General features: G+C 43.2%; 8 protein-coding genes across 9 annotated transcripts in view; 2 read left to right on the forward strand and 6 right to left on the reverse strand.

Moving 5' to 3' along the window:
• LOC120028841 (gamma-sarcoglycan-like) overlaps positions 1-7,165 on the reverse strand; it is an 8,040-nt gene extending 875 nt beyond the window's left edge. Inside the window, exons 1-6 of the mRNA XM_038974086.1 lie at positions 6,971-7,165; positions 3,699-3,803; positions 2,833-2,920; positions 1,912-2,028; positions 852-924; positions 586-709 (exon numbers count right to left, since the gene is read on the reverse strand). Of these exons, the coding sequence (XP_038830014.1) occupies positions 586-709; positions 852-924; positions 1,912-2,028; positions 2,833-2,920; positions 3,699-3,803; positions 6,971-7,165 (702 nt within the window). The remainder of the gene's footprint in view (positions 1-585; positions 710-851; positions 925-1,911; positions 2,029-2,832; positions 2,921-3,698; positions 3,804-6,970) is intronic.
• A 7,240-nt stretch (positions 7,166-14,405) lies between these two features.
• On the reverse strand, positions 14,406-16,882 carry LOC120028842 (40S ribosomal protein S25-like). The gene is made up of 5 exons (XM_038974087.1): positions 16,756-16,882; positions 16,009-16,104; positions 15,711-15,894; positions 14,665-14,844; positions 14,406-14,476 (listed from the first exon to the last, which is right to left on the reverse strand). Exons 1-4 carry the CDS (start codon positions 16,756-16,758, stop codon positions 14,669-14,671), a joined length of 459 nt encoding a protein of 152 aa, XP_038830015.1. The 5' UTR covers positions 16,759-16,882; the 3' UTR covers positions 14,406-14,476; positions 14,665-14,668.
• A 182-nt stretch (positions 16,883-17,064) lies between these two features.
• On the forward strand, positions 17,065-18,519 carry trappc4 (trafficking protein particle complex 4). The gene is made up of 5 exons (XM_038973810.1): positions 17,065-17,246; positions 17,405-17,579; positions 17,701-17,804; positions 17,915-18,041; positions 18,154-18,519. The coding sequence occupies exons 1-5, from the start codon at positions 17,072-17,074 to the stop codon at positions 18,230-18,232; spliced, it is 660 nt and encodes a 219-aa protein (XP_038829738.1). The 5' UTR covers positions 17,065-17,071; the 3' UTR covers positions 18,233-18,519.
• A 193-nt stretch (positions 18,520-18,712) lies between these two features.
• slc37a4a (solute carrier family 37 member 4a) lies at positions 18,713-23,622 on the reverse strand. Its single transcript, XM_038973809.1, has 8 exons — positions 23,065-23,622; positions 22,610-22,842; positions 22,164-22,410; positions 21,743-21,901; positions 21,277-21,362; positions 21,075-21,188; positions 20,834-20,972; positions 18,713-19,156 (listed from the first exon to the last, which is right to left on the reverse strand). The coding sequence occupies exons 1-8, from the start codon at positions 23,210-23,212 to the stop codon at positions 18,990-18,992; spliced, it is 1,293 nt and encodes a 430-aa protein (XP_038829737.1). The 5' UTR covers positions 23,213-23,622; the 3' UTR covers positions 18,713-18,989.
• A 9,620-nt stretch (positions 23,623-33,242) lies between these two features.
• cfap45 (cilia and flagella associated protein 45) lies at positions 33,243-37,968 on the forward strand. The gene is made up of 12 exons (XM_038974390.1): positions 33,243-33,330; positions 33,472-33,585; positions 33,806-33,948; positions 34,188-34,332; positions 34,469-34,639; positions 34,840-35,018; positions 35,121-35,250; positions 35,472-35,618; positions 35,866-35,979; positions 36,097-36,290; positions 36,584-36,808; positions 37,768-37,968. Exons 1-12 carry the CDS (start codon positions 33,328-33,330, stop codon positions 37,841-37,843), a joined length of 1,641 nt encoding a protein of 546 aa, XP_038830318.1. The 5' UTR covers positions 33,243-33,327; the 3' UTR covers positions 37,844-37,968.
• A 415-nt stretch (positions 37,969-38,383) lies between these two features.
• LOC120028327 (clathrin heavy chain 1-like) lies at positions 38,384-64,862 on the reverse strand. Its single transcript, XM_038973539.1, has 31 exons — positions 64,522-64,862; positions 63,442-63,649; positions 57,816-58,084; positions 57,374-57,535; positions 57,146-57,259; positions 56,842-57,015; positions 54,288-54,485; positions 53,903-54,103; positions 53,500-53,652; positions 53,231-53,353; positions 52,933-53,070; positions 52,671-52,835; positions 52,297-52,477; positions 51,989-52,152; positions 51,721-51,846; positions 51,450-51,592; positions 50,963-51,197; positions 50,727-50,849; positions 49,931-50,076; positions 49,590-49,773; positions 49,249-49,441; positions 48,409-48,566; positions 48,041-48,313; positions 47,710-47,877; positions 47,376-47,525; positions 47,056-47,187; positions 46,823-46,933; positions 43,347-43,517; positions 42,921-43,142; positions 39,830-39,905; positions 38,384-39,657 (listed from the first exon to the last, which is right to left on the reverse strand). The coding sequence occupies exons 1-31, from the start codon at positions 64,561-64,563 to the stop codon at positions 39,521-39,523; spliced, it is 5,040 nt and encodes a 1,679-aa protein (XP_038829467.1). The 5' UTR covers positions 64,564-64,862; the 3' UTR covers positions 38,384-39,520.
• A 961-nt stretch (positions 64,863-65,823) lies between these two features.
• On the reverse strand, positions 65,824-99,237 carry LOC120028342 (vasodilator-stimulated phosphoprotein-like). Of its 2 annotated transcripts, XM_038973558.1 has the most exons (14): positions 98,656-99,237; positions 78,280-78,451; positions 75,927-76,107; positions 75,684-75,750; positions 69,632-69,702; positions 69,291-69,535; positions 68,911-69,056; positions 68,705-68,756; positions 68,563-68,590; positions 68,406-68,451; positions 68,193-68,249; positions 67,602-67,671; positions 67,436-67,493; positions 65,824-67,270 (listed from the first exon to the last, which is right to left on the reverse strand). In XM_038973558.1, the coding sequence occupies exons 1-14, from the start codon at positions 98,658-98,660 to the stop codon at positions 67,233-67,235; spliced, it is 1,236 nt and encodes a 411-aa protein (XP_038829486.1). In that variant the 5' UTR covers positions 98,661-99,237; the 3' UTR covers positions 65,824-67,232. The 2 variants fall into 2 exon arrangements, with proteins under 2 accessions (XP_038829486.1, XP_038829487.1); XM_038973559.1 differs by lacking the exon at positions 68,193-68,249.
• A 7,512-nt stretch (positions 99,238-106,749) lies between these two features.
• On the reverse strand, positions 106,750-108,061 carry LOC120028587 (small nuclear ribonucleoprotein Sm D2-like). Its single transcript, XM_038973793.1, has 3 exons — positions 107,927-108,061; positions 107,363-107,542; positions 106,750-107,178 (listed from the first exon to the last, which is right to left on the reverse strand). Coding segments are annotated over exons 1-3 (357 nt in total). The 5' UTR covers positions 107,929-108,061; the 3' UTR covers positions 106,750-107,003.
• Positions 108,062-113,801: the final 5,740 nt, after the last annotated feature.

A 113,801-nucleotide genomic window follows, 5' to 3' on the forward strand; every position in this document is an offset into this window, starting at 1 on the left:
TACAAGCCACTGCAGAAACACATACATTTACACGCCACTGCAGAAACACATACATTTACACGCCACTGCAGAAACACATACATTTACACGCCACTGCTGAAACACATACATTTACACAACACTGCTGAAACACATACATTTACACGCCACTGCTGAAACACATACATTTACACGCCACTGCAGAAACACATACATTTACACAACACTGCTGAAACACATACATTTACAAGCCACTGCTGAAACACATACATTTACACGCCACTGCAGAAACACATACATTTACACAACACTGCTGAAACACATACATTTACACGCCACTGCTGAAACACATACATTTACACAACACTGCTGAAACACATACATTTACAAGCCACTGCTGAAACACATACATTTACACAACACTGCTGAAACACATACATTTACACAAAACTGCTGAAATACATTTACATGCCACTAGGGAACAGCATCACTGCTATTTATAAATATCAAGGCCAGTGAGTAAATGTACATGTCTCTGCCACATGTAGTGTAAAATATAAGTGCAGTACTGTCAGTCAATAGCAAGTAAATCACACATTGCCTCACCAGTCCTTCACTGGAGTGCAATAGAATATCCATGTTAGATGACGCTTCGATGTTCCCGGCCAGTGCTTTGACAAAGACTCCCTTTGGTGCATCCATGCTGAGAGAGCGGGTTGGAGACTCCAGCCTGGAACACACAGGAGAACATCAGTTTGATCAGTTCCACGTGTGACTGTGATGAAAGAATCAACAAATTGCATGGAATTAAGAGTTCATATTTCATATCGGCCTCTTCCAAGAGGTCAGTGATTATTAGATCCAACATCTACCTCAAGTCTTTGAAGGGCTCAGCTTTGAGCAGGGGCGTCTCTACAGAGTGTTCAAACAGGGCACCTTCTGGACCTAAATAAAAACAAACACAGTAAGTTGATAGTTAATTACAATGAAACATCATTGGAGATACATGTTACATATTGTAATATAATATCATATATAATAATAATATTTAATAATAAATGCCATTTAGCAGACACTTTTTTCCAAAGCGACTTACAGTCATTAAATAGTGTTCTATTTAATTATACTATGTAGTGTGAGTGGTTCTACAGTTTTTGACTGTCAATTGTTTCCCTAGGTGCTTGTCATCTGGTGTTAGCGAGAGGATGACATGTGCACTGGCTCAGTCACCTCCAACCCCCTGGATTGAAGGAGAGAGAATATGTTTGCAGTGCTTTAATCACTGTGGGTGACAGCTCCCTTGCCTAGCTAATTACATATTTATTACCATCTACCTTTGCCAATCGTATGTTACCATTGCATGCAAAGCTGCTCACTTGACATCACACTATAGAGCCTCACTAGGTCTTAGAGTGCTATTGCGACAGTATACACAACTTTAGCTTTGTTCTGTTTGTGCATGGTCTTCTGGCGAAGGTTGTATTAACTTCTGCTCTGTATTTCTGCTGTTGCATTATAGACATTCAGTGTCTTGCTACGACATTCAGTGTCTTGCTAAGTGAAATTAACGTCACCGTCAGTCAGGGTCCAGATGACTGAGATATAATGAAGCTATCAACGGGCACTCTCTTCAGCTAATTACCCCACACAGCATGAGGGCACTGACCTCCCACCAATTCTACAACTGGACACAACAAAGATATTTTTGTTGTGTCCAGGAAAATAGGGAAACTTGAACATGTAGCATTAGTTAGCTTCAATTTACAATGTAAATCAATGTAAGAAAAATACTGAGTGATTCAGTACATTGCTCTCATTCCATTAAATTACAAGAAAATGAATGAAAACCCTGTTTGTAGGTCCTATCTGGAATGCTGTATACACATGTATGGGCTAAGTGGTGTGACACTGACACTGCAGACATGATGGTACCTGTAACACGGAGTTTGTCTGTTCCAACAACCACCTCTTTGTCATCTGCAGAAAACAGCGTCTTGGTGTTGGAGCTGATGACAAAATTTGGTGCATTTCCCTGGGCCACATCTGGACCTGAAAAGACACCAGGGAGAATTATTAGAGACCAGAAGCAGTCAAAGCTGTGGGACTGGGAGACATAGGCTTAAAATAATTGAGATATTATATGCTGTATCACTAAAACATGTAAATTATGCACGCAGCTTTAACATTTGAATGAATTTTTCCACTTTGTCACCTCTCTCTCATAGAAAAAAAAAACAAAGGTTGCAGGTATACCTACTGTACAACTGCCTCTGGGTAGTGAGATATTTAAAACACTTCAATACCATCTTCTATAGAAGAACAGAACAAGATGTTCTTTCCAAACTACTTAAGTCTGAGGGGGAATAGACCAAATAACTGGTCTTCAACGGTCTTAAACTTCCTTCACAGAGAGTCACAGATGGGTCAATGCCTTTTATGGCATAACAACCAAGAATACATAACAGCCTCGTGAAACACTATAATTAGTTAAGTCGTTTGTTACCCCTCTAATTATGGTACACTCGTCAACGAACCCCGCTGGCCAGCCATAAAAGGTACGCAAATAATAGTCTCTGTAGGCCTGAGGGCCTTGGTGTAACAGATAGGCCATTCTGGTGCTGATTATAGAAAGCTGTGTTTTTGATTAAATGGGGTTTTAATGGCAATCTGATGGAATATGAAAGGGGATATGCGTTTTTGTCATTGCTAATGTTGTATTACATACAGTAGAGCTACAGGACAAGTCCATTAATGACATTGCTGAATTCTCCACATATCAGTTAAATAGTGCAATATATGAACATTGCCAGCATGCTTTACGTGAGTAGGTGTGTGTGTTTTCTGTCCTCTTACCCACGGAGAGACTTCCTGTGACATCATTATTTTCATTGCGGGCATTGAGAGTGACGTTTTCAGATGAGTGCACCAGGAGAGAGGAGTCCTGGAACAAAATAACTCTTCGGTCATCAATGAGCATCCTGTGCACGTCATTATCAGATATCACTGGACAGGACTGTAATTGAACATTTTGAACGCTACAAAATGTATCGTTCTGCTCACAGGTTCAAGTACCTGGTCATCCCTCTTACCTTCCAGAAAACACTATTTAGTTACAATGGGCTAAAGAGATGTAACGTATTTGGGCGGGTCGTGAAAATCAGGTTGTATATAATGAACTCTGAATCTCGTTAGAAACTGTAGACTTCATTGATGAATGTGTGAGTCCATAAATGGTGAATACATTTCCTTTTTAATGAAGCTCATAAAGATCGAGTGAGGAAAAACCATAACATGTAAACAACTGCTGCAAAGTGTTACCATCTGCTGCTGGATTGCACACCAACTGTTTTCCACCACAAATATTCAGGAGGTTAATAAGGAACTCGCTGCACTGTGCATCCACAGGGACTGCCAAAGCTCATTGAGTAAGACACATTTCCCAACTACGCAAGAGAGTGATATAAAAATACACAGAATTTCATGACTATGCCTCAGAAAAGTTGTTTTGATGTAATTGCCCAGCGTTCTTAATAGGAACCGCTCAACAAACAAACAACTTTGATCTCTATGGTTTCCTGACAGTGAGTCAGAGGTTGGGCAGCCAGACCACTTTATTCCAAACAAACCTATTGGACTGGGTGTGGGTGTTTGAGGAGGAGGAGGATCAGGAGAGGGACGAAGAGAAGAAGGAAGAGGAGTGTAGGAGCCTGTTTGCTTACCTCTCTGGAGTGGATCTCTTGGGCGTAGAGAGGAAAGAGGAACTCTGACTTGCCGTCCTCAAGCCTCACTCCCTCCGCTGTTACTTTTAGATGTCCCATCCCTTCCTCAAATGACAAGCCGAAAGAATGAACTCAGCAATACATCAGAGAAAAGACATTGCACAGGGTAAAATACAACAAATGAACTCACTAACCATGACCATAGTGTCCCCAAGGATTTTTGTGACACCATGTGTTGTTTTTAATTCTGGATGGTGAGTGAATCTATTTTAGGTGACGGTCTCTGCTGGGTTTAGTGTTGGGAGTTAACCATACTGCAGTGAATATATGATTCATAGCACCCCAGGCAATAGTGACTTTGATAATGATCCAATAGTGTGAAACAAAAGCAGAATATGATTTCAATTCCATCTAATAACTACTTCTCTCAGGCTATATTCCAAAAGGACAGAGAAATCATGAAACGTGTATAAAACTAAGCTTACCCGGCTAGAGGGGAAATATTGAATTTGATTCATCCCATCAGGCAGCCATTGGATGCCAAGGATAAGAGACATGTGTCTATACCCTCCAGGACTGAGGCTAAACTCAAACTAAAGCAGTAGAGATGTGTTTGCTCTCCCAATGCAGTCACTATATTCCCAGGGTGTTGTGTTGTTTCAGTTACTCCAAAGCCCCCTTTATACCTGGTGCTAACATGAGTCCTTTGTTCTGATCTTGTCTACTTTCTGATTATGCCCACATTTCCAGAAATGTGTCTACACATGGTATTAAAATGTGTCTGTTATCTGTCTGGCCATGCTTTCCACCTGGCTACCCCTACCCTGGTCAACAGCTCTGCACCCCCCACAGAAACTTACCCAAGCCTCCACATTTCTCCTTCACCCAAATCCAGATAGCTGATGTTCTGAAAGAGCTGCAAATTCTGGACCCCTACAAATCAGCCAGGCTAGACAATCTGGACCCTCTCTTTCTAAAATTATCCGCCGCAATTGTTGCAACCCCTATTACTAGCCTGTTCAACCTCTTTCGTATCGTCTGAGATCCCTAAAGATTGGAAAGCTGCCACGGTCATCCCCCTCTTCAAAGGGGGAGACACTCTTGACCCAAACTGTTATTGACCTATATCCATCCTGCCCGGCCTTTCTAAAATCTTCAAAAGCCAAGTTAACAAACAGATCACCGACCATTTCGAATCCCACCGTACCTTCTCCGCTATGCAATCTGGTTTCAGAGCTGGTCATGGGTGCACCTCAGCCACACTCAAGGTCCTAAACGATATCATAACCGCCATCGATAAGAGACATTACTGTGCAGCCGTATTCATCGACCTGGCCAAGGCTTTCGGACTGTTAATCACCACATTCTTATTGGCAGACTCAACAGCCTTGGTTTCTCAAATGATTGCCTCGCCTGGTTCACCAACTACTTCTCTGATAGAGTTCAGTGTGTCAAATCGGAGGGCCTGTTGTACGGACCTCTTGAAGTCTCTATGGGGGTGCCACAGGGTTCAATTCTCGGGCCGACTCTCTTCTCTGTATACATCAATGATGACGCTCTTGCTGCTGGTGATTCTCTGATCCACCTCTACGCAGACGACACCATTCTGTATACTTCTGTCCCTTCTTTGGACACTGTATTAACAAACCTCCAAACGAGCTTCAATGCCATACAACTCTCCTTCTGTGGCCTCCAACTGCTCTTAAATGCAAGTAAAACTAAATGCATGCTCTTCAACCGATCGCTGCCCGCACCCGACTGCCCATCTGGCATCACTACTCTGGACGGTTCTGACTTTGAATATGTGAACAACTACAAATACATAGGTGTCTGGTTAGACTGTAAACTCTCCTTCCAGACTCGCATTAAGCGTCTCCAATCCAAAATTAAATCTAGAATCGGCTTCCTATTTCGCAACAAAGCATCCTTCACTCATGCAGCCTAACATACCCTCGTAAAACTGACTATCCTACCGATCCTTGACTTCGGCGATGTCATTTACAAAATAGCCTCCAACACTCTGCTCAGCAAATTGGATGTAGTCTATCACAATACCATCCGTTTTGTCACCAAAGCCCCATATACTACCCACCACTGCGACCTGTATGCTCTCGTTGGCTGGCCCTCGCTTCCTATTCGTCGCCAAACCCACTGGCTCCAGGTCATCTATAAGTCTTTGCTAGGTAAAGCCCCACCATATCCTAGCTCACTGGTCACCATAGCAGCACCCACCCGTAGCACGCGCTCCAGCAGGTATATTTCACTGGTCATCTCCAAAGCCAACTCCCTCCTTTGGCCGCCTTTCCTTCCAGTTCTCTGCTGCCAATGACTGGAACGAATTGCAAAAATCACTGAAGCTGGAGTCTTATATCCCCCTCACTAACTTTAAGCATCAGCTGTCAGAGCAGCTTACCGATCATTAAACCTGTACACAGCCCATCTGTAAATAGCCCATCCAACTACCTCATCCCCATATTATTTATTTTTTGTTCCTTTGCACCCCAGTATCTCTACTTGCACATTCATCTTCTGCACATCCATCACTCCAGTGTTTAATAGCTACATTTTAATTATTTCTCTACTATGGCTTATTTATTGCCTTACCTCCCTAATCTTACTACATTTGCACACACTGTATATAGACTTTTCTGTTGTGTTATTGACTGTACGTTTGTTTATCCCATGTGTAACTCTGTGTTGTTTGTGTCACACTGCTTTGCTTTATCTTGGCCAAGTCGCAGTTGTAAATGAGAACTTGTTCTCAACTTGCCTACCTGGTTAAATAAAGGTGAAATAAATAAAAATAATAAACTGTGTCTGCATTGCGACCAGATTTCCTGGTCTCTTCCTTTATGCAAATGATTTCACAGCTATTCTTTTAAAATAATATTAATTTATTGTATAACACATATTGAAGTAATCAGTTAATTGTGCCACCTGTCAAGGCAGAATAATGATGATTTAAATGGTTTCTGTCCAGATCTGTCAACACTTGTAAGATATCCAGACACAATGCGTCTCTGACTACCGAAGGAGGTGGGCAGGATGATCTGATCACAATGTGTCTTTTGATTGTCTACACCTGTCTAAAAATGTGGGCACAATCAGAATGTAGACAAGGTCTCATTAACAAACATCTCACATTTCCATTGATGCAGGAAAGATTATATGGCGTTTTGTCCATACAAGTGCCAATCAATCTGTGTGTAGTCTACTGTAAAGGTCAGGCAGCATGTGTTATTAATGAATTAGAGCTAAGAGACCCCACATACTGTGTTTAACCACATGACCCGGAGGATCCATATGGTGAGGGCAAAGTTCACGGTGAGGATGATGATGAGCAGCAGGACAAACAGGTAGAGGCAGCGCTTCCTCCAACCGTAGATCCCGATCTTATAGATGGAGTCAGGGACCGGGGCAGGGACACTGCTGTCCTGGGTGGTGGTGACATACTGCTCCCTCACCATCTGCTGGGGAAAACACAGGGACATGAAGAGGTAGTTTAAATCAATGGACATGTTTGACATCAACTATACCTCACCCTGAAGTGGCAGCTCTTTATACATATCATCATGCTTCATCTTATGGAAATTGCCTCATAGCATCAGCAACCATGTACAGTACAAAACCTGTTCTTATTATTCTAAACACCTACGTGTCTAATGATCAGCTGGATATCTGTCCAGAACACTGATGAAAAACTTGAGTATATTTCCAACATTTATTAAAGATGGCTAACAGCAAGAGGGCGAAAACTCCTCCTCATTCCACTGACTTTCATTTGAAGTCCAGACGAAATAGAACTGAACAGAGCGTGATTCTTGGGTTCTGTCGGAATGCATGCTTATATAAATCAACAATACCAGAGATCTAAATGGCAAAGGCATTGCTGCTTCTTCATATTCATGTCATATAAGAGCAGAGACAACATGAGTAATGTATTTCACAAGGATGCGCTGAGAATACAGGCTGTGACAGCTGAGTACATAGCCATAGCTTTTTTGCCCTACAGGAATGGAGCCAGGGCTGGTGTCACATTAAATGTATTAATCAACATTCATACTTTCATTCAAGGCAATGCCAGAAGAAAATGTATTGAGTTGTAGACAGTAGCTAAATAAAATGCCTTTCACGATCAATGACAATGAAACAACCCCATTCACCAAATAATCTCCACACTGAATCCTAGAATCATGTTTAACACTCCTTGAGTGTGTGTAAAGAATACACAGACACAATGATTAAATGTGACCGATAAAGGTGATACAAATGAATGAATCTGTTAAATTCATTTAATCTCTGTCGGCACCAGTGGAGGCTAGTGAGGGGAGGGCGGCTCATAGTAATGGCTGGAATCGAGTAGATGGAATGGAACATCTACTCCATTCCAGCCATTACTATGAGCCGTCCTCCCCTCACCAGCCTCCACTGGTCGACACCAATACTGCAAAATGCACACGTTTAATCAACAAACCATTCAACACAACTTAGTTTCTGTATCATCAAGTTTCCCCAAGATCTGCTGTTTACTTCATACTAACATCTCAACTTGTTGACAAAAATTTAAAAAAAATAGTTGATTTGTTTCATGCCAGTCAGGAATGGAGACATAGCAGCTTGGGTGATTTACATATGTACAGATACTCCGCCTCATTGCAGAAGTAAACATGGTTTCCATCATGTTTAAAGATCAACTTTTCATTGTGGACTATAATTCTATCCCGACATGAGCCAGTACAGCACCTCAGTGTAATTTGGCTGGCTCCCAACCAATAATGATAAGGTTAGGCCTATCTGGAGAGGCTGGGGGAGTTAACTGGTAATGTGTGGCACTATTATAGCTCTTTGTTTTATTATTATAACTCATCATTTTTGTTTGTTAAGACAACATTTTGGTACACAATAAAGTTGTAATGTTTTTTGTGGAAAAGAAAACATCAAACTTGTAACCTCCAATTCCAAAAAACTTGCCAAAGGCTTTTCAGATAAATGCATGATTAAAGAATCAGCGGTATATCTTAGTGTCTATATCAAGGGTAAATGGATGAATAGTATACATCCTCCCTGCTTGGGTCCGTCCCCTAGGAAGAGATGTTTCAGAGAAGATGGCATGAAACAAATCAACTATTTATTTTTATTTTTTGTAGTCATTGTGTATACAAACAGCTTGTTTCCTGCTGTTACCATTAAAATGCAAACTTGCAAAGGCAGCAAGCGTGTTGGCATAAAGGATACAGAGCATCTCTTCCCACCAGGATCCACCTCTCCCTAGGACCTGGCACACTGGCTCCACAGCCCAGCAGTGATAAATAGCTCTTATTTCACTACAACACAAATGTAGCAAAAAAACCTAACCCAAGGATTACCTCCACAAGGGAATTGTAGAAGTAATCCTTGTTGTGTGGAATACCTATTTTTCATACCAATGCCCATTTGTATTATTAATTTGACTGAGTCATCAGGATGAATCATAATGACAAATTGGATTCCAACAGTTCCCAAAATTGGTTTCCTCTTGACCCGTCTTATAGTGAATACAAACTACATCTGACTGAAAAAAACATGCACACAGGGCTTATAACCTTGCTTTAAAAAACGGCCTCATAGTATATAAATGAGAGATGTTCATGTAGTGTGTTGGCAGTAGGAATTTAAGAAAGTGCATACATGTGTTAAAACAATTACACTGTAATAATATTCTGTGGAGTGCCTAAATGAATAATACAGGTTGAATAAGTCTGAAATATTAATTGAGGTGTAAAATTTATTTTCTCTGCCCAATTAATTTAAAGAGAAGCATTAGGATGAGGTCTACTGCTAAAACAGAGGGGAGCAGCCTGGTGACTGAAGATTTTCAGACTCCAGTTTCAGAGTGCCAGCCCAGTCACATAGCAACCCAAATAAACATTCCTTAAATAACCTTGCCACTGGACTGCCATGGAAAGAATCCTCCTCAGCTAATGTGCTTTAGGAAACAAAATGCTAGTCATGTCCCTTTCACAGAACACAAGCATAGCAGTTGAACAGTTCTTTATGAGGCCCGATCACATGAAAGGGTTTTAAAAGTAATTTCAAAATCCCAATAGTCCCATAAGATTTCACTGTCCTCCTGTGATGAAGAGTATTGAGTTCACCTCATAGACTTTTCCCATTGCTTTTTGTCTTGGGGCCCTTGTCCATTAACCTCAAACCAGTGATGCTACTTTTACTGCCCTGTTCTGTCTTCACTCATGTGAAGCTAAAGGGCTGTAGCAGTATTGTGTATACTGCTGCCTGCCTGTCTAAATCACTAGGGTCTGACTCTAATTGAGATTCCAGGCTTCTCTTAGCACCTCACTTTGACCTGATCAGGCACCAGCAGAACTTCCAAAGCCGGGGAGGGAGTTAAAAATTACTTTCTCAAATTGTTAGCTGGAGGATGTTCACTTATAAAGACTGCAGGGGAACAAACAATACTCAGAGGAGCTCAGATGTGAGCTGTCAGAAAGAAGGCAATCGAAAGCCAAGCCCTCTCCGTTCTCTGCTAAGTGTTTTGTCTCTGTCTAAGCTGCTGTGTCCATATCTCCCATCTGCTGTAATGCTTCCACTTCTAAACATAGGGCATAGCATTGAGTTCTACATTTTAAAAGAGCCACAGGACATAACATGAGCAAAACTAATCAACAGAATGATACAGTAACAAGGGAAATTAACATAAATTATAACTGAGGTACACTGACAACATTTTTCTGTCTTCCAATATTCTTGACCATGTATGGTAAAATTATTACCAGCACATGAAACAGGGAAAATAAATCCACTTACATTTAAATTCAATATTTTCTCTTTCTATAAAAATAAAAACAAAGACGCAAAAAGGGACACCAATGTCACCAGCAGACAGGTCAAAGGTTAGACTGTAAAGACTTGAGTTGAAACATTAGAGCATTCAAAAGATGCAGATATTCAGAGAGCACTAACTCATACAGTAGCAACGACATTAAGTAGTTAAGAAAGCAGAGCATGTTGCCTACCTTTGTGTGCTGAGACAGAGCTTCTTCTCCGGTAGCAAACAGAGCTCCTCTGAAGCAGCAGTAAAAGGGGTAGCAGCGGTGGAGCCCTTGCCTCGGATGTCTGTCAGGCGTTCAACAACTGCGTGCCATAAATCTAGCCATGGAACTGCCCCAACTAATCACCACGGGACGGCGCTCCCACTTCCTGCATATCCAATGTACCTCTCTCTACCTTGGGCATCCCTTCTTTTGATTATCCTCTCAAATCATGTCTCTCTCTGAGCAGCCACTGCTCATAGATACAGAAGGGTGTCTGGGATCCTTTCAAAAGTGTCAAGGAGGGAAATCACAGTTGTCTCAAATCTGATTTGTGCCCTTAGCTTCCATGAATACCAGTGTCTGGAAAAGCATGAGCGTGTCTAATTTAAGAAGCTTCACTTATAGCTTTCACTAGGGAGTTTGGTGGTGGTCTTCTTGACAGCTTCAATATGACAGGTAGACATAGCTCATCTTATGGAGGGCTGTCAGTGACAGAAGAAACAGGCAGACTACATTACAGCATGTATTAAGTACTTATGCTAAAATGCTTATTCTATTCTACCACCATTTACATTATGTTCCACAGGTGGCTGGCACCTAAATTGGGGAGGACAGGGTTGTGGTAATGGCTGGAGCAGTATAAGTGGAATGGTATCAAATACGGTTTATATGTGTTTGATGTAATTCTATTGGCTTCGTCCTCAGCAGCCTCCACTGTGTTCGTATTCTTAACTTTTATTATTGTTGCATTGTCGAGAAGGAACCTGCTAGTAAGCATTTCGTTGGACAATACAGTGCATTCGGAAAGTATTCAGACCCCTTGACTTTTTCCATTTTGTTAGTTATGGCCTTATTCTAAAATGGATTTTTTTTTTTTTATTCCTCAAATCTACACACAACACACAATAATATGACACAAAAAGAGTTGAGAAATGTTTGCAAATGTATAAAAAATGTAAAACATAAATACCTTATTTACATGTATTCAGACCTTTTGCTATGAGACTCGAAATTGAGCTCAGGTGCATCCAGTTCCCATTGATCAGCCTTGAGATGTTTCTACAATTTGATTGGAGTCCACCTGTGGTAAATTAAATTGGATTCGATTTGGAAAGGCACATACCGGTCTATATAAGGTCCCACAGTTCACAGTCCATGTCAGAGCAAAAACCAAGTCATGAGGTCAAAGGAATTGTCCGTAGAGCTCCGAGAGAGGATTGTATCTAGGCATAGATCTTGGGAAGGGTACCAAAACATTTCTGCAGCATTGAAGGTCACCAAGAAAACAGAGACCTCCATCATTCTTAAATGGAAGAAGTTTGGAACCACCAAAACTCTTCCAAAAGCTGGCTGCCTGGCCAAACTGAGCAATCTGGGGAAAAGGGCCTTGGTCAGGGAGGTGACCAAGAACCCGATGGTCACTCTGACAGAACTCGAGTTCCTCTGTGGAGATGGGAGAACCTTCCAGAAGGACAACCACCTCTACAGCTCTCCACCCATCAGGCCTTTATGGTAGAATGGCCAGACGGAAGCCACTCCTCAGTAAAAGGCACATGACAGCTTGAATTCTTTGGCCTGAATGCCAAGCGTCACATCTGGAGGAAACCTGGCAGCATCAAGCTGTGGGAATGTTTCAGCGGCAGGGACTGGGAGAATAGTCAGGATCGAGGGAAAGATGAACGGAGCAAAGTACAGAGATCCTTGATGAAAAACTGCTACAGAGCGCCCAGGATCTCAAACTGGGGTGAAGGTTCACCTTCCAACAGGACATCAACCCTAAGCACACAGCCAAGACAACGCAGGAATGGCTTCGGGAAAAGCCTCAATGTCGTCGAGTGGCCTAGCCAGAGCCCGGACTTGAACCCGATCGAACATCTCTGGAGAAACATGAAAATAGCTGTGCAGCGACACTCCCCATCCAACCTGACAGAGCTTGAGAGGATCTGCAGATAATGGGAGAAACTCATCAAACACAGGTGTGCCAAGCTTGTCGCATCATACCCAAGAAGACTCAAGGCTGTAATCGCTGCCAAAGGTGCTTCAACAAAGTACTGAGTAAAGGGTCTGAATACTTATGTAAATGTGATATCATTTATTTTATACATTTGCTTTGTCATTATGGGGGTAGTGTGTAGATTGAGGGGGAAAAACTATTTAATCAATTTTAGAATAAGGCTGTAACTAAACGCTGAATAAAGTCATTGGGTCTGAAGTTCCCAAATGCACTGTATATTCAAATATATTTTCACTTTAAACGCTTGTCTTGGTAATTTGACGCATTTATTTTATTTGATCCAGTCCAGAGCTGATGGAGACAATTTTTACCCTACTCAAAACAAGTCCCATCTGATCTGATGGTTTATCGTTTCATAATGAACACATCTGGACAAACTAAAAAGTTAATCTGGAGTTGATGAGATAAAATGACATGTGCATATTAATGTGACATTTTGGCCACCATAGCATACATAGTTATTCATATAAATCAATAAGCTCTGAAAAGGAACATATATATATTTTTAAAGTTGCTCTCTCCAAGGCGGGATGCCAGAGGAAATCATGGTGGCAGATGAGGTTGTGAATATATCAGTGTGCATCGTGCTTTTTTCCCCGTGTCGCAGCGCCAGGTAGTGCTGCTCAATGACAAGCTACAGCATCAATCAGTAGGCTACCCTGCATCTCACACATCCCTAACTCAAGCCCCTAAGCCGAGTTGTTTTAGTTCATGCCATTTGTCAATAAATAACTCATACCCTTCAGTTGCCTGTGGCAGCACTATACAGCCATCCATTGTAGACCCAAACATGGACGGAAGCAGAAATGTATTGGTCCCTCATTATATTGAATCCTTGGGACATCCCCCACTGAAGTACCTTTTTGTTGTTGAAAGGTTACAGTAGGGTTGCAAGGATCCCAGATATGCATTTCTCGTAGGCCTTGGAAACAATCCACCTTATATGGAATGCAGTAACACGATCATAGCATGAACCTGGATGTCCTACTGAATTTAAATGGGTGCCAAAATTAACAAATGCAGCTTGAGTGAAAGCACAAATGTAGGGTTGGGTGAGTCCCATTATAAAGGGAAGCATTGATACTAATTGAACACAACACACTAAATCAGGTGTAAACATGCTCGGCAGGGTGCCTCAGCCCGCTTGTCTTCTGTCCCCAAAGAACCATTTTGACAACGTAATAACAACACTTCACACCAGTTTCATGTTGCACTCCACAGCCCTTTCCTCTCCTATCAGGATTACATTTTCAAACTGATTTAATGTGAGGGCAAGAATAAAAAACAATCAACAGTCAGGTTGTTATTTGCAGGTCAGAAGTCCTGGATTTGATTTGCCAATGGCGGTCATAATGAAGTTAAAGTGTTAATGCAGAGGCAACATTGTTGCATGTGATATTGTAACCCCAATTTGTTCAAAGTCAAGGTTTGTAGTCCTGTGGAGATTGAATGGCATTTCCTTCTGGATATTGCGAGATCAATTGCTGTGTACATTACATCAATTGGAGTTTTCATACTGAAACTAGATGCACAGATCTCCAGCCAAATGTAACTGAATGAATCACTGCCTTACACCTGGAGCTATAAAGTCTCTTCAAAATGATGAGTACACAGAAGACAGGGAGAGTAAGAGAATATTACAAGGAATACAAAAAAATGTAATGCAAATGTATTTTCAGAATTTTATTCACCTTACATCACACATGTGGACGCAGGAATCACAACAGCACAACCTGAAAAAAACATTGTTTTAGATGGGATTCATAGCAGTAGTCCTCCAACCTGCCCTGTTAACATGTTATGTGTTTACATTTCTGCTAAAACACCAAAAATCCGCAACAGTGAATTGCAGTGAGCAATCTTCAGTTATTTTTAATAGAATGTAGGCTAGTTCCAACGGGAGTACTAGCATAACGCATACCGGTTTATGCTTTCTCTTCCTTCTCTCCCTTCTCTGCCTTTGATGCCTTTGATGCCTTCTCAGGCTTCTCTGGCTTCTCTGGCTTGTCTGGAACCACAACACCACCCTCCTCCTCGGGACCCTTGGTGTTACGTGTGTAGATCACCTGCGATCTGTGCTTTGACACCAACTTGATCATGCCTAGAGGGGAGGCAGAATGGAACGTGTCAGTTATTTTGTACAGATATTGAAGTTCTATGGTCCCACATTAGCAACTGACCCATTCACTGCCCTGACAAGTTAAGGCAATATCCACAAGACATGATCCTGAAAGAGCAGACATCAAGTTGCAGTGCCAGTCTTCCTAGTCACTGATCAGAGCCAATGTTTACCAAAACGACAGTATCTTCAAAATCACATTTTATTGGTGACATATTTAGCAGGCATTATAGTGGGTGTAGCAAAATGCTGGTATCTTCTTCCCTTGAAGGAAGACTACTGCCGACTGGGGTTAAAAGTGATGTTTTAAAGGGAACTGATGTGCATTAGAAAGTGTTCGCTTTGTAGTAACGCAGAAATATTTAGTGTTTCATGTGGAAGGCAAGTGAGAAGAGTGCTAAACATGGGTATATGTATATGAGGCTTAACAGATTTTTTATTTCTTTTTTACATTGGCTCTGTGGCAGACCCATATAGTCTGTGCCTTGTAGACTTACTGGGTTTCGCTGTAGCAAAGCTCAAACTTTAACCAGATATACATCCTCTCAGAAGACTGCCACAGAATGTAGCCTGCCACAAAACTACACTATTGTAGAGATTTGACAGAGCAGTGAACCAGGAAGGAATCCATGCAAACGGGTGCCTGCCTATTCTGACAAGCAATACTATCCGCACTTCTGGTATTATGGCTCCAAAATAAAGCTAAATGTTGAAATGTGAGTTCAGTGACTGCTATACATACTTTTCTTACATTAAAGTCAGATCTAGCTACCCAACTACTTCCCAATTTCATCAAATTCCCTATGAGTGAACAATGGTTGGGAATCAGAGTAGGGTTCAGGGTTTACCTTTGCTGAGCAGTTCCTGGAGGGCAGCCCTGGCCAGAGAGCCTCTGATCTTTAGCCTCTCGGACACAACTGCTGGTGTGATGAGCTTGTAGTTGGGCACTTCCTTGTTCAACTTTTCGTAGGTGGCCTTGTCGAAGAGGACCAGGTTGTTGAGCTTATCCCTCACCTTTCCCTTGGACCACTTCTGCTCGGGGGAAATGGAGAAGTTGTTGATGTTGCTCACACTCCTGACAGTTAAACCATTATGACCCCAAAGGAATATCTAAACTCCCACAAAAAGAATGATACCAGGACATACCTTCTTTTTGGCTTTGCCTCCAGATTTGTTGGCTGGATCCTTGTCCTTTTTGGACTTCCCAGAATCCTTCCCCTTCCCCTTGGCGTCCTTAGGAGGCTGGAATAACACAGATCGCAGTACCATTATCCAACTGATGCGGAATTAACCACCACACATTTCTCAAAACTAGTTAACGTTAGTGCACTGAAACATTTCCAGCTAACTTAAAAGACAGCAGTAACAAGATGGTTAGCTAATAAAAGGTAACCACGAGTCCCTCAATTGGAATTAAACCAAATAGGATGTTAACTTTTGAACATTTTAGTGTAACAAATGTTAACGTTAGATAAGCCTAAGCCAACTAACTAGGGCCTAGCTAACGTTACATGTTAAAAGCTAGCCTGTTAACGTTAGTTAACAACCGGCTTCAGTTAGGCCAATAGTGGTCTGCAGAGAACTGGCGTGCAGTTTGCATAATCTCATCAATTGATACATTTTGATGGGAAATGTCGGCTTGAGATATCTACACATGTGGCCATGGTCGTCTGGTCATGCAGTGCACCATCAGCACTGCCAGCCGCATGTAACGTTAGCTAGCTACCAAGCATGTCCAACTAGAATATATAACTGAGCCATTCCATCCACAACCACGGTCAGGACGAAGTATATTTTTCAACTGCGCATCCTGATCTATTCAGACTGACATTTTCAGAGTCAAATGTTTTGTTCGCCATCGAATTTAATGAAAAACCACGCTAAAGACCTTACCATGATGTCCCACAGTCAAGATGTCGGAGTGAAAGGACGTTCAACCCGTGTACCAGCCACTAAGAGAACCCGTACATGCGGATGTTGAAGTACGGTACTGGGAAATGTAGTTATTTTTTCTATACTTTTTTCTATTTCTTGGTTTTAGAATTAATAATTAAAAGATCTGCGAAATAAATATAGATGCGATCTTAAACAAAAAACAATACGAATGAACACGCAGCTAAAGTTGCCTCTGTTGAAGATTGTATTATATTTTGTCTGAAATATTTCCTGTCACCTGACAATTTCGTCAGCTGTGCAGAAAAAGGCAAAGATGGCGATATTCAGTGTGTATGTTGTAAATAAGGCTGGGGGATTAATTTACCAGTATGACAATTATGTACCGAGAGCAGAAGCAGAGAAAACATTCAGCTATCCTTTAGATTTAGTGTTAAAGATCCACGATGAGAAAGTTGTTGTATCATTTGGTCAACGCGATGGAATCCGAGGTACAGTAAGTTGTCAGCAACAGTCAACTGATCACATCAAGGCTTACACAATGAATATAGTGATAACTGGTAATATGTCATGGTTGGAACTCAAATGTTGCATTCTGCATGTTTATATTTATTGTTAACATTGTCCACGCATACTTCTATTAATTTAGTGGGCCATGCTTTACTGTCCATCAATGGAGTGGATGTCAACGGCAAGTTCACGGCGGATGGGAAGGAGATCATCGAATACTTGAAAGACTCAACAAACTATCCGGTGTCCATACGTTTCGGAAGGGCTCGCTTGAGTTCAAATGAAAAACTGATGCTGGCTTCAATGTTTCATTCGTAAGTAGTTACAGTTCTCAAGTGATTACACCTATCTGCTCTAACATGAATAAATCATGTATCTATGGTGACATAGGCTTTTCCATGATCTTGCTGCATGTTGTATTGTACTCTTTCCTAGGTTGTTTGCTATTGGTTCACAGCTGTCCCCTGAAGTTGGCAGTTCAGGAATTGAGATGCTGGAGACAGATATGTTCAAACTGCACTGCTTTCAGACACTCACTGGTAAAGCCATGCATTCAAACACTGCGATCAGTCACTGTATGTGATGTCTACATGCAATGCTCTTGTTTTGAAAAACGAAATCTGCCTCAGTGTCAACATCTTTTTATCAGGTATAAAGTTCATTGTGCTGGCAGACCCCCGGCAGTCTGGCATTGACGCACTCCTCAGGAAGATTTACGAGATCTATTCAGACTTCGCCCTCAAGAACCCCTTCTACTCTCTGGAGATGCCTATCAGGTAACGGTCACATGTCAAATATCTGCCCTCTGTCTCTCACATGAGTCTCTATCAGTTAGCTAAGTCATTGATGAGCAACCATGGTGAGATATTTTGCCCTCTCTTGTTACAGGTGTGAACTCTTCGATCAGAATTTGAAGGGTGCATTGGAGATAGCAGAGAAAGCTGGTAACTTTGGACCTGGATCTTGAGCAGAAAAAAACCTGAAAAATGTGTACGAAGGAAAATCCAGAGTATCCATTGCTCCAGTTCCTTTTCTTATTTTTTTTTGCCAATCCATTGAATTATGTTTGTTGTGACTGGGAAGCTATAGTACACTGCATATGGGTCAACATGTCTCCAAGCAGTGCTGATATTTCCGAACTAATGTTGAATAACTTGTATATGAGAAGGATATGCTATACTGGGATACAATGTAAATACTGAATGTTTTGTTTTTGTATATACTTTAAGAATAAACACCACGATGTAACATTTATCATCTCTAGTCTTTCTTTCCAATGTAATTATTTTTATAAGTAACTAAAACCACAACATAAGGTATTTTATTCAAGTCTTATCTATTCAAACACATTTCACCCATATAAGGAGATGTGTACAGTGCCAATTTAAAAAGTGAGCAGTACATTTGACCATAAAGTGTCTTGGTTTCAAATGATCACATTGACACATTTTCAATACTTGAATCTGGAATCTGTTTAATGCCATGAGCATTGAAAATAGTTAACACAACATGGTTGATGTATTTGCATCTGAATACATCTTCAGTGAAAATAAATATTCCCTCGCTCAACTCCATGTCTCACCATCTCTTAAAAGAAGAATATACAGGACCATGTCTCCCGTCAATTCAATTGAGCCTTTTTCAAATCAAAAACACTTAATAAATAAGAATGTACATTCTTATCCTAAATTTCCCACATTGACAGCAGAGAGTTGGTGTAGTGATCACTCAGTCTTCTTGGGGATGTGACCCATCTTGGTTCTGATGTTCCGCAGCAGGAAAAAGCAGATGGTAGTGATGAGACAAGTGATCTCTGCTACCCAGAAGGCCATTTCCCAGCTGTGGTGCTTGGCGATGGTGCTGAACGGCAGTCCAGAGCAGAAGCCACCAACTGAATGATACAGGAATGTCAATTAGGCTGGTTCTCATAAATAGGATATACAGATTTAGTTGTTGAACTACACTACCGGTCAAAAGTTTTAGAACACCTAATTCAAGGGTTTTACTTTATTCTTACTATTTTCTACATTGTAGAATAATAGTGGACATTAAAACTATGAAATAACACACATGGAATCATGCAGTAACCAAAGAAGTGTTCAACAAATCAAAATATATTTTTTGCCTTGATGACAGCTTTGCACACTCTTGGCATTCTCTCAACCAGCTTCACCTGGAATACTTTTCCAACAGGAGTTCCCACATATGCTGAGCACTTGTTGGCTGCTTTTCCTTCAGTCTGCGGTCCGTCTCATCACAAACCATCTCAATTTGGTTGAGGTCGGGGGATTGTGGAGGCCAGGTCATCTGATGCAGCACTCCATCGCTCTCCTTCTTGGTAAAATAGCCCTTACACAGCCTGGAGGTGTGTTGGGTCATTGTCCTGTTGAAAAACAAATGATAGTCCCACTAAGTGCAAACCAGATGGGATGGTGTTTCGCTGCATAATGCTGTCGTAGCCATGCTGGTTAAGTGTACCTTGAATTCTAAATAAATCACTGACCATGTCACCAGGAAAGCACCCCCACACCATCCACCTCCTCCTCCATGCTTCACGGTGGGAACCACACATCCGTTCACCTACTCTGTGTCTCACAAAGACACGGTGGTTGGAACCAAAACTCTCCAATTTGGACTCCAGACCAAAGGACAGATTTCCACCGGTCTAATGTCCATTACTCGTGTTTCTTGGCCAAAGCAAGACTCTTCTTCTTATTGGTGTCCTTTAGTGGTTTCTTTGCAGCAATTTGACCATGAAGACCTGATTCACACAGTCTCCTCTGAACAGTTGATGTTGAGATGTGTCTGTTACTTTAACTCTGTGAAGCATTTATTTGGGCTGAAATTTCTGAGGCTTGTAACTCAAACTTATCTTCTGCAGCAGAGGTAACTGGGTCTTCCATTCCTGTGGCGGTCCTCATGAGAGCCAGTTTCATCATTGCACTGGATGGTTTTGGCGACTGCACTTGAAGAAACTTTCAAAGTTCTTGAAATTTTCTGGATTGACTGAGGTTCATGTCTTAAAGTAATTATGGACTGTTGTTTCTCTTCGCTTACTTGAGCTGTTGCCAAAATATGAACTTGGTATTTTATTAAATAGTGCTATCTTCTGTATACCCCCTACCTTGTCACAACACAACTGATTGGCTCAAACGCATTAAGGAAAGAAATTCCACAAATTAACTTTTAACAAGGCACACCTGTTAATTGAAATGCATTCCAGGTGACTAACTCATGAAGCTGGTTGAGAGAATGCCAAGTGTGTGCAAAGCTGTCATCAAGGCAAAGGTTGGCTATTTGAAGAATCTCAAATATAATATATATTTTGATTTGTTTAACACTTTTTTGGTTACTATATGATTCCATATGATGTCTTCACTATTATTGTACAATGTAGAAAATAGTAAAAATAAAGAAAAACCCTTGAATGAGTAGGTGTTCTAAAACTTTTGACCAGTAGTGTACCTGTCTGGTACTGCTAGTAAAGCCAAGACACCAGAATACAATACAAAAAATGTGAGAAAAGCATTCATTAGAATTTGAGACAATTTGGTTGAGATAAACTTACTGTTGGCCATTAGGGCAACAATAGCATGTGACGTTCCACAATAGTTTGAAGGAGCACTCTCATTGGCTATCACGCCAAACAAGGCTATTGGTCCGTAAGATGAGAATCCAAATGTAGCCCCCAAGAAGAGGATCCACATCTGAATTTATAACATAAAAAAACAAAACATGAACTAACAAACAGTCTAATAGTGTATTGGCTCTGAAAGGAGTTTTGATGGAACATGATGTGTTCACTATACCTTTGGGCTGTCTGGCGTGACAGTGATCCGGAATAGATACATGGAACCAAACATCCCAGCCATCATTGAGATCAAGAGAAAATGACGGGGGTTTCCATGGCTTTTCATGCCTTGCTGTACAAAAAGAAATACAGTACCTTACAAACACTGCAGTGATCTGTATAGAGCTCTGAATTAGTGTATGATGCCACTGTAAACCCACTTGTGCCACAGCCTTGTCAGAGAAGTATCCTGCAGCTAAACTGCCCAACAGGCCTCCCACCTCCAGGGCACTCATGTAGGAACTGCCTGTGAAAAAGAGCTGCATTCAGTCAAACTTAACAAGAGGCAGTTATTATTGAGTTATCAACCGCAGTCTATTGCATACTGGTAAAACAGGCAGGTTAGCATTTTTAGTCATGAATCTGCAGTGGTCACTAGCTGGCAAAGTCATCAAATCTGATTTTAAACCCAACCTTAACCACACTGCTAACCCTAATCCCTAACCCTAACCTTAAATGAATACCAAAAAGCACATATTTGTTTTAATACATTTTTACATTATAGCCAATTTTTACTTTGCAGCTGGCCTATCTAAGAGCAAATCACTGTTATGCCTCATGACAATACACGTCAACCTGCGTAAAACAGAGGGAAAACGCAGGTCTTAATGTATCAGACTTCCATACCCATGAGTGTTGACTGGCCCTTGTCCTGGATGAGGAAGAGCTGGCCCCAGTCAGTGCAGGCTGTCTTCACCCCAAACACCACCAGGTAGCCCACAGACAGCAACCACAGGTAGGGGGACAGGATGAACTCTTTGAAGGTGGTCTCATCACTGGATGAGCCTGGTAAGGGAGAGAGGTTTCAGTCACACTAGCACATCACTTAGAGTGTGCATGATCTTGAACTTGTTCACGCTAGCATGTGAGGGGCACACTGGGTGCAGAGTCCATTAACACAGAGTTTTACTGACCTTACAATCAATTGCACATGCAGACAATACACAAAAAGGCATGCGTTCAAAATAAAACCTGTGCACGTCACAGTCGCACATATTTTGCAATGTTTCAACCACAGGACAAGATGAGGTTAGCTCCCAGCTCTGACCTGCTTTGCCCTTCTTGGCCCCCCCAGTGTCTATGTTGGGCAAGCCCACGTCCTTGGGCTCGTTCCTGATCAACAGCAGGCAGACGAAGGAGACCACACAACAGGAGAGGCCTGAGATGGACAGGGTCGTCCTCCAGCTGTAGCTCTGGGCCATCAACGTTGCAATAATGGGGCCTAAACTCCCAGCCAGGTTCATACTGCAGGACAGAATCGCCCACCACGTCCCAAACTGAGAGGGCTCGAACCACTGAGGAGCAGAAGGGAATGACATTTCATAATATCAGACTAGTGATGTGCTTCATGGCTTGACACGACTAGTGTTGAATGGACAGGGATATACAAAATGGTACACTGACTGACCAGTATTTTAACAGTGCAGGCAATTGATTTAGACGTGTCTGACAACTTCATATCCCGTGGACTACAGTGTTACTTCCTGGTCCTACCTTGCGCAGCACCCTGCCACATGGGGGCCACCCCAGGCCCTGACCCAGGCCGTTGAGGAACCAGAGGCCAGAGAAAATGGCCACAGTGGAGGACCAGGAGAAGACCACATTGATGGCACCCACCATGAACAGGCCAATGGAGAAGAGCCAGCGGGCGCTGATCTGATCCGACAACACACCGCTGATGAACTTGCTTATAGCATAGGCCAGAGACTGGCTACTAGTGATCATGCCTGAGGGGTAGTGCACACAATACAGAGGCAGAACAATGTTTAATTGATTTTGGTACTAATATAAACATATACAAAGCATTAACTGATGTATCCCCATATGATCGTTCAATTAAACCAATCAGTCAGACCACTATCAGCAGTATCTAAACTTTAGTTGTTAATTGTTGTTAGGGACATGCAAGACAGAAACAGAGGAAAAGACAATAGTGAGGCTTCTCTTACCCAGGTCATCTTTGTCCAGCTTGATCTCTTGCATGAGAGAGGGCATCACAAAGGAAAATGTCTTCCTGTTGAAGTAGTACAGCGTATAGCCCACAAACATGGCCAGGAAAATGGTGGTGCGGTAATATCCATACCCTGCGGTTGCCATGATTTTTGCAGTGCCGAAAAAAAGTGCTAAATAAAAGAGGATTATAAAATAAAACTACAGAGGAGGGGAGACGCTCCTCTTGTTCGAGTGTGAAGTACTTCTGCCACCAGTGACTGAACTTTGGTGTCAGGATCCACGGTGCAGTGCAGAGCTGGTTAGAAGAGGGAGAGAGCTGTAATCAATAGTTGGGGTTAATGGTCAACTTCTCTACTCTAAGACTGATTTCCCCTCCCTTATCCGAGTTCTACAAGGGCCAAAGGGAAGAGGCAATAATGGAATTGACCTACTCCGATGCTGTTATCTTCTGTAATGCTGCTTGTATTGTCCAACAGTCTGTAAAGAAAATGATAGACACTCCTGATTCCTCTTATATACCTTTCACCCCCCTCTTGCTGATCCTGACTGTTCCTCCCTGCCAGTGTGCCTGGATGTTATTAGTTAATGATTCATTGGAGAGTTCAATGCTGACTGCAAGCCCAGAGGGTGGATCCTCCTCAGCCCAGGGGGTGTATGAAGAGAGATGACCATCAGCACAAAACACAACCCCATTATCACGGTGGGTTGATTTGTGTGAAAATGCATCATAATCTAGGTTTCCATCCAATTGGCAACATATTTTCTAATGCGAATAACACAAAGGAAATATGAGCATTTTCCCAACAGTGACGTTTCCAAACGGACTTGTTGCAGATACAAATCTGTGCGCGATGACGTTGTGCACACAACATACACTTTTTCGCAACATTTGTTATGTACCTAATAAAAATCTAAAGTTCAATGTGTTTCCATCACATTTTCGATAGCAAAATGTGCTTACTCTGGTCTTGGCACGTGAACTCTAGCCAACAGCTCGCAGATAGATACAGTGCGGGTAAACTAGTCTACATTATGAGATTATTATAGAGAGAATATTTGTATTTGTCGAACGGTAGTCAAGCATCGATGATCTGCGGGAATAGGCTACTGAGAATGTGGCCGTAATTCCAATCACTGAATTAAATATGTGTTTAATGATAATTCGTTTTTTTTTAACCTGTAGCCTAATCTGACTGACTGTTACCGTCAATCTAATGATTTATAGCAATTGATCGTCAGTTGCGATAGAGCTTTGATAACTTCAAATTTAATTAATTTAACATGGCCATTAATAATTGCATAATAACAAGGTCACAACAATTCACCCAAAAGTTATAGGCTATTTATTCAATTTGTCTGCCAGCTCCAGGTAGGCTAAACAAGGGGAACAAATTGATTTGCAATGACTCCAGCGATATAGTTATTTCAACATATTTATTTTATCAAATGGTAGACTACAATGGCATAATGGAAGTTATGGAACTCCCTCGCATGCTTCTGTTATGGGGAAAAGTCCTCAATGAAACTGACATTAAATGTGGAGAATGATACATTTGCATCTGTTGACCATCAAGTAGCCTATTAATTAAAAACATTTAATAAAGTTGCCAATATTATGTTTCAATTTTGTAGTTCAGTAATTTTTTGAGTTGTCCCGCTTTACCAAACATAGCTACAGTTGAAGTCGGAAGTTTACATACACTTAGGTTGGAGTCATTAAAACTCATTTTTCAACCACTCCACAAATTTCTTGTTAACAAGCTATAGTTTTGGCAAGTCAGTTAGGACATCTACTTTGTGCATGACACAAGTAATTTTCCCAACAATTGTTTACAGACAGATTATTTCACCTATATTTCACTGTATCACAATTCCAGTGGGTCAGGAGTTTACATACACTAAACTGGCTGTGCCTTTACACAGCTTGGAAAATCCCAGAAAATTATGTCATGGTTTTAGAAGCTTCTGATAGGCTAATTGACATCATTTGAGTCAATTGGAGGTATACATGTGGATGTATTTCAAGGCCTACCTTCAAACTCAGTGCCTCTGCTTGACATCATGGGAAAATCAAAAGAAATCAGCCAAGACCCAAAAAATTGTGGACCTCCACAAGTCTGGTTCATCCTTGGGAGCAATTAATAAACGCCTTAAGGTACCACGTTCATCTGTACAAACAATAGTATGCAAGTATAAACACCATGGGGCCACACAGCCATCATACCGCTCAGGAAGGAGACGCGTTCTGTCTCCTAGAGATGAACGTGCTTTGGTGCAAAAAGTGCAAATCAATCCCAGAACAACAGCAAAGGACCTTGTGAAGATGCTGGAGGAAACAGGTACAAAAGTATATATATCCACAGTAAAACGAGTCCTATATCGACATAGCCTGAAAGGCCACTCAGCAAGGAAGAAGCCACTGCTCCAAAACCGCCATAAGAAAGCCAGACTATGGTTTGCAACTGCACATGGGGACAAAGATCATACTTTTTGGAGAAATGTCCTCTGGTCTGATGAAACAAAATATAACTGTTTGGCCATCATGACCATCTTTACGTTTGGAGGAAAAAGGGGGAGGCTTGCAAGCCGAAGAACACCATCCCAACTGTGAAGCACGGGGGTGGCAGCATCATGTTGTGGGGGTGCTTTGCTGCAGAAGAGACTGGTGCACTTCACAAAATAGATGTCATCATGAGGATGGAAAATTATGGGGATATATTGAAGCAACATCAGTCATGAAGTTAAAGCTTGGTTGCAAATGAGTCTTCCAACTGGACAATGACCCAAGCATACTTCCAAAGTTGTGACAAAATGGCTTAAGGACAACAAAGTCAAGGTATTGGAGTGGCCATCAAAGTCCTGACCTCAATCCCATAGAAAATTTGTGGGCAGAACTGAAAAAGCGTGTGCGAGCAAGGAGGCCTACAAACCTGACTCAGTTACACCAGCTCTGTCAGGAGGAATGGGCCAAAATTCACCCAACTTATTGTGGGAAGCTTGTGGAAGGCTACCCAAAACGTTTGACCCAAGTTAAACAGTTTATAGGCAATGCTATCAAATACTAATTGAGTGTATGTACATTTCTGACCCACTGGGAATGTGATGAAAGAAATTAAATATTAAATAAATCCTTCTCTCTACTATTATTCTGACATTTCACATTCTTAAAATAAAGTGGTGATCCTAACTGACCTAAAACAGGGAATTTTTACTAGGATTAAATGTCAGGAATTGTGAAAAACGGAGTATTTGGCTAAGGTGTATGTAAAATTCCGACTTCAACTGTGGCTGAAGTAGGACAGCATGGAGTAGCTAAAGTGAGACAGTTGTATATGCTTTTCCAATGGAGGAATGAGATCCAGTTTACATTAGGGATCCTATACTTAGTTACAGTGCATTCGGAAAGTATTCAGACCCCTTGACTTTTTCCACATTTTGTTACGTTACAGCCTTATTCTAAAATGTATTTAATACTTTTTCCCCTCATCAATCTACACAAAATACCACATAATGACAAAGTGAAATCAGGTTTTTAGAAATGTTAGCTAATAAAAAAAATAAAAAAAAAACACCTTATTTACATAAGTATTCAAACCCTTTGCGATGAGACTCAAAATTGAGCTCAGGTGCATCCTGTTTCCATTGATCATCCTTGAGATGTTTGTACAACTTAATTGGAGTCAATTTGTGGTAAATTCAATTGATTGGACATGATTTGGAAAGGCCCACACCTGTCTATATAAGGTCCCACTGTAGACAGTGCATGTCAGAGCAAAAACCAAGCCACGAGGTCAAAGGAATTGTTCGTAGAGCTCAGAGACAGGATTGTGTCGAGGCACAGATCTGGGGAAGGGTACCAAAAAAATTCTGCTGCATTGAAGGTCCCAAAAAATACAGTGGCCTCCATCATTCTTAAATGTAAGAAGTTTGGAACCACCAAGACTCTTCCTAGAGCTGGCCACCCGGCCAAAGAAGGGCCTTGGTTAGGGAGGTGACCAAGAACCCAATGGTCACTCTGACTGACCTCCAGAGCTCCTCTGTGGAGATGGGAGAACCTTCCAGAAGGACAACCATCTCTGCAACACTCCACCAATCAGGCCTTTATGGTAGAGTGGCCAGATGGAAGCCACCTCAGATTAAGGCAAATGACAGCACACTTGGAGTTTGCCAAAAGGCACCTAAAGGATTTAAGATTCTCTAGTCTGATGAAACCAAGATTGAACTCTTTGGCCTGAATGCAAAGCGTCAAGTCTGGAGGAAATCTGGCACCATCTCTACGGTGAAGCATGGTGGTGGCAGCATCATGCTGTGGGGATGTTTTTTCAGCGGCAGGAATTGGGAGACTAGTCAGGATCAAGGGAAAGATGAACGGAGCAAAGTACAGAGAGATCCTTGATGAAAACCTGCTCCAGAGTGCTCAGGACCTGACTGGGGGCGAAGGTTCACCTTCAAACAGGACAACGACCCTAAGTATACAGCCAAGAGAATGCAGGAGTGGCTTCGGGACAAGTCTCTGAATGTCCTTGAGTGGCCCAGCCAGAGCCCGGACATGAACCCGATCGAACATCTCTGGAGAGACCTGAAAATAGCTGTGCAGAAATGAGTTTGAGAGGATCTGCATAGATGAATGGGAGAAACTCCCCAGATACAGGTGTGCCAAGCTTGTAGCGTCATACCCAAGAAGACTGAAGGCTGTAATTTCTGCCAAAGGTGCTTTAACAAAGTACTGAGTAAAGGGTCTGAATACTTATTCTAAAATTGATTAAATTGTTTTTTCCCCTTATCAATCTACACACAATAAAAAAACGAATAAAAAAATGAAATATCGCATTTATAAGGCTGTAACGTAACAAAATGTGGAAAAAGTCAAGGGTTCTGAATACTTTCCGAATGCACTGTATATCTATGAGCAAAATCTTTTGATATCGGTGTGTGCATGCATTTTGCAAAATTCGGTATATATTTTTTTACTGTGCCTTCAGAAAGTATTCATACACCTTGACTTGTTCCACATTTTGTTGTGTTACAGACTGAATTCAAAATGGATGAAATATTTTATTTTTGTCACCAATCTACACACAATTCCCATAATGACAAAGTGAAAACATGTTTTTAGACTTTTTGGCAAATTTATTTAAAATCAAATACATAAATATTTAATTTACATAAGTATTCAAAATGAGTCACATGTTAGAATCACCTTTGGTAGCTATTACTGCTGTGAGTCTTTCTCAGTAAGTCTCTAAGAGCTTTGTACACCTAGATTGTACAATATTTGCACATTTTTCTTTTGAAATTCTTCAAACTCTGTCAAGTTGGTTGTTTATCATCATTGCTAGAGAGCCATTTTCAAGTCTTGCCATAGATTTTCAAGTCTATTTAAGTCAACTGTAACTAGGCCACTCAGGAACATTTATATAGTCTTGGTAAGCACCTCCAGTGTATATTTGGCATTGTGTTTTAGGTTATTGTCCTGCTGAAAGGTGAATTTGTCTCAGAGGTTTTCCTCTAGGATTTTGCCTGTGCTTAGCTCTGTTCCGTTTCGTTTATCCTAACAAACTCCCTTGTCCTTGCCGATGACAAGCATACCCATAACATGATGCAGCCACCATTATACTAGAAAATTTGAAGAGTGGTATTCAGTGATGTGTTGTGTTGGATTTGCCACAAACATAACACTTTTTATTCAGGACATAAAGTTTATATCTTTGCCACATTTTTATGAGTTTTACTTTAGTGCCTTGTTGCAAACAGGATGCATGTTTTGGAATATTTGTATTCTGTACAGGCACCCTTATTTTCACTTTGTCATTTAGGTTAGTATTGTGGAGTAACTACAATGTTGTTGATTCATCCTCAGTTTTCTCCTATCACAGGCATTCAGCTCTATAACTGTTTTAACTGAGTTAGGAAGGATGCCCAGTATTGACTGGGTGTACTGATACACCATAATTAATAACTTCACCATGCTCAAAGGGATATTCAATGTCTGTTTTTTTTAACATTTATTTTTTACCCATCTACCAATAAGTGCCCTTCTTTGTGAAGCATTGGAAAACCTCCCTGGTCTTTGTGGTTGAATCTGTGTTTGAAATTCACTGCTCGACTGAAGGACCTTACAGATAATTGCATGTGTTGGGTACAGAGATGAGGTAGTCATTCAACAATTATGTTAAACACTATTATTGCACAGAGTGATTTTTAGCAACTTATTATGCGACTTGTTAAGCACATTTTTACTCCTGACCTGAATTTATTTAGGCTTGACATAACAAAGGGGTTGAGTACTTGTTGAATCAAGATTTATAGTTCTTATAGCCTTTAGCTGTACCCTTATCCTACTCCTCCTCTGTTCCTCTGGTGATGTAGAGGTTAATCCAGGCCCTGCAGCGCCTAGCTCCACTCCCAATCCCCAGGTGTTCTCATTTGTTGACTTCAGCAACCGTAACAGCCTTGGTTTCATGCATGTTAACATTAGAAGCCTCCTCCCTAAGTTTGTTTTACTCACTGCTTTACCACACTCTGCCAACCTGGATGTCCTAGCCGTGTCTGAATCCTGGCTCAGGAAGGCCACCAAAAATCCTGAAATGTCCATCCCTAACTATAACATTTTCTGACAAGATAGAACTGCCAAAGGGGACGGAGTTGCAATCTACTGCAGAGACAGCCTGCAGAGTTCTGTCATACTATCCAGGTCTGTGCCCAAACAATTCGAGCTTCTACTTCTAAAAATCCACCTTTCCAGAAACAAGTCTCTCACCGTTGCCGCTTGTTACAGACCACCTTCTGCCCCCAGCTGTGCCCTGGACACCATATGTGAATTGATTGCCCCCCATCTATCTTCATCTAAGCTAGATGCCCTCAATCTCAAAAATTATCAATGAACATACCAGGTACAACCCCAAATCGGTAAACACGGGCACCCTCATAGATCCTGACCAACCTGCCCTCTAAATACACCTCTGCTGTCTTCAACCAGGATCTCAGCGATCACTGCCTCATTGCCTGTGTCCGTAATGAATCTGCGGTCAAACAACCACCCCTCATCACTGTCAAACACTCCCTAAAACACTTCAGCGAGCAGGCCTTTCTAATCGACCTGGCCAAGGTATCCTGGAAGGATATTGACCTCATCCCGTCAGTAGAGGATGCCTGGTTATTCTTTAAAAGTGCTTTCCTCACCATCTTAAATAAGCATGCCACACAATATTTTTTTTAACCAGGAACAGATATAGCCCGTGGTTCACTACAGACCTGACTGCCCTTGACCAGCACAAAAACATCCTGTGGCGTACTGCATTTAGCATCGAATAGCCACCGCGATATGCAACTTTTCAGGGAAGTTAGGAACCAATATACACAGGCAGTTAGGAAAGCAAAGGCTAGCTTTTTCAAACAGAAATGTGCATCCTGTAGCACAAAATGCAAAAAGTTCTGGGACACTGTAAAGTCCATGGAGAATAAGAGCACCTCCTCCCAGCTGCCCACTGCACTGAGGCTAGGAAACATTGTCACCACCGATAAATCCACGATAATTGAGAATTTCAATAAGCATTTTTCTATGGCTGGCCATGCTTTCCACCTGCCTACCCCTACCCCGGTCAACAGCCCTCCACCCCCCACAGCAACTTGCCCAAACCTCCCCCATTTCTCCTTCACCCAAATCCAGATAGCTGATGTTCTGAAAGAGTTGAAAAATCTGGACCATTAGAAATCAGCTGGGCTAGACAATCTGGACCCTCTCTTTCTAAAATTACCCGCCGCAATTGTTGCAACCCCTATTACTAGCCTGTTCAACCTCTCTTTCGTATCATCTGAGATCCACCAAAGATTGGGAAGCTGCCACGGTCATCCCCCTCTTCAAAGGGGGAGACACTCAAGACCCAAACTGCTACAGACCTATATCTATCCTACCCTGCCTTTCTAAGGTCTTCAAAAGCCAAGTTAACAAACAGATCACCGACCATTTCGAATCCCACCGTACCTTCTCCGCTATGCAATCTAGTTTCCAAGCTGGTCATGGGTGCACCTCAGCCACGCTCAAGGTCCTAAACGATATTATAACCTCCATTTTCTCTGCATATATCAATGATGTCGCTCTTGCTGCTGGTGATTCTCTGATCCACCTTTACGCAAACGACACCATTCTGTATACTTCTGGCCCTTCTTTGGACACTGTGTTAACTAACCTCCAGACGAGCTTCAATGCCATACAACTCTCCTTCTGTGGCCTCCAACTGCTCTTAAACGCAAGTAAAACTAAATGCATGCTTTCAACCGATCGCTGCCCGCACCTGCCCGCCCATCCAGCATCACTACTCTGGACGGTTCTGACTTAGAATATGTGGACAACTACAAATACCTAGGTGTCTGGTTAGACTGTAAACTCTCCTTCCAGACTCACATTAAGCATCTCCAATACAAAATTACATCTAGAATCGGCTTCCTATTTCGCAACAAAGCATCCTTCACTCATGCTGCCAAACATACCCTCGTAAAACTGACTATCCTGCCGATCCTTGACTTCGGCGATGTCATTTACAAAATAGCATCCAACACTCTACTCAGCAAATTGGATGCAGTCTATCACAGTGCCACCCGTTTTGTCACCAAAAATGTTCTCGTTGGCTGACCCTCGCTTCATATTCGTCGCCAAACCCACTGGCTCCAGGTCATCTATAAGTCTTTGCTAGGTAAAGCCCCGCCTTATCTCAGCTCACTGGTCACCATAGCAGCACCCACCCGTAGCACGCGCTCCAGAAGGTGTATTTCACTGGTCACCCCCAAAGCCTATTCCTCTTTGGCCGCCTTTCCATCCAGTTCTCTGCTGCCAATGACTGGACGGAATTGCAAAAATCACTGAAGCCGGAGACTCATATATCCCTCACTAACTTTAAGCATCAGCTGTCAGAGCAGCTCACAGATCACTGCACCTGTACATAGTCCATCTGTAAATAGCCCTTCCCCATATTCTCATTTATTTATTTTTTAAATCCCCCTTTGCACCCCAGTATCTCTACTTGCACATTCATCTTCTGCACATCCATCACTCCAGTGTTGAATTGATACATTGTAATTACTTCGCCACTACTGCCAATTTATTGCCTTACCTCCCTAATCTTACCTCATTTGCACACACTGGATATAGATTTTTTTTCTATTGCGTTATTGACTGCACGTTTGTTTATTCCATGTGTAACTCATTGTTGTTGTTTGTGTCGCACTGCTTTGCTTTTTCTTGGCCAGGTCTCAGTTGTAAATGAGAACTTGTTCTCAACTGGCCTACCTGGTTAAATAAAGGTGAAATAAAAAGACATTTCAACTTTTCATTTTTAAATAGTTTGTAAAACAATTCAAAATGTTTTATCCCACTTTGACATCATGGGGTATTGTGTGTATGCCAGTGACACAAAATCTAAATGTAATCGATTTTAAATTCAGGCTGTAGCACAACAAAATGTGGAAAAAGTCAAAGGGTGTGAATACCTTTCTGCTCTTTACCTCTCTCGTTAGTCCACGTTTCTTGTTAACATAAACTGCCTTCCACTGGGCGCACACTGGTTGAATCAACGTTGTTTGCACGTCATTGCAATGACATTACTTGAACAAACATAGGAATAGACGTTGAATTGACTGACGTCTGTGGCCAGTGGGCTATTTCTTTCAATCTCTGTACACCAAGCCTGATATTCAAGTCAATGACCACGCTACCACAAACATGAACTTTCTATCGAAAATGCCATGAACTATGATGTGTCATCATGACGGTGTGTTACATAGTTGCTGGGTTGTCTCGTTTGTAGAGATTAGGTACTTTGGTGGCACTTAGTGAGCACAAAGTGTGATGTACCACCTCCACCATACAGCAACATGCATTGCACATTTTGTATATTATATCGAACATGCTGCATGCATGCACTGAAACCAAACATTGTATCACATTGTATCAAAGCACCTCTGATTCACCTTAATAGAAAAAGACAATAGATGATTCATCTGGCTGTGTCAAGAGGGCGGGCACAGAGGACACGTGGACTCTTCCGTTTTAAGATCAGGGTTTCCATGGATACACAACAACAAAACATCTAATTTTCAGGGATATGCCAAGCACTTCTCCCATAATTAAGAACGAAAAATAGCTGACTTGGTGCTTCCTAACCTTGGATATTCGTTGTGTTATTATAATGGTGACTTTCCTGTCAATATTTTAGCTGTTATTTATTTTGGTTGATGATAGTGGACTATTTTTGACGATCATCATGGTAAGTAGAATCAGAGACAGGCCCACAATCTTGCTTGACATAAAAATGACATTCATGAAAGTCATAATTATTTGCTGGTCTGTACACACTTTCAATTACTGTATAACTCTACCAGTACCAACACTGTTGACTTTGTCGCAGCCACAGTGTATAGGGTCTTCATCTAGGCTCTTTGGTAGCTCCGGTCCACGTCGCTATCGCACCCGTGCACTCACCTCTCATGTGGATGAGAGCCTCTTTGGAACCCAAAAACAGGTGGGCCATATGTCAGCCATTTCTTTGATCTGCATTGGATAAACACATAGCAATAAGATGTGACAGTTGAACTGTGCAAGGTCTGTGTGTGTATGTATCTATCTATGTGTGTGTGTGTGTGTGTGTGTGTGTGTGTGTGTGTGTGTGTATGTGTGTGTGTGTGAGTGAGTGAGTGAGATAGAGAATTGGTGTAAATGTATGTTGGATTTTCTTACTCAAGGCTCTGTCAGCCTGCAATGTCAAGGACACTGAGAGGGGTGCCCGGTTTGGACCCAGGGGCCAGTCCAGGACTGCTCCAAGTCAGAAGACTCAGAAACTAGAGACAGTTCGCATCATCACAAAGGACCTCATTCGAGACCTGAAGCAAGTATCAGTCAATACCTCAACTTCTCATTCGGTTACTTGATGTGATCATCAAGTCTAATGCTTTGTGAACATAACAGTACTACACTTGGCATTGTTTATTCTGTTTACTCATTATAAAAGAGAATGCCATCCAGTTCCATAAACCTACATTGCACCAATAAACATATCCCACAAACACATTTTACAAGTGGTGGTGAATTACAAAATAAAAACAAATCATGCTGTCATTTTGCCAGGATCCCAAGTAAGGATCCGTCTGGGTTGTCTGTCATCCTCCGCCCAACTGATATCGAGCGGATAGCAACAGCTTCTCTGGTTTCAACCAAGGAGGAGCGGGAGTTCACGTTGGAATCCCAGAGGAGGGAGAGAGAAGCAGCTATGGTGAGGAAGGACAAATGTACCTGATGAATTTGTAAGCAACCTTTACCACATGAAAGCTGGGTGACTAACTGGCAGTACAGGGTCCCACCCAAACTAACCTTTGCACTGTTTCAATGTTGCTGTTTTTCTTGACCAGGATGCTGCTGAGGATAGGAAGGCCCATATCCGCCAGGCTGACCTATCTCGTCAAAAGAACCAGGGCCTAAGTGAACTGGAGGCCGAGGCCAAGGAAAGAGCTCAGTACCTGCTGGAGAGGGCCAACGCCATGAGGATGGAGCAGGAGGACGAGGTCAAGAAACTCAATGAGGTACAGCAAGAGAATCAACTGTTTTGCTCACTCTTTCTCTTTACTTCACTACTCTTTGTTATTTGTTTTATCTCAACTTCAGTCCCAACATCACTGCAATATCACACTTTTCCCCAGTTATTCTACCCATGCCCTGTCCAGACTCTTCCATTTCCGTGTCCTTGTGTGTGTTGTGCATGGTACCCTTTTGTTGTGGCCAGTTGATCCTGGGTGCCCGGTGTCACGCGGTGAGGGATGCCCAGATCCTGGAGAGGCAGCAGATCCTGGCTGAGCTACAGGAGGAGGAGAGGCGGCTGGATGCCATGATGGAGGTGGACCGCAGGAGAGCCCTGGAGGCCCAGGAGCAAATCGACGAGCTGCGCAAACACCAGAGGATCCAGTGAGGACACATACACACACACACTGGCCTATTTAAAAGCAAATACACTACATCTCTTCCAAACTGTAATGCCTCAGCTGTCTTCCATGTGTGTGTCTATAGGGGAAAGCAGCTGATTATAAACCAGATTGAGGAGCGTCTGGAGGACAGGATGCTGCAGAATGAGATGAAGGAGCAGGAGGGCCAGCAGATGCTGGAGAACCTGGAGAAGATGCAGATGGAGGAGCTGGAGGTATTATTAGTTAGAGACAAGTCTCCTTGTGCAGTACAACAGTCTTATCGCCAGGGTAATGTATTACCACTTTGAATTTCAGTTTTGAAATTCCTCATGAATTAGCCTGGTCCCAGATCTGTTTGTACTCTTGCAACTAATGAATATCATTAATGAATGAATCGTAATGCAGTTAGGCATAAGGAATAATGAACAACAGAATGGTGTGGTGTGTCTCCCAGGCTCTGGAGAGGAAGGAGGAGGAGCAGCAGCGTCTGCAGCAGGAGATCCTCCGTATCAACGAGGACAGCCTGCTGGCCAAGGAGCGCAACAAAGAGGAGGAGAGACTGGCCGACCTCCGGGCTATGGAGTACACCCACAAGAAAATGGTAAGAGTTACTCCATTATGGAATTTATTATAGGTCTTTGGCCTTCTTGTTTTGGGTCAGAAAGCAAAAGGGCAAAAAAGGTGTCTAAGACTGCGTTTACACTGGCAGCCTAAGTCTGATATTTTTCCACAAATTGGTATTTTGAGCAATCAGATCAGTTCTTTTATCAATAATTGGGGGGGGGGGAAATCTGAATTAGAATGCCTGTGTTAACGCAGCCAAATATACTTTTGTGTGACCCCTACAGGAGCGGGAGGCTGAGTACGAGGCTGAACAGAGACGCATCAAGAGAGAGAAGGAGAAGGACGTGGCCAGACTGCGAGCCCTACAGGAGAGAGAAAAAGACCACAAGGCAGAGCAGGTGAGCAGCACCAAAGTTCCATTTGTTTTACAGTGGCTCACACTGACCTGTTGTTGTCGTAATTGATCATAAAAGGTATGGAGGAATGGTTACAGTGGTTTTGTGTATGACTGTAAGGATGAGCTTCGAGCCAGGAGGAACCAGGAGGGAGCAGAGAGGGATTGGAGGAGAAAAGAGAAGGAGCAGCTCAAAAAGAAGGCGGATGTTGAGGAGAGGTTGAAGGCAGCTCGCTTGGAGCAGGTCACACATAAGGAGCACCTCCTATCCATCGAGGCTGGGCGAGAGAGGGCTGAGTTTGACAGGTTTTTGAGGTACACCGACACAATGTAAATGTACCCACTGAGCATACACTGGTTGAATCAACGTTGTTTCCACGTCATATCAATGCAATTACGTTGAACCAACGTGGAATAAATGTTGAATTGATCTGTGCCCAGTGGGTAGTTACTACTGTACTAACCCGATAACTGTACTTGTATTACAGGCGGTTTCATAAATCAAAGCATAACACTATGCTATGCCTTGGACAACCAGGCTTTCAAATGTTAGTAAAGGTCTCTGTATTAGCAGTTGCGTTTTACAGCCAGTTTTTCTCTCACCCCAGGGCCCAGCAGGTATCCATCTGTAAGGAGAAGGACAAGGAGGAGAAACACAGGATCAAGGTGTTGCGTCACGCTGACGGGGTGCGCCAGCAGGTGAGGGAGCGGGAGATGCAGGCCATCGCCCTGCGCAGGGAGGTCTACAAAGAGGGAGACCGGCTGGACGAGGAGGCCCGCCATCGCCGCATCCGCCTTGATGAGATCAAGGAGAAGAAGCTCAGGGAGCTCAAGTAAGTACAGGGACTGGATAGAGACTAACTATGTACAGGGACTGGGTGGGGACTAACTATGTACAGGGACTGGATAGAGACTAACTATGTACAGGGACTGGGTGGGGACTAACTATGTACAGGGACTGGGTGGGGACTAACTATGTACAGGGACTGGGTGGGGACTAACTATGTACAGGGACTGGGTGGGGACTAACTATGTACAGGGACTGGATAGAGACTAACTATGTAAAGGGACTGGGTGGGGACTAACTATGTACAGGGACTGGGTAGAGACTAACTATGTACAGGGACTGGATAGAGACTAACTATGTACAGGGACTGGATAGAGACTAACTATGTAAAGGGACTGGGTGGGGACTAACTATGTACAGGGACTGGGTGGGGACTAACTATGTACAGGGACTGGGTAGAGACTAACTATGTACAGGGACTGGGTGGGGACTAACTATGTACAGGGACTGGATAGAGACTAACTATGTAAAGGGACTGGGTGGGGACTAACTATGTACAGGGACTGGGTGGGGACTAACTATGTACAGGGACTGGGTAGAGACTAACTATGTACAGGGACTGGGTAGAGACTAACTATGTACAGGGACTGGGTGGGGACTAACTATGTACAGGGACTGGGTGGGGACTAACTATGTACAGGGACTGGATAGAGACTAACTATGTACAGGGACTGGGTGGGGACTAACTATGTACAGGGACTGGGTGGGGACTAACTATGTACAGGGACTGGGTGGGGACTAACTATGTACAGGGACTGGGTGGGGACTAACTATGTACAGGGACTGGGTGGGGACTAACTATGTAAAGGGACAAAGTGGTACGTAGAATTGAGGGGAACTGAGAGAATATTACGTGAAAGCAACAGCACTGTGTGTAAACCAGGTGTTTTTGGGGGGATGGTCAGGTTTAGTTTTGTAATTCATGTTTGTTCATTTTACTTGTAGGGCTGCTGGACTTCCAGAGAAGTATTGCAATGAAGTGGAGAGACGGGTCCATGCTCTCCCTGCTCTGGCTCACTAGCATGACTGACAGACTGCAACACAAACCCTGATCTTTATCAAAGATTTCACAACAGAGATAAATTGGCACTGCCATCACACTTTTTGACAGGGTAGAGAAAATAATTAGTACAGGGTATAAATATAGTGCAGCACCGTTGTGTTAGTGATCATTAGATAATTTCTGAATAAAGATGACTATTACAAACTATGAATATTTATAATTGTACTGTAGGCTTGACCTTAAGTAGTGCACATTAACTATTCAACAACTGATTGGAGTAAAAATAAAAATGTATTGTTTATATATTTACTTAAATGTGATTTTAAAATATTATTTTTTGTTTGATCAATTCATTGGACTGTGCCTAACATATTCCAGTCATACAGGACCCAAGATTATTTGATCAACAGGATATCATTTTTATTTAGTCTTTTAAATGTCCCTTTCAGCATGGCTTTTATGGCAATGTTTTATTGTTAATATGCATGATAATAGAAAGGTATGTTCAGAGATTAGGATGACACTTCACACACAGCTCAAAAGTACTTCGGGAATAGATCAAGGTAAATACAGGCTTTTATTTCCGACCATTCTCAACAAATCACTGTATGCTGTAGTACTGAGATCTAATTCTTCATAATAACCATTGAAATACATAACCTACAGGAGTGTTACTGATCTAAACAAGTTGACATTAGGACACCAAAAGGAGCCTGTCCTCCAATTCCTCTATTTGTTCTCAGAGCCAATCGCACTGTCCGAACCAAACGGGACAGCGCTGTGGAGGACGACGAGTAGGATCGCCACTTTTTTTAATGATCCTTCTTATGTACACACAAACATATGGTCACCTAGAACACCACAACACCTGGCATACACAGACCTCAGCACAAGGAGGGTGGTGAGTAAATACACATGTACGGGTCTGCAGTCAGCCTTCGATCGCCCCTGCATATACACAGACACAGTCTCACACACAAGCACTGTACACAGCAAAACAGGTCACCTAGATTAAAACACACAGAGTCAACAAAGGAGGACTAACATCTACTTGACTGGAGAGCCAGTATAGGCCAAGGGGGATTCAAATTCTTATTTAGATCATTAGATCACACACACACTCAGATACATACGTCTATGCATTTAAAACTCCATAAAGCTACACGCCTGTGCAGAATATACTATTGTTACTTAGTGTTGCTAGCTATAGTCATTGAAGTGGCAATATATGTTCAAATATTATGTAACCTTTTTTCAGAATATACAATAATGAAATGCATTATACATACAGACAATAGACAATGTAAACTGTTCACACGTTCAGTACATCAAAATTAAGAGTTTCTATTAGTTTCTTCTCACGACAGTGCAAATCAGATGTTCCAACTACTTCAAAATGGCTAACTGCTTCTTTCTAAGGTCCACTTAAATACATAACATAAACCTGTTAAAAAAAATCATTAAAGGAAGTGTTCAGTAGTCATAAATATGGAATGTGGAAAACCAAGAAAAAAAAGTGGTCCAATTTCTGTTCAAAACAATACAAATAAAAGTAATTCATTGCAGTTAAGGGAGAACAGAATAAAAATTGAATGAGCACAGGTTTGCTTGATTTGTGAGTAGAAGAGCATGGTAGGCTGGTGAGGAACATAAGGAGAGACAAACAGATGACTTAGGGGTCGGGGTGGTGGGCATTCACATGCCGTAGCCAAAGCCAGGCTGGGGAGGCTGGCCGTAACCGGCGGGTGCGGCTGGGTAGCCGTAACCTCCGTAGCCAGGCTGGGGGGGCACAGCCTGACCAGGGCCTGAAGTGAGCATAAGCTGGGGCGTGCCTGCAACACAAACAGAGGACACTAGCATGAGATCATGCCAAAACTGCTAACACAAACACACTCTAAAGGGTTAACATTGCCTAGGTGCTAAAAATACAAAGCAAAGCATAATAGGCCTGTGTTTATAATATATAACAAATAGAGGGGAAGGGTTATGTAGAGGTCGTCATACCATAAACAATGGGCTGGGACTCGGTGTTCTGCTCCTCCTGTTTCCTTAGGGACTCGGAGGCGTCAAGCTTGTCGACCTGAGGCAAGCAGAAAAGTGAGCATGTTAACCAGACACAACCAGCAAGGGGAGCTCTAATGAGACGCCCTTATAACTGACCTCTGGGTTATTTCACTGGCTGGCCGATGGGACCATTCCTGACAGGCAGAGACAAATAAATTCAAGATTAAAACAGGCTGCAAGAGGCAGGCCATGCTACGGGTTTGGGAGTTTTCTTTTTTGTCAGGCATTGTCACTAGTGGCTACTGGTGTTACTAGCTACCAATCTTGACCAGCATTAGGGTTGTAAACGAGTCTAACTTCAGATTAGACACACACAGCTAGGCTTAAACAAAACACAATGGTCCCACCATCCAGCCACCAGATGAATCCATTTCCATGTGTTTGGACTGTATGTGGAGAACCAAACCCATTTCAACAGCTCTAATATGGTCCAACGTCACAGAAACTGAACTACCAGGGATTACAAGCACTACCACAAATGCTAACAAGAAAACTTTCCCTACCATGAAGTAGAACAAACATATCCAACGAATCAACTGGAAACCACAATAATAAAAAAGCTCTAAATGGTAAGATTATATTTATATTAAATTGTCGACCAGCAAATATGGCAAATCTTTATCCTGTCAGTCCTCTTGATTAGTTGTTAAGCAGCTCAGAGCAGGAATTGTAAGACAAGATAAGACTGACAATTCACAAGAAAAAGCGAGTAGCGTCTTGAATGTAAGTGAAACACACAACATATGCATCCTGAAAATTCACAATATCACTTCTAGAAAAGCATAAGTCAACTACGAGTATACTTCTTTCCTGTCAGATCATAACATAGGGTTCAGTTCTCTACATACTTGCCTTCTGGCAAAACAGTCAGTACGTTGCTTTAAGATACAGGTAAACAGGCTGTAGGTTCATTGAAGGGGAAAGAGACATGCTGAAGCGGCAGTTAGGTTCATTTCTCTGTTTAGAAGAGTGCATGAGAGGCAGAGAGCCACAGTGGAGGGAGTGTGAGGATGAAGGGATGGTTTGTACGGCCAGTCAAGGCATCGCGAAGCAGGCACAGCCAACAACGATGTCTCCTAGCCTGTCCAAAGTGCTGCAAATGCTATGGAGGGGGAAACGCATGCTTGCCCTGAACACACTACAAGTTTGTAACACGCGTTCCACACCCTAAGCACACGCAGTACCCCACTTGTCATTGGAGACCACACTTAAGTTCTGGAATAGCAAAGAAACTACAATGCAACTAATAACAAATCAAAGGAACAAAATTATAATAACATACAAAAAACGTCTACATACATGTTCCAATTTTTATTTTCTTTAACATTTATTTAACTAGGCAAGGCAAGTAAGAACAATTTATTTACAATGACTGCCTACCCCGGGCAAACCCGGACGACGCTGTGCCAATTGTGCGCCGCCCCGTTGGGGCTCCCAATCACGGCCGGATGTGATTCAGCCTGGATCTGAACCAGGGACTGTAGTGACGCCTCTTGAACAGAGATGCAGTGCCTTAGACCACTGCGCCACTCAGGAGCAGGATATTTAACATTAAAACGTTAAATTTTTTACTTTGCGAGTTAATTCCGTAAACAGTTATATAAGAAGGAACTCTGAAAGAATGGTAACTTCATCAATTTCCATACAGAGTATGTTCTACACTCCCACTTTACAGCAGTCTACAGCTGTGCATAGCCAAATGTGAGGCTACATAACTTCACTATAAGGACAACATTGAACAATTCAGATGTGGTCCCAGGGCTGTTTTAACATACATTTCAGTACAAATCAAACCTCATTACCCTACCAAGGTTGACCACTAAATGGCAAGTGGTACAGATTCTCACAGACTCAAGCCAACAGCAGCTCAGTGATATTACAGACAGTGGTCGTTTTTCATTAGTATCTACAGGTCTAAGGGAGAGGATTGTCTGACTACAGTAGGTTATCCTTTCCTGCTCCTGGACTGAGTTTGCTGGTTTATGTGGACAGCCTCAAAGGAATGGAACTAAACATCCCTCTGTTTTGGTGTTGCTGGGGTGAATGAGTTCCTGAATCCTGATTGGTCAGTCACTGATTCAACCCTGGAACAAAGAGCAATAGCTAACAGAGCCATTCCAAACCCCAGCAGCTCCCCAAAGGCAGGGTGGGAGAGCACCACTCCAGAAGACTCTGGGTGGGTTGTCTAGTCAAGGTGTGGAGTCAGAAGCAGCAGTGACATGGGAGGGGACAGACTCATGCAGTTTCCTCTAGTTTCACTCCTCCAAACTACAGACTACAGGGGGTCAAAAAGAATGACTGGAAATGGACTGGACTTTCACCTTTTCCTTAATCGCATCAACCTGAAAGGGAATTCAGAGAGGCAACTTAAGGAGAAAAAAACACTGAAACTCTCCCTCAACAGAGAAAAATGTGGAATCATCAAATCAACAAAGAAAACAGAAGAAAAATCACAGTGAGAGATGGAAATGAGCCACTTTTGATACAAATGCAAGCTCTAGTACAATTGTTGATGTGGTACTTTTAAGTTAGAATTACAATATTTATCAAACAGATATATTTTATATCAGCAGACTTGTTTCGAAAATATCATTATATTAAGCATAACACAACATGCATCATTTTGTACAAGAGCCCCCCCAGTAGACTATACTACCATTTTGTTCCATCACAATAACTGATAGTTCTGGTATTTCTTGCCATATGACAAATATATGTGGCATAGAGAATACTAAGCAGTATGAATCTCCTGACGTTAACTTTTGTATGGAAAAGTAGCAGAGATGAAAATCAAAAAGAAACATGATTACCGGTATCAGGATCGAGATAAACAGAACAGGATGAGATCGGCTGAAGTTGTGGTTGTTTAAAATCTCCTAAAAGGTGAACTTAAATTGCCTAAGTAAGTGCATCACCATGTTAACAGTACCTACTTTTCACTGGAGACACTGATAGTCTGGTAAGAGTTAGGTCATGTATAAAATACCCTATGGGGTGAACTGCCATCCGAGGCGTGGCCAGCCTAACCCACCTTGGAGAGGTACTCCCTCATGACCTGGATGAAGTAGGGCATGGAGAAGTCCATGATGTTGTGCCTCCAGGCCGTCTCCAGCACTACGTCAGGCCTCAGCAGGTCGTAGCAGGTGAAGAGGCAGGCGGCAAAGCACTCCTTCTTATCCTCCTCCAGGAACCAGGCCAACAACTCCTCAGCCAGCTCCACGTCTTTTGACTCAGACGCATACTGCATGGCGTCCTACACATCAAAACACCACAGACATGCACATCAAAACAGGGGAGACACATGGGGAGATAATTCAGACTGAGTGACATATCTAAAAGCAATGATATGACCCACACATTTTACAAAAACAACAGCAGCATGGGTATCTGTGTGAACTGAGGGTCACTGGTCTGTAGACAAAATATTAGTTGATATAAAGTTGAGGAGAAGCTGGACCTTGTAGAGTTTGTCCTTCTTGCAGAGTTCCACGCTCTGCTTCCAGCGGTTGTTGCCTTTGAAGAGGTAGGCAGCGATCCTCCTGAACTCAATCAACTCGTGCTTCTCCAGGCCTTGGGCCAGGGTGATGTTGTCAAAATTGTCGTAGGCATCGATGGAGGCACGCAGGGCCTGGACAGGACAGAGTAGTAACAAGAGAGAAAGTCATTTGCATGACAGATAATGGATGCACATTCTTTTTCAACAAAATAATCTTTTCACAATGGTAATTTCAGTGTTTTCAGTTTCTTTTCTGCACAGTATGCATAACAAAGCGTACAGTGAGAAGAAAAAGTATGTGAACCCTTTAGAATTACCTGGATTTCTGCATAAATTGGTCACACAATTTGATCTGATCTACATCTAAGGTCACAACAATAGACAAACACAGTCTGCTTATATTAATAACACAAACGAGTATATTTTCTCATGTCTTTATCGAACACACCGTGTAGACATTCACAGTGCAGGTTGGAAAAAGTATGTGAACCCTTGGATTTAATAACAGGTTGACCCTCCTTTGGCAGCAATAACCTCAACTAAACATTTTCTGTAGTTGCCGATCAGACCTGCACAACGGTCAGGAGGAATTTGACCATTCCTCTTTACAAAACTGTTTCAGTTCCACAATATTCTTGGGATGTCTGGTGTGAACGGCTCTCGAGGTCATGCCACAGCATCTCAATCGGGTTGAGGTCAGGACTGACTGGGCCACTCCAGATGGCCTATTGTTTTCTGTTCAAGCCATCCTGGTTGTTGATTTACTTCTGTCTCGTGGGTTGTTGTCCTGTTGCGTCACCCAACTTCTGTTGTGCTTCATTTGGCGGACATATAGCCTAACATTCTCCTGCAGAATGTCTTGATAAACTTGGGAATTCATTTCTGTTGATGATAGCAAGCTGTCCAGGCCCTGAGGTAGCAAAGCAGCCCCAAAACATGATGCTCCCTCCACCATACTTTACAGTTGGGATGAGGATTTGATGTTGGTGTGCTGTGCCTTTTTTTCTCCACATATAGTGTGTGTTCCTTCCTTCCAACCAACACAACTTTAGTTTAATCTGTTCACAGAATATTTTGCCAGTATTTTGCCAGCTGCTCTTTTGCGAACTTCAGACGTTGTAGCAATGTTTTTTTTGGACAGCAGTGGCTTCTTCCGTGGTGTCCTCCCATGAACATCATTCTTGTTTAGTGATTTACGTATTGTAGACTCGTCAGAGATGTTAGAATCATTCAGAAATTTCTGTAAGTCTTTAGCTGACACTCTAGGATTCTTCTTCACCTCATTGAGCATTCTGCGCTGTGCTCTTGCAGTCATCTTTGCAGGACAGCCACTCCTAGGGAGAGTAGCAACAATTTGTCTTACCGTCGACTGATGAACAGAGGCCTTTAGAGATACTTTTGTAACCCTTTCCAGCTTTATGCAAGTCAACAATTCGTAATCTTAGGTCTTCTGAGATCTCTTTTGTTCGAGGCATGGTTCACATCAGGTAATGCTTCTTGTGAATAGCAAACTCAAACGTTGTGGGTTTTTTGTAGGGCAAGGCATTCTAACAACGTCTCCAATCTCATCTCATTGATTGGACTCCAGTTTAACGGACTCCTGACTCCAATTAGCTTTTGGAGAAGTCATTAGCCTTGGGGTTCACATACTTTTCCCAACCTACACTGTGAATGTTTAAATGATGTATTCAATATAGACAAGAAAAATACAAGAATGTGTGTTACTAGTTTGAGCACACTATGTTTATTGTTGTGACTTAGATGAAGATCAAAATTTATGTCAAATTTATGCAGAAATCCAGGTAATTCCAAAGGGTTCACATACAGTTAAAGTCAGAAGTTTCCATACACCTTAAACTGAGTTTAAATGTATTTGGTTTTCACAATTCCTGACATTTAATCCTAGTAAAAATTCCCCATCTTTGGTCAGTTAGATCACCACTTTATTTTAAGAATGAAAGACTTCTGACATTTCACAAAGTCTTATCACATTCCCAGTGGGTCAGAAGTTTACATACACTCAATTAGTATTTGGTAGAATTGCCTTTAAATTGTTTAACTTGGGCCAAACATTTCGGGTAGCCTTCCACAAGCTTCCCACAATAAGTTGGGTGAATTTTGGCCCATTCCTCCTGACAGAGCTGGTGTAACAGTCAGGATTGTAGGTCTCCTTGCTCGCACATGCTTTTTCAGTTCTGCCCACACATTTTCTATAGGATTGAGGTCAGGGCTTTGTGATGGCCACTAATACTTTGACTTTTTCCTTATGCCATTATGCCATTTTGCCAACTTTGGAAGTATGCTTGGGGTCATTGTCCATTTGGAAGACCCATTTGCGACCAAGCTTTAACTTCATGACTGATGTCTTGAGATGTTGCTTCAATATATCCACATAATTTTCCATCCTCAATGCCATCTATTTTTTGAAGTGCATCAGTCTCTCCTGCAGCAAAGCACCCCCACAACATGATGCTGCCACCCCCGTGCCTCACGGTTGGGATGGTGTTCTTTGGCTTGCAAGCATCCCCCCTTTTCCTCCAAACATAACGATGGTCATTAAGGCCAAACAGTTCTATTTTTGTTTCATCAGACCAGAGGACATTTCTCCAAAATGTACGATCTTCGTCCCCATGTGCAGTTGCAAACCATAGTCTGGCTTTTTTATAGAAGTTTTGGAGCAGTGGCTTCTTCCTTGCTGAGCGGCCAGTCAGGTTATGTCGATATAGGACTCGTTTTACTGTGGCTATAGATACTTTTGTACCCGTTTCCTCCAGTATTCACAGGGTCCTTTGCTGTTGTTCTGGGATTGATTTGCACTTTTTGCACCAAAGTACGTTGATCTCTAGGAGACAGAACGCGTCTCCTTCCCGAGCGGTATGATGGCTGCATGGTCCCATGGTGTTTATACTTGCGTACTATTGTTTGTACAGATGAACGTGGTACCTTTAGGCGTTTGGAAATTGCTCCCAAGAATGAACCAGACTTGTGGAGGTCTATATTTTTGTTATGAGGTCTGATTTTCCCATGATGTTTGAAGGTAGGCCTTGAAATACATCCACAGGTACAGTACACCTCCAATTGACTCAAATGATGTCAATTAGCCTATCAGAAGCTTCTAAATCCATGACATAATTATCTGGAATTTTCCAAGCTGTTCAAGGGCACAGTCAACTTAGTGTATGTAAACTTCTGACCCACTGGAATTGTGATACAGTGAATTATAAGTGAAATAATCTGTCTGTAAACAATTGTTGGAAAAATTACTTGTGTCATGCACAAAGTAGATGTCCTAACTGACTTGTCAACACTATAGTTTGTCAACAAGAAATTTGCGGAGTGGTTGAAAAACGAGTTTTAAATGACTCCAACCTAAGTGTGTAAACTTCTGACTTCAACTGTACTTTTTCTTTCCACTGTATGTTAAAATATCTTAGTACCGCATAGTCTTCCTCCGTGATGAAGAGGTTGTTAAGTGCTTCGTTGACACCTTTGTTGTTGTGGTTCTGCACTGACCGCAGGTACGGCTTGACCAGTGACAGCTGCTTGGTCTGGAGGTGGACAGAGAAAAGTTCAGTCAGTGGACAGTCAAGCAGGTCGTTCTGAATGCCAAATATTGACATACAAGATAGATTGAAAGCTATCAAGTATGGACAGAGTAGCGTCCCAGTACCTTCATGAAGAAGTTGACAGCGCGTGTGTGGTCGAGTCGTGGTGATAACACTATGAGCAGGTCGTTCAGTAACAATGGTTTGAACTCCAGGTAGAACTGGATAGCCTTGTAGTACAACTCCACATTGGCCACCTGGTACGACAAAGCATCATACATTCAGCTGCAGGATGTGGATTTCTATTCAGTGACAAATACTTGGTCTAATACAATAACCATGGAGTACATCTTAACCTTGAGTGACAAACATGAAATGTTTGCAAATCTAAAACATGAGATCCAGTCAATGCTGAGATTGGGTGTTGTTGCAGTCAGTCAGTTACCTTGGTGACGATGTCTTTGAACTGTCCTTCCTTCCAGGCATCGGAGGGGTGGCTCATCATGGTGATGATGGCATTGTCAAACTCCTCATACTTGTCATAGAGGAAGACCAGCTCCGCCCACAGGTGGGCCTGCTCTGCAGCCCTCAGGACCTGCAGACACACATTAACATTATCTTCACCCACCTCAAAACAGCACACTGAGATAGTCACTGAATCTCTCACACACACACACAAATAACATATGAACAAATAAAATAGGAAGACTATGCAGATCATTTGAATCCCCTTGCATATAGACATCTATGTGGCAGTGTTCTTCCTCTCCCTCTCTTACCTTTGGAATGTTGACTCTGGACCAGAAGAGCTCCAGGTGCTCCCTCATCTTCTGGGGTTTGAACTTGGAGTAGAGGATGGCCAGCTCGGTGAACATGCCCATGTGAGCCCGCTCCAGGCCCAGGGCTGCCTCCAGCATGGTGATCAGCTCCTCAAAGTAAGCACGGTCCTAGAGATAAACACAACCATGGCATCTTCAATCAACACAGGACCATTAAAAACACATTAAATCACATGCTATGGTATGATTGGGTTAAAAACTCTTGCCTGGATAAGGCAATTGCTATGAGAGTGACTATTGGTAGTAATTGAACCAAATGGTAGTACCTTACCTGGTAGTAATTGATGAGCTCCTCCAGTTCATCAGCATGGACAACAATGTGCAGGCCACACATCTGGGCCAGGCGGAACTCATTCCCATCCACACAGGCAAAGCACACCTCTTTCCAGGTGCGGGTGCTGTTGGCCTTGCGGGCTCCGTCCACGGCGGCCTGGTACTCTCCCAGGTGGACCAGGGTGGACGCTAGCCGCCCGAAGTTGGACACATTGTTGTAGAGCAGCTTGGCCGCATCATACATCCTCTCATCATAACACCTGTCACCCACCTGGCATAGAGAAAGACAATAAGAAAACGTATGATACTGGTCAGCAGTGATGGAGAGGGATGTGTCAGGTAAACCTGTGTGTGTTTGGAGAGTACCTGTTGTATGTGGGCGTTGTTGGGTCCATTGATGAACTCCTCCAGTTCAGCCAGGCGGTTGGTCTTGGCCAGTGCGAAGATGAGCTCTGTCTCCACGTAGGACTCACGTGACTTCTTACGGGCCATCTGAAGGAACTTCACCAGGTCCTCCCAGTTACCTGAGGATAGTAGGGGAACACTAAGCCTTTTTCCCCTCGCCTGGTTGCCATCTCTGTTCAGCTATTACATTCCACTCCTTGTACTCTGTCATTTGCCAGATACTGGTCTTTCTTCAATTCTGAACATTCTATAATTTGAATCATGATTTGATCGTGATTCGATAACCCTCACAGCTATCCTTACGCAAATATTGAAACTATCACCTTTTTTTTCTCTCAGATTGTGTTGGTGTCTGGTTGCTCGGCAACCATTTTGTTTCTCCAGACTAAACCAGTTGGTCAAAAGTTTAGCTCACACCAAAATTCTCAAACTAAATACATACTGCAATTCCAGCCACAAGACATCTTAGCTTTGATTTTATGCCTCAAAATAAAACTTGCCTAGCTAACAGCTAAATGTTTGTTTCGAGGCGCCACATGTTGTCATGGGAAATATGAATGATTTCATTCAACCAATGAGCAACATCGCCAGAAATTCAGCTGCATATTGAAGGTTGAGATCGGAGAAAGGCCAGTCTCTTTGGCATATGACACAAGGAGTGGAACCAGTGACTGGTACCCAGACTACATTACCCCCATTTAGATACAGCATGTGAATACCTTCACCTCAAATGGTAAGCCTACATTGAAAAATGTGGTTGCTCGCATGCTGGACATTACGTGGAACAATGTTGTCTCTTACCGCTCTGGGCTGCAGCCTGGCCCACCTCCATGTAGGCAGAGGGGTCGTCAGCCTTGATGTAGGAGTCGATGGCCTCCTTCACCAGACCCTTCTGGAGCTGAGCTTTGGCCAGCTGGCTCCACACTGGAGGCTCATTGCAGCGCTCAGCAAACTCATAGGCCCGGTCCAGGTTCCCAATGTGCTCAATCAGAACCTAAAAACATACAGAAATAACTTTTGCCAAGTTCACCTCTTGATCTGTAGAATTCAAGCAGAACAGTAGCATTGTCCACAATGTGAATTGAACCAGCAACCGTTTGGTCAATGGTCCATTTCCCAGAGCAAAAGACTTGACCACTGACCTGCACGGCAGAGGTGTTGACGTCAAACTTCCTGAAGATGGCAAATGCCTCCTCAAAGAGCTCGTTGCTGATGGCGATGTTAGCGATGTCGGGGGCGTCGTAGTTGTCCAGGCGGTTGATGTACTCCATCACACGGGTACGGTCCGCCTTGATGGCTGTTAGAATCAGCAGGTTCTGAAGGTTTCTGAATAAAAACACAGATGAATTCTGCTCAGCATTGACAAAGTAAAACAACAAAAGTTTAACATTCTAAAGCTTCCCGGTATTGAAAGAGCAGACACACAATGGACAGCTCAGTCTGCCAGTGAGCACAGATAGTAGAGCTTCAGTAGCCCTAGTACCTGTGTTCACTGAAGACCGAGTTATCCAGAACGATCTTCTCCAGCAGCTCAATGAGTTCGTTGGGGAGGTCTGCAGTCATGAAGGCCTTGACTGTGACTGACACCTCCTCTGGGTCCTGGGTCTCAGACAGGGCAGTCTGAACAACCTGATAAAAGATAGAAACATAATCAACATCATTCATTACTCCAGAATGGAGGAAATATAGCCACTTGGAGCCAAAATGGGTCACAAATAACAATTTAACCATCATGTGAAATATGAGGAAAGTGTGGGTGGGGCATCGCAGTAGAGGTTGGGACAATGGTTTTAGTGAGGATGATGTTTGCGTTTCTTATTTAAAAAAAAAAAAAGTTTATCCCTTTCTCGCCCCAATTTCGTGGTATCCAATTGGTAGTTACAGTCTTGTCTCATCGCTGCAACCCCCGTACGGACTCGGGAGAGGCGAAGGTCGAGAGTCGCGCTTCCTCCGAAACACAACCCAACCAAACCAATGTGTAGGAGGAAACACTGTACACCTGACGACTGTGTCAGCGTGCACTGCGCACGGCCCGCCACTGGAGTCGCTAGTGTGCGATGGGACAAGGACATCCCAGCCCAAACCCTCCCCTAACCCGTACGACGCTGGGCCAAATTGTGCACCGCCCCATGGATCTCCCAGTCGCAGCCGGCTGCGACAGAGCCTGGACTCAGACTAACCCAGAATCTCTAGTGGCACTGCGATGCAGTGCCTTAGACCACTGCGCCACTCGGGAGCCCCGATGTTTGCATTTCTAACATGCAGGAACAGGTCCATACCTGGTCGATGAGGGGTCTTCTGAATGGGTTACTCTCCAGCAGCACGCTGGCCCACAGCTCAGGGTCTTTACGGCGAACCAGGTAGCGAGACAGACTCTTGAACAGAGAGTTCTCATTGCACACCTTTACAGGAAATGTAAGATGATCAGTATGAGGCAAAACATATGCAAACACTGCTAAATTACCATTTCAATGTACTAGTCAAGTTAAAATGTATTTCTTATTTCCCCACTCACATTAATGAGCTCCTGGTCACACTGTCCTCTCTCGTAGGCCACGCAGGCCAGGTGGGGGTCCCTCTTCTCACAGTACTTGCCCACTACGCGGCTGTCGTAGAAGGTGTTCTCACGCAGGAAGCGCTCTGGGTTGTTGTTGCTGTCGATGTAGATCTTGGCCAGGGCATTGTGGGTAGCTGGCTCCTCACAGCCATCATGGATACGGGCCTCCAGCCAGGGTAGGAGCAGCTTCAGTCTGGAGACAACACAGAGATACATTTTCAAGTTTCAGGCGCTCATAAACTAGACATATTTCCACTTTTAACTGAGTCAAACAGCACCATCTTTCATCTTTTTTCATCACTACTTTCTCTTTCAGAAGTAATGTCACAATTAAATGCACTACAGCTGCAGTTGGTGACAAAAACAAGCCCTCGCAAGACAGGCCCCTTTAATATAAAGCCAGTCTGGGCTGAGAAATCTTTCTCCCTGTCCCCACACTCCTTACCGGTTCCTCTTCTCCACTTCAGCCACCAGTTCATCAGTGGAGAACTGTCCTTTCACCACCAGGATCAGACTCTTAATCACATCCTCAGCACAGTCCACATCCAGCAGCCCTCCAATCACCACCGGCAGACGGCTGGGGTTCACCTGACACACACACACATTTATATTTTAGTTACAGAACATTTATAAATCATACAGCGGCAGTGACCCTTTAATTCAGTGTGAATAAAGAAGCTGTAAAGTCCTACACAGGTTAATAGGAGGTTGTATACCTTCTGCACATAGATCTCGATGTATTTCTGCAGGGTGTTGCGGTACAAGTAGAGGACCAGGTCGTGGACAAAGTCGAAGCGGTCACACACAATGATCAGGGGTAGCTGATCAGTCAGCTTAGCTTCCTGTGAAGAGAGGCAAGATTCATATCAGCTCACAGAATCAAACTAACATCCAGACCTGGCTTTCAGGGTAATTAACCAAATAAAGACTGAAGTATGCTGAGCTGTGATGTCATGTTGCAGTATGCCTCCTTTTCTCCCTTACCTTGAGGAAGTTCTTGACTCGTTCGGGGTCGTAGCAGTTGCTCTCTCTGCAGATCCTCTCCACCTCTTTGATCTGTCCCGTCTTACAGGCGGCCTGGATGTACTTGAAGTGGACCTCTGGGTCCTGGCTGAAGTTAACGATGGAACCCAGGAAGTAGAACAGACCTGGAATGAACAGAGACAGAACTTAGTCCCTATACAGATAGAGCGAAAGGAAGAACAACTGTGGTTGTTGAGACACTCATGACCATGTTCCATGCAGGTGAGGATAAGACTAGGTGGTTTGCGTCAGGTGTATGGTCTGCTTACCTTCGAAGCTCTTGAAGGACTCAAAGAGCTCGGTGAGGGAGTTGGTGGAGAGCTGCTCGTGGTACTTAGAGGCCACCTGGACACATATTTGCAGGTTTTGACGGATGTTGGCCGACAGCATGGCCCGAAGACACTCCAGAGAGTCCTCCACTGATAGGGAGCCAAAAAAGTTCACCAGCCACTGTAGGACAGAGTCAATATATATACAGAGTCAGTGCACAGACAGAAGATGCACACATTAGTCAAGGTCAAATTTCTTAAGAGCAAAAAACAACAAGCACACACACACACCGCTCTCCAAGACTATGAACATTCTGGTCAAGGACATTCTATTCCATGCAGTGTGTGATTGTGTGTTAGATAGTCTCCTATACCTCAGGGTTGAGCAGGTGTGTGTGCACCACAGCCCGTTTGATGTCGTACAGGTCGGTGTAATGCTCCAGAGCCCTCTGCAGCAGGCCAGCCTTCTCACACAGCTGGGCAACGTGGGCACGGTCGTAGTGGGTGAACATCTGGTTGCCCAGGATGGCATCAGCCACCTGAAGTGGGAAAAAAACAGCATTCATTTAAAATAGAGTCCTCGAGTCAGTGGAACAAAAAACATAAAATTGCTGTGGGTGTGATATGCATGTGTACCTGTGGGGCGTGGACCAGGTTCATCTCCAGCAGGCGTGTCTGCAGAGGCCCCTCAGCAGGCCTGTTGTTTTTCAGGGCGTCCAGGAGGAAGGAGGTACACTGCTGGATCAGGTTATACTCCATAAACACGTCAACGATCTGAACAGGGAGACAGACCGACACAATACATCAGCTACCACACATCATTCATGTTACTGTATACAGCCATCATTTGATACAGCCACCTCACAGAAAAGGGAAATAGGACGATAAATGAATTCTTGAGGTGGTGAAGACGTTTGGCCCTTTGGCCTCTGACCTGTGTGATGTCAGCCAGCGGCTCCTCGTCCTGCACCAGCATCTGGGAGAACTGTAGGCCTTGTTCTGGACTGATTCTCATCACGTTCCTCAGCAGGAACATCCAGTCTGGGGTGTAACCCACCTAAGAGTGGAAATACGGAAAACATATTGTATAGTTCAAAATTGAACACAATCTAATTTGACCATATTACAGAACTCCATTTTGTGTCAAGTCAAATGTTATATTGGACAGGTCTAGTAGATAAAAATAGAAATAACACCACTAACCTTTTTGGCGTAAAGGACAATTTTCTGGAACTGTCCGGTCTCAGCGAAGCACTGGATGACCTTGTTGGGCACGTTGGCCCTGAGATAGACGCTGAGGGCCAGAGTGGGGTCCACTGACTTCACCAGGTCCCCCAGCTCCTCTGAACACTCCAGCTTTAGAAGAATACATGCAATGTTCATTCATTGAGACAACTCACAACAAGCTGTGAATTCCTAACCAACACTGTTTCTAACCGAGTCATAGCCAGCCCAATAGTTAAAGGGATATTTGAACAGACCAGTGCTATATGTTGAGCAACACATTATTGGAACATAAAACTGTAAAGCTCAATGTTGAACATCCGAACGTAACAGTGAACATAGCTATAGTATCAGTTTATTATGATAACTATGGTTTCCTTGCCTTGTCCTCTTTCAGCCATTTCTCCAGCAGCTGCTTGCGTCCCTGCTGTAAGACGGGCCTGCACAGCTCCAGGGACTCAAACTTGTTGAGCTGGCCCTGGTCCAGCAGGATGCCAAAGTACTGCAGCAGGGGAGAAGTCTGGCCCGGCTGGGCTGGCACACTCTGGAATTTACGGATGGTGTCTGGGGTACGCAGGATACCCTGGGGAGGAGGAAAAGTGCGAAAAATGCAAGATGACATTTTAAAAAGTGTGATTATGATAAAAGACAGAACGAGTAGAAGAAGAAAAAACATCCACAAGACGGAAATGTGTTTTGCAGACAAAATATCATCCCACAGATAGGGATTATGTCATTGTTCGGTCGTTTTGGTGCATTGGCAGTACCTTGGGAGCATTGGCGGCCACCTTGGCAGCCTCAGAATAGTTCCCTGCAGCGAACAGGGTGTTGAACTTGCGGGCGAACAGCTCCTCGGCCCCGGCCAGGTTGTTGCGCACGGCCATACGCAGGGCCAGGTCTGGGTTCTGGAGCACGTTGGTGATGTAGGGGATGATGTTCTCCTCCTCCACACACACTGACAACACCTGGTCAAACACATAACACACAGACAAGGTTAAAGTCCACTCCTACACAGACATGAAAATATGTGTACTATTACATTAGTTTATATGTGGAGACAATTGTAACAAAATTGGTATATCATTCCTTTGTTAATCTCATATTTATTCCAAATTGAATTGACTGTAAAAAAGATTTACTGCTGGAATAGAGAATGGTATTTGTGAATTAGGCTTGGTAGATTCATGAAGTACACAGATGGCCATCCCCATGGAGCAGTGTGTGTGTGTATGTACAGTGGGGAGAACAAGTATTTGATAACCTGCAAAATCGGCAGTGTTTCCTACTTACAAAGCATGTAGAGGTCTGTAATTTTTTATCATAGGTACACTTCAACTGTGAGAGACTGAATCTAAAACAAAAATCCAGAAAATCACAATGTATGATTTTTAAGTAATTAATTTGCATTTTATTGCATGACATAAGTATTTGATCACCTACCAACCAGTAAGAATTCCGGCTCTCACAGACCTGTTAGTTTTTCTTTAAGAAGCCCTCCTGTTCTCCACTCATTACCTGTATTAACTGCACCTGTTTGAACTCGTTACCTGTATAAAAGACACCTGTTCACACACTCAATCAAACAGACTCCAACCTCTCCACAATGGCCAAGACCAGAGAGCTGTGTAAGGACATCAGGGATACAATTGTAGACCTGCACAAGGCTGGGATGGGCTACAGGACAATAGGCAAGCAGCTTGGTGAGAAGGCAACAACTGTTGGCGCAATTATTAGAAAATGGAAGAAGTTCAAGATGACGGTCAATCACGCTCGGTCTGGGGCTCCATGCAAGATCTCACCTCGTGGGGCATCAATGATCATGAGGAAGGTGAGGGATCAGCCCAGAACTACACGGCAGGACCTGGTCAATGACCTGAAGAGAGCTGGGAGCACAGTCTCAAAGAAAACCACTAGTAACACACTACGCCATCATGGATTAAAATCCTGCAGCGCACGCAAGGTCCCCCTGCTCAAGCCAGCGCATGTCCAGGCCCGTCTGAAGTTTGCCAATGACCATCTGGATGATCCAGAGGAGGAATGGGAGAAGGTCATGTGGTCTGATGAGACAAAAATAGAGCTTTTTGGTCTAAACTCCACTCGCCGTGTTTGGAGGAAGAAGAAGGATGAGTACAACCCCAAGAACACCATCCCAACCGTGAAGCATGGAGGTGGAAACATCATTCTTTGGGGATGCTTTTCTGCAAAGGGGACAGGACGACTGCACTGTATTGAGGGGAGGATGGATGGGGCCATGTATCGCGAGATCTTGGCCAACAACCTCCTTCCCTCAGTAAGAGCATTGAAGATGGGTCGTGGCTGGGTCTTCCAGCATGACAACGACCCGAAACACACGGCCAGGGCAACTAAGGAGTGGCTCCGTAAGAAGCATCTCAAGGTCCTGGAGTGGCCTAGCCAGTCTCCAGACCTGAACCCAATAGAAAATCTTTGGAGGGAGCTGAAAGTCCGTATTGCCCAGCGACAGCCCCGAAACCTGAAGGATCTGGAGAAGGTCTGTATGGAGGAGTGGGCCAAAATCCCTGCTGCAGTGTGTGCAAACCTGGTCAAGAACTACAGGAAACGTATGATCTCTGTAACTACAAACAAAGGTTTCTGTACCAAATATTAAGTTCTGCTTTTCTGATGTATCAAATACTTATGTCATGCAATAAAATGCAAATTAATTACTTAAAAATCATACAATGTGATTTTCTGGACTTTTCCGTCTCTCACAGTTGAAGTGTACCTATGATAAAAATTACAGACCTCTACATGCTTTGTAAGTAGGAAAACCTGCAAAATCGTCAGTGTATCAAATACTTGTTCTCCCCACTGTATGTGTTTGATACATAAAGATGGAAAGGAGCAGCAGGCTTGGAGGGTTAGCGAGCCAGGAGCTTTATAAGGAGATTAGGACGCCTGACGGGACCTCCAACTGTGTTTCACATGGTGCTCACTGCTGGAGCTGGAGGCGCCGTTTGAGCAGCTATATACAAGGCTTCCCTCAGCCAAGGTCACCAAGTGACACACACACGTCAATCATACTCTTAAGAGACAAAAGCACACTGCCACACAATTTCTAACACACACTGTTTAATAAATGGGACTCTCAAACCATCACACAGGTATAGTATTTGTGATTTCTGAGGAGAGCTGGAGCAGTGGGCTCTACAGACATGGATCAGCTTTCCATCCTCCTGAATATTTAATGGCTCGGTGTGTTTTGGACAGGAAACTCATTGATCAGCTCACTGGTATTTGGTTACTCCTGATAAAAGGACTAACACACTCCCCTTCACTCCCGGCTACCCAGTGGAGACTTACCTGTCCTTTCCTGTTGACTCCAATGATGCCAGCGGTTGGTTCATGTGGGGCTGTAACAAAGATGGTCTCCCCGCTGATCCTGTTCATGTAAATACAGGTGCCAGTCTCCAGGTCATACAGGTGGATGTAGCCATATTTGGTGATGAGAAAGACAACATCCTGCTTAGAGCTGATCTAGAGGACAGAGAGCAGGGACACAAGGCTTCAGTAGCTGTATCATAGCGGGTATTAATGCTGAGGCCCTGCATGTCTGTATGGAATAGGTATGAGTGCTTGTCGGTCTACTGTGAAGTGGTTCCAGTACCTGCATGGCTACAGGGAAGTCATTTTGGGCCTCAGGAGGGAAGAACACGTCCACTGCCTTCTTTGGAAATGGCTGATTGCCTGTTGGTGGGGTCCCCACTTCAATTATGTGTAACTAGAAAAGCAAAAACATATTCAGAAGAAAAACAACATCTCCCGTTCTTCTCCCCCCCATTAAATTACAGCACTTGCTGACTACTCCATGTCCATGCTGAGCGGAGAGTCCTACCTTTCCTCCAGCTTGCCCTCGGACAGCGAAGCAGAACAGTGTGGATTCCTCTGTGTTGCCCTCCATTTTGAACTGGGCAAAGCCTGCGGCGTGGCCCTCAATGGGCTGGGACACCTTCCTGTCCACAGAGTACAGCTGCATGGCTCCCACCACACGGTTTTGCTAAAATGAGGGAAAACACACTTGTGTTACAGCAGTCTTTTCCAGTGGTAAATAAGCCTTCAGGGCAGAACATTTCATGACGCTGTTCAAGCTTCAATACAGCTAAAAAGCAAGAGATTAGCCTCTATCAGGTCAGTGTATTGCTGTACAGTAGTGTGGACACTCACACGGATTAACTTCTATGACCAACTGATTATTTAAAAACAAATGCAAGTCACTTTACAGTAGATTACAGCTAGTGTCAACCAGAAATACAATCTAATTCCTTCTATTTCAGTACCTGTGCTGAAATCCCAATGAGAAGCAGCCATTTCTGTTTGGCGTCGGTGCGGTAGTTGATGATTTGACAGCCTGCAAGGCTGGAGTGTCGGTCAAAGACTTTGACTGGCTGGGAGTCTCCCTCCATGCTCCAATGGTAGACGGCATTGTCTGTGACAAGTGCTACAGTGTTGAGGGAGATCCACTTCCAGAAAGTGACATCATCAGTCATGGTGTGAGCCTTCATCTTGCTCTTCATCTCAATGTTGAAAATCTGGAGGGTTTTTGCAGCTGAAAATTCATACAGAAAAAGGTATGATGATATAGCACTTGCCTAGTTAAATAAAATAAATAAACATTATCACCACAAACTAATGTCAACTACTAATCCCCACACACACACATTAGACTATAGGGGAAATTAAAATACTGTAATAGCAAATTCTACTTGATTTAGAAATATTGGTAGTCGTGGTTCGGTGCGAGCACCCCTAAATGACCATACAAAACAGCACTTGCAATGTAGAAAGCAAGACCACAGCGGACAACCAATAATATGGTCAGATCTGCATTCAGTTATGAAAACATTCAATACAAAAAGGCAGAAGACATTGACCAATCCAGATGAGGCTAATAAGCAACAACCTCTAGGGACTGGGTGAATTGACAACTTACAAACAAGTGCCTTCAGAAAGTTCATACCCCATGACTTATTCCAACATTTTGTTGTATTACAACCTGAATAATTCAAAATGGGTTAAATAGATTTATCAACCATCTATGCACAACACCACATAATAACCAAGTGAAAACATGGGTTTTTAAAATGTTGCAAATTTACTGAAAATGAAATACAGAAATTTCTCTTTTACATAAGCATTCACACTCCTGAGTCAATACTTTGTAGAAGTACATTTGGCAGCAATTACAGCTTTGAGTAGTCTTGGGTATGTCTATCAGCTTTGGACAACTGGATTTGGGGATTTTCTCCCATTCTTCCTTGCAGATTTTGTCAAGCTGTTAAGTTAGATGGGGATCAGCAGTGAAGTCAAGTCTTTCCACAGAGTTTTAATGGGATTCAAGTCTGGGCTTTGGCTGGGCCACTCAAGGCCTTTTACATTCTTGTTCTGAAGCCATTCCAGCGTTGCTTTGGTTGTATGCTTGGGGTCATTGTCCTGTTGGAACATAAATCCTGTCACCAGTCAAAGTCGTTTGTACTCTGAAGCAGGTTCTCATCAAGGACTTGCCTGTATTTTGCTCTATTCATTGTTCCCTCTTTACCAGTCATCCCCATAGCATGATGCTGCCACCACCATGCTTCGGGTAGGGATGGTGTTAGACAGGTGATGAGCTGTGCCTGGTTTTCTCCAGACATAGCGCTCTGCATTCAGGCCAGAGTATCTCATTAGACCACAGAATCTTTTGCCTTATGCTCTGTCTTTCACGTGCCTTTTTGCAAACTCCAGGCGTGAGGTCATGTGCGTTTTTCTCAGGAGTGGCTTCCGTCCAGTCACACTCCCTTAAAGCCCACATTGGTGAAGTGCTGTAGAGACTCTTGTCCTTCTGGCAGGTTCTTCCATCTCAGCCAAGGAACTCTGTAGTTCTGTCAGAGTGGTCATTGGGTTCTTGGTCACCTCCCTGACCAAGGTCCTTCTTTCCCGGTTGCTCAGTTTGGTCTGACAGCCAGCTCTAGGCAGAGTCTGGGTAGTTCCATATTTTTTTCCATTTCCCAATGACGGAGACCACTGTGCTCTTGGAAACATTCTAGAAATTGTTTTATACTTTTCCCCAGATATATTCCTCATCACAATTCTCTCAGACTTCATGATATAGGTTCTGCTCTGACAACTGTGGGACCTTACATAGACAGGTGTGTTTCTTTCTAAATCATGTCAAAACAATTGAATTTGCCAAAAGTGGACTCCAATCAAGTTGTAGTGACATCAAGGATGATCAAAATAAGTTGGATGCACCCGAGCTCAATTTCGAATGTCACAGCAAAGGGGTGTGAATACTTATGTAAATTAGATTTCAGTATTTTATTTTCAATCAATTTGCAAGCATTTCTAAAAACATGTTTTCACTTTGTCATTATGGGGTATCAACAAATTTTTTAAATAAATTTTGATTTCAGGCGTTAACAACAAAAGCCAAAGGCTGTATAAGGCCCTTCTACTCAAGTCCTAACGTATCTGCTTAGTTATAAGTCAACTTCAGGGGTGTGAATCTGGAGTTCAAGCAGCTCTACAGGATTCCTAACCCACTATTAATCCTGAGATGAATGAAGGAGTTTTGGTTGGGTCTGAATGCAGATTAACGCAAGACCACAAAGCACAAACAGATGTGATGAGGTACGAGAAGTGTCTTGGGATGCACCGACTGCCACCAATTTAATTTCAGGCTTTCCAATCACTGGCTTATTATTGGAACAACAAAAGAGTTTCCTAGTCATTCATTTCTTGTGGCTGTAGCCTATGATGAACCTGCTATAGTTTTCACATTTTACCATCGAAAAGCACAGCCTACAGTACCAGTCAAAAGTTTGTGCAAAGCTGTCATCAAGGCAAAGGGTGGCTACTTTGAAGAATCTCAAATATATTTGGATTTGTAGAACACTTTTTTGGTTACTACATGATTCCATGTGTGTCATTTCATAGTTTTGATGTCTTCACTATAATTCTACAATGTAGAAAATAGAAAAATAAATGAAAACCCTTGAATGAGTAGCTGTGTCCAAACTTTTGACTGGTACTGTACGTCTGCCTATAGGCCTACGTGTCCTGTTGTGTAATCTTAAACACCTGGACTACAAAATCACAGAGCTTAAAAAATATATAAAAACAAAAGGCTAGCCCATCTAATGCAGAGATATGACACATTTGATCACTTATCTTGCCTGACAAGTAAACAATTAAAATATAATAAATTATAGGCTACATAAAGACCAATATACAGGGGTGGGGTGTCAAATCAACATTAATCAATCAACACAAAAATACAAATGAATTTGGCTACCATAGTCCAGCATTGAAATAAATATTGCATATCAGCTTTTCCTGTAGTCTAATATGCAGAATCTGCAATACATTTGGTCTCTGAATACAAGTCTCTCTCTTACACTGCAGTCAAGGACGCACTGACAAAATCATGCAAACCATGACTACTTCGGCCTATAGGCCAAGACCAGCTCTCAAACTGGATATAGTCATAATAGGTGCACGAATAACAAATTATCAAAAGTTATCCCAAGGATCTTGCTTCAGAGGAATATTTCACCGTCTCAGCCAGTGCAAGCCTTGATCTCTAGGCCATTGAGACAGTAGTATGCAATGTGCCATAACGGGGACTTGTTGATATAAAAAGGTGCACATTGGTACATGGCATACGCAGTAGAGGTCGACCGATTAAATCGGAATGGCCGATTAATCGGGGCCGATTTCAAGTTTTCATAACAATCGGAAATCTGTATTTTTGTGTGCCGATTTTTATTTTTTTATTTTTTTAAACACCTTTATTTAACTAGGCAAGTCAGTTAAGAACACATTCTTATTTTCAATGACGGCCTAGGAACGTTCTGCCTCAGATTTTTAACCTTGTCAACTCGGGGGATCCAATCTTGCAACCTTACAGTTAACTAGTCCAATGCTCTAACACCTGCTTACATTGCACTCCACGAGGAGCCTGCCTGTTAGCGAATGCAGTAAGCTAAGGTAAGTTGCTAGCTAGAATTAAACTTATCTTATAAAAAACAATCAATCAATGACTGTCATTGCTCCAATGTGTACTTAACCATAAACATCAATGCCTTTCTTAAAATCAATACACAAGTATATATTTTTAAACCTGCATATTTAGCTAAAAGAAATCCAGGTTAGCAGGCAATATTAACCAGGTGAAATTGTGTCATTTCTCTTGCGTTCATTGCACGCAGAGTCAGGGTATATGCAACAGTTTGGGCCGCCTGGCTCTTTGCGAACTAATTTGCCAGAATTTTACGTAATTATGACAACATTGAAGGTTGTGCGATGTAACAGGAATATTTAGACTCATGGATGCCACCCGTTAGATAAAATACGGAACGGAATAAACGTTTTGTTTTCGAGGTGATAGTTTCCGGATTAGTCAAAGGTATATGGTTTAGAGAGAAATAGTCGATGCGTTATAATTCCTGTAATAACTTGCGGCTGAATTTGAAAGGGGTTCCTTCGTTATTTTACCGTTCATGTCTTCCATAGAGAATGTCTTGATCTACTTCAAATAAGGTCTGTGTTTCGTGCAGGCTTAAACCGCCTCGACGTTTTGATACCCGTGTAAATCTCACTAGGATAAGGTAACGTTTGTCAACATATTTTCATAAATCCACTCTACAAATGTTTTAATCTTCGCTTATATTTAGCCAATATTGATCAGTTACCTTGTCCTATGGATATCTACACAGTTATAAAATTGGCACGGTGATGTAAGCCTACACTTAACACAGACCTTATTTTAAGTGAATCTAAAAATATCCTATGGAATAAATGAAGGAACCGCTTTTCAGATTTTGCTAGAAGGTGTCATGGGAATTATGACTCGCACTTTGGTTGTCAATTCTTACCATGCCCATTATTAAAATAGGATTTCCTGCATATAGAAATTAAAGTTTTTGTTTTCAACATTCATCACAGGTAACTTAAACTCTATTTTTATTCAAACAGTTGAGAGTATTTGTCTCCTAAGCAGACTCTTCAGTATCATTGTCACTTCAGAGCTGTGTGCGTGTGTGTGTATTTATGTATTATATTAAGTTAAAATAAAAGTGTTCATTGTTCATTCAGTATTGTTGCAATTGTCATTATTACAAAAATGTGTGTGTGTATGATATATATATATTTAAAAATGTTTATATAAAAAAAAAAAAAAAAAAAAAAAACCCTGGCCGATTCATCGGTATCGGCTTTTTTTGTCCTCGAATAATCGGTATCGGTATCAGCATTGAAAAATCATAATCGGTCGACCTCTAATACGCAGACGTTTTTACTTCAGGGATTTTTTTCCTCTACCCTAGAGGTCTTGATGAACTTACTTGTATTTCCATATTCTGTTTGTCATTTATCCTATATCCTCCCGCTCTTTAAATCATCCCCCTTGTGCTTCCATTCTACTTTCTAACACTCCTTCCTATGTAAACAGAACATACACAGTACTGGACAGATATTCCAACACAGTGCAAACATGATTACAACTTCCACAACTCATGATATATAAAATCCAACTCACCGTCTGCAAACATATAAGAAAGCATTAAGAAACGAAAAGAGCAAAAACAAGCAAAATAGACAAGCATTCATGATTGTATGACAATTTTATCAGTGTACAAAGGAGTTAAATAATTTCAAATTTGACTATAAATTGCAAATTACAAGCAGTTTTACTCCAGGCCTGTATATGGTCATTAACACACAAAGCAGAATGTGACAGGTCTAGATCAATAACTTGCTGACAAACATTAGGACAGCAACACACAGGGAAAGTATGGTCTACAGCAGTCAAAGTTGTAGTTAACCACTTAGTTTGGGTGAATTCAATTGTTAAAAACACAGCCTCTGTACATAATAGTTGAGTCAAAGGAAACAGTTCAGGGGGTTGGGGTAAGTGGAAGTACTTACCTTTGAGTGCAATAACTTTGCTAGCAGGGTTCATGATGGCGCTATCTGCAGAGATGGGTCTACGGATGGGAGTGTTGGGGTCGGCCATATCAATGATGACCACCTGTGCCTGCTCGCCCACCTTCTCTCTTATACAGATGAACTTATCAGACTCCATAGTCAGGGTGCTGAATCCAATGTTAGCTGGGTTGATCCCCAGGTTCTGGAGCTAAAGGAAATGGAATTACATTTTTTTGAATGATTTATTGAAAAAACTATTGCTAGGGTGACTGTGTTGCAGAGGTGGTTCTGTGAACACTGCTTGCATGATGAGTGAGTAATCTTGTCTGAGACCTGAACATGTTGGCTCCTGTCCTGGAACTAATGCCTTAGCTTTAGTTCAGTGGGCTAACTGGCCTCAAGGCCCATGCACAGGCTCATTGATTAAGACGTTATGTTGATGATGATTCGTGATGTAGTTAGCCATTTGTAAAGACTCAAACGCATTACCCTTTTATCATGCTATAGCCCTATAGCTAGCTACATCCAAATAAATAATACTAGTACTAACTAGCTAGCTATGCTGTTTTGACCAGCATAGAACTACTGTCTGTTGATTAAGCCAATTTAGATTACTCAACACCTGCCTTACTTGAATGAAGGTCCAAGGTAATCTAAGATCAGTGTCAGACTAGCAGACATAGCTAAATGCATCTGGCTGTTATTGAATAGACTGTCACGCAGAAATATCATCGTTCTAGTTAAGTAGCTAGCTATTAAATATGTTTGAGTTAGCAGGCCAATACAAATAGTAGCGGTCATACGAAAGCAGTTTGTTAACGTTACGTTTGATGGCAACCCTAGAAAGTTAACTGGCTAGCTGACACACTGTGGTAGTCGTTTCGCTAGCTAGTTAACATAACATGGCAACGGGGGAGGAGAGGTCATTCATTTCGCTGCAGGTGTTGGACTGCTAGCTACAGTTATCTTAGCTAGCTAGTTAGCGAAAATCATCAAGCAGTCGAGAAAAATCTGGAGGTGTGTAGCGCGATAGCTACACTACCTGGTCACGATTAGTATTTAACTATATTGTTTTCATACCTGCAGGTGCTCCTGGAAGCGGATAGGTAGTATTTGTGCCATTGCGGGTTTTCCTTTGCTTCTACGGTGTCCTGAAATTCTAGCTAAGCAGCTACAATAGCTGGCTAGGTTAGCACTGTGCTAGCTACGACCTCCTCACTCACGATTCGTATATCGTAGTCAGACAGTGAATATTTACGTCCAATCAATGTGTTATTTTGTATATTTTCTTAGTCGTGATTCCAAAATCGTATGTCAAGTGTAGCCGCCGGATGTTTGTGCGTTTTCTCCACTGCCTGAATGGATGGCAGTGGCTTTAGCACTGATCTCAGTCCAAACCTGCAATGGCGGCGGAAACGACTCAGAATCAGAGATGGAAGAGGAAGCGAGATATCCCACTCCAAGTGTTTTGTTTATACGGTTAATGAACTAAGCCGACAAGACCAAGCTGCTGTCGCATTGAGAACCACCCCTTAAGTAAACCGGAATTGTGAAACATTTTCAGAGTTAAACGGCCTGAGTAAAACATCTTCATTTGCCACCATCTTTGTCAGAATGTTCTCAATCCGGAAGCAGCTGGGGATATCTTGGGAAGGACATCCCAACATGATCGTTCCATCTGTGATTTCATCTTTGCTTTCGACATGGAACGGTCTAAAACACACTTTAATGTGTATCATTGGCCAAACACTTATTGACTCTTATTTTACAATTAGTTCCAATTTTTGTCACGTCATTCGCCCTTTTACATCAGTTCCGGATTAATCACGCTTCAGACAGGCAGCTGATTTTGAATGCACCCTCTGCATGAATATGTTGATATGTTTCAATATCGTGTCTATCACAGGGTCTCAGCTCTAGAATTACTGATTTGTCATTAAATAAATTCAAAACATAGAACAGCACCTGTCATGCATGCTACTGTCCATAATGTCCTGTAGTACTGTCCCATGCAGGTCCTTTCTGAATTATTGTATAATTTTGTGGATAGCCTACCATTTGATCCCAGTAAATGCAAAGTGGGATCCTACCCTAACCATAGATCTAACCCTGACCCCAAGGAACATCAACCAGAAAAACGTTCCTAAACCCCCAACCCCTATCCTGTTGAGTCATATTGAAATACATGTTGAGTCATATTGAAATACAGTATCAAAATTAATAGATGCATTCTTAACTATTCAAAATGTTCATAAATGCATTTGAGCTAATTTTTGTACTAAATAATCTCATTCAATGCCTTGACAGCCAGAATATCCCCAAAAATATTAAAGGCTTAAAAAGAGCAAGGAAAGACCAAAAAAAGGAGACTCAAGAAGCTGATGCATTACAAGAAGCGGCTGTATTTGACTATAAAAGGCATCTCTAATCCAGTGTCTCTACGCTGTTTTATTTATATTTCAGTGTAAAAAGCCTATACTCTATTAGAAAAACAAAACAAAAACAGTAACCCAATTACATCTCTTAAAAATAAAACAATCCAACAATGTCCCATTCACCTCAATTAAAATAGAAACAGCATTTCAATTTTGCTAGCACCCCCCCCCCCCCCCCCCCCCAAAAAAATTTATATATATATTCTCCAAGGCAGTTGGTCATGGCCAATTAAGTGACTTAGTCATGGCCGAATTTTTATATTTCTATGTAGTTAGAAAACATACTTAAATTTCAAACAAAATAAACAGTACAGTTTAGGACCACTGCACTGGCAAATTATTAGTGTATCCTTTTGAGCAGAAGGTAAAGATGAGAGTGTTTCGGCGATTCTGAGTGGCACACAAAATGCACACTTTCTCCAGGCCAAGTGCAATGCAGAAAGAACTTGGATTCCCTCCATAGCACAGAACCACAGTACTCTCCTCTCTCACGGCACTCCGGGAGGTCATCCATCACATTCCCTTTGCATGACTCCTCTGACTTCTCCTCAAAGTCTGTAGAACTGAAGTTTGTGTAGGGTCTCTTTTTTGGCCATTGACAGAGCAGTACACTTGGGAGCGGTAGCCCATGCTTCAAGGCAGTGGTGCAGTATAAGCTCTTGTGCACCAGGCCTGAAGGGAGCAGTGTGTGCTGTGGATGAAAGCCCTCCACCATGGGGTCCCTGTACAATCTGGTAGTTTCCTCCCGTCACCACACATTCTCAAGATAGGCCTATGTCGTCTTGGCCCATATAAAATGTTTTTATTTGAAGGCCATGTTTGAGGTCGAAGCTGTGCCAGGTTAAAGAGGATTCGTACAAAAGCCAACCAACCACTCTGCCATTACAGTAACAAGAATTAATGATATGATCTTCCCTGAATACTGAAGACCACAGTAAAAACACTGGTCTGTCTGACAAAGAGAGTGAATAGGAGCAGGATTTCTATGGGGCAGATACATGGGGGGAGAGAAACAATTGTACATGACAAGGAGTAAGAGCAACAGCAGCCGTGATTATGTGCTCTACAGTGGTTCTCATGAAATTAAGGAAGAGTCGGATACAAGAAGGGATGAGTGAGGAGAGGTTGTGTCATCACAGATGGGGTGGTAGCAGGTGATCTAGTCCTGTATTTGTGAATCGGTTCCCTGGGTTAACGTGTACATGTCATGTGCAAGTATGTAGGTGTGTGTGAATGTGAGAATGTGTGAAGGAGAGAAAGAAAAATCCCTGGGCTACACTGGAGGGGGTGATAGGGGAGAGGTCCACACAGGGCCATAACCTCCATCCATCCCATCCCCCTGTTCCTCTAGGAGAACTATGTGGAACCCCTCTTCTGTAGCTCCTCAATAAAGGCTGTGGAACAGGAGAGAGACAAGAAACAATCAATACAACACCTGACAAAGAAAGGTACTGCCTTTCCCCCCCCCCACTTAATTTGGACTTTTATACAAATGTCACTGGATCGGTTTATATGTGAAAAATAGTTGTGGCCCAAAACAAATATCTGCATAGTCTCACCTCTGATTATCTCTTCCTTGACTTTTTGTAACTCCTTCCGCATCTCGTCAAGAATCTCCTACAGGAAGCAACCAAAACATTCTATAATTTGCAGTCTTAATATTGAATATGATTATATGTTTATACTAGTCTTGGCATTAGAGGTGCTTCAGAAAATAATATTTACCTGTTTAATCCTCTCCATATCTGTCTCTTCACCACCTCCAGCATCATTACTACCACCTGCATGCTTCACCCTGGATAAGGTGTGGAGATGGGGTGGAAAGAAAGCGAGTGGGTAGGGGAGGCAGAGAGAAAGGGAGAGACTGATTAAGATCGAACATAGTCCCATCACTGACAACCCACGCTGTCAATCCAACCCATCACCATAGCACCCCCAAAGAGGCCTCAGGAAGCACCACACATACACCACAGACAACCCAAGGCTAGCTTTCAAAGTTTCAATGACATTTGACTGTTGACCACAGAACCAAATGTCCAGAAATGCCAGGCAAAACACACAAAATTCCATTCTATACTACATCAAGGGATATCAATTCACATATCAAAATGGAATGATGCAGATGAGAAAGGCTGTCACAGTAGTCATAGCTTTCTGAAGTCCACTAGGTGGTGCTGTCAACAGTACAATAGCCCAGCACCACGATCTGAAGCTGTGCCCCTGTTGACCTGACAGAGAGAAGGGAGATGGGACGGTATGCTAGGGAGAACAGGAAAGCATCAGTCCTGTTGTCTTGTCAGGGGAGGGACTTTGTACCTGGGACCCTGGGGCAAGGGAGAGGTGGAGTCCATGCTCTTGGAGATGGAGTTATTCCTGTTTGTGAGACACACACACTCTGCTCTTACAATGGGAAGCAACCAATTCATCAACACACACACCCCTCTTTGAATTCTGAGACTGACATACGTCCACACAGGCTGCTCTTACTACAGACACAGAGAGAGAGAGCATAGGAAGCTGAAAACTTACCTGGGCATAGTGGCTGATTTCTCCCATGGTCTTCTTCCAAGAGTGTCTAAAAAGGAGAGAGGGATATTTTACATCAAAATTGTATAAAAGTCTAATATTAAGCACATTTGTCTTCCTAGGTACAAACAAAACAGACAGACACACGGACAGTTCTCACCACTTTGGCCTTGAGACTCTGAGTCATCCTGTAGGGAGAAAGGAAACAGAGACCAGACAAACTTCAGTGTTTTTTGACTATATGGAAATTGCTCAATTATGTACTCACGACATAGTTGGCCAATAAATTAACAAATACTTACATTATCTGCTGTCTTAGCAGGTGGCTTAGCCCCACCGTCTGCCATTTTTTTCCTGAACAAGATAGACAAAAGGAGAGTAAGAGTGTGGTACAACACTTAAAGATTCACTAAGCCGGATCAGAGCCATAGAGGGGCATACACAGCGCTCTTGACTGGGGCGTATGAATCTGTTCATTTATACCAGTGCTCTCTTCAGTACCACCTACCTTCGTGCCAGGATGGATGCCATCTCACCCATCAGGCCTCCTCCACCACCACCACCACCGATGGAGCCACTGGTGCGGCTTTGATCAGGCTTGGCAGCCGGTGCTGCAGCAGAAGAAGCAGCAGCAGCAACACTACCACTATCATCCTACAAAGAGCAGTAGAAGACACAGGAGTGGTTAGAGTATCGATACAACACCACCTTTAGCTCTAGCTAGCACTGCAAAACAGAGAGGCTCGGCATTCAAAATGATTTGCATTGAAGTCCAAATCAGAAAAAAATGGTGGTTGCATAAAATGTGGAGATCGATACAACAGATACAAAACAACTGTTACGCTAATTCTTATCCTGAGGCCACTATTTCTCCTTTCTGTCTCTCACCTTGGCCACTCTGCGGAGCTTGGCTGCGGCTAAGGCTGTCGCCAGGCCCCCTGCACCTCCCCCTAGGCCCCCATCTCCTCCTGGGGAGGGCAGCGGTGGGGCGGGCGGGGGTCCTGATCCTGCGGCCGGGGGTCCTGGGGGAGGAGGTCCAGGGGGAGGAGGGGGCCCAGATGGAGGAGGTCCTGGGGGTGGAGGAGGGCCCGGAGGTGCTGGGGGGGCCAACGGTGGGACTGGAGGAGTGGGCACTAAAAATATAAAAGGTAAGAGACTGTCACAGTGTTGAAAAAGGCGAACTGTATTGCTGTCAGTGTGGCTTTTTGACACAAGATGGTGCCTCTGACCTGCTGCAGCTTGTTGTCTCTCTCTCTCCAGTCTCTCCCACTCCTGCCGCTCTCTCTCTTGCTGCTCCAGCCTACAGGGACAAAACTCATGGGGATTAACACAGAGACAAACAAACATACACTAATACACCCAAACAGATTTAGAAAGGCACAAATAATATAACAATGTTGTATATGGTGAAGGGATGAATGGGAAGGCACCACATCCTCCATGAAAATAAGGTATCTAGCCAGAGGTGGCATAGCAGAGAAATTACATTTTGTTTTTCATCTTTCGACAATAATAACAAGGCAAGTGAACTGAACCAAGTGAACTGTACCAGCAATCCTTTCATTAAAGCAACAACCATGTTCAAACAATCACAGTGGGCACTGTCTAATTGTGACAGATGGCTCGCTTCAGTGTTAGACTGAAGAGCATATTCGTGAATAAATTGTGCTGACTATGCGGCCATGCTGGGTCTGTGAAGGGGCATTTCACAGCTTCTGATTAGCCCAGCACTGAAATTAAAGTCCACATCTGGCCAAGAAGCCCTAATCCGGGTTGCTCCAGGTCCCCTACCCCAACACATCTGTCATCCACAGGAGCTGCTGTCACCACACACACTTTAAAGCACTGTTGGTTGACTGAGGGCTGGTGTAGACTTTACCTTGATAATTACTTACGAGCGCATCCCAATGATGCAGAGTTTAAAATAAAACACACAAGAATGGAGATATATACAGGGAGTAACAGTACCAGATCAATGTGCAGTAGAGGTAGATACACTACATGACCAAAAGTATATGGACACCTGCTAGTAGAACATCTCATTCCAAAATCATGGGCATTAATATGGAGTTGGTCCCCCCTTTGCTGCTATAACAGCCTCCACTCTTCTGGGAAGGCTTTCCACTAGATGTTAGAACATTGCTGCGGGGACTTGCTTCCATTCAGCCACAAGAGCATTAGTGAGGTTGGGCGATTAGGCCTGGCTCGCAGTCGCCATTCCAATTCATGCCAAAGGTGTTCGATGGGGTTGTCAGGGCTCTGTGCTGGCCAGTCAAGTTCTTTCACACCGATCTTGACAAACCATTTCTGTATGGGCCTCGCTTTGTGCATGGGGAATTATGCTGAAACAGGAAAGAACCTTCCTCAAACTGTTGGAAGCATGGAATTGTCTAGAATGTCATTGTATGCTGTAGCATTAAGATTTCCCTTCACTGGAACTAAGGGACCTAGCCTGAACCATGAAAAACAGCCCCAGACCATTATTCATCCTCCACCAAACTTTACAGTTGGCACTATGCATTGGGGCAGGTAACGTTCTCCTGGCATCCGCCAAATCCAGATTAGTCTGTCGTCATTCTTCACCCCAGAGAACGCATCCTCCCCGAGTCCAATGGCGGCGAGCTTTACACCACTCCAGCCAACGCTTGTCATTGTGCATGGTGATTTTAGGCTTGTGTGCGGCTGCTCAGCCATGGAAACCCATTTCATGAAGCTCCCGATGAATAGTTCTTGTGCTGAGGTTGCTTCCAGAGGCAGTTTGGAACTCTGTAGTGAGTGGCCCAGCCAGAGCCCGGACTTGAACCCGATCGAACATCTCTGAAGAAACCTGAAAATAGCTGTGCAGCGACGCTCTCCATCCAACCTGACAGAGCTTGAGAGGATCTGCAGAGAAGAATGGGAGAAACTCCCCAAATACAGGTGTGCCAAGCTTGTAGTGTCATACCCAAGAAGACTCAAGGCTATAATCGCTGTCAAAGGTGCTTCAACAAAGTGCTGAGTAAAGGGTCTGAATACTTATGCAAATATTTACCAAAAACTTTTTTTTGCTTTGTCATTATGGGGTATTGTGTGTAGATTGAGGGGAAAAAATGATTTAAATCGATTTTAGAATAAGGCTGTAACGTAACAAAATGTGGAAAAAGCCAAGGGGTCTGAATACTTTCCGAATGCACTGTATAGTCTAGTGAGTGTGTAGTCACTGCAAAATAGAGTCAGTGCAGATAGTTTGGGTACCATAAATTGACTATTTAGTGGTCTTATGGCTTGGGTGTAGAAACTGCCTCGAAGCCTGTTGGTCCGAGACCAATGCTCCGGTACCGTTTGCTGGACGGTAGCAGAGTGAACAGACTATGGCTAGGGTGGCTGGAGTGTTTTTTCGGGCCTTCCTCTGACACCTCCTGATATAGAGGTTCTGGATGGCAGGGAGCTCGACCCCAGTGATGTACTGGGCTGTCCGCACCCCCCTTTGTAGTGCTTTGCGGTCAAGGACGGTGCATTTTCCATACCAAGCGGAGATGCAACCAGTCAAGATGCAGTTGATGGTGCAGCTGTAGAACTTTTTGAGGATCCAAGGGCCCATGCCAAATCTGTTCAGCCTCCTGAGGGGGAAGAGGCGCTGCCGTGCCCGCTTCACGACTGTGCGGGTGGACTATGTTAAGTCCTTAGTGGATGTTGGCGCTAAGGAACTTGAAGCTCTCGACCCGCTCCAAAACAGCCCTGTCGATGTGGATGGGGGGGCGTGCTCTCCCTGCAGTCCACAATCTGCTCCTTTGTCTTGCTGACGTTGAGGGAATAGGTTGTCCGATGCACCACACTGCTATGTCTCTATGTCTCTGGCCACCTCTCTGTAGGCAGACTCATCGCCGTTGGTGATCAGGGTTACCGCTGTTGTATAGTCAGCAAACTTGATGGTTTGCTGAGGACAAGCAGTCGTGGGTGGAAAGGGACAAGCAGTCGTGGGTGGAAAGGGAGTACAGGAGGGGACTAAGCACACACCCCTGAAAGGCCCCTGTGTTGAGGGTCAGTGTGGCGGAGGTGTTGTTGCCTACCCTCACCACCTGGGGCTGGCCAGTCAGGAAGTCCAGGATCCAGTTGCAAAGGGAGGGGTTCAGTCTCAGGGTCCCTAGCTTGGTGATGAGCTTGGAGGGGACTATCATGTTGAACGCTGCGCTGTAGTCAATTTTTTTTATTTATTACAAAATGTATTTAACTAGGCAAGTCAGTTAAGAACAAATTCTTATTTACAATGATGGCCTAGGAACAGTGGGTTAACTGCCTTGCTCAGAATGACAGATTTTGACCTTGTCAGGTCAGAAGATTTGATCTAGCACCCTCACGGTTACTGGTCCAACGCGCTAACCACTAGGCTACCTGCCGCCCCTATGAACAGCATAGTTATTTCGCCTCTTGTCCAGATGGGAGAGGGCAGTGTGAAGTGCAATTGAGATTGCGTCGTCTGTGGAGCCGTTGTGGCAGTATGTGAATGAGAGTGGGTCTAGGGTGTCTGGAATGATGGTGTTGATGTGTGTCATAACCAGCCCTTCAAAGCACTTCATAATTACAGATGTGAGCACTACAGAGCGATAGTCATTTAGGCAGGTTACCTCAGAGCTCTTGGGAACAGAGTCAGTGGTGAACAACTTGACTGAAAATGTCTGAAGTCTCCTTCCAGTTGGTCTCCGCATGCTTTGCGCATACGCCCTGGTACTACAACTGGCCCGGCGGCCTTGTGTTTGTCAACCTGTTTAAACGTTTTGCTCACATCGGCCACGGAGAGCGAAATCACACAGTCATCCGGAAAACAAGTGCTTTCACGCAAGGCACAGTGTTATATTCCTCGAAGTGAGCATAAAAGGCATTTAGCTCGTTTGAGAGTTCTGCATTGCTGGGCATCTCATGGCTGGGTTTTCTTTTGTAATCTGTTACTGTCTGCAAGCCCTGCCACATACGACGAGTGCTGGATCCGGTGTAATAGTATTCCACCTTCCTCCTATATTGTCCTTTTTTGTATGTGTCTATGTCTGTGTCCCGTTCCTTGTAAGCAGTAGCTCTTGCCCAGCGCGGATATTGCTGTAATCCATGGTTTTTGGTATGGATATGTTCTTATAGTAACTGTGGGGATGACATCACCCATGCACTTATTGATGAAGCCCGTGACTGTTGTGGTAAACTCGTCAATGCTATCGAATGAATCCCGGAACACATCCCAGTCTGTACTAGCAAAACAGTCTTGTATCCTCGCGTCTGCTTCATCCGACTACTTCCGTATTGAGTGAATCACTGTTTGAGTTTGTTTGTAAACAGGAAGCAGGAGAATGGAGTCATGCTAAGATTTTCCGAAGGGAGGACGGGGGAGGGCCTTGTAAGCACTTATGTGGGTAGAATAAAAGTAGTCTAGAGTTTTAGCACTCCTACTGGAGCAGCAGACGTGTTGGTAGAAGTCAGGTAGGACGGTTTTATGTCCCCCCGTGTTAAAGCCCCATACAGTTCATTGAGTGCCAGAGTGGTGTTGGCTTGTGGAGGGATGTAGACTGCCATGATAATTACAGATGAAAACTCTTGTTAGATAAAAGGCTCTGCAATTTACCATGAGGTATTCTATACTGAACAGAAACATAAAAACACAGCATGCATCAATTTAAAAGATTTTACTGAGTTACTGTTCATATATTGGACGTACTGCCAAATTCTCTAAAACAATGTTGGGAGGCAGCTTATGGTAAAGAAATTAATATTCAATTCTCTGGCAACAGCTCTGGTGGACATTCCTTCAGTCAGCATGCCAATTGCACACTCCTTCAAAACTTGAAACATCTGTGGCATTAAGTTGTGTGACAAAACTGCTCATTTTAGAGTGGCCTCATATATGTATAAATGTATATATGTATAAATGCAAACGTCTATCTCTATCAGGTGAGCAAAAGCTAGAGATTTCCAGGGCCTCCCAAGTGGTGCAGTGGTCTAAGACACTGCATCGCAGTGCTAGCTACGTCACTACAGATTCTGGTTCGATCCCAGGCTGTGTCACAGTCGGGAGACCCATGAGGCGGCGCAAAATTGGCCCAGCATTGTCTGGGTTAGGGGAGGGTTTGGCTGGCCGGGTTGTCCTTGTCCCATCGTGCTCTAGCGACTCTTGTGGCAGGCTGGGTGCAATGCATGCTGACACGGTCACCAGGTGTACGGTGTTTACCCTGACACATTAGTGCGGCTGGCTTCTGGGTTAAGCAAGCAGTGTGACTTGGCGGGGTTGTGTTTCGGAGGACGCAAGGCTCTCGACCTTCGCCTCTCCCGACTCCATACGGGAGTTGCAGAGATGGGACAAGACTGTAACTACCAATTGGATATGTAACTCCTAATTGGGGAGAAAAAGGGGTCAAATAAATAATAATAACAAATAAAAAGAATTGCTAGAGATTTCCTTCACACTTGAAGCAGCACACCAGTTGTTATTAATGAAAAAAACACTCTGCATGGAAAATCCACCGAGTACTACGTGCATAGCGTTTCAGTAAGACATAATATTGCAGCTTTCAAGTATTTTTCTTATTCTCAAGTGACTGAAGATTTGCTAATAGAATCGACTCCACTTCGTCTCGCGTCTAGGCCTGGAGATTTTTGGTAGCCCATGGAACAAAGGTAATAGGGTTCGGTATGAACAGTGGAACAGCTGATTTGTAGTTGAAATCAAAATCGAGGTTAGTAACTGTCAATCTAGTTTCCAGAAGTGCATGGCGGTCATATGTGATAATACTATGAACTTTCTGTACAAGAAAAGTAAAGAAACACAATAAAAGTCACTATATAGCAAACGACTTGGAACTCGTAAGATATCGCCCTTCTGTCGGCGCCATCGTGACAATCATATCTGTGACCATTACTACCACCATTTGACGGACAACCTTGCCAGCCTATCCCAGAGTCTCCACAATGTGTCATATTACCCATTAGACTAAATGAGATTAGGGGTAAAGCTGGATGTATCCTTGGCGAGTGTGGGGTCCACAGGAAGAGGTAGGAAAGGATGGATTTCGATGTCAAAGAGGAGTTGACCTTCTTTAGCTTTTCAACCTCCGACCTCAAGAGGCTGGCTGAGGGCTAAGCGGCGTAAGGCTAATGCTGACAAATCCTCTGAGTCAGTGTGGTTATGTAAAACCGTGTCAGTGGGACTGGTCATATGAAACTGTCTTGTCTTGATACCTGTACTAACCCTTAATTACAACTCAATGTGGAAGTAAAGGTGAGTGTACTGTACTTCCCCCCCGGATATCCCACACTTGGTACCTCCGCTGCTGTTCCAGCTCCTCTGGGGAGGGTCCATTTGACACTGGGCGGGGGAGGGTAGCGTAACCTGGAGATAAAGAGATTTTCTTAGCATGACTTAAAAAAACTGTGAGATGCAAGTCATGCTCATGTTTCCACACATGCATCTCTCAATTATTTCTCAGATTGTGCTGTGCCTTTAGGTATTGTAAAGCATGTTGTCATGTATGTTGAGGCTACATGTAAAATCCATTCTAATAGTACCTGCGTCTGCCAGGGAGTTGAGCACCTCCAGTGCATGGGCCATTCCGCTGGCGAAGAGGGCGGCATCCTCCTTACTGCCGAAGTTGAGCCCCCACACCTGCCGCGCGTCTCGCCACTGGTGGAAGTTGGGCGTGGCCTCATTGTACTTCAGGCCCTTCACAATCGGACAGTTAATCACCACCTTAGAGAGAAGGGGGTCGGAGTCAAGACACGAGTCATGACACTCCCAACATTGGCATATCATGGATAAGGGAAAGGGGGACACATAGTCAGTTGTACAACTGAATGCATTCAACTCAAATGTGTCTTCTGCATTTAACCCAACCCCTCTGAATCAGAGAGGTGCGGGGGGCTGCCTTAAATCGACATCCACGTCATATCCCACTTCTTTATCAAGAAACAAGGTGATGCTCTGTATAGTTGAAATGGACAAACTGCAGATTTTAGAGAAGTGAACGGTCCTTACTCAGGTTGTATGGAAGGAACTACATGTGTAATGGCAATATTAGACCTTAATACAAACACTCAGTGATAAAAATCCATACCGGTATGTGGATCCATACCAGTAATCATGATATATCGCCCAACCCTAAGTGTTAGTGTTTAGGGTGCATCTCAGTCTAATGTGGCATGGTATCCTCTCTTCCATCTTCCTAATTGAAAGCTTTTTCCACATTGCACTCAGCCTGTGCTTTCAGATCAAGGACAGGAATCCAGTTTGGACAAGAGAAATGCACTCTAGGTCTATATCAGTCCAGCAGGTGGCACCAGCCTGGTGATTCAATACAGGCCATGGTGCTCTGGGTTTGAGTGACTCAGTTTGAATGTGCTGATGCATCGTTTCTCTATTTGTTTTAAAACCCCTGAATTCCACAGAGCGGAGGAGCGAGCGAGCACCTAAACTCCCCACGCCAAAAGAGTCAGGGAGAGAAAGAAGCAGACACAGAGGGAGGGGACAGAGATACTCAGAGAGAGGGGGAAGGCTTCCTTAATTGTCACAGGAAATGGTTGAGCTGGCCAAATACCTCTCAGGAAACATAATCCACTTTAAGATACGTCTATGGGAAACACTCAGGCGACTGGATGTTTAAAGAAATAATTGTACGGAGAGAGAGCAGGAGAGGGGGAAGAGAGAGGGGGATGGGATGGTGAGATACTATATCTATACTGAACAAAAATATAAATGCAGCATGCAACAATTTCAACTATTTTACTGAGTTACAGTTCATAAGGAAATCAGTCAATTTAAATAAATTCATTAGACCCTGATCTATGGATTTCACATGACAGGGCAGGGGTGCAGTCATGGGTGGGCCTTGGAGGGCATGCTACCAATTGGAATGAGTTTTTCCCCCACAAAAGGGCTTTATTACAGACAGAAATACTCAGTTTCCTCAGCTGTCCGGGTGACTGGTCTCAGACGATCCCACAACTGAAGAAGCCGGACGTGGAGATCATAGGCTGTTGTGGTTACACGTGGTCTGCGGTAATGAGGCCAGTTGGATGTACTGCCAAATTCTCTAAAACAACGGGGCGGCTTATGGTAGAGAAATGAACAAAATTATCTTGCAACAGCTCTGGTGGACATTCCTGCAGTCAGCATGCCAATTTCACACTCCCTCAAAACTTGAGACAACTGTGGCATTGTGTTGCGTGACAAAACTGCACATTTTAGAATGGCCTTTTACTGTCCCGAGCACAAGGTGCACCTGTGTAATGATCATGCTGTTTAATCAGCTTCTTGATTTACCACTCCTGTCAGGTGGATGGATTATCTTGGCAAACGAGACATGCTCACTAGCAGGGATGTAAAAATATTTGTGCACAGAATTGGAGAGAAAAAAGCTTTTTTGTGCATGTGGAAAATGTCTGGGATCGTTTATTTCAGCTCATGAAATATGGGACCAAGACTTTATATGTTGTGTTTATACATTTGTTCAGTATATATAGTGCTGTTTGTCTCGTTCTATTGTTAAAGCTGTGACAGTACAGGAGTTGTAAGTATTGACAGGTCTCACCCAGGACTGTACTAGCCTGTTGGCCCTGATGGGGGAACTACAGGAGACAGAACACAACTCTTTGAACCAGCACATAGAACCTGAGGTAGGGTGTTTGTGCTTGCGTCACAGAGGTGGTTAGTGGGCGTTAGCCTGCCTGCACATGGCCATAGGTGGATAAAGGGCTGATTCACAGTTCTCCAGCTGGCCGGGCTTGTTGGTACTAGAGGTTTGAAGCTGTTGATGATGAACAACATCACACAAGACCAAACACACACAATCAGTGAAACAAGCATGCACACAGACTAAAACCCATTGTCATAGATACTGTACATATAGACACACACGCACTCTACCTGCTGATCTGTCTGCATCTTGCGTCCCACCACTCTGAAGGCGTTAGTGGAGGGGTTGTGGTAGATCTGGACCCTGCTGAAGGTCTGAGGCCCTGTTCCTGCCGGGAGCCACATCTTATTCCCATCATCGTAGATCATCACCGTAGCACGAGCCTGGCAGATACTGGACTCACTAAAGGAGAGACAGTGTAATGATTTATTATGCAAAAAAAGCTTAGAGTTGAATAGATAGAGAGCTAGAGAGAGAAAGGGGGGCCAAGAGTAAGGGAAGAAGGGATGGTGTTGGGAGAGGGGCTAATAATGGAGGAGGGAACCAGGGGAAAGTATAGTGGAGGACAGCAGGGTAGGAAGAGAGGGAGGGGAGAAGAGAGGGAGAAAGAATCATAAAAATTAGCTAGGTCACATGCTGCCATAAACAAGGCATGCTTGAGAGTTGAGCCAGTCCATAGAGGCCATCGTCCAATTGCTCTGTTCAAACTCACCCAGCCACTGTCACACTATGGCTGTCAATGGACCCCCGAGCACTGATGCAAGCCTGATGCAAACTCAATACACTCTTAATGAAGGGAGGGAGCAACAGGTAATACACCATATTGAATGGTGTCTCTTCAGCACAATCAACAGGCCATTTATATGCCTGTGAGTGTATAGTCTAAGTTTAGGTCCTCCCTTGACATGTATATTGTGAGAATATGCAGATGCATTTACCAGATGTTAGTGCATGTATGAAAGAGAGCGACATCGTGAGGGAAGCGATGGAGGAAGAGTAGGATAGACAGACGAGAGAGCAACGGGGCAGCAGGTAGCCTAGTGGTTAGAGCGTTAGACTAGTAACCGAAAGGTGGCAAGATCGAATCCCCGAGCTGACAAGGTAAAAAAAATAAAAAATCTGTCGTTCTGAACTAGGCAGTTAACCCTAGGGCATCATTGAAAATAAGAATTTGTTCTTAACTGACTTGCCTAGTTAAATAAAGATAAAATAGGAGACACAGAGAGGGAGAAAAAGAGAGAGCAGGAATGCAGTAGGGTCGTTCCACCAAGTCAGCGCCTTTTGAGAAGTGTAACTTTGTCAAAAAATTGTTACTTTAGATTTCCTCTTAAAATCAGCCATGAATCTTCTTGTGACAGGGGGAATGGAAACTTGTGTGCAACAGGGAGTGGCAATTGAATGCAAGCTTCACAAAAATGTATACTCGACCCGCTTATTTTTCCACCACAAAACACCAGAAAAATTGACAAAAAGAGTCAAACCAGCTGAAGTAAATAATAATCTAAATGGCTAATTTAAGGAGGTACATTACAGTTCGAAAGTTTGGGGTCAATTATAAATGTCCTTGTTTTTGAAAGAAAAGCACAATTTTTGTCCATTAAAATAACCTAAAATTGATCAGAAATACAGTGTAGACATTGTTAATGTTGCAAATGACTATTGTAGCTGGAAACAGCAGATATTTTATGGAATATCTACATAGGCGTACAGAGGCCCATTATCAGCAACCATCACTCCTGTGTTCCAATGACACGTTGGGTTAGCTAATCCAAGTTTATCATTTTAAAAGGCTAATTGATCATTAGAAAACCCTTTTGCAATTATGTTAGCACAGCTGAAAACTGTTGTACTGATTAAAGAAGCAATCAAACTGGCCAACCTGTTCTTAGGGAAATGTACCAGCTAATAGAAACCTTGGCATTTCGCAGCCCCTGGTCTTTAAGAGAAAGTAAACACATTTTAGATACTACTGGAAATTCAAACCAATCTATAGGAGAGGACTGCAGTGTTATGCAAGTAGGCTTATGTGCAGTGGCACTGACAGACAAGTGTTACTGACTAGAGCCAGACATGGTGACAATGACAGACAGATAGTGAGGGCCACCCCGATACTCTGGCTCATATCAAGGCTCACACACTCCCCATGTCACATAAAGGAGAAGTCCCTGACCTTCAGACAAGGCTGAGTGAGTGAGTGACAGAGTCCCTATTTCAACTACGAGAGATGAGTCTGAGGAGCGGTGTGTGTGTGTGTGTTGGTCGTGGTGAGTGAGTGTATAGAATGTGCATAGAGACAGTATAAAAATAAAATAGGAGGGTCAATGCAGATAGTCTATGTAGTCATTTTTTTTAGCTATTTAGCAGTCTTATGGCTTGGGGATAGGAGCTGTTCAGGAGCCTGTTGGTGTCAGACTTGATGCTCCGGTACCGCTTTCCGTGCGGAAGCAGAGAAAACTAAAAGCTAACATGCTTCATGATCAAGTAATGTTAGCATATCAGTAATGCACGTTTACCCCTCCAAAATAAATATAAAAGTACAGTAATGTTAGCGAATGATGTAATTCATATTATAATATAGGCTACACAGCTAGGAAACGTTAGATAGAAGGCTAGCTAGCTAAATAAAATAGAGTGAATAAAAAGTGCCACAGATGTCTCAAGTTGAGGGAGCATGCAATTGGCATGCTGACTGCAGGAAATGGCTGTGCAAAGTTGCTTGATATTGGCAAGAACTGGAACACGCTGTCGTACACGTTGATCCAGAGCATCCCAAACATGCTCAACGGGTGACATGTCTGGTGAGTATGGCCATGGAAGAACTGGGTCATGTTCAGCTTCCAGGAACTGTGTACAGATCCTTGAAACATGGAGCCGTGCATTATGCTGAAACATGAGGTGTTGGCGGCGGATGAATGGCACGACATTGGGCCCCATTGAAGAGAAGTGGGACAACATTCCACAGACCACAATCAATAGTCTGATCAACTCTATGTGAAGAAGACATGTCGTGCTGCATGAGGCAAATGGTGGTCACACCAGATACAGATTTTTTTTTTTTTTTAATATTAAGGTACTTGTGACCAACAGATTCCCGGTCATGTGAAAAAAAGAAAAATCAATAGATTAGGGCCTAATGAACTTATTTCAATTGACTGATTTCTTTATATGAAGTGTAACCTAGTAAAATCTTTGAAATTGTTGCATTTATATTTTTGTTCAGTATAATTTCTGAATCCTTAAGTAAAACTTGCTGGCTGTAGCTGAATGCTGACGCTTAGCTGAACAATAACTATTTGGAGCTCTTAGGCTGACACTAGCTACCATATTAAAATATACCGTAGAACAAACCAGGCTTCATTGTATCAATATCATGGAAGTCACTGAGGTAAAAGCAATTGAAACAATTTCAGATGTAACTGGCTGTTACTACAATTTCAGGTAAAAACTAAAGAAAAATAAGTGAAACGTCTATACATTTCAGCTGTTTCATAAACATTGCTATGCTATAACAATTTGTCCTGTATGAGTGGTGTCAAGGAGACAATTGTGTTTACACTGCCCTGCACTACCTCCGGAGGTATCGGTCCAGACATGATAAGTTCACATTGCAGTACATGTGTAGCCAATGGTCTTTTTGCCAAAGTCTAGTCTAGTCGAGAGAGAACCAGGAAGAGCAGACTAATTTTATTTATCAATCTCTTTTCCCCACTCCTCCTCTCCCTCCATCCATCCATCCCGTGATACAATCTCCCACTTCCTGTGACACAGCTCTGTAGCCACAGCCCACCTCTTGCTCCCAGCAATGCCTAATAAGGGTTGACTCAGCCTGACTAGTGAACACACACACACACAAACACACACCCTTTCAAGTTTACACACTCATGTGCTCACTGTTGACCCAAATGTTTGTTAGGTAAGGTAGGTGAAGAAAGAAGTTAATAGATGGAAAAAATAAAATAAAGATGTCCCTGGCTGGGGACATAACGGTGTGAGGAAAGAGAAACGTGGATTGTGGTCAGTAAGCACAGAAACAGAGGTGCCAGCTGAACTTAACCAGCAAGTATGCCAATATTCTATTTCAAAAGGTTTTCTCACATTTGTTTTCAGTGAACGTGACTCACCCAGGTATAGTGCAGTGAGGGCTGCTGCTAACTGGGAAGGTACAGAGAAAAGGACTGGGAAACTGGATGCATTTTTAATATGAGAGAAAGCATAGGCTCAGGAGGACAGAGTGAAGAGTGAATTATTGATACATCTACAGATATTGAGACTACATGTGTGTGCATACGTCGACAGAGTCCGAGAGGTTGGCAGGATGCTACATGGACACACGTTTTTCACACATTAGCTTCTGAATGAACCATGAAAAATAAATGCCATAAACAACCTATTCCTGTGACAGTGTCCAAACAACACATATAATGCAGTCCTTGAAGGTTAGCTAAGAGTCTAGACTAGTAGTTAAGCTAAGTGTTAACTAGCTGACTAGTTCATTTAACCTGTGAGAGTGTACTGTGAAAGCCAATAGTTCACTGGCTGAACCTTAAAATAACTCAACCAGGCAATGGTCATTTTCAGTCTTAATCTGAGGAATTTTCACATACCCTTGAAACATTAGCTGTGGCTACTGCACGTGTTAAAATCATAACCAAGTGCTCTTGCATGCAAAGGTTATGAAAATATTCTGTCTGTCAAGATGACAAATTATAGGCTCCTAGCAACCTAACTGATAACATTATGATAATAACATGAAGATAAGTTTATGGCCTGAATACAGACAGACAACGCCTACAGGAGAACCAATAAACCAAACTCAAACACCAAGTTTAGCGGAGAATTAAAATAGAAAGACAGAAACTCCAAGTTAGCCAACACTGACATTTGGAGCCGGAATGGGAGCCTATAGTTTCTCAGTCAGTGAGGGGTTAACAGGAAACTGCAGTGCACGACTGGGGCACACGCTCTAAGAAATGTCTGTATAAGGCTTTGCTCAGAGCTTGTACTGACAAGTACAGTCAGGTCCAGTGGCTCTCCCTCTCTGTTTACCAGGCCATCCCACCATGCTTCTCCACACTCCTTATTTTCTTCCTCCCCCTCTCTTAGTCTCCACATCTGGCCCCCATCGTCCCTCTTAATCCCTCAATCCTCTTCTTCATCTCTGCGTTCATACTTAGGCTACCAGTTAAATCAGTCTACTGTTTTTTGGGCTCAAGCCCCCTCCGCTAAACAATTTCCCTCCACTTGTTCCACTTTGGCCTTCTATCCCTCTGTTAATCTGGCAGAACATGTTGGACACGCATACACTACATGACCAAAAGTATGTGGACACTCGAACATCGCATTCTAAAATCATGGTCATTAATATGGAGTTGGTCCTCCCTTTGCTGCTATAACAGCCTCCACTCTTCTGGGAAGGCTTTCCAATAGATATTGGAACATTGCTGCAGGGACTTGCTTCCATTCAGCCACAAGAGCACTAGTGAGGTCGGGGACTGATGTTGGGAGATTAGGCCTGGCTCGCAATCGGCATTCCAATTCATCCCAAAGGTGCTTGATGGAGTTTAGGTCAGCGCTCTGTGCAGGCCAGTCAAGTTCTTCCACACCGATCTCGAAAAACCATTTCTGGACCTCGCTTTGTGCACGGGTGCCTTGTCATGCTGAAACAGGAAATATGCTATAGCACTAAGATTTCCTTCACTTGAACTGAGGGGCCTAGCACGAACAATGAAACACAGCCCTAGACCATTATTCCTCCTCCACCAAACTTTACAGTTGGCACTCTGCATTCAGGCAGGTAGCGTTCTCCTGGCATCCGCCAACTCCAGATTCATCCGTTGGTCTGCCAGATGGTGAAGCGTGATTCATCACTCTAGAGAAAGTGTGTCCACTGCTCCACAGTTCATTGGCAGCGAGCTTTACACCACTCCAGCCAACACTTTTATTTGTCAAATGCGCCAAATAAAACAGGTGCAGACCTTACCGTGAAATGCTTACTTACACGCCCTTAACCAACAATGGAGTCAAGAAAATATTTACTAAATAAACACAATAATGAGGCTATATATAGGGGGTACCAGTACTGAGTCAATGTGCGGGGGTACAGGTTAGTCGAGGTAATTTGTACATAAAGGGGTAAAGTGACTATGCATAGTTATTCATTGCGCATGGTGATCTTAGGCTTAGGATCTGAGGCTGCTCAGCCATGGAAACCCATTTTATGAAGCTCCCAAAGAAACAGTTATTGTGCTGACATTGCTTCCAGAGGCAGAACTCAGTACTGACTGTTGCAACTAGAGGTCGACCGATTATGATTTTTCAACGCCGATACCGATTATTGGAGGACCAAAAAAAGCCGATAGCGATTAATCGGCCGATTTTTATTTATTTATTTGTAATAATGACAATTACAACAATACTGAATGAACACTTTTATTTTAACTTAATATAATACATCAATAAAATCAATTTAGCCTCAAATAAATAATGAAACATGTTCAATTTGGTTTAAATAATGCAAAAACAAAGTGTCGGAGAAGAAAATAAAAGTGCAATATGTGCATGTAAAAAAGCTAACGTTTAAGTTCCTTGCTCAGAACATGAGAACATATGAAAGCTGGTGGTTCCTTTTAACATGCGTCTTCAATATTCCCAGGTAAGAAGTTTTAAGTTGTAGTTATTATAGGAATTATTAGGACTATTTCTCTCTATACCATTTGTATTTCATATACCTTTGACTATTGGATGTTCTTATAGGCACTTTAGTATACAGTATAGCTTCCGTCCCTCTCCTCGCCTCGAACCAGGAACACATCGACAACAGCCACCCTCGAAGCATCTTTACCCATCGCTCCACAAAAGCCGCGGCCCTTGCAGAGCAAGGGGAACAACTACTTCAAGGTCTCAAAGCGAGTGATGTCACCGATTGAAACGATATTAGCGCGCAACCCGCTAACTAGCTAGCCATTTCACATCGGTTACACCAACCTAATCGCGGGAGTTGATAGGCTTGAAGTCAAACAGCTCAATGCTTGAAGCACAGCGAAGAGCTGCTGGCAAACGCACGAAAGTGCTGTTTGAATGAATGCTTACGAGCCTGCTGCTGCCTACCACCGCTCAGTCAGACTGCTCTATCAAATATCAAATCATAGACTTAATTATAACATAATAACACACAGAAATACGAGCCTTAGGCCATTAATATGGTCAAATCCGGAAACGATCATTTCGAAAACAAAACGTTTATTCTTTCAGTGAAATACGGAACCGTTCCGTATTTTATCTAATGGATGGCATCCCTAAGTCTAAATATTGCTGTTACATTGTACAACCTTCAAAGTTATGTCAAAATTATGTACAATTCTGGCAAATTAATTACGGTCTTTGTTAGGAATAAATGGTCTTCACACAGTTCGCAACGAGTCAGGCGGCCCAAACTGCTGCATATACCCTGACTGCTTGCACGGAAGGCAAGAGATGTGACACAATTTACCTAGTTAAAAGAAATTCATGTTAGCAGGCAATATTAACTAAATATGCAGGTGTAAAAATATATACTTGTGTATTGATTTTAAAGAAAGGCATTGATATTTATGGTTAGGTACACATTGGTGCAACGACAGTGCTTTTTTCGCAAATGCGCTTGTTAAATCGTCACACGTTTGGCGAAGTAGGCTGTGATTCGATGAGAAATTAACAGGCACTGCATCGATTATATGCAACGCAGGACACGCTAGATAAACTAGTAATATCATCAACCATGTGTAGTTAACTAGTGATTATGTTAAGATTCATTGTTTTTTATAAGATAAGTTTAATGCTAGCTAGCAACTTACCTTGGCTTCTTGCTGCACTCGCGTAATAGGTAGTCAGCCTGCCATGCAGGCTCCTCGTGGAGTGCAATGTAGTCTGCCACAATGGTGTCCAAAAATGCCGATTACCGATTGTTATGAAAACCTGAAATCGGCCCTAATTAAATCGGCCATTCCGATTAATCGGTCGACCTCTAGTTGCAACCGAGGCCAGATGGTTTTTACACAATACGCGTTTCAGCACTCTGCGGTCCCGTTCTGTGAGCTTGTGTGGACTACCATTTCTCGGCTGAGCCGTTGTTGCTCCTAGATGTTTCCATTTCACAATAACAGCACATACAGTTGACCTAGCAGGGCAAAAACTGACAAACTGACTTGTTGGAATGGTGGCATCCTATGACAAGTACAATGTTGAACGTCACTGAGCTCATCAGTAAGGCCATTCTACTGCCAATGTTTGTCTATGGAGATTGCATGGCTGTGTACCTGATTTTATACACCTGTCAGCAACGGTGTGGCTGAAATAGCTGAATCAACTAATTTGAAGGGGTGTCCACATACACATCTATACAAAAGTATGTTAAGTGCTTGCCATGTCCTGCCATTGTGCCTTGTGGTCATTCATGCCAGACAAACTGTCCAGTATAGCACATCACATCAACAGATCAATACAAAAATCGGTATTGCGCTCTAATTTGGTCACAGATACAGTCATATACAAATCAATAACGGTGCTCTACTCCAAAAGCTTTTTATTTTTCAGTTTATTCAGATCTCAGGAGGACTTCACACCTATTGGAAATGTGAACAAATAATATTTCACTCATAGGTCCTCTTCCCTCTCAGCCCACTTTAAATGCTTTCAAAAACATCTCCTTTGAAGTGAGAGCTAAAACAATGAAAAGTAAAGCAACGCTAACTCGCCCTCTCAGCCTTGATAAAAATATAGACCACAGTTCCATGTCGTGGATGATGATGCAGATACCGATATCACACATTCTTAAAAGCAGAGTAGAAATAACCTGGTCCTGTCTCTCTAGGATACAGCGCACAACCTGGGACTCTCTCTAGCACCACCAGGTGAGTACACACACACAAACGACAGGGGCATTGGTGACCAACCGTGTGACCTCTTATCCAGTTTATGTACAAAAACATCAAAACAATTGCATTAGTTTTGGCTCAAAAATGTAAGTTAAAGTTGAAGTTACCAGTGTCATCTGACAGTATTGTCCTCAATGAATTTACCCTCCAGTCAATTACAGGGCTGTCAGTGACATCACAGACTCAGTGATACCTCTGGCCCAAGTGACACTGACACACTGACACACACTGACACACAGACAGTAACTTCACTGAATAACAAGTAGTGTTAATCTCTCAAATACAAAAACACAGAGCATCCTCTTCAGCGTACAGCCTAAGTAATTTAATGCTGTCCAAATAAACAGTTGTGAAGACACTGTCGTTGTGAAGATGGATCGCATACCTCAGCCCCTTGAAGTACAGGTATTTGTAAGAGGCTAACCATATGGAGCGATTGGCTGACTACTGAAGCCCCAGACTAAAGATTGAGAAGGACCAGGGCCCCTGTGGTAATCCTTGGCCTACTGCTGGTAACTTTCCTAACTCTATCCTTCTCTCCGTCTCCCTCCCTTCCGCGTGCCTACTCCCTCACACAGGTCCTAGCATGCTGCGACACAGACTTTAGGCTACTGCCTTTAGTCTCTCCCCTGTCAGCCACATACGCTGGCTATATTTTTTTCCTGTCTCTCTCTCTCTCAGAAGGTGTCGGACTCTCATTCTCTGTCTCTTATGTTCGGCCTCAAACTCTTATGCACCAACTCTCTCACTTTCTCTTTCTCAGTCAAGTTCAAACCACTCAGCATTCTTTGCGTCAGCATTCTTTGTGTGCTGACTCATCGGTGCCGGAGTTTCTCTGGAATAGGTCTCTCCAACGTTGCGGAAACGTTCCCTGGCTGTCTGGGCCAGGCCTCTGACCACTTGAAAGAGGCCGAGGAGCAAAAGCAGCATTCCAGCTCCTGAAGCGCTGTGGGGGGGTTGTGACTGGCACTCACTATGCCCTTATTTGGACCATCGAATCATCACTCTCCTCTCTGCGTTCGCTTAATTCCTTTTACATGTCGAAGCGTATCCTCCCTGAGAAGCTAAGGAGGCAGAGGAGGAGGCAAACCCCCTTGGAGAAGATCCCCCTCATTAGGGGTTGAGAGATGAAGAGAAACTCCCCACCCTCTCCCTATCTGTTGTCCAGACATGTAACCATGTCCACATCTCCAGAGAATATGCTATGGGTATGAAACTGTGCCCACCGTGCACAAAAGAGGGAGCGAGGAAGGATAGAATCTATATTGAGTTGATAACTCACTTTTATGGAGGTCTGTGAGTGCTGCATGCCTCTGGCTTGACACTTAGCATTAGCTATATATTTCACTGAACAAAAATATAACATTTAAAGTGTTGGTTTCATGACCTGAAATAAAAGATCCCTGAAATGTTCCATACGCACAAAAAGCTTCTCAAATATTGTGGAAGTCCCTGTCAGTGAGAATTTCTCCTTTGCCAAGATAATCCATCTACCTGACAGGTGTGGTATATCAATAAGCTGATTAAACAGCATGATAATTACACAGGTGCACCTTGTGCTGGGGACAATAAAAGGCCACTCTAAAATGCGACAGATGTCTCAAGTTGAGGGAGCGTGCCATTGGCATGCTGACTGCAGGAATGTCCACCAGAGCTGTTGCCAGAGATTTTAATGTTAATTTCTCTACCATAAGCCGACTCCAACATCATTTTAGAGAATTTGGCAGTACGTTCAACCGGCCTCACAATCGCAGACCACATCACATGTACCCACTCCAGCCCAAGACCTCCACATACGGCTTCGTCACCTGATGGATCGTCTGAGACCAGCCACCCGGACAGCTGAAGAATCGGAGGAGTATTTCTGTCTGTAATAAAGCCCTTTTGTGGGTAAAAAAATAATAATTCAGATTGGCTGGGCTTGGCTCCCCAGTGGGTGGGCCTGGTAGCCTAGTGGTTAGAGCGTTGGACTAGTAACCGAAAGGTTGCAAGATCGACTCCCCGAGCTGACAAGGTAAAAATTAGTGGTTCTGCCCCTGAACAAGGCAGTTAACCCACTGTTCCAAGGCCGTCATTGAAAATAACAATTTGTTCTTAACTGACTTGCCTAGTTAAATAAAGATACAATTAAAATTTAAAAAGTGGGTAGGACTACGCCCACCCAAGGCTTTGCCCATTCATGTGAAATACATAGATTAGGGCCTAATAAATGTTTTTCAATTGACTGATTTCCTTTTATAAACTGTAACTCAGTGAAATTGTTGCATTCATATTTTTGTTCAGTATAGATGCTGAGTAGTAGTAGTGGAAAATCCTTTATCACTATCCTCAAAACGGGTCAATGCTGGTCAAGACACAGGAAGTCTCATTTTCATCTTAAGTACACAATCAAATCATGTATCTATCAAATGTTGCTGTCCTACTATTTGATGGTATGCACGGTGTCTTCAAAACGGTTCAACTTGCCTCGTGGTCACTAAAGTTCATGCATGAACATGTTATTACTTGAAAATGAAGCAATGGAACGAGGATCAGTAAGTCTACCTTTTGAATGAGGTGGTCATTTTTACAGTTACAGCCCATTGTGGACATTCAATAGAGACGATACATGAATTCACTACCCATTGAAAAGGTATCCAAATTACTAAAACCTAGAATTATTCAACATAGATATTATCAGACAGAGAGACCCAACTGGGAGATCTGAAGAGGCAACCAGTCCCGCGATAGCAGAAAAGCTGATCGTTTCGGTAAACAAGATTAGTCGCTTCGCTAACCATTCACAAAAATGTCACCCATGCAGGAAATAGTTTTTGATGCCCAATCTATTTAACCCACAGTGGCATCGCTTGAGCCTCGATATAAATCTTCCAACCAAAATATAGCTTTTATCCAGTCAATGCACTCTCAGCATCCTCATGTATGGCTGTAGGGGAAAGTCAGTAGACATGACAGAGAGAGTGCGATGGCTGTCACTATAAAACCGTTCTCCACAGACGCCCATTATGCCACATTATGGAGTGGCACTCTCCTGAACCTACTCTGTGTGTGTGTGCGTGTGTGTGTGTGTGCCCATTAGCAATCTGATTCAGAACAACAGTGAATCACTAGACATTAATATTTGCCTAAGGAGGAAGAGAGACTTATGAATGGAGAGACAAAGAGAAGAGGAGGAAGGAGAAATGGCAGCCTTTGCTGACCATGCATTAAATCATTACACCATGGCTACTGCAACAAGACCCAGCCTGTCTCAGCCATGGCCAGCAACCACTTTTAGAGTATCCAACATAGAGATCCTATTAAATGACTATTCTAGGTCCTAATTCTATGGTATCCAATGCCTAGTGGTTAGTCGCTCACCTACAGCTCCACAGTGACGGTGCAATTTGTACCCTGTGTAGCTATGCTGATGCCCTGGGCTTGTTGGGACAAAGCCAACCAAGGCCTGGAGCTGCCCAGGGAACCAGAAGGAGAATATGATGACGGTTGTTCCAGAGACAACAGTGGCTCTGTAAAAGCACATTTTCCTCCTGACCTATAGCATCTATATGGATCAGCTGCAGCACTACATTTCTCCCTGATGGGATATAAAAGGAGAAACTGGGAGCATTGGGAATGAGGGATATGGGTGTGTGGAAGGATACTAGCTAGGGTGGAAGGAAGGAACTTAAATGGTAAATATGGGAGTGTCAGGCTGAATCCCAATCACCCCTTACCCTCGACCCTCCATTTGCTCATTCACGCGCGCCTCTACTATATGCACAAGTGTCCCAAACCTGAGGGAGTAGCGGCTAATTAGACCCTCTGATAGCCACTAGGACCGAGCAAGCAAGGCTGCAGGCTCCAGAGCTAAGTGCTATCCCAACACACTGCGATATGTTTGGCGTTTGCGCAATTTCATAGAATTGAGAGGTGTACCTAATTATATGACGCGTGCGTTTGATTCACCGTCAGTGTACCATGCTATAGGAGGGTGTAGAGGATTCTCTTGTCAGTGGCAATGAACAAAGCCCTATTGTTGCTTCCGGTTTACCATGCCCTACCCACCATTCTACAGACGCCTAGACTGTATACGTTTGAGTAACACCTCTGAACAAAGAGGGGGGGATATTGTAATCTAGATGCTTAGTAATAGAAGAAAACCCACAACAACCAACAAGGAAACTGGATTTGGCCCTATTGAGACAATAGAAGGTTTTGTACATTGTGCACTGCTTCTAATCCCAAGGCAGGCCCCCACATAAAGGCCTATTTATTTGCCCTAGAACAAGTAGCACCGATGGGGGTAAATTGTTATGGGGGAGTGGTGATCAGGTGTTGACATAAAAGGCCAGTAGCGTTAAATGGGAGAGCTTGTGATAATGCATGGCACAGATTGCTCGGCCACAGCGACATTCAGGGTTAATGTATAAATGATGCGCAAAGTATTTTTTGGTGAATACTACCACACGGTCTCTTATTGTGGTGAGGGAGAATCCCATTGATTTTTGTACAGGGAACCCACCTGAATGTACTTTCATGAACAAAGGAAATAGTTTACTTACGGAGACATAAAAATCACCATACCAACATACACCAAATGATTAGTGATGACAAATACACAACGACATTGTGCCATAAAATTCTTAACTACATGATTACAGCAATGAATGTTACTAATGACTGTGTCAAACAGAGACAAAGTTAGACAAACACCTAAACATCAGGCATAATAGCTCCTAACTCCTCAACCAGGAGTCACAGGGTCAAAAGATCACTGATGATGGTAGAGGGGGAGGGGAGGGTAGCAAGTGGAATACCCTCCCTGTGAGTCTACATTAGCCACCGGCTTCCAGTCTGGCCTCCATAGCCCTTCCAGTCTGGCCTCCATAGCTCATTTCAATACAGTCAGGCAGACAAAGAATGATGTGAGAGAAATAAAAGGAGACTGTGGGTGAGTCAGAATCGGTGTTCTTGCTTTTAAGTAGATCAATACTACATGTGCTCAGCATGGAGAGTGAAAGGGGAACATTTTAAAAACTGATGAGAGCAGCCTTCTATTACTCTAAACACACAAGGCGCCAGGTAGCCTAGCGGTTAAGAGAGTTGGGCCAGTAATCGAGCAAGACATTTAACCCAAATTGCTCCTGTAAGTCGCTCTGGATAAGAGTGTCTGCTAAATTACTAAAATATTGAAGAAAAAAATAAAAGGTATGTGCGCAGCGTGGAGAGAGTGAAAGGGGAAAATGTCAAACTGGCAAGAGCTGTTGCTTGTAGACATACAGTATATACACTGCTCAAAAAAATAAAGGGAACACTTAAACAACACAATGTAACTCCAAGTCAATCACACTTCTGTGAAATCAAACTGTCCACTTAGGAAGCAACACTGATTGACAATAAATTTCACATGCTGTTGTGCAAATGGAATAGACAAAAGGTGGAAATTATAGGCAATTAGCAAGACACCCCCAATAAAGGAGTGGTTCTGCAGGTGGTGACCACAGACCACTTCTCAGTTCCTATGCTTCCTGGCTGATGTTTTGGTCACTTTTGAATGCTGGCGGTGCTTTCACTCTAGTGGTAGCATGAGACAGAGTCTACAACCCACACAAGTGGCTCAGGTAGTGCAGCTCATCCAGGATGGCACATCAATGCGAGCTGTGGCAAGAAGGTTTGCTGTGTCTGTCAGCGTAGTGTCCAGAGCATGGAGGCGCTACCAGGAGACAGGCCAGTACATCAGGAGACGTGGAGGAGGCCGTAGGAGGGCAACAACCCAGCAGCAGCAGTACCGAGATGAGATCCTCAGACCCCTTGTGAGACCATATGCTGACACATGCACATTTGTGGCCTGCTGGAGGTCATTTTGCAGGGCTCTGGCAGTGCTCCTCCTTGCACAAAGGCGGAGGTAGCGGTCCTGCTGCTGGGTTGTTGCCCTCCTACGGCCTCCTCCACGTCTCCTGATGTACTGGCCTGTCTCCTGGTAGCGCCTCCATGCTCTGGACACTACGCTGACAGACACAGCAAACCTTCTTGCCACAGCTCGCATTGATGTGCCATCCTGGATGAGCTGCACTACCTGAGCCACTTGTGTGGGTTGTAGACTCCGTCTCATGCTACCACTAGAGTGAAAGCACCGCCAGCATTCAAAAGTGACCAAAACATCAGCCAGGAAGCATAGGAACTGAGAAGTGGTCACCACCTGCAGAATCACTCCTTTATTGGGGGTGTCTTGCTAATTGCCTATAATTTCCACCTTTTGTCTATTCCATTTGCACAACAGCATGTGAAATTTATTGTCAATCAGTGTTGCTTCCTAAGTGGACAGTTTGATTTCACAGAAGTGTGATTGACTTGGAGTTACATTGTGTTGTTTATGTGTTCCCTTTATTTTTTTGAGCAGTGTATTTTACCTTTATTTAACTAGGCAAGTCAGTTAAGAACAAATTATTACTTTCAATAACAGCCTAGTTGGTTAATTGACTGTTCAGGGGCAGAATGACAGATTTTTACCTTGTCAGCTCGGGGATTTGATCTTGCAACCTTTCGGTTACTAGTCCAACGCTCTAACCACTAAGCTACCTGCCAGCCCAGTGTACTATATCCTGTTGCCTAGTCACTTAAAGCCAACACCTGCTTTGGCCGCCTTTCCTTCCAGTTCTCTGCTGCCAATGACTGGAACGAATTGCAAAAATCACTGAAGCTGGAGTCATATCTCCCTCTCTAACTTTAAGCATCAGCTGTCAGAGCAGCTTACCAATCACTGTACCTGTACACAGCAAATCTGTAAATATCACACCCAACTACCTCATCCCCATATTGTTACTTATCCTCTTGCTCTTTTGCACCCCAGTATCTCTACTTGCACATCATCATCTGCACATCTATCACTCCGGTGTTAATGCTAAATTGTAATTATTTTGCCTCTATGGCCTATTTATTGCCTTACCTCCCTACTCTTCTACATTTGCACACACTGTACATAGATGTTTCTATTGTGTTAATGACTACGTTTGTTTGTGTGCAACTCTGTTGTTTTTGTCACTGCTTTGCTTTATCTTGGCCAGGTCCCAGTTGTACATGAGAACTTCTCAACTGGCATACCTGGTTTAATAAAGGTGAAATAAATAAAAATAAACCCCTGCCTATTGATATTGTAATGTAACTCCTTGTATATAGCCTCATTATTGTGTTTTCTATTCTTCTTTAACTCTGCGTCATTGGGAAAGAGCTTGTACCCTACATGACCAAAGGTATGTGGACACCTGCTCACTGAACATCTCATTCCAAAATAATGGGCATTAATATGGAGTTGGTCCCCCCTTTGCATGCAACAAGAGCCTCCACTCTATTGGGAAGGCTTTCCACTAGATGTTGGAACATTGCTGCGGGGACTTGCTTCCATTTAGCCACAAGAGCATTAGTGAGTGTCTCGCAGTCTGCGTTCCAATTCATCCCAAAGGAGTTCGATGGGGTTGAGGTCAGGGCTCTGTGCAGGCCAGTCAAGTTCTTCCACACAGATCTCGACAAACCATTTCTGTATGGACCTCGCTTTGTGCACAGGGACATTGTCATGCTGAAAGTTGGGAGCACAGAATCATCTAGAATGTCAGTGTATGCTGAGCGTTAAGGTGATTTCCCTTCACTGGAACTAAGGGGCCCAGCCCGAACCATGAAAAACAGCCCCATTATTCCTCCTCCGCCAAACTTTACAGTTGCCACTATGCATTGGGGCAGGTAGCGTTCTCCTGGCATCAGCTCAGCATTCAACACCAGAATGCCCTCGAAGCTCATCACTAAGCCAAGGACCCTTGGACTAAACACCTCCCTCTGCAACTGGATCCTGGACTTCCTGACGGGCCGCTCCCAGGTGGTAAGGGTAGGTAACAACACATCCGCCATGCTGATCCTCAACACAGGGGCCCCTCAGGGGTACGTGCTCAGTCTCCTCCTGAACTCCCTGTTCACTCATGACTGCAAGGCCAGGCACGACTCCAACACCATCACGTTTGCCAATGACACAACAGTGGTAGGCCTGATCACCGAATACAATGAGACAGCCTATAGGGTGGAGGTCAGAGACCTGGTCATGTGGTGCCAGGACAACAACCTCTCCCTCAACGTGATCAAGACAAAGGAGATGATTGTGGACTACAGGAAAAGGAGGACCGAGCACGCCCCCATCCTCATCGACGGGGCTGTAGTGGAACAGGTTGAGAGCTTCAAATTCCTTGGTGTCCACATCGCCAACAAAACTAACATGGTCAAAACACACTAAGACAGTCGTGAAGAGGGCACGACAAAGCCTTTTCCCCCTCAGGAGACTGAAAATATTTGGCATAGGTCCTCAGATCTTCAAAAGGTTCTACAGCTGCACCATCGAGAGCATCCGGACTGGTTGCATCACTGCCTGGGTATGGCAACTGCTCGGCCTCCGACCGCAAGGCACTACAGAGGGTAGTGAGTACGGCCCAGTACTACACTGGGGCCAAGCTTCCTGCCATCCAGGACCTATATACTCGGCGGTGTCAGAAGAAGGCCCAAAAAATTCATAGACTCCAGCCACCCTAGTCATAGACTGTTCTCTCTGCTACCGCACGGCAAGCGGTAAAGGTGCACCAATTCGAGGTCCAAAAGGCTTCTTAACAGCTTCTACCCCTAAGCCATAAGACTCCTCAACAGCTAATCAAAGGGCTACCCAGACCCCTCTTTTACACTGCTGCTACTCTCCGTTTATAATCTTTGCATAGTCACTAACTCTACCTACATGTACTTATTACCTCAATTACCTCAACTGACCCATGCCCCTGCAAATTAACTCTGTACCCCCTGTATATAGCCTCACTTGTTCATTTTACTGCTGCTGTTTAATTATTTGTTACTTTTATTTTCTATTAATCTTTTTTTTACTTAACACTTTTTTCTTAACGCATTGTTAGTTAAAGGCTTGTAAGTAAGCATTTCACTGTAAGATCTACCCCTGCTGTATTCGGTGCATGTGACATAAAATTTATTTGATCCGCAAAACCCAGATTTGCCCGTCGGACTGCCAGACGGTGAAGTGTGATACATCACTCCAGAGAACATGTTTCCACTGAGTCCAATGGTGGCGAGCTTTACACCACTCCAGCCGACATTTGGCATTGTGCATGGTGATCTGAGGCTTGTGAGCGGCTGCTCAGCCATGGAAACCTATTTTATGAAGCTCCCAACGAACAGTTCTTCCAGAGGCAGTTTGGAACTCGGTAGTGAATGTTGCAACAGAGGACAGACAATTTTTACACGTTATGCGCTTCAGCACTCTGCGGTCCCGTTCTGTGAGCTTGTGTAGACTACCACTTCTCGGTTGAGCCGTTGTTGCTCCTAGACGTTTCCATTTCACAATAACAGCACTTACAGTGACTTACATCTCTAGCAGGGCAGAAATTGACAAACTGACTTGTTGGAAAGGTAGCACCTTATGACGGTGCCACGTTGAACGTCACTGAGCTCTTCAATAAGGCCATTCGACTGCCAATGTTTGTCTCTGGAGATTGCATGGCGGTGTGCTCAATCTTATACACCTGTCAGCAACGGTTGTGGCTGATATAGCCAAATACACTAATTTGAAGAGGTGTCCATATACTTTTGTATATATATATATTTTTTTTATTTCACCTTTATTTAACCAGGTAGGCAAGTTGAGAACACGTTCTCATTTACAATTGCCTGTAAGTAACCGTGTTGGGCTTAACTCAAATGGAAGGCAGTCAATTCAGGAAGTGGTTTGATTTAAAAATTCTGACATGTTTTTTCTTTTGAAATAAAAAGTTTGTACTTTTCAGTTTACTGAGAAGTCATTGCAAACGAATTCCCTTTTTTTGATTGTTGAATTGTAATTTCTGTTTACTTCCAAAATTGACTGCCTTCAATTCAAATTGACTCCAATCATGGTAAGTAAGCATTTCACCGTAAGGTCTACCTACACCTGTTGTATTTGGCACATGTGACATAAAATTTGATTTGGTTTCAACACAGTGCATGGAATGACTTGTTAGATCAAATGTGGCATTTTCACAACCACCTTACACCTGAAGGGTGTCCTGTGTAGGCCTACTGTATGCTAGCCCAGCCCAGGGGGGAGTCAGTTAGTACCAGACACCTGGAGCGAGTCACAGCAGGCGTCACTTTGATAACAATGAATCCTCCAGCTGCCATTAATGAAGACTGATTTATTTCCTGTGTGTCAGTGTGCATACAGTCAGATAAAAACATGGAGGAAACTGGCCAGAAAGGCTCAGCTTATTATGTTTATAGGGAGAATGTATGCAAAGCCAGGGTGGACAGAGAACATGTAACAAACTGCCTTGGATGTATTGACTGAGGTTTCTATTTATTAGATTTGGGTCAGCTCAGGATCTAGGGCTAGACCTACCTATATTGGGAGAAACCATGGAACATTTAACCAGTTGGCTGCACTTCTGTGTCAACATTCAAATACGGTAGACTATGCTGGAGGACAATGAACTTGATGTGACCGACAACATTACATTCCTCACCCATTATGTAAGCAAGGTAAATGACATGACCTCTTTAGGTGGGGCCGGAGCCCATTAATTTAGGAGGCTTAGAGGTCAGTGTTGGTTTTAACAAAGTAAACCAAAGTGATCAGCAACAGGTTAAAAACAATACAAGGCCTTACTTGCCCAACTAGGTTTTACAAAAGCAGTGAGAGATTCAAGATTGGTTAAAGATAAAGAACTTGTTGCACAGGTTATGGAAACACTACAAATATACCTTGTGAATAGAGTCAGAGTATACAGATGTACATATGCCCAGGTCATTTGCGAGTGGCCATTGTGTTTGAATCAGAAGAAAAAAATTTACATTCCAGAAAAGCCTAACCAGTGTCTGCTTCAAAGCATGTAATTGCCAACTGCACAAGCTTCAACAGGATGTGGAATTTGTAGACTGGAGTGTTCCATGCTCGGCGCAATTTGGTTCCGTGTACAGCCCTGGTTGGCCAACTACTAGAGGGAAAAAAATAGAGACCTTGCATGGATACGTGGTGTTATACGGCAAGCCAGCTGACCAGACAGCTACATGCCTAGCTTACACAGAGTGCTCAACCACAGGGCACCATTGCAGATAGCAGCAGTCCCATTTCCCAAATAGGCCACAATAAATCTTGATTTCATGATAAACCTAAAATCACTACGGGACACATTGTCATTCAAGTAAAGTACAAGTTACCCGCTCTAATGCCCTCTGGGCCTAATGTACTGGAATTAGGCCACTAAACAATATGTTCAACTATGACAGAGCAACAGGCTACTACTGTATGACAAGGGGACAGAGTCATATACATTTTTGACTGACACCAGACAGACACAGCGCCCTAGCTTGCACTTCTCTGATTCTTCTCTCACTCAGCCCCGTTCCAAAATTCAACTGTGCTACAAAGTGAAACATTGTATTAGGTATTCTACATTGAAACAAGTTGGTCTAGTCTGGCGGTCACTTTAATAATGACATGTTTAGTCTATCTTGAGTCCAAACTAGACTACCGAAACAGTTCGAGATCTATCGGTGTTACATGATAAATCATGTGATAGGCTCCAAACAAAAACGTGCACCGTCCATGCTCGAGCACTACAAGCGCACAAAACTGTTGTATTGTAGTTCCAAAACAAAATAAACACAATGAACAGACCGATCAGATTTGACCCGCTTTACCTCATTGTTAGGCGAGAATAGAGATCCACTCCGATGCAGTTTTTTCGGCTTCAGATCTGAGCCCGGTTCAAAAGCAAAACAATTAAATAAAAGACGACGATATCGGCGAGATACACATGTATCTACCCGCAAAGGGGTAGCCTACGATCCACAAGCAGGATAAAGATAAGCACACCTCGACGATTTCCTGGTTTCGGAGAGAGGGGTTGAAAGGCTGGATACAGTAGCGGAGCGCGCTTGTCAACTCCAATCAGGATCCGAGACTCATCTCTCCTTTCTAAACAGGCTACCATAAACCGTGCCAGGACAAACTAAAGTCTCTTTCTTATTTTTGTCAAAGTGGGAAATCCTCTTGATCGGTAATGCTGTGAACCTTCTCTAGACCTTCGTCCTGGTCTGCGTAATTTCGTTGGTGTTTAAACCAGCTTTTAACTCGAAGTAGGTTTTCATTCCATGTTCACCGGCCCCTCCTCTCTGTAGTTAGAAAATAGGTCCTTGCTATCTGGGATCATTGGGACGTCCCTACCCCCCCCCATTGAAGTGGACATTTTAAAACGGTTAAGGTTTGGTTTTTGGGAGTGATGTCCATGTCCCAAGGATGCCGGATTGCACTAACCTTTGAAAAAAATCCACACCACTCTGCCTTTCCCTAGTGGTTGAAAGGCATAACTCCAATTCGGGTATTCAAGGTTGATAGAAAGTTGGGGAAAAAACTGTATTTATAATTATTTAAGCAACATAGGCCTGTTGGACTAAACGAGCCTACCCTATAATCAGCGTTGTGCACATGTGAATAGTGGTGAGACAACAAATAGTTTAAGAAACTAGTTGTAGACTATGTAGGCAAAACAAATATATATATATACAGTAAATCACAAAAGTGAGTACACCCCTCACATTTTTGTAAATATTTGAGTATATCTTTTCATGTGACAACACTGAAGAAATAACACTTTGCTACAATGTAAAGTAGTGAGTATACAGCTTGTATAACAGTGTAAATTTGCTGTCCCCTCAAAATAACTCACACAGCCATTAATGTCTAAACCGCTGGCAACAAAAGTGAGTACACCCCTAAGTGAAAATGTCCAAATTGGGCCCAAAGTGTCAATATTTTGTGTGGCCACCATAATTTTCCAGCACTGCCTTAACCCTCTTGGGCATTGAGTTCACCAGAGCTTCACAGGTTGCCACTGGAGTCCTCTTCCACTCCTCCATGACGACATCACGGAGCTGGTGGATGTTAGAGACCTTGCACTCCTCCACCTTCCGTTTGAGGATGCCCCACAGATGCTCAATAGGGGTTAGGTCTGGAGACATGCTTGGCCAGTCCATCACCTTTACCCTCAGCTTCTTTAGCAAGGCAGTGGTCGTCTTGGAGGTGTGTTTGGGGTCGTTATCATGTTGGAATACTGCCCTGCGGCCCAGTCTCCGAAGGGAGGGGATCATGCTCTGCTTCAGTATGTCACAGTACATGTTGGCATTCATGGTTCCCTCAATGAACTGTAGCTCCCCAGTGCCGGCAGCACTCATGCAGCCCCAGACCATGACACTCCCACCACCATGCTTGACTGTAGGCAAGACACACTTGTCTTTGTACTCCTCACCTGGTTGCCGCCACACACGCTTGACACCATCTGAACCAAATAAGTTTATCTTGGTCTCATCAGACCACAGGACATGGTTCCAGTAATCCATGTCCTTAGTCTGCTTGTCTTCAGCAAACTGTTTGAGGGCTTTCTTGTGCATCATCTTTAGAAGAGGCTTCCTTCTGGGACGACAGCCATGCAGACCAATTTGATGCAGTGTACGGCGTATGGTCTGACAGGCTGACCCCCCACCCCTTCAACCTCTGCAGCAATGCTGGCAGCACTCATATGTCTATTTCCCAAAGACAACCTCTGGATATGACGCTGAGCACGTGCACTCAACTTCTTTGGTCGACCATGGCGAGGCCTGTTCTGAGTGGAACCTGTCCAGTTAAACCGCTGTGTGGTCTTGGCCACCGTGCTGCAGCTCAGTTTCAGGGTCTTGGCAATCTTCTTATAGCCCAGGCCATCTTTATGTAGAGCAACAATTCTTTTTTTCAGATCCTCAGAGAGTTCTTTGCCATGAGGTGCCATGTTGAACTTCCAGTGACCAGTCAGTATGAGGGAGTGTGAGAGCGATAACACCAAATTTAACACACCTGCTCCCCATTCACACCTGAGACCTTGTAACACTAACGAGTCACATGACACCGGGGAGGGAAAATGGCTAATTGGGCCCAATTTGGACATTTTCACTTAGGGGTGTACTCACTTTTGTTGCCAGCAGTTTGGACATTAATGGCTGTGTGTTGAGTTATTTTGAGGGGACAGCAAATTTACACTGTTATACAAGCTGTACACTCACTACTTTATATTGTAGCAAACTGTCATTTCTTCAGTGTTGTCACATGAAAAGATATACTCAAATATTTACAAAAATGTGAGGGGTGTACTCACTTTTGTGATATACTATATATATATATATTGCCACATAGGTGCAGTGAACTGTGTAGGTCAGGCATAGTAGTACTGCGACCCTGGAGCAAATTATGGTTATGTGGCTTGCTCAAGGGCACATTGACAGATTTTTCACCCTGCCAGCTCAGGTATTCAAACTGGCAACCGTTCGTTTACTGGCCAAACGCTCTTACCGCTAGGCTACCTGCCACCACCATAGGCCTTCTAACTTCATAAATAATGAAGGAGGAAGATAATGGGAAAGAATATAGCGAATTATACAGTGCTGTCACCACCATGATATCTTGCACTGCATTCCTAAAACGTCTTGAGCGATACTGTAGCATTTTTCTCCTTATGGGGGAGAGGGAACTGGAGCAGAAGAGGAAGGAATGCATTATGTCTCAATGGCATGTGTAAACATCTGAAGCACTGGTAGGTCTGAACACACACGACAGCTGTCTACAGAGCAACTGTCAGCCTGTCACACAATTTGAGCTCCCTCCATTCAATCTGCTGTCTGCTGGCCACTACTGAAACTGCACCCAAAAATAGAGTACACATTTTCAAGCAATTATATAAACTCATGTTAATTATATAATCAGATTTTCCCCATCCAAGCATGTAATTTTGTGGGAAACTGGTGAGAAAATGAAAATGTGTGTGCCAAAGACTATTCTACTCCCAGAAAGTGGTTCACCTAGAACTAGACTGTGCTGTAATGTTAGGATTCTCCCGTCCTGTCCTCTGTACCACTTTTCCACAGTGTGACGTCAGCTCTCTCCATAGTTGGCACAGTTTCACATGGGACCTGTTGGACTTGGACACAAGTGATTAGATAATATGAGAGTTAGATTAAGGTAGAGACCAAGGTTATGTTAGAGTGGCTGGACAGTGAGAGATAAGTGGAAGACCCAGGTACATTAGGTGTGTGTGTGTGAGAGAGAGTTTGTGCCCTCTTTTTATAGAGGGCATTATGTAAACAGGAATCTAGTTTACTGCATTATACGACTGTAGCAAAAATGAGAGGAGAAGAGATTGAAACTGAGTCTGGAAAACAATGTGAATGGTGGTGGAGGCAAGGGGTTGAGTACTAATCATTTTAATAAGGATTAATATGGGTCATGGATTATTTCACTGTGCATAGTAGATAACATTTTCTTATGAAAAGGAGTGTGTGTGTTTGGACAGGAGAGTGGGAGAGAGAGGGGGAGGGGGGGGGGGGGGGGGGTAGAGAGATCTGGGCTGGTCGCCAGGCTGAGGGAAGCTAAAGAAATGTAGCCCAAATGAGCTGACTAGGTCTCTGACCTCTACTAGGGGAAATGGGGAGGATGACCTAAGGCACAAATATGTAAGTCACAGCACAGTGGAAGAAGATAGGTCTATGTTAAGGAGGATTTAGAGCTGAAACTCATACTTTTTTATTTGTGAGGACAATGCTTTATCAAACCTTAGCGGTTTGTCCCTCTTCAACTGTTTGCTCGGTCTGTAGGCTGGTGGTGTTTGACAGGTATTGAGTGTTGCTCAGCATTTTGCACTCATGTAGCCTGCAGTAGTTAAAAGTTTAAGCACGCCCTCTACTGGGCGGCCAAACAAAATACAGTACTAATATACGCCGCTAGATGGCGGAAGATACTACATGTTTTTATTAAGAGGATAATTATTTTATGGGTTAATATTGATAATGAAGTGTAGGCCTACTATTTTGTTTGAGAAAAAAATATTCCAGTCAGTTTGTATACATAAACTACATTTGTTGCTATGTAGTCTATAGTTGCGCCCTTATCTGATTTATCAGGAAAAAGAACACATAGCAGCTCAACATAGCTGGCGTGGCCATGTATCAGTACACATTGTATCTCCACATTTCCCTTTAGTCTGCCAATAACATACAATATGTGATGTATTTGTATTAAAACTCCTATATGTAGGCCTAATTTTAAATGAACAAAAAATTATTCAATAATGATGTGTGGGGGTAGCAGCATTTTTTCTTTCACTGGGATGAGGTGACCTCAAGTGTGTTTGTGTATGTCACAGTAGGTTGGTGGCACCTTCATTGGGGAGGACTGGATCGTGGTAATGGCTGGAGCAGAATATGTGGTATCAAATATTCCATTTGCTCCGTTCCAGCCATTATGTAGGGCCGTCCTCCACTGCTGTGTTTACAGAGTTGATACTCTCTGTCACTCTTTCTCCACATGCCTCGTGGCACTGATACCACGACCATGGATCTGCTTGGAAACAAACTGCAGCGGTTCAGGTTACCAGGCAAGATCGATGGCGAGTGTGAGCCGCACGCTGGATGAGGGTGTCGCGTTGCGCGGAGGGGAGAGTATCGATGCATGGCCGATCGCTATCATAATCACACTTCCCCTCTTATCGCGCCTTCTGCTCCAGCTGCCTACTGAATAAAACATCCTCCTTCCTGCTGAAGAGTCACACCCCAAAATCTGGAGGGAAATGCTCAAGAAGTCTCACTCATGCGTAAAGACACATGGCACCCTTTTCTATAACTCATTAGGAATGAATGAATGAATAGGTGTGCATGCTTTTCACTAAACAGAACACTCAAGAGATTGAAAATACTGTATTATTGGTGCTGACATTAACTGCTGCAGACAGAGACCAAACAAGAGAAATAGGAATGTTTCTCCCATCTCTGATCAGGAAAATAATGAGTTGGCCTACAGATTACAAAGACAAGGATGAGGGGGGTTAGTTTGAGTTTTATCCAAGTTCGTTTTATGTTTCTTCTCCCTCTGACACACACATCCCAGAAGACTTCACCTGAGGGCTATAAATCAGAGACAGAGAACTGCCCCCCACACAAAGAGACACCACAGGTGCAGTGGCCCTTAGGGCGAGCAATTTAACAGGGAGAGGGGGTGGGGGGCATGAAGAGGATGTATTTGCCCAAGATATGTTCCCTCATATGTGGGAGACCTGGAGGACAGCTCCAGGCTTGGAAGGACTGGGTGGGCCAAAAAGAGCATGGGAAAACTTTCAAAAGAACATGTGTGATGCAGTACCATGAGTAAGAATGAAGTAGCTATGGGAATAGAGAAGCACAACAATAGTTATAGTCATCTATAAGAGGACTCGCCTCAATGGAAAATATGGAATAGGAATCAACACATAAGACTGAATGAGATCTAGGCTAAGATGCATATAGGTGACAGTGAGATTCCCATCTTGCTTCTGACTGCTCTGCAAACGTGTTTAAATTCCAAAGCACATTCAATTCAACTTAAATGAAAATGGCATCAACTTCACAACATTCAAGATGGGAAAAGCAAACAAATAGCTTCCAGAAAATTACCTGGTTATTTTTGGGAAAAGGAAGTATTGGCAAAATTCCTCAATGTTCATGTATCATGTCCCTCCTCCTCTGGGACTCAAGTTTAGAGGATGTCAATCAATAAGACATAATGAGATTTATGTATAACTAACTGTGCTGCTCTTTATGCCCAGCAGGGAATACTTTGTGACCTTTGAACAAACCTAAAGAGCCATGCACAGTCTTAATTCAGACAACAGATGATTTAAAAGAGTCCTGCAAATTGAGAATGATTGTGCTCTTGCACATACATTGCATTCGGAAAGTATTCAGACCCCTTGACTTTTTCCACACTTTGTTACGTTACAGCCTTGTTCTAAAATGGATTAAAGAAAAAACAAATCCTCATCAACACACACACACAATACCCCTTAATGACAAAGTGAAAAAAGGTTGACATTTTTGCAAATGTATTAAAAATAAAACAAATACCTTATTTACGTAAGTATTCAGACCCTTTGCTATGAGACTCGAAATTGAGCTCAGATGCATCCGGTTTCCATTGATCATCCTTGAGATGTTTTTACAATTTGATTACACTCCACCTGTGGTAAAATTAAATTGATTAGACATGATTTGGAAAAGCACACACCGGTCCCACAGCTGACAGTGCAAAGTCAGAGCAAAAACCAAGCCATGAGGTCAAAATAATTGTCCATAGAGCTCCGAGACAGAAAACTAGCTCTGTGGAAGGGTACCAAACATTTCTGCAGCATTTAAGATCTTAAATGGAAGAAGTTTGGAACCACTAAGACTCTTCCTAGAGCTGGCCGCCCGGCCAAACTGAGCAATCGGGGGAGAAGGGCCTTTGTCAGGGAGGTGACCAAGTACCCGATGGTCACTCTGACAGTGCTCCAGAGGTCCTCTGTGGAGATGAGAGAACCTTCCAGAAGGACAACCATCTCTGCAGCACTCCACTAATCAGTCCTTTATGGTAGTGGCCAGACAGAAGCCACCCCTCAGTAAAAGGCACATGACAGCCCACTTGGAGTTTGCCAAAAGGCACCTAAAGGACTCTCAGGCCATGAGAAACAAGATTCTCTGGTCTGATGAAACCAAGATTGAACTCTTTGTACTGAATGACAAGCGTCACGTCTGGAGGAAATCTGGCACCATCCCGCCGGTGAAGCATGGTGGTGGCAGCATCATGCTGTGGGGATGTTTTTCAGCGGCAGGGACTGGGAGACTAGTCAGAATCGAGGGAAAGATTAACAGAGCAAAGTACAGAGAGATCCTTCATGAAAACCTGCTCCAGAGTGCTCAGGACCTCAGACTGGGGCGAAGTTTCACCTCCCAACAGCACAACGACCTTTAGCACACAGCCAAGACAATGCAGGAGTGGCTTTGGGACAAGTCTCTGAATGTCCTTGAGTGGCCCTGCCAGAGTCCGGACTTGAACCCGATCAAACATCTCTGGAGAGACCTGAAAATAGCTGTATAGCGCCGCTCCCCAGCCAACCTGACAGAGCTTGAGAGGATCTGCAGAGAAGAATGGGAGAAACTCCCCAAATACAGGTGTACCAAGGTTGTAGCGTTATACCCAAGAAGACTCAAGGCTGTAATCACTGCCAAAGGTGCTTCAACAAAGTACTGAGTAAAGGGTCTGAGGGTCTGTAAATGTGATGTTTTTTCTTTTTAATAAACTTGCAAAATGTCTAAACATGTTTTTGCTTTGTAATTATGGGGTATTGTGTGGAGATTGAGGGGGGGGGGGGGGGGGGGGAATAGGGCTCTAACGTAACAAAATCAAGGGGTCTGAATACTTTCCGAATGCACTGTACAGTATGCCACTTACTGGCAAATAACCTTGGGGCGGGCACTCAAGCCCCAAGTTAACCGCACTGGATTAAGTGCCAACTGTTTGAGAAGAAATAAATATGCTATTGAGACAATTAGCTTACAAAGTGGTCAGGATGGGGTGAGTCGCAGCGAAGGGACAAGATGATACGGAAAACGCAGAGCAGGGTGTGAAGTGACAGTCAGCACATCTGGTCTCATCTATAATGCATGGTTCTTTAAACGGCAGTTTGTCGCATATTGAGCGCTGCCACCTGAAATCAACACTGACACCCAAGCTTCTGCCTGGGGAAACAGGCTAGAGGAGAGTGAGAGGATGGAGAGGAGGAGGAGAGAAAGAGAGAAGTCAAGAGTCAGAGTTCTGTTCATCCCAACATACCCCTTGCTTTCGAGCCTGAAACTATTTGAGATACAATAGAGAATACATCTGGCTATGTTCTAAGAGTGTGTACACGTATTCACAACACTGAATACCATACTTCTCGTCTTTTATTATTAAAATGAAAAACTAAATTAGCGCCCGAAACAAAATAGAACGGCAGGAATGATCTTAATCAGCAATCCAAAGTGTGAACTTGGTATCATTTTCTCACATTAAATTCTAAACACACAGCTCAGATTCCTCTCTGTTCCAAAACAAAACATTATTTTCACATAATGACAGCCCATCCACTGCCTGCCATCATCTCTTTGACAAAGACAGGTGAAGTGGGCAAATGAAGAATCTATTTCCCTGTGATGAGGGGGTTTCTCAGCACCACGATCACGGAGTCTCCTCTCAGGAACATCTTGGAGATGTAACGGTCCTTGTTTACTGGTTTGGACTTCTTCTTGCCCTTGCCACTCTTGGGCACTTCTGTCCACATCTCCTTCACATTCTCCAGGACCATGTTGCAGTGTCTGCATTGAGAGGGGAATACAAATGTATACAGTTAACCAAAAAGCATTAAGAATCAAGTCTTTAGGGGGATATGGGTAACATGTGATAACAAAATCTTGTGTCTGTATTTGTTGGACATTTGTGATTAACCATATAACTCCAATTTATGACTTCCCAACGACAGTGGCCTAGCTACATAAATACCTGTCAAATGCCTTGACACGGCCAAGCAGCTTCTTGTTGTTTCGGCAGTTGACGAGGACCTGTGTGTTGTTTTTGACAGACTGGGTGAGCACAGACAGGGGCCCAGTATTAAACTCTTCCTCCTCGCGTTTCTGGAGCTCCTCAGGAGTCATCTCCGACTTGGGTTTACTTAACAGGCTCCTGGAAGGATTATTGAGGACACTTATTGTTAACAGAGTTCAACTCCAGGCAATTCAAACATTGTTGATCGAGATGATGATGATTGAGACTTGACAAAACTAACGTTAATTCAGACCAACAGTTAGCTGCTAACAAAGTGGAAAACTGTTTTACATGAAGTGGCCAAAGGCAATATGTATTAGCTTGCTGGCTGATAAGTTCCTAGGTTTATTATGGTTAGCTAGCTACAGTAGTTACTATCGCTAGTAACGGTAGGTCATCATGACTGGCTATTGTTAACCAGCTAGCCAGTTAGCCAAATTTAGCCACACTTCTTTCCACAGTGATGAGGCTCTGTTTAACTGTATATAAACCATGCACACATTGGTCATTTAAAGTACTTACATATTTTCTTCAGCGAATGGCGACTTTAGCAGGAAACCAAGCTAGTAAATATGTTAGCTTTTTGCCAGCTTCTTTAATCTCTCCAACGCCACACTCGTGTGTTCTCTGTACAACAACTTCTTCTTCTTTGGTTTAAGGGCAGTTGGCATTCAATTATGTTGTATTACCGCCACCTACTAGACTGGAGTATAACTCCCTTATTCTTTGCTTGAAAAATGAATCAACATATACCCTACCATCTAACCCTACACTCACCAAAAACCCACCACCCTACTCCACTATTTAATCTATCAAGTCCTACCTCAGGCCAAAAGCCTTAAAAGACAGGACACCACCACACAACACACCTTGTAACTCTCACATCAAGTCTCTGTACACCCAAATTTCGCTCTGCAGCTGCCACTACAACCTACATTTTCTGTGACTTACGTTCTATCCCTGCAGTACAGTTGATAGCCATTGCTATAAATGCAAAAAATCCAATCTTACTAAAACATATATCACTTGTTGGCCTATCCCCCTGTACTGGGTCCTATGGGCCCTAGTTTTGTCGCACCAGTCATGTGGTCAGGTGCCACAAAAAGGGACTTAGGAAAATTGCAATTGGCTGAGAACAGGGCAGCACTGCTGGTCCTTGGATAGAGAGCTAATATTAATAATATGCATGTCAGTCTCTCCTGGCTCAAAGTGGAGGAGAGATTGACTTCATCGCTACTTGTATTTATGAGAGGTATTGACGTGTTGAATGCACTGAGCTGTCTGTTTGAACTACTGGCGCACAGCTCGTACACCTATTCATACCCCACAAGACATGCAACAAGAGGTCTCTTCACAATCTCCAAGTCCAGAACAGACTATTGGAGGTGCACAATACTACATAGAGCCATGACTACATGGAACTCTATTCCACATCAAGTAACTGATGCTAGCAGTAAAATTTGATTTAAAAAAAGAGATTAAAAAACACATCTTATGGAACAGCAGGGTCTGTGAAGCAACACAAACATAGGCACATACACATGCATACACACAATAACATACACACTATATACACACATACACATGGATTTAGTACTGTAGATATGTGGTAGTGGTGGAGCAGGGGGGGGGGGGGGGGGGCACACAGTGTGTTGGGAAATCTGTGAATGTATTGTACTGTTTTTTAAATTGTATAAACTGCCTTAATTTTGCTGGACCCCAGGAAGAGCTGCCAAAGCAGCAGCTAATGGGGGTCCATAATAATTACAAAAATACAAATACTGGTACAGATCCTCTACTCACACCACTCCTTTCAGGAACCCTCCCCTTTGACTCATCTTTCTCTGCCTTCGTCACTGCCTCAGCATACGACAACTTCTGCACTACTCGAACCCTGGAAACCTCAACTTGCCTCTCTTAGTGATAATGAATTTTACAAAATACTTCCTAAGGACCCTACTAATCAATCAAGTCTCTGATCCACGATACATTGTGTACATTTTTGAACGAAGGGGAAATTACAAAGATAGAATATGAGAATATGAAAATTGACTACCCAACCACACTTGTCATATACGCTTTCCCCAAAATTCACAAGAGCATGACACCCCCTATACCAGGCAGTGGTGTAAAGTACTTAAGTAAAAATACTTAAGTAGTTTTGGGGGGTATCTGTACTTTACTTTACTATTTATATTTTGGGCAACTTTTACTTTTACTTCACTACATTCCTAAAGAAAATAATGTACGTTTTACTCCCTACATTTTCCATGACATCCAAAAGTACTTGTTACATTTTGAAGGCTTAACAGGACAGGAAAATTGTCCTATTCACACACTTATCAAGAGAACATCCCTGGTCATCCCTACTGCCTCTGATTGGGTGGACTTACTAAACACAAATGCATCTTTTGTAAATTATGTCTGAGTGTTGGGGTGTGCCCTTGGCTATCTGTACATTTTAAAAACAAAAAAATGTTGCTCTCTGCTTTGCTTAATATAAGTAATTTGAAATTATTAATATTTTTTACTTTTGATACTTAAGTATATCTAGAACCAAAAACTTTTAGACTTTTACTCAAGTGGTATTTTACTGGGTGACTTCCACTTTTACTTGAGTAACTTTCCATTAAGGTATCTATACTTTTACTCAAGTATGACATTTGGGTACTTTTTCCACCACTGATACCAGGCAGGCCCATTGTGAGTAGTAACAGATCTCTGACAGAGAATATCTTTACCTTTAAAGACAATTTTGTGAAACCCTGGGCAATCTCTCTCCCCATGTATTTTTTGTAACCTTTATTTAACTAGGCAAGTCAGTTAAGAACAAATTCTTATTTACAATGATGGCCTACCCCGGCCCAACCCAGAACAATTGTGCGCCGCCCAATCACAGCCAGATGTGATACAACCTGGATTTGAACCAGGGACTGTAGTGACACCTCTTGCACTGAGATGCAGTGCCTGAGACTGCTGCGCCACTCGGGAGCCCCTATACCCCTGCCTCGAATAAATTGGAATCTGTGGATCATATATCTGAAAATTATATTATGTATACTTTTGATGTTACCAGTCTATATACTAACATCCCCCATCAGTGCGGCCTAGAGGCCTTCAAGCTCTACGTCAATGAACATCCCCCTAATGCTCTTCCCAGCACCAATTACTGTGGACTTGGCTGAACTGTACTAACTTGGCTGATCTTGTACTAACCTCCAACAATTTTCTCTTCAAATGATACTTTTTCTTCCACACCAAAGGGACAAAGATGGGGAGTACTATGGCTCCTAATTATGCTAACCTATATCTAGGAATGTCTGAAAAACATGTGGTGCTGAATCCAGACCTTAACCCCTTTCTCTCCAATATTCTCTTAATTTGGAGATATGTGGATGATGTTTTTGTGATCTATACAGGGATGCCTACCATGCCTATCTAAACTATGAATGAGCACCTTCGTTTCATCATTAACTAGTTTTCTTGATGTGATGGTTATTAAAGACTAAACCTCCCTCTACAGATCCCTATAGGAAACGTACAGACAGGAACAACCTCCTTAGAGGTGGCAGCTTTCATCCACATACACTTATTAAAAGTCTCGCTGTCAATTCAGCCGCATCAGAAGTATATCCAGCTCTGATGCTTCCTACCAGAAACAGACCACGGACCTCACACAAAGGTTTAAGAAAAGGGGGTACAAAGACAATTGGGTGAAACATGCCCAAGTTAAAGAAAAATCAGAACATGTCCCCTCATGCTTCACACAAAACTCACCATTGAGGAAGGCATTTAAGGATATTATCAGGAAGCACTAGTACAATTGAAACCCATCTTTAAATATCCCTCACGTATAGTCTCTAAAAGACCCCCAAACGCGAGGACAAGATTCTGAAGGGTAATTACAAATGTGGCCAATGTGCAGTTTCACCTACAAATTACCCACCCCCGCAAAGAACAAAGATTTAAGATCAATGGCCTGATTACCTGCATATTCCACCAATGTTGTTTACATGTTGAAATGTCCTTCTGGTCTGTCTTACATAGGGAAAACCGGTAGAAGCCTTAAGACCCGGATCAGTGAGCACTGCAGCAATATATGGACAGGTGAGACAAAACATCCGGTTGCTATTCCTTCTGTACAAGCTGGACATCCTATTAGTTCACTGAGATACATTGGAATAGAAATTGTCAAGATGTCATGCAGGGGAGGGGAGATTGAGAGGGAACTTCTTCAAAGGGAATCTTTCTGGATCCACAGGCTCAACACACTCTCCTCTTGGCCTTTACGAGGAATTTGAGTTAAAAACGTTTTTATAGTTTTAAAATGTCCAAATTATTGTGTTTTTATCCAAATTGAATATTGTGTGATATACAGTTGAAGTCGGAAGTGTAAATACACATAGGTTGGAGTCATTAAAACTTGTTTTTCAATCACTCCACAAATTTCTTGTTATTAACAAACTATAGTTTTGGAAAAACGGTTAGGACATCTTCTTTGTGCATGACACAAGTAATTTTTCCAACAATTGTTTACAGACAGATTATTTCACTTATAATTCACTGTATAACAATTCCAGTGGGTCAGAAGTTTACATACACTAAGTTGACTGTACCTTTAAACAGCTTGGAAAATTCCAGAAAGAAAATGATGTCATGGCTTTAGAAGCTTCTGATATGCTAACTGACACCATTTGAGTCAATTGGAGGTGTACCTGTGGATGTATTTCAAGGCCTACCTTCAAACTCAGTGTCTCTTTGCTTGACATCATGGGAAAATCAAAAGAAATCAGCTAAGGCCTCAGAAAAACAATTGTAGACCACCACAAGTCTGGTTTATCCTTGGGAGAAATTTCCAAACGCCTGAAGGTACCACGTTCATCTGTACAAACAATAGTACGCAAGTATAAACCCCATGGGACCACGTAGCCATCATACCACTCAAGGAGATGCGTTTTGTCTCCTAGAGATGAACGTAGTTTGGTGCAAAAAGTGTAAATCAATCCCAGAACAACAGCAAAGGACCTTGTGAAGATGCTGAGGGAAACAGGTACAAAAGTATCCATATTGACAGTAAAACGAGTCCTATGTCGACATAACCTGAAAGGCCGCTCGTCAAGGAAGAAGCCACTGCTCCAAAACCGTCATAAAAAAGCCAGACTACGGTTTGCAACTGCAAATGGGGACAAAGATCGTACTTTTTGGAGAAATGTCCTCTGGCCTGATGAAACAAAAATAGAACTGTTTGGCCATAATGACCATTGTTATGTTTGGAGGAAAAAGGGGGAGGCTTGCAAGCCAATGAACACCATCCAAACTGTGAAGCACGGGGGTGGCAGCATCATGTTGTGGGGGTGCTTTGCTGCAGGAGGGACTGGTGCACTTCACAAAATAGATGACATCATGAGGATGGAAAATTATGGGGATATATTGAAGCAACATCTCAAGACATCAATCAGGAATTTATAGCTTGGTCGCAAATGGGTCTTCCAAATGGACAATGACCCCAAGCATACTTCCAGAGTTGTGGCAAAATGTCTTAAGGACAACAAAGTCAAGGTATTGGAGTGGCCATCACAAAGCCCTGACCTCAATCCCATAGAAAATTTGTGGGCAGAATAAAAAACTGTGTGCGAGCAAGGAGGCCTACAAACCTGACTCAGTTACACCAGCTCTGTCAGGAGGAATGGGTCAAAATTCACCCAACTTATTGTGGGAAGCTTGTGGAAGGCTACCCGAAATGTTTGACCCAAGTTAAACAATTTCAAGGCAATGCTACCAAATACTAATTGAGTGTATGTAAACTTCTGACCCACTGTGAATGTGATGATATAAATAAAAGCTGAAATAAATAATGCTCTCTACTATTATTCTGACATTTCACATTCTTAAAATAAAGTGTTGATCCTAACTGACATAAGGCAGGGAATTTTTACAAAGATTAAATGTCAGAAATTGTGAAAAACTGAGTTTAAATGTATTTGGCTAAGGTGAATGTAAACTTCCGACTTCAACTGTATACAGTATTACTGTACAGTCGTGGCCAAAAGTTTTGAGAATGACAAAACATTTTATTTTCACAACGTCTGCTGCCTCAGTTTGTATGATGGCAATTTGCATATACTCCAGAATGTTATGAAGAGTGATCAGATGAATTGCAATTAATTGCAAAGTCCCTCTTTGCCATGCAAATGAACTGAATCCCCCAAAAACATTTCCACTGCATTTCAGCCCTGCCAAAAAAGGACCAGCTGACATCATGTCAGTGATTCTCTCGTTAACACAGGTTTGAGTGTTGACGAGGACAAGGCTGGAGATCACTCTGTCAAGCTGATTGAGTTCGAATAACAGACTGGAAGCTTCAAAATGAGGGTAGTGCTTGGACTCAATGTTCTTC

This window comes from Salvelinus namaycush, chromosome 34, assembly GCF_016432855.1.
Source record: "Salvelinus namaycush isolate Seneca chromosome 34, SaNama_1.0, whole genome shotgun sequence".
Classification (NCBI taxonomy): domain Eukaryota; kingdom Metazoa; phylum Chordata; class Actinopteri; order Salmoniformes; family Salmonidae; genus Salvelinus; species Salvelinus namaycush.

Coding starts and splice junctions, on each gene's coding strand:
- LOC120028842 (XM_038974087.1), bottom strand. Junction 15,895..16,008: donor GAGGCAAAGCCAAAAAGAAG/GTATGTCCTGGT, acceptor TCCCCCGAGCAG/AAGTGGTCCAAGGGAAAGGT. Junction 14,845..15,710: donor CCAGGAACTGCTCAGCAAAG/GTAAACCCTGAA, acceptor CCTCCCCTCTAG/GCATGATCAAGTTGGTGTCA.
- trappc4 (XM_038973810.1), top strand. CDS start 17,072: ATGGCGATATTCAGTGTGTATGTTGTAAATAAGGCTGGGGGATTAATT. Junction 17,247..17,404: donor TCAACGCGATGGAATCCGAG/GTACAGTAAGTT, acceptor CTATTAATTTAG/TGGGCCATGCTTTACTGTCC. Junction 18,042..18,153: donor TCTCTGGAGATGCCTATCAG/GTAACGGTCACA, acceptor CTCTTGTTACAG/GTGTGAACTCTTCGATCAGA.
- slc37a4a (XM_038973809.1), bottom strand. CDS start 23,212: ATGGCAACCGCAGGGTATGGATATTACCGCACCACCATTTTCCTGGCC. Junction 21,189..21,276: donor CTGACAAGGCTGTGGCACAA/GTGGGTTTACAG, acceptor CTTTTTGTACAG/CAAGGCATGAAAAGCCATGG. Junction 20,973..21,074: donor TCACGCCAGACAGCCCAAAG/GTATAGTGAACA, acceptor TTATAAATTCAG/ATGTGGATCCTCTTCTTGGG.
- cfap45 (XM_038974390.1), top strand. Junction 35,251..35,471: donor TGCAGATGGAGGAGCTGGAG/GTATTATTAGTT, acceptor TGTGTCTCCCAG/GCTCTGGAGAGGAAGGAGGA. Junction 35,980..36,096: donor AAGACCACAAGGCAGAGCAG/GTGAGCAGCACC, acceptor TATGACTGTAAG/GATGAGCTTCGAGCCAGGAG.
- LOC120028327 (XM_038973539.1), bottom strand. CDS start 64,563: ATGGCACAAATACTACCTATCCGCTTCCAGGAGCACCTGCAG. Junction 54,486..56,841: donor GAGTCAACAGGAAAGGACAG/GTAAGTCTCCAC, acceptor GTGTTTGACCAG/GTGTTGTCAGTGTGTGTGGA. Junction 43,518..46,822: donor TCACGGAGGAAGACTATGCG/GTACTAAGATAT, acceptor TGTCCTGTCCAG/GCCCTGCGTGCCTCCATCGA.
- LOC120028342 (XM_038973558.1), bottom strand. Junction 76,108..78,279: donor AGATGCAGACAGATCAGCAG/GTAGAGTGCGTG, acceptor CTTCTCTCTAAG/GTGGTGATTAACTGTCCGAT. Junction 75,751..75,926: donor CAACTCCCTGGCAGACGCAG/GTACTATTAGAA, acceptor CTTTATCTCCAG/GTTACGCTACCCTCCCCCGC.
- LOC120028587 (XM_038973793.1), bottom strand. Junction 107,179..107,362: donor CGTGTCAAGGCATTTGACAG/GTATTTATGTAG, acceptor CTCTCAATGCAG/ACACTGCAACATGGTCCTGG.